The 143137-nt window shown below is 51.0% G+C and overlaps 2 long non-coding RNA genes across 4 annotated transcripts; both read left to right on the forward strand.

The window, feature by feature from the left end:
• Positions 1-16781: 16781 nt before the first annotated feature.
• On the forward strand, positions 16782-76990 carry LOC134759807 (uncharacterized). Its single transcript, XR_010136623.1, has 3 exons — positions 16782-16888; positions 37277-37353; positions 76647-76990. It is a non-coding gene; the product is annotated as an uncharacterized LOC134759807 (long non-coding RNA).
• On the forward strand, positions 19206-24636 carry LOC112134964 (uncharacterized). 3 transcript variants are annotated; one of them, XR_010136620.1, is made up of 6 exons: positions 19225-19471; positions 19872-19940; positions 20494-21428; positions 21983-22206; positions 22393-22546; positions 22670-24636. It is a non-coding gene; the product is annotated as an uncharacterized LOC112134964 (long non-coding RNA). The 3 variants fall into 3 exon arrangements; XR_010136622.1 differs by having other exon boundaries at positions 19206-19471; positions 20494-22206; XR_010136621.1 differs by having other exon boundaries at positions 19875-19940; positions 20494-22206.
• Positions 76991-143137: the final 66147 nt, after the last annotated feature.

Raw genomic sequence — 143137 nt, forward strand, 5'->3', positions numbered from 1 at the left:
CTGTGTCCTCCTAAGCATGGGTCCGTCTAAGCCTGGGATTCTCCTGAGCTTGGGTCCTCCTAAGCCTGGGGTCCTCCTGAGCCTGGGTCCTCCTGAGCCTGGGGCCCTCCTGAGTCAGGGTCCTCCTGAACCTGGGTCCTCCTGAGCCTGGGGTCCTCCTGAGCCTGGGGTCTTCCTGAGTCAGGGTCCTCCTGAGCCTGGGTCCTCCTGAGCCTTGGTCCTTCTGAGTCAGGTCCTCCTGAGCTGGGGTCCTCCTGAGCCTGGATCCTCCTGAGCCTGGGAACTCCTAAACCTGGGTTGTCCTGAGCCTGGTAACTCCTGAGCCTGGGGTCCTCCTGAGCCTGGGGCCCTCCTGAGTCAGGGTCCTCCTGAGCCTGGGGTCCTCCTGAGCCTGGGGCCCTCCTGAGTCAGGGTCCTCCTGAGCCTGGGGTCCTCCTGAGCCTGGGGCCCTCCTGAGTCAGGGTCCTCCTGAGCCTGGGGTCCTCCTGAGCCTGGGTCCTCCTGAGCCTGGGGCCCTCCTAAGTCAGGGTCCTCCTGAGCCTGTGTCCTCCTGAGTCTGTGGCCCTCCTGAACCTGGGTCCTACTGAGCCTGGGTCCTCCTGATCCTGGGGTCCTCCTGAGCTTGAGTCCTCTTGAGCCTGGGGTCCTCCTAAACCTGAGTCCTCCTGAGTCTGGGGTCCTCCTGAGCCTGGGTCCTCCTGAGCCTGAGTCCTCCTGAGTCTGGGGTCCTCCTGAGTCAGGGTCCTCCTGAGCCTGGGTCCTCCTGAGCCTGGGTCCTCCTGAGTCGGGGTCCTCCTGAGCCTGGGATCCTCCTCAGCCTGGGACCCTCCTGAGCCTGAATAGTCCTGAGCTTGGCTCTTTCTGAGCCTGGAATCCTCCTGAGCCTGGGGCCTTCCTGAGTTGGGGGTCCTTCTGAGCCTGGGTCCTCCTGAGCCTGGGTCTTCCTGAACCTGGATCCTTCTGAGTCATGGTCCTCCTGAGCTGGGGTCCTCCTGAGCCTCGGTCCTCCTAAGCTTGGATCCTCCCGAGTCAGGGTCCTCCTGAGCCTGGGGTCCTCCTGAGCCTGGGTCCTCCTAAGCTTGGGTCCTCCTAAGCTTGGGTCCTCCTGAGTCAGGGTCCTCCTGAGCCTGGGTCCTCCTGCAGCCCCAGAGGTCGGTCAGAGGCGGGAGGCTGGCTGGGGTGGAGACGCCTTCCTTGGAGGTGTTGCAGGCCTCGGGCTTGGAGGAGCCGTCTGAGTCACAGTGCCTGCCTTGGTGGGGCAGGGGTGGCCTGGCCCTGCCCCTTTGGAGCTACTCGCCCGGGGCAGGTCATTCTGCGCCTCTGGGAGACCCAGTTCCCCGCTGGCAATTTGGAGCCCTGGGGGCCCCGGCCCACCCCACTCCCAGGGCCCCTCCACTGTCAGTTTTTCCCAAGGAAAGCCTGGGTGGTCTGAGGCCTGGGCTTCCCGCTTTGAGGGTCCGAAGAGTACCTGATCATGGCCAGGGCTGGGCTCACTACAGATGCTACTTCCACGTTCCCTGAGTGCCTCCTGTGTATGCATGGCCCTGGGCTCCTGGCTCCTTCTCCCTTGGGCGTGGAGAAGGTGGCGGGTCCACCTTCTCCCAGGCGAGGCCCCAGTGTTGAGTCTCACACCCCGGGTCACAGCACGGTGGGACTCCAGCTTGGACTCTCGACTTCACCCCCATCTCCAGGGGGCTGGCGAGGGGATAAGTACACCCCTCCCCAGGCAGGAAGGACACGGAGCTAGGGCTCCAGCTTCCAACCAGAGGTTCAGAGGGGCCCTACGGAGGAAGCCAAGCCTGCCCCTCACAGCGCCACAGCCCCGGCCAAGGTGCACAGTGTCCCGTTTTCCGTGTCCCCTGGGAGGCCCGGTCCCCCTCCTGGAAGATGCCTGGCCCTAAGTTGCTGTCTTCTTATTCAAATGGACTTCTGTTGGCTCATACGGTCGCATCAGCTGCAGTGAATGTTTTGCATAATGATGATTTGGAACTCAACCTATTCTACTAGAATGTCCAATTTAATGCCAATTAAGTCTGGAATTGAATGATGTTCTCTGGGAATCTTGCACAGACGAGCCTCAGTGGCGCTGGCTGCAGAGACCGTGATCACTCACTTCGGCTTCTTGGGGCCACCCTAGCACAGGGCTGTGGGCTCTTTCACCTGGCCTGGCCCTTGGGCTACCCCTGCCACTGCCCTGACGGGAGAAGCCACTGGATGGGCAGCCTCACGTGTGCTGGAAGAAGTCCTGGCCTGGAGGTTCAGAGGCAAGGCAGGCTGGGAGGTGCTCTTGCTGATGTGGATGGTTCTGCCTCCCTTCCTTTCTCACTTCCACCTCCTCTTCCCAGCTCACAGGCTTGTCCCACACCTGCTCCAGGAAGCCTGCCTGGACTGCCCTCCATCCGGAGTCTCCGACGTCTCCATGCCTGTTCTGGTGAGGTCGTTGCATGCTGGAACCTCTCTGGCTTTTGGAGAGAAGCTCTGAGGTCCTCTGGCTGACTTGCGTTCATCCTGAAAACATTAGGCTCCGGGTGGCCCAGTCTGTGTGCCGGAGTGTGGTGTGGAGGCTGGAGGCTCGCCCTGCCGTCAGCTGACCTGGGCTGGCGCCTGGGGGGCCCCTGGAGCTGGTGACTTGGGGGGCTTGTAGGGGTGGCTATCTCCCCGCTTTGGGTTGATGTGAGTCACACACACGGTGCACGGGTGTGTGAGCCAGCTCCGGTCAACACAGCTGTTAGGACTTTTGTATTTATTTTGGACAATCACCAGGGGGGCCAGGGTGACTGCAGCAGAGTGGGCTGGGAGGGCAGAGAGCAGAAAGGGCCGGGTGAGGACTTGCCTCTTCCTGTAAGATAGTGTGTCCTGAGCGTGGCCACCAGGCCTCCCCCACTGTCCCTAGGGTGAAGTCCAGCTCCTCTGCTGACCCCTGTGGAGTCCCATGACTCCTCCAAAAGGCTCGATTCCCACAGCCTCCCCTGGCTGGAGCAGCCCAAACCGTGCAGGCTTGCGGATCCCACGGGATGTGGAGGCTCTGGGAGTTGCCCCGGAATCTTCCGAGAGCAGCCTCCTGAGTGCTGCATCGTGGTGGGCTTCCCCAGAGAGTGTCTTGCGTTTGGGGGCGAGGAGGGCACTTGCTGAATGAAGGCCAAAATGGGGCAGAAAAACGCCCGTGCTGTGCAGAGCTGGCATCTCAGGCCATGCTGGGCCATGAGCATCTTCCTGTGTCCTGACAGCGGAACCTGGAGGCAGAGGGCTTGTCTGCCACTCTGACTCTGAGACTCTTCAAGAATGAGCTTGGTGACCCTCCAGGCCCTGGCCCTGATGGAACCTCCCTGGAGGGGGCTGTTGGCTGATGTACTTGCCCCTCGCTGAGACCTGGGCCTGCTGAAGATAAGCCCCCAGCTCCAGGGAGAGGTGCACAGCTGGGGCTCAGTGTGTGTCTGCTGAGAGGATGGCATGCCCGCTCTCCCAGCAGCAGTCAGGTGTCCCCAAGGCGGAGCCGTGGAGCGTGTCTTGCCACCAACGGGAAAAGAGGAGGCCCCAAGCCAGCCCCTGCTCCATCCCTAGCCCCTGCCTCACTCCCTCCCACACCCCAGGAGCCCCTCTGTCCAGGTGCACCTGCCTGTGCCTCGTGGCACTTGGCTTTGCCCTTGCACCTGCCTCTGGCCGGCGCCTTCTCAGAGGGCTCTAGGGGACGGTGCCCACCCATGGCTCTACACCAATCTGGCTTCTGCTCGCTGCATCCTCCCTCCGGGTGCTGGGGGATGTCCCTTTGCAGAGACATTATGTATTTTGTTCTTAGCTGTTTCCCTGGGGCCTGGGCTCACTGAGCGGGTGGAGGAAGCTGACAAGGTGTGGGTTTGGCTGCCGCCAGAAAGCCTTGCCTGGGCCTCAGGGAGCTGGGTGGGTTCCTGCTGCCTGGAGAGGCCTGGTGGGCATCCCCTGACCCTGATCGGCACCTCAGGAACCCACTGCCCTGCTGTCTTGAGAGAACGAGGAGCAGATCCCCGGGGAATCAGGAGGGGCTCGGGGAAGGAGCAGATCCCCGGGGAAGGAGGAGGGACCCGGACGAGGAGGGGCGCTGCACTCCACGCGGGATGTCTCTCCACCCTGAGCCTGTGGGAGGCCGGTGGCATCTGCAAACTCTGCCACGTGGACAGACTGCACACTTCTTTCTCCAGGCGTGTTCAGGAAATGAACTTTTCCTCCTCCTTTTCTGGGCCGTGTCCCGGGAGGCGGGGCCCTAGGCTTTAGGAGGGAAGGCAGCTCTGGCCTGGCAGTTGCTCCTTAGTGAGCCCCCAGCCAGGGTGGGGTGGGGGCTGTGCTGGGGCCCTGGTGGGGTCCACCTCCTGCCGGCCTCTCTGCTTGGCTCCAACTTCAGCCTGTACAAGCCACTCCCCACTCTGCTCATCCCAAAGCCCAGAGCCTGTGTGGGTTTGCAGAGAGCCTGGGTTTGGAGCTGCAGCCAGGACAGCCACCATTCCAGCCCCGACACATTCCAAGAGGGTTCCCTGGAAATCCCTAGAGCCCCCAGAGCTTCTCTGGCACTGAGCATTGGTGCATTCTGCGCTCGGAGCTGGAGGCCCCGGACCTGCGACTGGCACCAGGGCTTGCTCATCACATCCTTACTCTAGGCCCCAGTTCCTCACTCTAGGCCCCAGTTCCTCACTCTAGTCCTCAGTTCCTCACTCTAGGCCCCAGTTCCTCACTCTAGGCCTCAGTTCCTCACTCTAGGCCCCAGTTCCTCACTCTAGTCCTCAGTTCCTCACTCTAGGCCTCAGTTCCTCACTCTAGGCCTCAGTTTGCCCACCTTCGTGAAGAGCAAGGTGGCCCCGACATGGGTATCCACAAGCTGTGTGGGTTAAGATACAGGCTTTAGTGTTGGACAGCTGAGGGTCTGGGTTCCAGTGTGGCCAAGTCGGCCTGAGCCTGCTTCCCTGCCTACCAATAGGTGGCTGAGAGGCCACACGGAGCCTGGGACCGCTGGGAAGGGCTGCTGCAGCCACTTCGCCCACCCAGAGCTCCCAAGTTGCCTTCTCTGGGGTGTTCTAGAGACTGCTGGCCAGGGGACTTCGTGGGGACTCCAGTGGCCTTGGCCCCTCCACTGGAGCCGGTGCCAGCATGAACCTCTGAGCTCCTGCTCTGTGGGCTAGAGCCCCGAGCCCCTGGGAGGAGGAGGGAAGGACAGGGATGTCTTCCAGCCACATCCCGCCGCCTCCATGCCCCAGCTTCTCGGGTGTCAACCCGGAGACAGCCTGTGCTCTCCAGCCCTGCCATCAGCAGTCTAGGTTGAGCCGTGGCTTGGATGCCAACATTCGACTCCCCCACCAACTGACTCAACTCGCAGGGAGCCTGGGAGTTCAGGAGGGTGGGGGAGGGCGGGGCTGAGCTAATTTCCCCAGTGCACATCTGGAAGGACCAACGTGCCCCACTCCTGATGGAGCCCTGGCTGGAGCCAGGAACCTGGGGCAGGCGAAGCTCGTGGACTGGGATTAGAGTCGCGGGCTGTTCCTGCCTCCCAGAATTCTCCATCTTCCTCCCTCCCTCTCCCCTCCACACCCTGGCACCGACCAACTCAGGCTGCCCTTATAAATGTGCCTGAGCACACTTTGGAGTGGGAAGATATTCTAGGTCTTTGTGAAGGTTTATTTAGGAAGTACAGAAGCCAGGCAGACAAAATTAGCTTTTAGGTTTTGCAATAGTTGCAGCATGTATGAAAAAATGCTTTCGGATGCAGTTTTTGATACTCCTTTCAAAGGAAATGGAAGTATGTATTTTTTGTGTGTGCTCAGTATTTGAGGAAAATTCAAGGCAGGTCCCAAGGATGTGGCTGTCAGGGAGCTTTTCTTTCTTACTAAAAGGAAGGAGCCATTTGAGGGGGTGAGATCAGCCTCCACAGGGACTCTGGGTGTGGAGGGGATGGGAGGGTCTTGCCCACTGTGGTCCAAGGCCTGCCTCAGTGAGGCTGCAGTGAGTGTGCTGTCCAGCTTCACCTACACCCACAAACTCAGCCAACCCACTTGGCACCCAGCTCGGGTGTGGGACCCCCTGTATGGCCCAAGGAGGGGGCCGAGGGTGGGTGCTGTCCACTGTGGAGGGGGCTGGGGGCCGGGCACCTGCAATTTGCTCGTGTCCTCTGGCCCTGCCCACATGGGATCTGAGAAGGCTTGCTGCCTCTTAGAAAGGCTGGGTGCCGGGCACGCCTGAGTCCGTGACGGGGAGGTCTGGGGTCCCATAACCTGGCCTGCAGTCTTTGCCAGGCTGCTTCCCCGGAGGACTGCACCCCTCCCCTGAAGAGGGCCCCGGGACCTTGGAGGAGGTCTCCTCACTGTGTCTCTCCCACTGTTCCTGTGTGTTTTCCTAGCCAGGGGACAAATTCTGCTTCTGGGCAAGTGCGCCAGGTGGAACTGGTCCCCGTCTGATTTGATGAGCCGGCCCCTTGCTCCAGCACCTGGGAGCCGAATCCCACGTGTCCCTGGCTGCTCCTGGTCTGTCTGCGACCTGGGTTCCCCACTGCTCTCAGGCGCAGTCACGTTTTCCCTGCTGAGGCTGTGTTGTGACTTAACCCTAGTTATAGGCGGGGACCGCGGGGCACATGTTCTTTGTCTGGGAGAAGCCTCTGCAGTGGGACTGGGGGCCCTGGTGGTCCGCCTCTTACAGCGACGGTCGGCCATGTCTACAGGCTCCATGGCCTCCCAGGGGACTGGGGAGCCAAGCTTTTCACACGTCTCCAGCCCGTGTGTGTCGCTCCAGGGTTTCCTGACCAGATGCGTCTTGTGGGATGATCGACTGTCTTTGACGTCCGGCTGCTCTGGCCACTGAGTCTTGGGCTTGGTCCTCCTAGATCCCCCAGCCCTGCAGGCTCCCTGGCACCCCTGCACCTGGGTCCTGCCTCCTGCTCCAGGCCCTTGGGGCTCTTGGCCCCCACACCTGGGTCCCTCCTCCTGCTCCAGGCCCATGGGCTCCTGGCGCCCACACCTGGGTCCTGCCTCCTGCTCCAGTCCCTTGGGCTCCTGGCCCTTCCTGCCACCCCCCACCCCCCACCCCGCCTCCTGCTCCAGGCCCTTGGGCTCCTGGCTTTCCTGTGGTGCATGGATGTGCTGCCCACTGGCCGCCTGCCCCCTTACCCACCCAGATTTGCCCTTGTCCCTCCCGGGGTACACGTTCCAGTTCTTCCCCAGCCAAAGCTGTCACGGCTGGACTCCCAGCGTCCGCGGGGGCTGTTTGTGCCCCACACCCCAGCAGCGATGGGGCTGTGAGTGGCTCCCAAAGGACCGGCGGACCTCCCGGGCCTCTTGGGCCCACCGTCTCAGGCCCCGAGCTCTGGAAGCAGATGCTGAGGTGAGCTCAGGAAGCTGCGTGTGTGTGAGGGATTATCATGTCCACACGGTGAAGGCGCTGGGGTCTGAATGTGTCCCCACCCAAATTCCTGTTGAAACCTCCCCCACATTGTGGTGGCCACACTCATGAACAATTTGGGCCTCACGAGAGGGCCGGAGGAAACTCGCCCCTGGGCCCCTCTTGGCCTCTGCCGGGTGGGGACGCAGTGCCACGGTGCCATCCCAGAGGCAGAGCGCAGTCCTCACCAGGCACCAAGGGTGTTCTAGAGGCTGCTGGCCAGGGGACTTCATGGCGCCTTGAGCTTGGCCCTCCCAGCCTCCAGATGGTGATAAACACATTTCTGTTCTTTATAAATTGCCCGGTCTGGGGGTAGTTTTCTTTTATCGTGGCTCAAATGGACTAAGACAGAAGGGAAGGAAGAAGCTGGATGGGGTGGAAAAGGCAGCTGCATACTGGTGCGGGCCTCATAAGGCCTAGTCCAGCTCTCCGGGGACCCCCAGAAAAGTGTCCTGTGCCTCACTGCGTCCCGCCTGTTGGTGTCCTGCGGCACACGGCCGTGGCTCACCCACAGAGCGTGGGAAGGGGCATGACCTAGGGTGCGGAGGAGCTGCCCGCTGGAGGCTGTGTGCTAAGCACTCCCCGGGGCCGGGCGGCGGGTCCCTCCTGAAGGGAAACCAGGGCAGTGGTCCCTGTGCCAACCACAGCAGGTCCTATGGAGAGGCCGGACCAATCACTCTTGGGAAGGCGGGCCCCACACTCCCATTTTATAGGTATTGAAACCGAGGTCAGAGGGTGTGTGAAAGGGGCTTTTCCAGGGACCAGCCAGCAGCCATGTGGTGGAAGGGGATGGAACTCAGTGGGGCTGGAGCGCTGTTTCTGGTCTGTCCTCCCGTGGGCAGCTGCTCCATGCAGCAGGTTGCGACGTTTATTTTGTTTGCCACCGTAGCCATGTCTGGGAATGGCTTAGCCGTTTCTATTTTGAGCACCAACTGTGTGCCAGGCTGATGATTTTCCTAGAGGGGGGCTGGATGCGTGCACAGCCTGGTTATTCTCACCAAGCTCCTGCCAGATCTGCCACCAAGGAAACACCTGGCACTTGCAGCCGGCACCTTCCGCAGGCTCCTGCGCCCACAGGAACTCCAGCTGGGATTCCCTAAGCCCCCCAGGGGCCAGGGCTTGCCAGATGAGCTGCTGAGGGGCAGATGGATGAGCAGAGCCGCCTCTCTGCGAGGTCCTGCTGTCCCTGGTGGGGTGAGGTGGGGTGGAAGGTCCTTCTTCGGGTGTGCCCATGTGCCGGGCTGCTTGGCATGCTGAGACCTGGAGGGAGCTGGGCACAGCTGACGAGACCTTGGATGCCCTTTCAGACGTGTGAAGGAAGGAAAAGCTTCTTGTTTTAGTTTGCTCATGGGTTGTCAGGAGTAGTGACCTTTTAGTCATTGTATAAAGCAGCAATAAAATGTGATTTCGGGAGGAACTACTGGGTGGGAGACACCCGCGCTGACCTGCACAGGGCTCCCATGGGGGTGATCTGTCTGCTGGGGTAGGTGGGCCTCCTCGCCAGGCTCTGACTCACCTTGGCGACGGCATGACCGAGCAGTGCAGTGGCTGGACTGAGAAGGACGAGCGGCCACGTGGTGTCTGGGCTGGAGGCACCGTCCTCACCCCATCTGTCCAATGAGGTCTGTCCTGGCTGAGTCTGGTGGCCTCTCTAGGACACGATGCTCACGTGGGCCATCCCTGGGGAGACCTGTCCTTCTTGCTTGGACCCAGTCACTCTGAACCTGTTTCCCAGTGGACTCGTTTGTTCTCAAATATCCATTGCTCTTGTGTGTATGCTCGTGTGTGATGGAAAACATTTTGGGCAGTGTTTTGGCCACTCTCTCTATAGTTGAGGGAAATAAGAGAAAGCCCAGGACCCATATGCTTGTCCGTGGCTGAGGGAGAGGCCTCTAACCTCCTCTGCAGATGGCCAGGGGGTCTGTTATGGGCTGAACTGTGTACTCCCCCTGCCTTCATATGTTGAAGTCCCAGCTCCTGGTGTCACTGTGCTTGGAGATGAGGGCTTTCTGGAGGTGATTAAAAGAGGGCATAAGGATGGGGCCCTGATCCCATAGGATCAGTGTCCTGATAGGAAGAGACGAGAGGACTCCCTCTTCTTTCTCTCTCTCCCCAGTATGTGTGGACATGAGGCAGGGAGACGAGAGGACTCCCTCTTCTTTCTCTCTCTCCCCACTATGTGTGGACATGAGGCAGGGAGAGGGCCCTCATCAGAAACCAATTGGCCAGCACCCTGATCTTGTACTTCCCAGGAATAGAAGTTGCTTAAGCCCTCCGGTCTGTGGTGGTTGTTATGGGCACCTGAGCAGAAGAAGACAGGTCCAAATGCCTTAATGCTTCTCGAACTAGGTCTCCACCAAATGGTTTCAGAGAGCCAGGAGCGATGCTAAAGCTTCCTGATTCATGACTCCAGCTAAGCAAATGTAACGGCCCCATTGACTCGTAGCCATTGGAGAGCTGAGCTTAAGAATCTTTTGGTGGTCTGGAAACTTGGAAAAAGAAAGGGGCAACATATCCCACTTGAGCCAAGGTAGGTTCCCAAATCACAAATGGCTCAGAAATCCGGGGGCCTGAGTGTGTTCTGGGGTTTGGGGCCCTCTCTCTTGCTAATGGGTCTTGGGAGCCATGGTGCTCTCCAATAGTTGAATAGTGTTTTCTACTTTACAGTGCAGTCCTTTAAATTGCAGAAATTATTTTATCTAAAATTCTTCAGTATATAAATCATCTCTCCACTATTGCTACCACACGTGTGGCTGCCCTGCAGTGGGTCTAGTACCTAGTGCTGCATGACTGTGGCCCAAACTGAGCAGCTGAGAGCAACACACAGTTATTACCCAACAGTTTCTGTGGGGCAGGAGCCTGGGCATTACCTGACTGGGCCCCCTGCAAGGCTGCAGCCAAGGTGTTGGCCAGAGCCGAGGTCTCATCTGGAGGCTCAGCTGGGGAAGAGTCTTCTTTCAAGCTCCCGTGGCTGTCAGGAGGTTTGAGGTCCTTGTGGGCTGTCACACCGAGGGCTCCAGTTTCTTGCTGGCTGGAGGCTGAAGGCTGCCCCTAGGCCTCTCTCAGCCATGTGGGCCTCCCCCTCATGGCACTGTCTTCATCACAGCCCACGAGGGAGAGTGTCTCCTAGCATGCCTTTAAGCTCCCTAGAGGTTCCCTGGTTCCGTTGAGAGCATCCATGAGGCCAGTCTTTATCTCCTTACAGGACTGTTTGTTTGTGTGACCTGGTACTTTTAGTGTCTGGTTTTTCTGAATTTTAGCAGAAGTTTCTGCAGTCACAATCTCAGCTTTTCCACCAGGCCATACTTTCCTGGCTGCTCAGAAGACATTTCTCTGTCTCCCCTGCTCTTCCCCATCTTGAATGTGGATGTCCTGGCTGGGAACCCAGCAGCCAACTCGTGAGTGTGGGTAACAAGCAGGGATAAAAGACCACCAGAGTCACAGAGATGCAGCTGCGGTGACACCGAGGTGAGAATCATCACCAGCAGCCACTTATCTCAGGACTGCTGGGTAAGAAAAATAAACTCCTAGTGATTGCGACCATGAGATTTCGTTTAGGTGTATATTGCTACCTGAAGCTGACAGTATTAGATACCATGAATTTGAAGGTCATCCCTTGGTCATTAACATGTAAGCAGAGAAAAAAGTGTGGCCCGGAACAGTCTGGGACGTGCCCATGAGAAAGCCGGAGAGGAGGAAGCCCAGGAAAGCGGAGGAGCCGCTGTGTGTGGCGGCAGAGCCAGGAGCACTGGCAGAAGGAGCCAGAAGCGCAGCAGACTCCCTGTGGCCCCACCTGTGCTTCTGCATTTCTTAATTTTAGCACCATTTACCATTGGGAGGGGCTGAGAATTTCCAAAATCATCAAGTCCTGGTTCTTTTTTTTTTTTTTTTTTAACAGTTCTGTCCTTGATATATCTCTTTCCTCTTGCTTTGTACTGTAAGCAGCAAAAAGAAACCAAACAGTACCTCCCAGACTTTTCAGGGAAGCCTCTTCAGCTGAGTAACCCAGCCCAGCCTCAATCCATCTTCCTTGCTGCATAGCTGCAGGTGACGATTTTGCTGAACTTGCTCTTACGACTTTGAAAGCATCTCCCTTCCTCCAGTTTTCAGTGACGTTGTCTTTGCTTCCTTCTGAGTCCTCTCTGGCAGTGATCTTTTTAAAAATTGTTATTATTATTATTTTTGAGATGAAGTCTCATTCTGTTGCTCTGGCTGGAGTGCAGTGGCGTGATCTCAGCTCACTGCAACCTCTGCCTCCCGGGTTCAAGTGATTCTCCTGCCTCAGCCTCCCCATTAGCTGGGATTACAGGTGTGCACCACCACGCCTGGCTAATTTTTGTATTTTTAGTAGGGGTTTCAACATGTTGGCCAGGCTAGTCTGGAACTCCCCACCTCAGGTGATTCGCCTGCCTCGGCCTCCCAAAATGCTGGGATTACAGCCGTGAGCCACTGCGCCCGGCCTCTGGCAGTCATCTGAAAGCTCAGATTTCCACCAACAGTTTGCTCGAGGCAAATTAGGCTTTCTCTACCACAATCTCCCAAATCACCCTCTGCCCCTGTCCAGTTCGAAAGCTGCCCCAACACTTCTAGGTATTCCTTATGGCAGCCCCCACTTCCAGGTACCAAGTTACCTGTTAGCTACTTAGTGCTGTATGACAACATTACTGCAAAGTGATTGGCTGAAAACAACACATGTTTATTATCTCAGTTTTCTGGGGCCAGGCACAGCTTAGCAGGGTCTTCATCTTCAGGGTCTCAGAGGCAGCCATCAGGGGTGTTGGCTGCATCTTCGGTCTCATCTGCAGACCTGTCTGGGAGAGATCCCTCCCCAGTGCTCATGGTCATTGGCAGAATCTGTTTCCTTGTGGTTGTGGGGCTGAGGGCCTCCATCTCTTGCAGGCTGTTGGCCGGAGGTCATCTCAGCTCCTAGCTGGGTATTAGCTGGAGGCTGTCCTCAGTCCAGTGCCGCGGGCCTCCCCAGCATGGCTGCGTGTGGCAGCACATCCAGCCAGGCAGTCTTCAGCAAGAGAGACATCACAATCTCATGGGTGGTCAGTGCCGGAGGGACGCCTTCCACCTTTACCACACTCTGTGGGTTAAAAACAACTCGTGGGTCTCACCCATATTCAAGGGGAGGGGATTGCCCAAGAGCCTGCGTTCTGGGGGGCAGGGTAACTGGGGCCATCTTAGGCGCTGTCTACCATGATGAGGCTGTCACCTTCTGAATTGCTTACTCTCCTTTTGGCCCCAGATCCATTTGGTTCTCTTCTCTTCTGCGTCCTGCTCTATGGCCTGGGAAGCTGATCTCCAAGGATCACATTCCTAGTGCTCTCTGGCCCACGGGCTTCCCGTTGGGTTTGCCCAATGGACAGCCACGGCAGAAGATCAAAGGGAAGATGGCAGGAAGCTGTCCCCTACTCCTTGCCTGGCCGAGTTCTGGCAACGGCTGCCATCCAGGGTCTTGAGTCCCACCGGGTATGGTCACCATGCTTGCACCGCTAGTACCTCCGGGGCTGTGATGGCAAAGGCGTCCACCTGGGGCAGCCCCGCCCTTGCACTCTGTTCATTTGACCCCTGGGATTTAGCTTTCTGTGTCCTGCTGGCCATGACTGGTCCACCTCCTTCCTGCGTTGGCCATTCTGGGAGGAAGTTTCCCTAAATGTCCTAAATGTCTCTTGTTTATTGCAGTTTTTACCCCTTGAAGTGACAAAGAACACGTCTACAACCCTCCCTCATTCCAGAGGCTGTGTTTTGGTCCTTTGGTTATGTAGATGGGGCTAAAGCAAGGTCACAACCTTGGAAAATGTCTTCTTAACGTCACACTGATCTCCTTAAGGCAACGAGCCCCACGTGCTCTCTGAGGCCTGTGCACGAGTTCCGAGGACCCAGTTATGCGCTGTGTGATTCCAGAGCTGAACAGACCCTCACAGATCACCTCTCCTCACCCTCTCATGAGAGGGAAACTGAGGCTCAGGGGGAGAATTGGCAAAGGTTACACTTGGTGGTGGGTTTGGAATCTGTCCTGTGGATGCCCGACTAACCATTTCTGCCGGATGCGCGGGAAGTAAAATGGGAAGAGGTGCTCCATAGGAGGAGGGGACGTGGGTACAGTCATATGGCCCCGTGAGCCGGTCACCCGCGAGGAAACAGGGCCTACAGGAAAGGTGCTCGCTGTCGGCTTCCGCAGGGAATTTCGTTATCTTTGTGAGGTAGGGTGGAACTTGCATCCTGAACATTAAAGTTTACATGCCAAGGAGGGCGGTGAAGTCCCTGGAACTTCCTGCCTCCCCCTGAGGCTGCCTCCCCATGTGATTGACCTGGCCCGGCTAGGCCTGATGCTGGGCTCAAAGAGAACGCAGGTCTCACCCTCCTACGTGGCATGTGGTGAAGACTAAGGAGGTCCCCAGGGCCCTGAGGGTTGCCCTTGGGTACACTGGAGTAGATACCAGGGAGGTCCACATCCTTTCTGAGCCAGGCCTTGCCGCTGAGGTACAGCCACAATGTCCCCCTTCCGGCTGCAGAGCTGCTGCTTCCATCTGTCAGGTGGGAACAACGACCCCCGCTCTGTGCACCTCACTGGCGGTAACGAGCATGAAGTGTGAGGGTGGACTCTGCAAGGTGGAAGCCATGTCCCTGCAGGTCGCGTCTGTGCTGCCTGCCCTGCTGAGGGACGGGAACAGCAGCATAGCCTTCAGTACCACGTACCTTGTTTGTCAAAACTGGACCTGCCATGGCACGGCGGCCTTTCTCCTGGGGAAACACACTATGCCCCAGGAGGTGTGTGGACAAACACCTTCACAGCACTGATGCTGAGACAGCCAGAGCCCAGAAACGCCCAGCCGCCCCCAGTAGGAAAATGAGTAAGTAAATTGGGGTAATTGGAGATTGTGATGTCTCTTTTGCTGAAGACCACCTGGCTGGATTTGCTGGGGTGGGACCCAGACTAGGACTTTTTCATACACACAAAATGGGCTGTGCCAGGTGGCCTTCTCCAGGGCACGGTGGGTGGGGGAGTCTCAGGCTGCCACGTGCCTGGCAGGCTTGGGACGAGGTGAAGGGAGGTACTTGCTGGCGAGTGTTCGTGGGGACGCTGGGACCCCATTCGGGCCAGGTCAATCACATGGGGAGATACAGTATCGACAGTAAAGGATCTTTAGATATGTAAACACACAGAAAAATGGCCAGTGTAATGTGCAGAAAATGCTAAACAACAGAATGCAATAATACAAAGTTCCAAAGCAGGCAACCCTAAACTCCATGTTCTTAGGGACGAACATAGAGGGGAGGAAGCTGGCTGGGCTCAGTGGCTCACACCTGTAATCCCAGCACTTTGGGAGGCCGAGGTGGGTGGATCACCTCAGGTCAGGAGTTCGAGACCTGCCTGGCCAACATGGTGAAACCCTGTCTCTACTAAAAATCCAAAAATTAGCCGGGCTTGGTGGTGCATGCCTATAATCCCAGCTATTCAGGAGGCCGAGGCAGGAGAATCACTTGAAACCAGGAGGTGGAGGTTGCAGCCAGGAGGTGGAAGTTGCAGTGAGCCAAGATCGTATTCCAGCTTGGGCAACAGAACGAGACTCTGTCTCAAAAAAAAAAAGAGGAGGAAGCTGTGAAGACAAGCAAGGGAGTTGTTAGCATGCAGCTAAGTGGGGTGCTCGCTCTGGGGAGAAGGTGCCACTGCCAGTCTGTGTCCTGACTACCATCATCCTTGCCCCTGGGGAGGATGTGGCTGGCTGCCCATTGGGTATTGCTGGGACCAGATGCTGGGTTAGTGCAGTGTTCCCCAACACCCCCTCTCACTGAGCAGAGCCAGGCAGCTCAGGTCAGGCAGATGGAGTGGGCAGAAGCACACGCGTCACTTTGCTCCCTGGCCCATAAAAGCTTCCTGTGCCACCCCCGTGCCCTCCGTCCTTCCTTCACTAACTGGATGTTGGGTGGACACTGATGCCCAGAGTGACTTTGGGAAACCCTGTGTGGCAGATGGCAGAGCATCTATCAGCTCAGGCCCCTGAACCTGGCCTAGAATCCCGTGCTACCTGCCCCTTGCCAATTGGACTTTAAGCAAGAAGCAAAATTTCCTTTTCTCTCTCTCTTTCTTTTCTTTCCTTCCTTTTCTTTCTTTCTTTTGTTTCCTTCTCTTCTTTCTTTCTCTCTCTTTTTCTTTCTTTCTTTCTTTTTTCTTTCTCTCTTTCTTTTCTTTCTTTTTTCCTTCCTTCTCTCTCTTTTCTCTTTTCTTCTCTTCTTTTCTATTCTTTCTTGAGACAGCGTCTGACTCTGTCACCCCGGCTTGATTGCAGTGGTGGGATCACAGCTCACTGCAGCTTTGACCTCCCCAAGCTCAGGTAATCCTCCTGCCTCAGTCTGCTGAGTAGTCAGGACTACAGGCATATGCCATCATGCCTGGCTAATGTTTCTGTTTTTTGTAGAGATGGGGTTTTGCCACGTTGCCCAGGCTGGTCTCGAACTCCTGGGATCAAATGATCCACCTGCCTCAGCCTCCCAAAGTGCTGGGATTATAGGCAGGAGGCACTGTGCCTGGCATTTATTTCCTTAAACCACTGAGATCTGGGGTCCCTATGTGACAGCAGGAGTCAGCAAACTGTGACCCAGGCCACATGTGGCCTGCTGCCTGCTTTGTACGGCCCTAAGGTCTTGCATCTTTCAAGGTGTACCTTTCCACTGGGCACCTACATGCCTGCATAATAGTTTCAATTTGCCCCGTGGCTCCTATGGCTTAAAACACTGACTACCTGGTACTTTAGGAGAAGGCTTTCTGTGTCTGGCATGGCTGCCTTAGGTCGGGGTCCCTTGGAAGCAGCCTCTGAGAGGATACCTGAGTGTGAGTAGTTTATTTGTGGGGGTGATCCCAAGAAGCTCTGATACGGAAGTGAGGTACGTGATCAAGCTGGCCACCACTGTGAGAAATTGGGGTGCAGTCCCCAGGGGACCTCTGGATGACAGTGGTGAACCCCCCTGAGTGTTCCGTCTGAGGGAGAGGAAGCTGGGGCATTTCTCCCCACTCCTGTCCCTCGCCACGGAGGGACACCAGAGAAACTCTACATTAGAGGCTGCAGGTCAGGGAGGGCTGGGGGACGGGCAGCGTCAGCCACAGCTGCCTTTGCTGAGAACTTTGCTGAAACCCCTTCACTGGACAGATGAGAAACCAAGGCTAACGGGGGTAAAGCATCATGCTCCAGGCTGTGAAGACAGGAAGAGGCAGAGCCAGCCTGTGTCTAGGCCCCGCCGCTCCTGGGCAGGGGTCCTCCTGCTCTCCTACCTCACTGGATTTCCCAAGCTCAGCCTGGTGGGGTCTGGCAGAGGCTGGCGGGGCCTGGCAGGGGTTATGAGGTATGTCCGAGTCTCCTGGCAACGGGGATCGCACCCAGGCTGGCCCAGCGCCTTTGCCCCGCAAGCCAGGGAGCGGTGCCATTGCTCCAGGAAGTCGCCTGGCCTGAGACTTTCCTAAATTCTATCCAGACTCAGTGCCCAGAGGCTGGTGAGTCCTAGGTGCCCGGGCCAGGCCTTCAGATGTGGATTTTCCATGGAAGGCAGAGCTGGGCTGGCACTGCGGGTGTGCGCCTCACGCCTACACAGCACTCGGTTCTGGAATTGGCTCCTCAGCCTGTGATGCTGTGGGCTAAAGAGTTTATCCAGGGATAATAACCATGGGCTCATGAAATCACAGGATTCCTGGGGCTGGGTGGGACCATGGAGAGGGCTCTGCGGCCTCTTCCTTGTTGGATGGAGGGGGAGAGTGGCCTAGGCAGGGAAGGGCATGTCCAAGCCTCGAAGCCACTCGTGGTGGGACCCAGGGACCCAGACCGGGACTTTTTCACACACACACAACGGGCAGTGCCAGATGGCCTTCTCCAGGAAACGGTGGGTGAGGGAGTCTCAGGCTGCCACGTGCCTGGCGGGCTTGGGACAAAGTGGAGGGAGGTGCTTGCCGGCGAGTGTTCATGGGAACGCTGGGAAGAACCGCATGGTGGCTCTGTCCTACCTCGCAGGGTGCCTCTTCCTGGCCAAGACCAGGCTCTGCCCAGTGTGGGGGCCTTTTTTCTCCTGGTGTCTATGCCACGCTGCCTCTGCCACCTTACAGGAGGTTCCTTCCATGATAACCTCTCTGCCAACTCATTACAAATAGTTTGTTTCTCTACAAAGAGCATCCGTGCTCATTGTGGACAATTCAAACAGTTGAGCCAGGTTCACTTGGGAGGGAAAATCTCCCCAGGTCCGATGATCAGAGACAGAGACAGAGCTCTGCTGAAATGCCCCAGCCTGGAAATCCACGGTGAATGAACTCTGCGTGGCCCACGCTCCTCGCCATCTGTGTGTTTGTCCATCAGCAGTTTCAATGGTCACTACTGTCATGAGGATGTTGTTGCTCTTCAGGTGGAGGGACCTCAGCACCCTCCCAGCTGGGTCACTCACCCTCCCCTGCTCCATGCAGGCAGAGCTGAGAGCTGAGCCCACATCCCCACGGGCCCAGCCTTCTTGCTCCCCTTCTCCCTGCCCTGTGCCCTAGAGCATGGTCATGCCTGAGTTTCTGTACCACCAGTTAGCTGGAGAGGGAGAACCTCCAGATCTGGGTTTGAGCCCAAATCATAGGCCCCAGTCGGCTCTGCTGGAGTTCCCATCAGGCGGCATGGAACCACAGCCCTGATGGGAAGAAGCTGGGCACACTGACCGTCGGGGGCTCATCTCTCCTGTGCGGACCCCTTCCTCGGTGAGGAGGGACGGTGGGCAGGGCTGAACTTGGCAGTCCCCCATGTTCTAGGGCACCATATGGGTGCCCCACGCCACGAGCACAGCAAACCCTCTTTCCTCCAGTCTGCTGGTGAGGGACTTTTAGGGGATGCCCACTGATTTGTTAATACAGACAATGCTCCCTGAACCTTCTGAACTTGGCTTGTTACTTCTGAGGCTGGCTTCGCAGGTCAGGACTACAGATTCTGAACGAATGCCTTTTCTTATATTTTGATGCCGACTGACAAATGACCTCTGCAAAAGCAACCCAGCTCCCACCTCTACCAAGAGTAGGCAGGGACGTTCATTCCCACGTGCCCTCTGCATGGGCGCCTGCTCATTTCCTTCCTTCCTTCCTTCCTTCCTTCCTTCCTTCCTTCCTTCTTTCCTTCCTTCCTTCCTTCCTTCCTTCCTTCCTTCCTTCCGTCCTTCCTCTCTCTTTCTCTCTCTTTCTTTCACGGAGTCTTGCTCTGTTGCCTAGACTGGAGTCCAGTGGTGCGATCTCGGCTCACGACAACCTCTGCTTCCCAGGTTCAAGCAATTCTCCTGCCTCAGCCTCCTGAGTAGCTGGGATTACAGTCACGCACCACCACACCTGGCTAATTTTTGTATTTTTAGTAAAGACAGGGCTTCACCATGTTGGCCAGGCTGGTCTCGAACTCCTGACCTCAAGTGATCCACCCACCTCGGCCTCCCAAAGTGCTGGAATTATAGGCATGAGCCTTATCTCCTCCAGGACAGAGGATGCCCCTTCATGCTGGATGCCTCATGCCTTTAGGTATGTGAATACGACTGCAGTGGGTGGCGGTCACCTGGCTGCCTGGCCTTGCACAGTGTGACGGTGGACACAGAGGATGCAGCCTCACTCACGCGGGGCCCAATGCAGCCGCCCCTGCTCAGGCAGTTCTCCTCTGAGCAGTTGCGTAAAAACCTGGCTTCCTTTGTCTGGTGGCTTCTCTGAGCCCTTTATAGAGAATGCATGGAGGCGCTGGTGTCTGCATGTACCCACACGGAAGTGCTTCTGTCACTTCTGAGCTTCCACTGCTGAGAACTGGTGCCTCGGTTCCGCCCAGTGACGAGGGTGCTGGGAAATGTCCCTGCGGGCAGCTGCTTCCCACAGTGACTGTGCTTCGGAGGGAGTCAGAGCCTGATGGGCAGGCGGCCACCTCTGCCGAGCTCTGTCCTTGGGATCCTGCCCTGTTGCCCTGCCTGGGGGGATTTTAACCGTCTGTGATCTCATCAGTGTTGTGCTGATTTCGTGGTCAAACGATCAGAGTTTGGGGACGTCTGCTGTCTGCCTGTGGAAGCTCCACGTTGCATTTTTCATTCCAGTGTAAGTTGAGGGGCAGAGGAAAACTGCCAGTGCCAAGCCGTGCTTTTCGTTAGCTCAGTGGGGGAGCAAGCTCCCTCGCTCCCCTACCAGCTGCCCCTCCTGCATTTCACCCAGTCCCCTGGGATCAGGGAAGCAGAAGGAGGGTGCTTGGACAGAGGCATCTTTCTGGTGGAAGCAGGAGGAAGTACCCTTGGAGGGGCTGATTCTGAGCATCCAGGTCACCCCCCTGCGCACCGCCTGTGCCGTGGCAGACGTTGCTAATTGGCCGCCAAGCCCAGAAGGAGTCTCAGACCCCTTCTTTACACAGTGCCCTTGGTGAAAATAAACGAAGACCACCCAAGCGAGAACAGGCAGAGGCTGACTGTAGCATGGGAGTCAGCCACTGTCACTTGTGTTTTAGCAGAGGCTCAAAGGCAGGCAGAGAAGTAGAAAAACCTGATACCACAGAGGACAAAAGGGAAGACTTCAGGTGAGCCCTGGTTGGAGGCTGTTGGTGTTGGGAAGCTGGAAGTGGTTGACTAGAAGCAGTGTCCTGTGCGATGGGCTAGGGATACGGATTTAGTTTTCTCTGGTTGGTCCTAAGTTGGAAGGAAGGAAAATGTTAGGAAACGTATCGGTTATTCATCAAGTCCAGGCTGCTTTGGGCAGATTGTTACAGGGGTTACTGTTTCGCTTCCTGGACTGTTTGCAAGAGATGGTGGTCTGACCTTCTCTGCAAGGCTGACTTATGGGTGGCAGGTGGCTTCCCGGGCTGATTGCAGTGGGTAATGCCTTGTATCCTGGGTGCGTTGTTGTAGATTGTGGGTCAGAGTCCTGTTTTTGTATGCGATCTGGCTGTTGCTGACTTGTATACACAACCTCTCAGCTGGCTGGGAGGGGCACTACCCCTGGGTTGCAGGGGGCTTCCGAGATGAAGCCTATTTACCATTCCTCCTAGAAGAAGCACATCTCCCTCAGTGCATGGCGCCACACTGGCTCCAGAATCATTCCAAGAGATGAAACCTGTTTTCCATTCCTCCTAGAAGGAGCACATCTCCCTCCTCGCATGGGGCCACACTCGCTCCGGGATGATTCCAGATCGTACTGGAACACCTGCTTCATTTCTCACCCTGAGGTGGATGCAGGAAGGAGAGAAAGACACCAGTACGGAGCCCTGCTTTGGATGAGCTGATCATGCAGGTGGAAAGAAAGGACCCAGCTCCTGCTGCAAGGAACCACCCTCCCCAGTGTGGCTGTCCCCAGAGGAAAGGGGCTGAGCGGGGAACATCCCCTGGGAGGGTCACAGGGCCTTGTGATGAGAAGAGCTCAGCCTCTGGAGCCACCAACTTGGGTTCAAATCCAAATTCCACTGCCCGGGCTCAGGTCCCCTCCAGGAGCCTGTGTCCTTGTGAGTCAGGGTGGTTGGGGTGATGTCACCATGTCACACAGTTTGGGAAGGTTGAAGAGGGTCAATGATGCAAAGCGCCAACATGTGGTAGATGCTGGAGTCAGCCCCTTACTACTGGTGGCCATTTCTTCTAGGGGCTTCAGTGCTTTGTCTGTGACAGGGAGGAGAGGTCTGCTGGTGCATATAGGGACGCCCAACACCCCCGGGAGGGAGGGGCTCCTTCCTTCCGGGTTCCAGGGGGACAATAGAAGTTGCAGATGGCTGAGCCTGCACCATAGCAGGTATACAATGAGGTGGACGCTCTGAAGTCAACTCTGACACGATTACATCCCATATTTAGAAGAGACAGGCAGTGGGACCTGAGCATCAACCTCCTGAGAATCAGCAGAGGATTCTGGGTTCCACTTGTGTGTGTGGAGGACGGGCCTCTGTTCCGGCACAGAGGCTTCCCTTCTGCATGAGTGTCTTGATAGACCTCAGCCTGTGTCCAAACCTTCACTGCTCTGCCTGGGACCCTGGGCAAGTTATTGGCACTTCAGAGCCTTCCATGTGCACAATCCCGGTGATCAGGTTGGTTCGTTGGGAGGAATCTGTGAGATACAGGGTGGAGAGCATTTAGCTGGGGATCTGGCCAGAGTAACTGCTCAATAAGGATACCCAAGAATAGGCCGGGTGCGGCGGCTCACACCTGTCATCTCAGCACTTTGGGAGGCCAAGGCAGGCAGATCACTTGAGGTCAGGAGTTCAAGACCAGCCTGGCCAGCGTGGTGAAACCCCGTTTCTACTAAAAATACAAAAATTAGCCGGGTGTGGTGGCAGGTGCCTGTAATCCCAGCTACTTGGGAGGCAGAGGCATGAGAATCACTTAAACCCAGGAGGTGGAGGTTACAGTGAGCCGAGATGGCACCACTGCACTCCAGCCTGGGCGACAGAGGGACTCTGTCTCTAAAAAAAAAAAAAAAAAAAGATACCCAAGAATAACAAAAAGAGAGAGGCGGGGATGGAGTATTCTGTTATTGTGTCTCTGTGTGTGCCACACCGTCCTGTCTTGTGCTGTGTGCCTCTGGGTGTTGGGGGCTCTGCCACTTCCTCTCACCTGAGAGCTCACTGGAGGAACCTTCCAGCAGAGCACGTGGGCCACGTCGCTTCCTCTTATCAGAGGAAACTGCAGAAACAGCAACAGCCTCTTTGCCCTGTTCCTGGGGCGTGACCTGCTCCGTGAATTTGGTGCCTGACTCTCCTGTCTTTCTTTTCTCGTCGGCGTGCTCGCAATCCTGGGTCTGGATTCTCTCTGTGGACGAAGAAGGGGCACCATCATAATCTGAGCTAGAAGCAGAATCCATCTGTGGTGAGAAATCGACTCCTGGGACAGCCGGGGGGAGTGGCCATCACCAGGGCTGTCTTTTATTGAGCTCAGAGCCTTTTGGATGGGGGCACATCACAAAGTCATTTCCGTGTATGAATGGCCTACTAGGTGCCGGGCGCAGCGCGTCTGCCAACTCTCTGAAAGGAGAGTTTGTTTTCTATTTTATAGATGAGGGGACTGCGGAGTCAGGGGTAAAATGATTTGCTGTGTTTTGAACCCACGTCTGACCCCAGGGCCACTGTAACTCCTCCAGTACCCCGACCACTTCTTCCTGCCTCCGCCTGCCTCTCAGGCCCTCTGGCCACCGTGCAGGAGGTGCTGGGTAAGTATTTGTCACCTGATTGTCAGAGGACAAGCCATTGCTAACTCGGATGAAATTCTGCCCAAGTCCTGACAGGAAAATGGGCTACGGGCTCGAGATGTCGGACTTGCATTTTCTTGGCAGCTGATGGAGGTGCCCCTCGCCTGGTCCTTGCCTGGGCTACCCCTGGAGGTCTTGACCCATGAGGTTGGGAGGTCAGAGGAGGAATGGACCCTACCCTAAGCACCAGGCCGGATCAGAGAAGAGGAGGCCTCCAGCTAAAGCCTGCGTGACCCGCAAGAAGAGGAGGCCTCCAGCTAAAGCCTGATCTGCCTCTGAAGAATTTTCAACATGAGCGTTAAGAAACAGTCCATATGGTTCAGAAAAGCCTGCTCACGCCCTTCCCAGCATCTGCTGCTGATTAAGGATCAGTGAGTTCACCCCGGTGCCCTGAGCACTGTTGGTTTGCGTGTTCTCTACATGGACAGCTGGGATTAAAGCAAGCTCCAGGGTTTTGTGCAATCCTTTAAGATAAGGAGTCCATTTGGGCTTTTGAGCAGATTGCTCCGTGCAGCTGAAGTACTCCCGAGAGTCCGGAGTCAGAGCGGAGCCCACACCTCCTGGGTGGGGAGCTTGCAGGGAACTCGGAGCCAGCGAGGACGGCATTCCATTCATTAGTCCATTCATTCCCTTAGCCAGGTTCTTGCTCTGGGCTGGGTGCCCTGCACAGTGCTGAGGATACAGCGGGGAAAAAACCAAAACAGAACAAATCCAACCCAACCTGCTCCGGCCCCAACAAGCTAACAATGTGGAGGTGTTAGCCAAGTGACCTGAGAACCAAGAGTGTAACGTGGGCGGTGCCGAGAGGACGGGCACTCAGTTCTGCGGGGGCCAGAGTTGCCTCGGAGGTCAGAGAGGACTTCCTGGAGGAAGCGGCATCTGAGTCAAGATTTTGAGGGATGAGTAAGAGTTAGTGAGGTGGAGAGCTGGGGCCGTAGCCTCCGAGACAGAGAAGACAGGCTGTGCTCTGTGGCTGGAGGGAGTGGGGCCAGCGCCTGGGTTCTGCATAGGCCAGGGAGTTGGTGACCCAGGACAGCGGGGAGGAGGTGGGGCTGGGGGCAGGGCCGCATGGTGGACGCACCAAGGGGATTTCGACAATGACCACCCCCCTCTGCCCTAGAAGGAGAGCTGTGAGCCAGGCTGCAGTAATGTCCCGGGGCCAGTTGTGGAGTTAACCCTTTAGTCCCTTTGAGACCCCGGCGTTTGGGGGATGGGGGTGGGGAAGTGACTGCGTACTGACCCTGACTTGTAACGCAGTATTTCAATATCTGAAACCCTGGCCCAGCGGTCCTGGCGACCCAGCTGCGTTGGAACCCTAGGGAGCAATGGCAGAATTCTAAGTGTGAGTGGAGAGTGTGGGGTGAGATGAGGGTGGGGCAGGGACGTCACCAGATGCCACTAGGTTAAGCTCTCCTGGCTGCAGGGTGAGGACAGAGCACACACCACCAGGTCAGAGGCTCCCGCCATCCTGTGGATGAGAGAAGGCGCTGGGTGCTGGGATCAGGGTGACAGGGGGAAGACGGACCCAGGGAGCGGCGTCCTGGCAGTGCCCCGGGAGGGGCTGCCCTTGCCTTTGCCTGGTGAAGTCCCCTTTGAAGCCTCTTTCCAGGCACCCCGTTTGTTGAGCCTTGCCCTGGATTTTCACTTCTTAACAAAGTCTAGTTAGCAGCTGCCTTCAGACAGGCTGGGTGGGGCTTGGCCGCTGCGCCTGCAGTGTCTGCCACGGTCGCATCTGTGGTTCATTCTGGAAAACCATCAGCCGGAGCCACCTGCACGTTCCTTCTGTTTTTCAGACGCGACTAACACTGCCCTTGTCAGGACCGCCCTTGTTGGGACAGCCTGCAGGGTCCTTAGTCTCAGGTGGCTTCCCTGCAAAGCAGACCCCGAGACAAGGGTCTGGGCACAAGTGGCTGTTCTGGAGGGGAGTCTAGGATTTGCTGTGAGGCACAGGGGGAAGCAAGATGGGAAGCAGAGGGCCCGCAAAGCAACTCAGCCTGCTGGAGACCCTCCGAGAACAGAGGCCCATGATGTGCCGAGTGGTCCTGCTAGGGTGGTGGTTGGTGCTGGGGTGGTGGATGGCACTGGGGTGGTGGATGGCGCTGGGGTGGTGGATGGCACTGGGGTGGTGGATGGCGCTGGGGTGGTGGATGGTGCTGGGGTGGTGGATGGCCCTGGGATGGTGGTTGGCACTGGGATGGTGGACGGCGCTGGGGTGGTGGATGGCGCTGGGGTGGTGGATGGCACTGGGGTGGTGGATGGCGCTGGGGTGGCGAATGGTGTGGGGGTGGTGGATGGTGCTGGGGTGGTGGTTGGCGCTAGGGTGGTGGATGGTGCTGGGATGGTGAATGGCACTGGGGTGGTGGATGGCACTGGGATGGTGGTTGGTGCTGGGGTGGTGGATGGCGCTGGGATGGTAAATGGTGCTGGAGTACTCAGCTACTGTTCCCATCCCCAACTGTTCTGGGGGTCCTTCAGGGGCTCTGGCACTCCAGCATTTCAGTCTCCCTCATTCACAGACTCAGCAGCCCCCTGTGGCCAGGGAAACCCTTCCAGGAAGGAAAAGGGAAGTGGGGATGCTCTCCGGGGAGTGCCTGCAAGTCATCTGGGGTGGATGGGGGGTGGGTGGGGGTTTGGGCCGGGCACTGATGCTGGCTGCTGGAGTCCACCCCTGCGTTTGTCCAGGTCCCCCGAAGCCCCTGCCAAGTCCATTCTGATTTGTCCTTGATTCTTCAGGGTGGTGGCTAATAGCATTCCTCCCCAAACTCTTAAATCAGGAGAGCTTGTGAGTCCCGCTGCAGCCCCTGTGGCCCTCAGGCCTTCCAGCGTCGCACCTGAGATCACCACCTCCCCCTCCATCCCGCGCCGGTGTCTCTTCCTGGACCGGCACTTCCGGCCCGAGGTTGTTGCCGTGGAGTGATGGAGGCCTCCCTCCTTGAGGGCTGGCTTTGCCCTGGCCAGGCCTGGCTGCCAGGCTTGTCCGTTACTGTTACCCTGCTGGCACCAAGTGGGGCCTGGAATCCAGGTCCCTGCTCCCTGACGTAGCAGTGACCACAGCTCCTCCTGGTAGGCAAGGGAGGGTTTGCTTTCTTCACTTCCTGTGTGACCAGCTAACAGTTGCAGCGTTAGGTCAGCGGGGTCCTCACTACTGTCCCTGAAGGAAGCGCCCCACACCGGGCACCAGGACCTCTCACCCTACAGAGAAGCATCCCTCCTGCCTCCACACTTTGGTTCCCGGCCCATGTCTGGTTACTGGGGACACAGCACTGTGTAATCCGTGGGTTCAAACATATATCATATCCCGAAGGGTGATGTTTCAAAATATATACATTGTACCTGTTGTCTTTTCTTATTTATTAATTTAATTTATTTGTTTAAGGGTGATGTTTCAAAATATATGCAATGTACCTTTTTTCTTTTCTTATTTATTTATTTTTGAGACAGAGTCTCGCTTTGTCGCCCAGGCTGGAGTGCAATGGCGTGATTTCAGCACACGGCAACCTCCGCCTCCTGGGTTCAAGTGATTCTCCTGCCTCAGCCTCCCTAGTAGCTGGGATTACAGCACTTGACATCACACCTGGCTAATTTTTGTGTTTTTTGTGGAGAAGGGGTTTCATGTTGACCAGGCTGGCCTCGAACTTCTGACCTCAAGTGATCTGCCCACCTTTGTCTCCCTAAGTGCTGGGATTATAGGTGTAAGCCACCGTGCCCGGCTCTATTTTATTTTTATTGAGGTGAAATACACATAACCTACAATCCCCCACTTTAAAATATGCAATCAGTATATTTACCAGGTACAGCCGCCACCTCTCTCTCATTTTAAAACTTTTTGCACTCCAAAGGAGCGTTCTTTACCCATTAAACAGTCCCTCCCCAGCCCCTGGCAACCACGAGTCTCCTTTCTGTCTGTATGATTTGCTTTTTCCTATTCTAGTTCATACAAATAGGATCGTACAGTATGAGTCTTTGGGATCTGACGTCTTCCCTGAGCCCATGTCTTTCGGGTCCCCGTTGCAGCATGCATCTGAGCTTCGCTCCTTCCTGTGGTCGAATCACACTCCACTGTGCAGATGGGCCGGTTTTGTTTCTCCATCACCATTGCTGGACCTTTGGGTGGCTCCCATCTTTGGGCCACAGCATTCTGTATCTCGGCGCAGAGGCCGCCCCCACCCGGAGCCTTTACTAAGGACTTTAAGGAGCCTTTCCTACTCTATCAGGCTGGCAGGTTCTGAGTGCCACGGTGCTCCTGGGTCACAATCCCTATGCCATCTCCCTCACAGTAGCTGGTCCCTCGTCAGAGGCAACCTCATGCAAGATGCCGTGTTGGCAAATGAGACGCTCTATGAGTCCTTGCAAGGTGCAAGTGGTGAGGCCACATGGAGAGGGCAGGTGAGCCGTGCGTGGGATGTGCGTCCACCCAGCGAGGAAGTGGCCTCCGGGGTGGCAGGGTCAGCTGGGTTCTGACATGTCACCGGTCATGAAGAGGTTGGTTGGTCTCCTTGAGAACTGAAGCCTTCCCTGGACAGCTCGAGTGGCTCTCTGCTCTGCTGGCACGCAGCATTGGCAGACGCGGGTGGCCTGGGCAAGAGGACCTCCCAGATGTGAGCCGTCCACGCTGCTGGGGCTGTGCGCTCGCTGTTACAGCTCTGGGTGGCAGGGAAGGCAGGCTGACTCACTGCTGACTCACGGGCCCAGCATCTGTCCTCCCAGCTACACTCATACCCATGAACCAGGAGGCCCCAGACAAACTTTCACATGCTTCCCAGTCCATCTGCATACCTCTTCCCCAGGACACCTTGTCTCCAACTTCCCAGTCTTGCCCTTCCGGGCCCCGACCATCCTTCCAGGCCACTGACCACTGCCCAGGACTCACAGCATATCCAAATCTCCATCCATGTTTCCCTCCATGCAACGTGGATGTCAGGCGTCCTGCTGGCAGTTCCGCCTTTCAGGGCCACTCCGAGAGGGTGGGGTTGACGTATGGTCGCTGCTATGGCCTGGGACATGCACGAAATCACTGGGCGGCTGGAGTGTGTGTGGGGCGGTGGAAATACCATGTTAAGAGAACATGAAATGTGTGTGGAAAATAAAGGCAGAGGGCCTGCCTGAGTGTGAGCGTACAATCGCCTGAACTACCGTGTGGTTTTGCCATTTATTGAATAGTGTAAACCCACAACTATTTTTTTACTGTTTGGTAATGCTTTTCAAATTTTGCAATAAACCCATTCAGCAGCAACAGGCAGAAAAAAAAAAAGTCATGCTTAATAACAACATTAAATTTTTATTTCTCTTTCCCGAGGAAGTTGATGATGAACTCATATATAAACTTAGTGTTGTCATTAACCATCCAATATGGGGGCTGCAGTGACACACGAGAACCGGAGGAGTGAGTCAGTCCTTCAAGCTGTCACTTTAAGAGGACTGGCTGAGGAAAAAGACGGCTGAGGAGCCCTAATACAGGACTCTGTGGAGTCTGCCGCTTTATTCAGATGAAATGTCTGCTCCTCTAAATGAATTTTGCTTGCTTTTTATTCACATTTTCTTGTGCATGGATTCTCAGAACTTTGCAAACCATTCATTGATGCCTGTTTAGCTTGGCTCATCAGATGTGTCAAGCAGGAAGTCAGTTAAATTAGGTCCAATAATGCTTTGATTTTTTTTTTTTTCCTATCCAGTTGCAGGAATCTAAGTGAAGCATCTGGAAGTTTGTTTTATCACATATGAAACATCTGACGCACAGTCAATACTGCTGCAAATTCAGCAAGAAAATGTCAACATTGGCATTTTATTTGTTTTGATGATGGTGACAGGGAGATGAATTTTAGAGGACCATGGCACCATAGTAAAGATACAGTGTTCTGACTCAATTAAGAAGCCCATTATTGGGAACTGGTTGTGGTGTACAAAACTCCTCATTGCATTTAAACAAGCTTGATATTCAACCAGTACAAACAGAGGGTGTAGCTGTCAAAGTGTGCACATATTTTTATATACACACAGAGTAGCTGAACTGTAGTTTGGTTTGTGTCAGAGTGATGCGTTCAGGAAAAACCTTTCCCCGTGGAAGCATGAACTTTCTTTTTGATTGAGCCATTGAAGAATTACCTTGTAATTCAACATGGCGGTATTGAACATTTTTGAAAATGAGTCTCCAGGCCAGGCGCAGTGGCTCACGACTATAATCCCAGCACTACGTGTGAGAGGCCAAGGTGGGCGGATTGCTTGAGGACAGGGGTTCCAGACCAGCCTGGCCAACATGGTGAAACCCCGTGTCTACTAAAAATACAAAAATTATCCGGGCGTGGTGGCTGAGTGATCTGAGATCACGCCACTGCACTCCAGCCTGGGTGACAGAGCGAGACTCTGTCTCAAAAGAAAAAAAAAAAAGAAAAGAAAAGAACATGAGTCTCTAAATTTGGTTGCATTTTATTTAAAACCATTTGGAGGTTTTAAGTCAAGCGATTTGACAGACAGTGTCAAAACACTTGAGCTTTTGCATCTTTTTCTGCAAAGGCGAGTACACTGAGGCTTATCCCTATGAAAGCAAGGAGGAAGCAGAACAAATTTAACTGCAGGCCCAGCGGGTGTGCAACGTTCAGTTTCAAAACTGAATAACTGTGCTCTGGAAAATCTTTACTTGTGGGAAGAATGGTTTGTTGGTGCTTTTATGTTAAGTGGATACATTTATATTCTGAACTAAGCAGAACAAAATTGAGAAGGTCATTCAAAAGAATCCTATATAGAGATGGCCTATTTGAATTTTGTTTCACAAATATATTTGTTGAAGAAGGGCACACTAAATACAACACCTGTGAGAATATTTGGCATGAAATATTTACACATTTAAGCAAAACAAAACCAAAACAAAAATGAAACAAACCAAAAGTCCCCAAACAGACCAACCTGGGGTTGTCAATATTCCGTACTCAGCAGAAATGGCTGGGTCCATCAGGTTTGAGCTCAGCATCTGGTGAGAATGTATTTTTCTCAAATAAAAATGCTATTTTATCTCCAGAGAACTGGCTCTGGGGGGGGGGGGCATCAAAAAATTCAAATTAATTAACATAAACTGAATGATTTGTCAGGAATTTCATGAAAAAAATATGCCATATTGAAAAAAACACCAGTGACAAGTATTGGAGACCAGTGGCTGAGATACTGATGGGAATGCATGGTTATGTACCAAAAATAATTTGTATAAAGATGTTATTTTATGTTGCATTAGTATACACAGATATATTTTCATATTTGTAGAAAGCATTATTTATTATGTATGTATGTATGTATGTATGTATGTATGTCTTTATTTATTTTTTTGGAGATGGAGTCTCGCTCTGTCACCCAGGCTGGAGTGCAGTGGTGCGATCTCAGCTCACTGCAAGCTTCGCCTTCCGGGTTCACGGCATTCTCCTGCTTAGCCTCTCGAGTAGCTGGGAATACAGGCACCCACCACCACGCCCGGCTAATTTTTTTGTATTTTTAGTAGAGACGGGTTTTCACCGTGTTAGCGAGGCTGGTCTTGATCTCCTGACCTCGTGATCTGCCTGTCTCGGCCTCCCAAAGTGCTGGGATTACAGGTGTGAGCCACCACGCCCAGCCGTATGTGTTTATTTTTGAGATGGAATTTCGCTCTTGTTTCCCAGGCTGGAGTGCAATGGCGCGATCTCGGCTCACTGCAAGCTCTGCTTCCCAGTTTCAAGTGATTCTCCTGCCTCAGCCTCCCGAGTAGCTGGGATTACAGGTGCCCGCCACCATGCCCGGGTAATTTTTGTATTTTTAGTAGAGATGGGGTTTCACATGTTGGCCAGGCTGGTCTCAGACTCCTGACCTCAGGTGATCCATCTGCCTCGGCCTCCCAAAGTGCTGGGATTACAGGTGTGAGTCACCGTGCCTGGCCGCATTGTATTTTTGAAAGTAGTTTAGAACTACAGTTGACCCTTGAACAACACGGGTTTGACCTGCATGGGTCCATTTACATGTGGATTTTCTTCCACCTCTGCCACTCCTGACTCAACAAGACCAACCCCCTTTCCTCCTTCTCCTCCTCCTCAACCCACTCAACATGAAGACGATGAGGATGAAAACCTTTATGAGGATCCACTTCCATTTAATGAATAGTAAATAAATTTTCTCTTCCTTATGATTTTCTTTTTTGTTATTTTTTATTTTTTTATTGAGACGGAGTTTCACTCTTGTCTCCCAGGCTGGACTGCAATGGTGTGAACTCAGCTCACCGCAACCTCCGCCTCCCGGGTTCAAGTGATTCTCCTGGCTCAGCCTCCCGAGTAGCTGGGATTACTGGCATGTCTACCACGCCCAGCTAATTTCTTGTATTTTTAGTAGAGACGGGGTTTCTCCGTGTTGGTCAGGCTGGTTTCGAACTCCCGACCTCAGGTGATCCGCCTGCCTCGGCCTCCCAAAGTGTTGGGATTACAGGCCTGAGCCACCGTCCCCAGCACGATTTTTGTAATCACATTCTTTTCTCTAGCTTACTTTATTGTAAGAATAAAGTATAGATACATATACAAAATATGTGTTAATTGACTGTTATCAGTAAGACTTGTCAACAGTAGGCTATTAGCAGTTAATGTTTTGGGAAACTCCGTCTCTACTAAAAATACAAAAATTACCTGGGCGTGGTGGTAGGCGTCCGTAATCCCAGCTACTCAGGAGGCTGAGGCAGGAGAATCGCTTGAACCCAGGAGGTGGAGGTTGCAGTGAGCTGATGATCGCATCACTGCACTCCAGCCTGGGTGACAGAGCGAGAATCCATCGGAAAAAAAAAAATAATAAAAAGCTTTCTATGGATTTTCAATTGTAAGAAGGGTGGGTGCCCCGACCCCCTCGTGGTTCAAGGGCAGAGTGTCTTTTATGGAGCCACCATTTTCGTACACCCAGCGAGTCACTAAAATATGCATTCCCAGCCTTTATAAATTTAATGATTGCTGGTGCCCTGCCAGGAGAAATCCTAAGTGTTCTGGTTTTAGGGATGAATCACGCGGTCACCCCAGCTGGGGGCGAGGAGAGGGACGGCGCCTCTTTCTGTCTTATTTGTCTTTGGGCCCTTGCCCCTCCACTTGACCCTTTGCTTCTCTCTCCTTGTGCCCATCCCTAGACTGTCAGCCCCACGGGAAGAGGCGTCGCAGCCAGGACCTGCCAGCCCAGAGCCCGCTCACCGTGAGCGGTTGAATAAATCAACGCGTGCAGGGACAAACCTGTGCGCGCGAATGCTCAGCCTCGGGAAACCTGTGCGCGCTAATGCTCAGCCTGGGAAAACCTGTGCGCGCGAATGCTCAGCCTCGGGAAACCTGTGCGCGCGAATGCTCAGCCTCGGAAAACCTGTGCGCGCGAATGCTCAGCCTCGGGAAACCTGTGCGCGCGAATGCTCAGCCTCGGAAAACCTGTGCGCGCGAATGCTCAGCTGCACTCTTGGCCTGGGACCTTCCTGCTCCCCTGGCGCCCCTGGTCTGCCCATCCTCCTCTGTCCTGATTCAGCTCAAACACGCCTTCTGGGGATCCCCCTGGCCCACCCAGGCCAGGCGGCCAGGCAGGGCATAGGCTCCAGAACTCAGCGTGGTTTTCAATCACAGTCGGGCTAAGTATATCAGGGCTGCGTGCAGGGCTCGGAGCGGGTGGGGTGTGTCCCTAGCGAAGGGCTCTTCTCCCACCCGCCCCCTCACCCCTGCTGAATCTCCCTCCCTACCCCTGTGGGGCAACTTGGGTGGGCCCGTGGGTCCTGGGGGCACTTCGGAGGTGTCAGGGCAGGCCTGTGGGGGTATCTAGGAGTCTAGTCCAATCTAAATCACAACTCCCCCTCTGCAGCTTCAGCCTTCAGCCCTCTTCTTCCTGCCAAGGCGAGGGGGCTGCTGGGAGGTTTTGGTCCTGCAGACTCCAGAGTCGCGGGAAGGAGGGGAGAGTATGTCTGCCCCAGGCCCCCCGCTCTGCTCCTGCACTGTGGCCTTCGGTTTCTCCGGGGGTAGGAGACGAGGTGAGAGGAAGGGCGGGGCTGGGGGCTGTCCATGCTTCTCTACTGCTGCTGGCAACCTCCTTAGGAGGACGGCTCTGTGCATGGGGTGGAGGTGGGGGTGTCTGTGACTTCTTCCCCAACCTGCCCGCAGGACTGCCCCTGCCCTCCACCCTCGAGCTGGGGGTCCCGATACTCCCGTCACATCCGTTCCTGTCACACCCTCTCTCTAGCTTCTCTTTGCAGGGCTGCCCTTGTGAGTGGGGTCCTTGAAGACCCTGGGGGTGGGGGGACAAGCCATGTGGCTGGGAACTGCCATGGGCCTCTGGGCACAGAGCTCCTCCCTGTACGTACAGCCGGCAGCCCCCCAACCCCAGCTTCTCCCTTTCTGCCTCCCCCTGCCTCCCCGCTGCCTCTCCACTGCCTCAACGGCGGCCCTGCACCCTCTTTCCTCCTGCAAGGAGCAGACTCCGGCCCTCTCTCTGCACCCAGATGCAGTGGGGCCGGTGGAGGGGTGAGCTTAGGTCGTGGGGGACAGGGGGCCTGGTGGCTCCAGCTGGCCATGTGGCCCACTCTGAGTCCTGTTCGCTCACTGGAGGATGGGGGTGACAGCCGGGCCCGGCCCCTGGTGGAGTCTGAGTGCCAGCTGCGGCCCACAGGGCTTGGTGAAGGGGCCTTGGGGTGAGAGATGGGTACAGCGAGAGGCCACCAGGCCGTGTCCTCGCCCTTCTGCCCTCTGCCTTCGTTCTCTGTCTCATGTGGGGGCGTCCATGGATGAGCCCCCTTCCAGAACGGGCCAGGAGGACCATGAGCAGCGAGGCCACATGTCTGGGGAGCAGGCTTGGTGCCTCTCTATCGCTCAGGCCAGGAGCTCTCCCTGGATGCTGCTGCTGCTGCTGCAGCTGGGCCTGAGCCAGGGAGGCCATCCTGGGGCCCAGGGGCAGGCTTGAGGTGGGGACGTGGCATCCGCAGCCCTGGCTGGCCTTGTCTGTGGGAGGCCTGGCCAGGGCTGACTCATCGGGAGCTGGGAGCCGAGCAGACCAGGCCCAGCTGTCTGGAGAGTCTGGGCTTATCCCTGTGGTGTGACGAAATCACGGTGCGGAAGCCTGGGAGGGGGCTGCATTCACAGCGGAAAAGCTGTTGTGGGCCGCAGGCTGGGCACCGAGGGGTGAGGCCCTGGCCGCCCCCATGTCCAACCCACGCTGCCTGTCTTAGGGTGGCCCACCACGCTCACTTGCCCGGGACTGAGGGGCTTCCCAGGACTCAAGCCTTTCAGCTCTAGGAGCGGTAGAGTTTTGGGCAAAACAAGATAGTTGTCACCCTAGTGGGGGCTGCATGGCTGGAGAACATTCGCTGGAGAACTCTTGATACAATGGCCTGGCGTGGGGAAATTGAGGCTCACAGAAATTAAGACACAGGCCCAGGGTCCTGAAGCTCCTGGGACCAGCGCCTGGAGTTTTTGGAGTGTGGCCTGGCGCTGTTCCTGCTGAGAGCCACAGTGGCCTGGGGTGGCAATGGTGGCACAAGGCAATGAGCTCCACCCTCTCCACAATTAGTGGTGCTCCTTCCTGCTCAGCTGGAGGCAGCTTCCGGAACGCTCTGCTCCAGCACCCAGCCTGCATTCCAGATTTGGTGGGTTCTGTGGCAACTGGGCCAGACCAGGGTGTTTAGAGCCCCTCATCCTTCAGGTCTACTGGCGCCCCATTCCTCTACACTGAGCAGCCAACGCCCAGCCTCACATCCTGGTCCTTTTCACACCCAGACACGTCTGTTGGCCCCTTTCCCCTATGCCTTCAGACAGGCGCTGATCCGACCTACCAGCTCATGCCAAGGAACCAGCTTCCTTCAACTGCCTTCCCTGCCTCGGTTTCCCATCACTGCAAGTGGGGAGAGGTACCTTTCACACTAGACTCTGTGAAGTTGCCATTCTCCAGACCCCACCAGCCAGTGCCCTGGGCTTCTCCTATGCCCGCCCACAATTGCCAGGAGCCTCAGCCCAGGCCTCACCCTGGCTGATCCGCTGTGCTAGGAAGGGCAGCCGGGCCCCCTGTCTGTATTCCCTGCCGAAACTTGGGCTGGGTCTCTCCTGCTCCTCCTATTGGGGGCAGAGGTTAATGAGCACAGACTCTAGAGACAGATAGTCTCGGGTTCAAATCCTGCCTCTGCTGTCCCCACATCAGTACAGCAGGAATACCACTGACTCCCTGCTGGGAAAATCCAGCAGCATCGGCCACTCACTGGCTGCCAGCGCCAGAGTACCCGTGGTGCATCAGGCATGGCTGGTTCCTCACTCACACGGCCTCCAGATAGCTGCAGGGAGACGGGGTCATTATATTCTCCATTTACACATGAGGAAACTGAGGACCAGGGAAGGGAGGTGAAGGCCAAGTTCCCCCAACCGGTGAGAAGGACCTTGTCTCCAGGTCTGTGAAAGGGGAAAGTTGTAACTGCCACTCAGGACTGGAGAAATGATGCTGCCTTCCCTCCAGGCATACCTCCCACCCCTCCCAGGAAGCAATCCTATCTGCCCTTCCCTGCAGAGATCGCCACTGATTGGTTTTTTGTGATGACTGTATATATTTTTTTTTTTTTGGAGACACTGTCCTCACTCTGTCGACCAGGCTGGAGTGCAGTGGCACAATCTCGGCTCACTGCAACCTCTGCCTCCTCAGTTCAAGCGATTCTCCTGCCTCAGCCTTTCAAGTAGCTGGGATTACAGGCACCCACCACCACGCCCGGCTAATTTTTGAATTTTTAGTGGAGATGGGTTTCACCATGTTGGCCAGGCTGGTCTTGAACTCTTGACCTCAGGTGATCTGCCTACCTTGGCCTCCCAAAGTGTTGGGATGACAGGCGTGAGCCACCACACCCAGCCAGTTTTGTTTTTTGTTGTGGTCTTCATTCCTAAATTATTTCATCTTTTCCAATTTGTGATGCACATAAATGCAGTCATGCATTTTAAAAAATTCTGTCCTGGGTCACAGTCCTTGTGCCACCTCTCTCACTGTAGCTTGTCCCTCGGCCAGAGGCAACCTCATTCAAGATGTTATGTTGGCAAATGAGATGCTCAGAGGGCATAGGTGGCCAGGCTGTGTGGATAGGGTGGGTGCGGGTCCCCTGTGTGGCCGGGCTGTGTGGATAGGGTGGGTGAGGATCCCCTGTGTGGCCGGGCTGTGTGGATAGGGAGGGTGCGGGTCCCCTGTGTGGCCGGGCCGTGTGGATAGGGAGGGTGCGGGTCCCCTGTGTGGCCGGGCCGTGTGGGTAGGGAGGGTGCGGGTCCCCTGTGTGGCCGGGCCGTGTGGGTAGGGAGGGTGAGGGTCCCCTGTGTGGCCGGGCCGTGTGGATAGGGAGGGTGAGGGTCCCCTGTGTGGCCGGGCCGTGTGGATAGGGAGGGTGCGGGTCCCCTGTGTGGCCGGGCCGTGTGGGTAGGGAGGGTGCGGGTCCCCTGTGTGGCCGGGCCGTGTGGGTAGGGAGGGTGCGGGTCCCCTGTGTGGCCGGGCCGTGTGGATAGGGAGGGTGCGGGTCCCCTGTGTGGCCGGGCCGTGTGGATAGGGAGGGTGCGGGTCCCCTGTGTGGCCGGGCCGTGTGGATAGGGAGGGTGCCGGTCCCCTGTGTGGCCGGGCCGTGTGGATAGGGAGGGTGCGGGTCCCCTGTGTGGCCGGGCCGTGTGGATAGGGTGGGTGAGGGTCCCCTGTGTGGCCGGGCCGTGTGGATAGGGTGGGTGCCGGTCCCCTGTGTGGCCGGGCTGTGTGGATAGGGAGGGTGCGGGTCCCCTGTGTGGCCGGGCTGTGTGGATAGGGTGGGTGAGGGTCCCCTGTGTGGCCGGGCTGTGTGGATAGGGTGGGTGCCGGTCCCCTGTGTGGCCGGGCTGTGTGGATAGGGTGGGTGAGGGTCCCCTGTGTGGCCGGGCTGTGTGGATAGGGTGGGTGCCGGTCCCCTGTGTGGCCGGGCTGTGTGGATAGGGAGGGTGCGGGTCCCCTGTGTGGCCGGGCTGTGTGGATAGGGAGGGTGCGGGTCCCCTGTGTGGCCGGGCTGTGTGGATAGGGTGGGTGAGGGTCCCCTGTGTGGCCGGGCTGTGTGGATAGGGTGGGTGCCGGTCCCCTGTGTGGCCGGGCTGTGTGGATAGGGTGGGTGAGGGTCCCCTGTGTGGCCGGGCTGTGTGGATAGGGTGGGTGCCGGTCCCCTGTGTGGCCGGGCTGTGTGGATAGGGAGGGTGCGGGTCCCCTGTGTGGCCGGGCTGTGTGGATAGGGTGGGTGCGGGTCCCCTGTGTGGCCGGGCTGTGTGGATGGGGTGGGTGTGGGTCCCCTGTGTGGCCGGGCCATGTGGATAGGGTTGGTGAGGGTCCCCTGTGTGGCCGGGCTGTGTGGATGGGGTGGGTGCGGGTCCCCTGTGTGGCCGGGCTGTGTGGATAGGGTGGGTGTGGGTCCCCTGTGCGGCCGGGCCGTGTGGATAGGGTGGGTGAGGGTCCCCTGTGTGGCTGGGCTGTGTGGATGGGTGGGTGCGGGTCCCCTGTGTGGCTGGGCTGTGTGGATGGGTGGGTGCGGGTCCCCTGTGTGGCCGGGCTGTGTTGATGGGGTAGGTGCGGGTCCCCTGTGTGGCTGGACTGTGTGGATAGTGTGGGTGCGGGTCCCCTGTGTTGTTGCAGGGACCGTCATTTGTTCTTGTGTGTTGTCATGTAATGTTTCATTCTCTGACTATTCCACAATTCACCTGCATTGCTTCCATTCAGGGATCCTGTGAATAAAATGGTGCAGATGTGCTTGCGCGGATTTCCTGCTGAGAGTCCATGAGCATCTCAAGGATTTGGTGAGTTGTAAGATTTCCACACATTCAAAGGTGGGAGGCAATTCCAAATTGCTTTCCAGAGTGGGTTTTTACAAATGGACAAGCTAATGAGCGTTCCCATTGCTCTGAAACCTCACCAACAATTGGTATCTCCATTTTTTGACAATCTGGTGGGTAATCAATAGTATATTGTGGTTAACTTAAATTTTCTCCATATTGATGTCCTAGAGTTCCTTGGCATATGTTTACTGGCTACTGCAGGTTCATTATCTGAAAGTCAATTTTTTTGGCCTGTTTCTGTATTGCAATGTTTGCCTTTTAAAAATACTGATTTATAGGAGTTCTTTATATATCCTGGATTTGCACCCTTGACTTAGTTCTGGGTTTCCAACTTTTTCCCACACCCTGGCTTGTCTTTTCTCTTTCTTTAGCATGTCTTTTGCTGAACAGTGACATTTATCTCTTCTTTTTGTTTATGGTTAGTGACCTTGGTCCCTCGTTTGGGAAATCGTTCTGTGCTCTGAGGAATCGTTTCCCAAGTCAGTTTCTTAAAGCTGTAGAACTGCGTTTGCCACGTTTAAGTCTTTGTTTCACTGGAATTGGTTTTTGTGTGCAATGTAAGGTCAAGTATCAACTTCACTTCCCCCCCATGTGGGTGGGTATTCAGTTGTTCCCAAATTGTTTATTGAATTAATTTATCTCTTCCCCACTGATCTCAAATGGCGTCTCTGTGAAACACACTTTTTTTTTTTATACTTTAAGTTCTAGGGTACATGTGCACAACGTGCAGGTTTGTTACATATACATACATGTGTCATGTTGGTGTGCTGCACCCATTAACTCGTCATTTACATGAGGTATTTATCCCAGTGCTATCCCTCCCCCTGCCTCCCCCCACCCCACGACAGGCCCCGGTATGTGATGTTCCCCACCCTGTGTCCAAGTGTTCTCATTGTTGAATTCCCACCTATGAGTGAGAACGTGCGGTGTTTGGTTTTCAGTCCTTGCGATAGTTTGCTCAGAATGATGGTTTCCAGCTTCATCCATGTCCCTACAAAGGACATGAACTCATCCTTTTGTATGGCTGCGTAGTATTCCATGGTGTATATGTGCCACATTTTCTTAATCCAGTCTATCATTGATGGACATTTGGGTTGGTTCCAAGTCTTTGCTATTGTGAATAGTGCTGCAATAAACATACGTGTGCATGTGTCTTTATAGCAGCATGATTTATAATCCTTTGGGTATATACCCAGTAATGGGATCGCTGGGTCAAATGGTATTTACAGTTCTAGATCCTTGAGGAATTGCCACACTGTCTTCCACAATGGTTGAACTAGTTTACACTCCCACCAACAGTGTAAACATGTTCCTATTTCTCCACATCCTCTCCAGCACCTGTTGTTTCCTGACTTTTTAAAGATCACCATTCTAACTGGTGTGAGATGGCATCTCATTGTGGTTTTGATTTGCACTTCTCTGATGCCAGTGATGGTGAGCATTTTTTCATGTGTCTGTTGGCTGCATAAATGTCTTCTTTTGAGAAGTGTCTGTTCATATCCTTCACCTACTTTTTGATGGGGTTGTTTGATTTTTTCTTGTAAATTTAAGTTCTTTGTAGATTCTGGATATTAGCCCTTTGTCAGATGGGTAGATTGCAAAAATTTCCTCCCATTCTGTAGGTTGCCTGTTCACTCTGATGGTAGTTTCTTTTGTTGTGCAGAAGCTCTTTAGTTTAATTAGATCCCATTTGTCTATTTTGGTTTTTGTTGCCATTGCTTTTGGTGTTCTAGTCATGAAGTCTTTGCCCATGCCTGTGTCCTGAATGGTATTGCCTAGGTTTTCTTCTAGGGTTTTTATGATTTTAGGTCTAACATTTAAGTCTTTAATCCATCTTGAATTAATTTTTGTATAAGAGGTAAGGAAGGGATCCAGTTTCAGCTTTCTACATATGGCTAGCCAGTTCTCCCAGCACCGTTTATTAAATAGGGAATCCTTTCCCCATTTCTTGTTTTCGTCAGGTTTGTCAAAGATCAGATGGTTGTAGATGTGTGGTGTTATTTCTGAGGTCTGTGTTCTGTTCCATGGGTCTATATCTGTGTTTTGGTACCAGTACCATGCTGTGTTACTGTAGCCTTGTAGTATAGTTTGAAGTCAGCTAGGGTGATGCCTCCAGCTTTGTTCTTTTTGCTTAGGATTGTCTTGGCAATGTGGGCTCTTTTTTGGTTCCGTATGAACTTTAAAGTAGTTTTTTCCAATTCTGTGAAGAAATCATTGGTAGCTTGATGGGGATGGCATTGAATCTATAAATTACCTTGGTCAGTACGGCCATTTTCATGATATTGATTCTTCCTATCCATGAGCATGGAATGTTCTTCCATTTGTTTGTGTCCTCTTTTTGAGGAGTGGTTTGCAGTTCTCCTTGGAGAGGTCCTTCACATTCCTTGTAAGTTGGATTCCTAGGTATTTTATTCTCTTTGAAGCAGTTGTGAATGGGAGTTCACTCATGATTTGGCTCTCTGTTTGTCTGTTATTGGTGTATAGGAATGCTTGTGATTTTTGCACATTGATTTTGTATCCTGGGACTTTGCTGAAGTTGCTTATCAGCTTAAGGAGATTTTGGGCTGAGACAATGGGGTTTTCTAAATATACAATCATGTCATCTGCAAAGAGGGACAATTTGACTTCCTCTTTTCCTAATTGAATACTCTTTATTTCTTTCTCCTGCCTGATTACCCTGGCCAGAACTTCCAACACTCTGTTGAATAGGAGTGGTGAGAGAGGGCATCCCTGTCTTGTGCCAGTTTTCAAAGGGAATGCTTCCAGTTTTTGCCCATTCAGTATGACATTGGCTGTGGGTTTGTCATAAATAGCTCTTATTATTTTGAGATACGTCCCATCAATCCCTAGTTTATTGACAGTTTTTAGCATGAAGGGCTGTTGAATTTTGTCGAAGGCCTTTTCTGCATCTATTGAGATGCAGAGATCATGTGGTTTTTGTCTTTGGTTCTGTTTATGTGATGGATTATTTTATTGATTTCTGTATGTTGAACCAGGCTTGCATCCCAGGGATGAAGCCAACTTGATTGTGATGGATAAGCTTTTTGATGTGCTGCTGGATTTGGTTTGCCAGTATTTTATTGAGGATTTTCGCATCGATGTTCATCAGGGATATTGGTCTAAAATTCTCTTTTTTTGTTGTGTCTCTGACAGCCTTTGGTATCAGGATGATGCTGGCCTCATAAAATGAGTTAGGGAGGATTCCCTCTTTTTCTATTGATTGGAACAGTTTCAGAAGGAATGGTACCAGCTCCTCTTTGTACCTCTGGCAGAATACAGCTGTGAATCCATCTAAGTGTCTGTGTGTCTGGGTGTCTTTCTGAGCTTTTGATTTTGTTTTCCTGGAGATTTATCTGCTCTTGTTCCAATTCCACACTGTCATGATCATTACAGCTTGATTAGAAATCCTGACAATAAGAAGGGACAGTTCTTTTACCTTGCTTTCCTTCAAGAATGTCTTGGCTATAACTGGCCCTTTGCAATTAAACATGAACTTTAAAATCACTTTGCTAGTTCCACAGATGACAATTCTCTTGGGATTCTGAGTCCAATGAATTTGAGTCTATAGCCCACTTTGGGGACAGTTGACTTATTTACAATACTGAGTCTTCCAATCTATTAACGTCTTAAATCATTTATTTATATATTCTGTAATATGGCTCAAAGTCTCATCATATTCTCCAAATATACATCATTTTCTTCATAAATGTCTTTCAGTAGAAATATTCGTAGGAACTTCACATTTTTTATATTATGAGTGGTATCTTCATTTATAAATATTTTTTGCTATCATGTAGAAATTTAACTCTAATTTGTGCATGAATTTTTGTATTTGGCAACTTTGCCAAACTTCCTGTCTGTTGGCTTATCTCCACATTCATATGGCTTTTCTATGTACATAATCATATCATCAACAAATGGTAACTGTTTGGTTTTTCCTTTTCAATGCTGGTAGCTTTTATCCCCTTGTCTTCCTGTCCTGGCTAGGACTTCTAGTACAATATGGAATAGAGGTGGTGAGACCGGACATATTGTCTTATGCCCTGTTTCAAAGGATAGCTTTAAAGTTTCACTACTAAATATGATTTTATAGTAGGTGTTTTGCACAAACTCTTTATCAGGTTAAAGAATTGTCTTTTATTTCTATTTCCCTGTTTTGTACATACTATTTATTTATCAGGTTAAAGAAGTTTCCTTCTATTTCCTTCACTGAAAAACAGTTTTAAATCCTGAATGTATCCTGAATTCAAATATCTTCCTCCGTCTTCACTGAGATGAGCCTATGACTTTTAAATCCTTAATCTGTTAATGTAGTATGTTGTATTAATTTTTCTGAATGTTCAATCATTTAACCTTGCATTCCTTAGATAAATTCAACTTGTCCATGGTGTGTGATTCTGCATATGCAGTTGGGTTTAGTTTGCTAAGATTGTGTTTGCATTTATGTTCATGAGTGAGGCTGGCCCATGATGGTCATTTCCTATGCTGTCCTTGTCAGGCTTGGGGGTTGAATTCCTTCTTTTCTATTATCTGTGAGTGATGAGAATTTTTTTTTTTTTTTTTTTGAAACAGAGTCTCACTCCGTTGCCCAGGCTGGAGTGCTGTGGTGCAGTCTCTGCTCACTGCAACCTTTGCCTCCCGCGTTCAAGCGATTCTCCTTCCTCTGCCTCCTGAGTACCTGGGATTACAGGCATGCGCCACCACGTCTGGCTAATTTTTTGTATTTTTAGTAGAGATGAGGTTTCACCATGTTGAACAGGCTGATCTCAAACTCCTGACCTCGTGATTTGCCTGCCTCGGCTTCCCAAAGTGCTAGGATTGCAGGCATGAGCCACCACGCCCAGCAGAGTGATGAGAATTTACTGATGAATTTTTCTTGGCTTGAGGTTTTATTTGTGGAAAGATTTTGAACTAGTGATTCAGTTTCTTGAGTGGTGATAGGACCACGTAGGGGTTCTATTCTTGAGTTTGTGATATTTTTCTAGGGACATGTTCATTGTGTCAAATTCTAATATTAGTGAAAGTTTCATAATATCCTCTTATTATAATATTGCCATATCATAATATGTGTAGTGATTTTCTTTTTCATTCTCAATATTAGTAGTTTGACTTTTCTAATTTTTTCTTTTGATTAGTCTTGCCAAAATTAGTAAATTTTATTATTTATTATCTTTAAGAAACTGACTCTGATTTTTTATTCTATTTTATAGTTTTCTATTTCATTAAGTTCTTTTTATTTAATTAACTTACTTATTCATTATTTTATTTTTTCTTCTACTTTCTCGGAATTATTTTTCTGTGTTTTCTTCTTGAGATCTGGATTTAGCTGAGTAATTGTCAACTTTTCTTTTTCTCTAGTCTAATCACTTATGACTATAAATGTCTTTAATGTATTGCTTTATACGGCATTTTGTATTCATAACATTCATGAATTTTTAGTATTCAATAAAAGCATTTTCTAATTTTTGTTAAATTTTGCTTTGAAAATAGGTTATTTAGAAGTGTTCAGGCCGGGTACAGTGGCTCATGCCTGTAATCCCAGCACTTTGGGAGGCTGAGGCGGGTGGATCACAAGGTCAGGAGATCGAGACCATCCTGGCTAACACGGTGAAACCCCGTCTCTACTAAAAATACAAAAAAAATTAGCTGGGCGTGGTGGCGGACGCCTGTAGTCCCAGCTACTCGGGAGGCTGAGGCAGGAGAATGACGTGATCCGGGGAGGCAGAGCTAGCAGTGAGCTGAGATCACGCCACTGCGCTCCAGCCTGGGCGACAGAGCAAGACTCCATCTCAAAAAAAAAAAAAAAAAAAAAAAAAGTGTTCATTAGTTTTTAAACATATGAGGATTGTCTAATTATCTTGCACTGTGGTAAGAAAATATTCACTGGCTATTTTAATTCTTTGAGGTTGTTTGAGGGCCATGTAGGCCTCAGGATATAGTCACCTTTCCTCAGGTGAGGAAATGTCTGCTTCAGAAGGATTTGTGAGTGCAGTTCCACGCGAATGGAACCGAGTTGCTAATTGCTTTGCTCACCTCTTCTCTGCCTATCCGACTCCTCTCAAAGTCTCCCACTGGGACTGTGGGTTTGCCGGTTTCTTCTTGGAGGCTTTTGATTTTTACCTTTAATTTTCAGGCTGTGTTTTAAGTCTATGCAGACTGCTTTTGTTTTCTTTTCCCGGTGAATTGAACTCTTCATTATAGCAAGGCAACAATTCCTAGTGATGCATTTTGTCTGCAGATACACTGTCTGGCTTCCTCTGGTTTGCCGTTGCATCTTCTTTGTCTGTTTACTTCCAACCTCTGCAGATCTTTATGTTTTGAGCATTTTCTGTAAACACCATGAGGTTTGATTTCTCCGCCTAGTCTGTCAGCCTTTGTCTTTCTACTGCAGCGTTTAGTCTATTTAAATTTAATATGATTGCTTTATATTTAGGTTCAAATAGATTACTTTTTTTTTATTTTTAGCTGTTGCATATTTTTCTCTTCTATATTGTCTTCTTTTGGCTTTAAGTCTTTTTTTATTTCTATTTTCTATTCTATTAGTTTAGGAGGTCTGTACGATTGCTGGTCTTTTTGTGGTTTATCTAGTAGTTGCAATATACATCTTTAGCTTCTATGAGTTTTCGAGGGCTGCTATAATAAATCAACTAACTGTGGCATCTAACATAGAGAAAGTTTATTCTGTCCCAGTTCTGGAGGCCGGAACTCTAAAACCAAGGTGTTAGCAGGGCTGCACTCCCTCTGGAGGGTCTAGGGAAGCCTCCTCCAGCTTCTAGTGGCTTCCAGCATTCCCTGGCTTGTGGTTGCATCACTCCAACCTCTGCTTCCATCTTCATGTGGCCTCTTTTCTGTGTCTCTCTGTGTCCTCTTCTCTTCCTGTAAAGTCTCAAGTCATTGGATTTAGGTCCTACACTAACTCAGTATGATCTTACCTTGATCCTTAACCATGTGCATCTGCAAAGACCCAATTTCTAATTTAGGTCTTATTCTGAGGTTCTGGGTGGACATGAACTTTGGGGGACCCTTGCACTGCATTATACTTACCAAGACACAGAGTTAATCAATACCCCGACAGCACAGGAATCCCACGTGGAACCCTGAGGCTCCACATTTATTCCTTGCTGATTTCTAGGTATTTCTATTCTGTCTTGACCTGTTGTAATCCACAGACTTTATTCGTTTTTGCAGCCAGAACTCCTTTCAACTGACCCACTTCTGCCGGGATCCATGCCCCCCTTATCCCCCTCCACTCAGTTCTTCCACCTAGAATCATGTTTCTTGGGCCCGGAATTTACCCTTCAGGCTTTTTGTTAGAGACGCTCTGTTGTTGAACTCTCTCGGGTTTTGGTTTTCTGAAAATGTCTTTATTCTGCCCTCTTTCTTGGCATTTCAGTGGGGTTTTCTTACAGCTCATCGAAGACGCCATGTCATGGGCTTCTGGTTTTCATTCCTGTGTTTGACAAGTCAGATGTCAGCCTGCCTCTCTGGCAGGTAATTGTCTATGTCTCTGGCTGCTTTGAAGATGTTTCTCTTTGTTTCTGCAGTTTCACTAAGATGAGTCCAGGTGTGGATGGCTTTTTATTCATCCCACCTGGGGTCCACTGGGCTTATTTTTTTTTTTTTTTGAGATGGAGTCTTGCTCTGTCACTCAGGCTGGAGTGCAGTGGCATGATCTTGGCTCACTGCAAGCTCTGCCTCCCACGTTCACACCAATCTCCTGCCTCAGCCTCCCAAGCAGCTGGGACTACAGGCGCCTGCCACCACGCCCGGCTAATTTTTTTGTATTTTTAGTAGAGACGAGGTTTCACCGTTTTAGCCAGGATGGTCTCAATCTCCTGATCTCGTGATCCGCCCGCCTCAGCCACTTTTTTACATCTGCAGCTGTGTCCCATCAGTTCTGTGAAATCCCCAGGCATTATCTCTTAAAATAGCATGCTGCTCCCATCGCCTCTTCTTACCTTCTGCAACCTGATGAGATGACATGAGACCTTCTGGCTTTCTTCTTCATGTCTCCAAACTTCTCAGATTCCCCATCCTCTTGCCTCACTGTGCAGCATTCTCTAGAATTTCTTCTAACCTAACCTGTCTTTATTTATTTTTTATTTTTATTTTTTTGAGACAGAGCTTCGCTCTTGTCGCCCAGGCTGGAGTGCAGTGGTGCGATCTTGGCTCACTGCAACCTCTGCCCTCTGGGTTCAAGCGATTCTCCTGTGTCAGCCTCCTGAGTAGCTGGGACTACAGGTGCACGCCACCACACTGGGCTAATTTTTGTATTTTTAGTAGAGACGGGGTTTCATCATGTTGGCCAGGGTGGTCTCAAACTCCTGACCTGAGATGATCCACCCGCCTTGGCCTCCTAAAGTGCTGGGATTACAGGTGTGAGCCACTGCACCCAGCCCTAACCTATCTTTAGTTTATCAATTCTTCAGTTGAATTGAACATACTATAAGAATAAAAATTAAAGCCATAATCTTAATTATATTTTTACCTTAGCTTTCTACTCCTTTTTCACCAAGTCAATGCCTGTTTCTAGCTTCCTGCTTACTATTTTCAGTCTGGCTTTTCTTTAAGCTCAATAAAAGCATAGTTGTTTTACGATACATGCCTGATTTCTTTAGTATTTGAAGTCTGCATGTCTGTTTCTGCTCTCTGTTTTCTCTCTTGTCTCTTACTCATTGGATTTTGTTCCCTTTGTCCTTGTACTGAGACCTGCCTGTGTTCTTTAGTATGTAATATGTGGAGGTTCTTTGAGGCCTAGGATGAAGGTGAATTTTTCTGGAAGGGATTTGTGTTTGGTTCTTCTGGGCCACCGCAGATCCAGGGTTACCTTGCTCCAAACTCATTGATGGAGCATCTTTAATTCACTGGGAGATGGGGGCTTGTGCCGCAAGGCTGGCTTGTGGTTGCCATTTTCAGTGACGTGCCCACCCCAGCCCCACCCTGAGCTCAGCACCAGGGCAGCGTTTCTGCTGGTCTCCTGAGGTGGGGCGTGGGTGGGTTTGTTTCTGTGTAACCTGCATCTGAGGGTTGTGCAACTCATGCCCCAGCTCTGTGAGCAAGGCCTCCCACTGGCCTCCTCCTTGAGTGGGCCCTGGGCTTGGCTCTGTGCCTTGCATAAGGGCCTGCCATTTTGTTCTGCCATAGGCTCACGACAAAGGGCGCTGCTGGGCCCTGCTCACCTCTTCGTGGCCCCACCTCCGTTTAGATGGCATCTGCTGATTCCTTACTATCTGGTCACCTCCTTGCTTTTAAAAATATTGTTTTCAGCAGTTTTGTTCCTCGGCGAGTGATTGCAGTGATTAACCTAACCCGGTGCTTTACCAGAAATGTAAGTTAAGGGAAGGACTTGGTTCCTTCTGTGCATGCTTTGCACATCCCCATCATCAGCAAGTCAGCCGAGCTCTGGGGTAAGGGTCCTCCCTGTCCCATTGCCCTCACTATCTGTCCTACCCCATGGCCACTCGCCGTCCTACCCCAGTCTCAAAAGCAGCCTCCTCATTGCTCTCTGGGGCCACCCTTGCTCCCCAACAGTCAGAGACTTTGAAAACACAAATTGGAGCCCCTCCCTTTCCTGTGGAAAGCCCTCCCGTGTCTCCGTTACAGTCAGGATGAAACTGAATTCCCTCGCCACGGCTGAGTCTCATGTGATTTGGCCTCTGTCCAGCCCTCCGGCCCCATCTCCCCACTGCTCACTCACCAGCTGCCTTAGCCTTCGTGCCATTGCTCACCCATGCCAAGCTCTTTCCCATCTTCGTCCTTTCCCCATAGTCTGGAAGGTTCTTCCCCCAGCACTTTGCAAGACTGGGTCTGTCTCATCCTTCAGGCCCTTCCCAATCTCGTCTCGTAGAGAGGCCCTCCCAGAACCCTCTCAGCTCTCGTGCCCTACCCGTCAGCTCCTTTCTGGCCTCCACGTTCTCCTCCTTTCTTTAGTGCTATGGCTCACCATGGGAAACTAGCACCTCTTCCCTGATGAACCTGCTTGTCCAGCTTCCTGTACAGTGGAGGCTCACAGGCATCTTGGCACCCACACCGTGCCTGCACCCAGTAGCTGCTCAGGACGTGCTTGCTGGATAAATGAGGGCACTAAGTCTCTTTGCATGCTGCTCATGGGAGGCAGGGATGGGGCTTAGCAGCCTCCAGTTTCCATACAGACTTTTGGTAGAAGGTAGCTGAAGGCAGCGGATGGGATGTGTTTCCAGATCTGACTTGGTTTACTCTCTCCCCTGTTAAGAAAAATCATCTAGCCGGGCGCAGTGGCTCATACCTGTAATCCCAGCACTTTGGGAGGCTGAGGCGGGTGGGTCACTTGAGATCAGGAGTTTGAGACCAGCCTGGCCAACATGGTGATACCCTGCCTCTACCAAAAATATTTTAAAAAGCCAGGTGTTTTGGCATGCACCTGTAATCCCAGCCACTCGGGGGGGCTGAGGCAGGAGAATTGCTTGAACCTGGGAGGCAGAGTTTGCGGCGAGCTGACGTTGTGCCACTGTACTCCAGCCTGGGCGACAGAGCGAGACTCCATCTCAAAAAAAAAAAAAAAAGAAAAATCATCCTTTTCAAGTTTCTTTTCCAAGTCATCCTGGGGCATTGTATGACAGGCCCTCACAAGGAGAATTTACTTATGTAGAGAAATGTACTGTGCCTGTGTTCGACTTTGCTGTTTCCTATTAATTAAGGATTCAGACTCTGTAAAGTTACATTAACTGGTAGATTTGTATCTGGTAGAAAAGAAAAGGGTTACGGCCATTGCCTTGTAGCACATTAACCAGTTTTACTTCTGACTCAGCGAAGGCGTTGCAGAATGCCCTTCCAAGTCCTCAAATGGCTCCAGGAATGGCCTTTCCCACTTACGAGTTTCTCTGTTAATGAGCTAATAAATTTTTGATATGTATTTATTTTATATTTGTACAAGATCCCTGCTCTTTCTGGAAATTATACTCTGACAGCCTCCAAGAACGGTGACAGAACCTGTGGCTATTTACTGTCCAGTGGGTCCTTGCCTGGTTTGTCTGGTGACAGGCCTCAGGCCTCCGGTGGCTGTCTGTCAGCTGTGGGTCCTTGGACAGGTTGCCTAACCCCTGCCCTAGCTGAGGTCCTCTGTGCTCCAGCTCCCTCATTTATAAATGAGACGATTACATCATCAGTCTAAGGCTCTTAAAGGGGTAAATGAGACCCAAGTCAAGTGCTTGGTCCTCCACTTTAGGCATAAGAAGTACAGTAACTATAAGAATGATGGTGATAATAGCAAAGCTGTTGGTCTCTGTACGTCTCCACTAGCAGCAGGGAAGGCCCGATTTAAAGGCAGACAGGGGTCATACAGACACCCTTGGCCTCCACCAGGCGGTCTTAATGCACTTTACAAATAAGGGGGTCCTCGGAGCAGAGCCCCTCAGGTACCTCTGCCCCAGTCCTTGGGCCTTCTCTACACGACAGTGAGGTGACTGTTTTTTTTTTTTTTATGGCTTTATTGAGATGTAATTGACACTATACAATTCACCCATTTAAAGTGTACAATTCAGTGGCCTTGAGAATATTCACAGCTGGGCAACCATCTCCACCATCAATTTCAGATGCTTCTGTTACCTGAGAAGCACCCCGTATACCTCAGCCACCTGCCTCCCCTCCCGCCTCTTCTTCCTCTCCTTGGCCCCAGCAGCCATCAGTCTATTTTCTGTATCAGTGGATTCTCCTACTCCAGACGCTTTGTATAAGTGGAGTCATGCAGCACCTGGCTGCTTTCACTCAGCACAATGCGTTTGAGGCTTACCCGTGTGGGGCCAGCTCACTCTTGGCTGACAGGTGGCCCCTTTGGCAAGGTGGGACTCCTTGGGGCCCTAGCCCAGCCTGGCTACCCCTAAAGCCGGCAGCCCCGTTTGGGCTCTGCTTTTCTGTCTTGGCTGGTGCCAACCCTGGCCTGAGGGGTGTCCTGTACCCTGAGGACACCCCCACCTGGCAGCTGCTCCCCCCGCCAACTGGTCCTGCTGTGCCTTCACCCAGCTCAGGTCCCGCCCCACGTGGACAGGGGGAGCATGGAGGTCAGGGAGGCGGATGGAGCCTCAAGACCTCACGCGGGTAGATTTCTTGTCCCTTGTCTCATCAGCTGCTGGTGGCTTGTCTCATTCTCATCCAGCAGGCAAGAGGCAGTGGTTCATGTTTGGGGATGGTAGGGACTTCAGAGAGCCTGGAAAGGCAGGAAGCACCACCTAAAGGCTCTGGGGGAGGGGGAGCAGAGTCCCACCAAGTCCCCGGGGACAGTGGGGCGGCCTTTCATTTGGTATTTCCCCAGCACCAAGTACGTACAGGCGCCACGCTGGGGGCTGGAAATGACACGAGCAAGGCGGGCACCGTGCCTACCCTCATGGGGCCGAGCCAGTGGGCGAGGCAAAGCAGACGGCGGCTGTGGCTCGGTTGGGTGGGACTGTGATGGGGCAGCTGTCCTGACACCTCTGTCCCCTTGGGCCCACCCAGTGGTGGGCTGCTCGCGGGGTGCCTCCTGAGGCGCTCCTGGACTGGGAAGGAGGCCGCCGTCTGTTTCCACTTAGCAGCGTCCCAGGCCAAGATGATGTCATTGCAGCTCGGCCTGGTGGGCGCTGGTGCCGGGCCACCAGTGACAGCTCAGCTGGGAGCCCCAGGCTAATGAGAAGGGGGTCGTGGCTGCTGCAGCCACGGTGGGGCTGCTGCCTCTCATCCCAGAACCACGGCCTCATCCACAGAATCCCGGCCTGACCCCAACAGGCAGAGTAGGGGGCGGCCAGGCTGCAGGAATGTGGGGTGGGATGGTTCACTAAGGAACTGCACCTGGTGGGGGCGGGCGCAGCTGGGGCCAGGGCCTCTGGCTGTGGTCCTTCTCCTGTTCTAGGAGGGTGCTTCGCCAAGGAGCTCTGGGCCTGGCCTGTGGGCGGCTGTGCTGCTGAGCTGTTGCTCACTGCAGAGTCCATGAAATTGGCAGGCCCGGGCACCGTCCGCTGAGGCCAGGCCCCCAGGCCTGGACAGGGAAGCCGTTTCTCCTCAGCCACCGGTGCTCACCTCTCCCAGGGCTCAGCTTTCCCTGCGTGATATGGTCTGGCTCTGTGTCCCTACCCGAATCTCATCTGGAACTGTAATCCCCATGCGTCTAGGGAGGGAAGTGATTGGATGCTGGGGCCACTTCCCCCACGCTGTTCTCATGATACTGAATGAATTCTCACGAGATCTGATGGTTTTATAAATGGTAGTTTCTCTCTCTCTCCTGCCGCCACGTAAGACTGGCTGCTTCTCTTCTGCCATGACTGTAAGTTCCCTGAGGCCTCCCCAGACATGCAGGACTGTGAGTCAGTTAAACCTCTTTTCTTTATAAATTACCCAGTCTTGGGCAGCTCTTTATAGCAGGGTGAGAATGGACTAATACACTGCTGCCCACCTGTAGCTGTGGACAAGGCTGAGGACCAGGGCCTTGTCTGGCTCCGAGTGTCCACACAGCTAAAGGCTGCAGGTGGGGTTGGGCTGTGTCTTCCACAGAGGCCTGAGGCCCACAAAGGAACCATCACAGCCCTTGGTGAGGAAACTGAGGCATAGGGAAGGAGAGCGTTTGTACCAAGCAGGATGACATTGCCGGGCTCTGGCTGTGGCTGCCCTGGCACCAGTGTATACAGTCAGGCTATGAGCTGACACAGTAATCCCATAGCGAGCCCACGAAGGCAGATCAGTGCATTTAATCCTCCCAGTGACCCTATGAGATAAGATGTGGAGACTCAGAAACATCACGGAGGGGAGACTTGAACTCAAGTCTGGCTGACCCAAAACCATGCTCTCAGCCTTTGCCTGCTTGCTCTTCCTGGCTGGTCAAGGGGTCCTAGGCCCTTGCACCGCCATACTGTGTAGCTTTGGGCATAAATGGTTCCTGAGCCACCGTGTCCTCTCCTTACAAAGAGACATCAGGAGGATGAGGTGACAGATCTGCCTGGGGTACCACACTTGAGGAATTGGGAGAGGACAGGGAGGGAGCCTGAGGTTGCACGGTGCACACTGTCCCCAAGTGAGTATCAGGACTAGGGAGCGCTGCCACAGTCAGGGCCCAGCCTGGGGGTGTGGAGCTGGGCAGCAGGGCCCGGTGGGCTGGCTGAGGGCCTTCCCTGGACAGTGACGCGTCCCTCCCCCTCCCAAGCATTGCATTCCTGTTCTCTGGTTGGCAACAAACACACACGTGGCCTCTCCCTGTGCCCACGTTAAACATCTGCAGGGCTTTCTGGGAGAATGAACACACATGCGGCCTCTCCCTGTGCCCACATTAAATGTCTGCAGGGCTTTCTGGGAGAAGGGCTGCATGCAGGCATGCTGTGAATGGCCGGCGGCTCTGGCAGGGTGCTGGGCCCTGGACCAGTGTCTTGGACTGACTCTCACACCTCACCTGTCAGGTTGGAAGCAACACAGTGGCCAAGCTCTGTGTCCCTGTCACCCTTCCACACCCACCTGGCTGCTCCGTGTGCTTTTTTACGTATGTGTATTTTTATCCCTAAAATAACTGCCATGTGCATTTGTTCTGCCCCCTTCCAGGTGTTTTTCCCTGCATATGTCACACTGTGGTGGTCATGGTGACTACACCATCTGTCTGCTATCCTGGTCTTTAGTTGACATGATTCTATTGGCCAGCCCCTTGGGGAGTTGGGTGGTTTTCCTATACATGACAGCAGACACAGTCTGTCATGATATATTAAATATCTGTGGGCTACGGTGTTGGGCAGACGTTTCAGACTGACTATTCCCTACTGCTGAACATTTAGGAATTTTGATTTTTTCCTGTCCTAATTAATACTGCAAATAACATCTTTGTACATAGAGCTTTCCCACCCACTAAAAATACTTACTATTTTTTTCCTTAGGATAGGTTGAGCCTTTATTGGCCTGTTAAGGTGTCTTCCTAGACATCAGGGGTGTCACTGAATTGGATCCATTATAACCCTCCGTTCATCTGCTTGGCTCTGGACAGACTCACAAATGTGCTCAGAGGCCGAGTCACCCTGCGTGCTGCCAGCCTGGGTGAGTGCGCCTCTGCCCTCCCACTGGCCTGGCTTTGTTGAAAGTGTCTTTTTCACGTTTTAACTATTAATAGAGAAGGAGATATGCCTTCTTTGCTCCAGAAAGAGTAAAATGTCCTCCTTATGTTTCTTTCCTTCTTGATTTAGATGAGGTCTGTCTTAGTCTGTGGTCAGCTTTGCTGATTTGTCATTAAAGAAAGCCATGCTACCCGCATGGTACCCCTTTCCCTGCGAGGAGCTGTGTGCTGGACACCACATCGTCCACTGTCTGTCATTTATAGGAAACCCTCCTTTCTCGGGACACAGACCCTGGAGATGGAAAGGTGCTTGGGTGCCATCAGATACTTTTATTTATGAAGATAAAATTTGGGAGAAGTCCAAAGTTGACACTAATCGTAGAAAATTCTCATAATACTAAAAGGTAGAGCTAAAAACACGAAAATCCTCTCACATCCAAATATGCTATGGCAACTGCTCTCTACCTTTTGGTGAACATCCTTGAAGAACTTTCTCCATACAGATGCACAAATCTCCTTGAGAGATCTGGGCAAGTTCGACAGGCAGGGCAGACATAACAAATGGTCATCCATCTCCTTTGCAGGGCATGTGTGTTCATGTCATGTCATGATCTGTTCAGAGTACTGTCATCAGCAACAAAGCACGGCTCAGCATGCAGGCAAAACTGCACCAACCACCATGCATGGACACAGCACCCATCTAGCCCTGACCTGGTAGTTTGTTTGCGTCCCCTTGCTCTGCCCCACCCAAGGAGGATGGGGGGTTCAGTGTGTAAAAAAATAAAGTCTGGGCTCATAGATAATATTATTATACTGTGGAGACAGGTCCTTTTTTTAAAAAAAAAAAAACAAAAAACAACAAAAAAAAAACAGCCATTTTAAATATGGGAGAACCAGGCCTGGAGAGGTGAGCTAACCTGCCCAGTCCCACAGTGGGGGTAGGACAGGCTGGGGGCTGGACCCTAGCCACTGTGTCCCAGGCCCAGGCTCTCTGCTCCTTTTGGCTGGAAACCTCTAGCTCTGAGGGCTAGTGGGGGTTCCTCAGGGCTGGGCTCTTAGCTTCTGGGGGCCAGGGGAGTTGGGGCAGTGCCAGGAGTCCAGGGATGGTAGCATTTGGTTTTTCCAGCCAATGCAGAAACAGCACCTGCTATAACACCAGAGGCCAGAGGACTTCCAAGAATGTACTGCTCAGAGTGGGGGCCTCTGCTGGAGGGGTGGGGCCAGAGACGGCAACCCCCAGGTTTGCTTTATCAGAGTAGAGGATGGGCTGGCCCCTGAAACCAGAGCCCGTGAGGTGCGGGAGCTTCCCTGCGCTGAGGATGGCTCACCAAGTGCCTCTGCATGGACACTTGTTCCCCCGAATTTCCTACAAGAGACATGAGGCAGAGCTGCCATTTGTCCTTGTTAGAAAGGAGGCTCTCCACAGGTGGGGGTGCCCTGGCTTCTCTCTGGTTCATCCCTGGGCCCCTTCCCTCTTTCTGCTCCCACTTCCCCAGGCTCGGGGGCTGTGTCCCCTCAATACGCCGATGAGGGCACGACATCTTGGTTGCTGAGCAACCAAGACACGAACCAGAGCCCCAGGGCCTCCTGCAGGGGCTGACGTGGCTGGGGCTCATTAGAGTGACCAGGTCTCCACCTCTGTCTGGGCCCTGGTTTTTCTTGTCCTTGTGTTTCTGTGACGGCCACAGGGCTGGTGCCTCCGACCTGCTGGGAACTGAGCCTGAGTGGGTCTGTGCTCAGCGTCTGCTGAGTCTCTGGGCCTGGCAGAGGCCGCTTAGGAGGCCAAGCATGGAGCACCCCTGACGCCCATGGGATCCCAGTGAGACAGTGCTGAACTGTGAAATACACTCCAGCTTGTCCAAGACAGCTTGGTTTTGTCCCCGTTTTTTCCCCAGAAGCCCCTTTTATTCATATTTTACCTATTTTTGGGTGCTCTAGACACATGCCGGCTCTGCTCCCTGGAGGAGCCAGCCCTTGGCCTGCCTGCAAAGGTCCCAGGCTCCTGGGAGGCCCCGTGTGGGGGTACACAGTGCTCCCAGAGCTGGAAGCCTGCGCCGTCCTCCCTAGGGGAGTGGCTGTCTCTCTGTCACTGCCTGGGGGCCGCTGCTCCAGAAGCTCTTTTTGGGGTCTGCTTTTACCTCTTTTCTTTCTGGGCTGTTTCCTCACCCCTTCCTCATTTTTTATTTTAATGAGAAAAGATCTTGCCCTGACATCCAGGCTGGAGTGCAGTGGTGCAATCACAGCTCACTCCAGCCTCCACTGCCTGGGGTCAAACGATCCTTCCTTCTCAGCCTCCTGAAAAGCTGGGATTACAGATGCATGCCACCATGCCTGGCCCCATTTTTTTTTTTTATTATGAAAATTTTCAAACATTCAACATTTCAAGCAAAGATTGAAAAAATAGAACCATGATTAGCCATACGGCCACCACCTGGATTCAACAATGCACTCATCCCGGCTCCCTCTCTGCAGCGTGGCCAGGGATGGGCACTTCAGCTGGAGGCCGCAGCTCCTCTCAAAGGACTCTGCCTAGAACTGCCCTCTCAGAGCCCAGAATCTTCCCCGTTCCTTCTTCAGACCAGTGGGTGGGAGTAATGGCTCCCTCTGTCGCTAGCACTGCTGGCATACTATTTGTCTCGGGGTCCCTAACCCCGTCCAGACAGTGTGTTAATTGTCCTTCCACTTCACATCCCCAGCCACCCAGTCGGACTGGCCTTCTGACCGCTGTCTCTGTGTCCTCCTTCCTCCTCTTCCTCCCTCCTCCTTTCTTTTCCTCTTTTTGTGTCCTCCTCCTTCGGCCTCCTTTCTGGTCTAATAACCACTTGGAAGAAAGCTGTAGGCGTCCTGAAACTTGACCTCCAAACAGGTGGACATCCCTCTCCCGGGAATAAGGACAGTTTCCTTCAGAACCACAGCATCGGCACCCGAGACACCTGACCATCCCCTCCCATCCCCCCCATCCCCTCCCATCCCCTCCCATCCCCTCCCATCCCCTCCCATCCCCTCCCATCCCCTCCCATCCCCTGGGATCCGGTCCGAATGTGAATTTCCTAATTGTTCACCTGACCATCCCCTCCCATCCCCTGGGATCCGGTCCACATGCGAATTTCCTAATTGTTCAAAAATGTCCCTTATGCTTATTTTTGAGGCAGTGCATGATTGTGCCTGGTGTGTCTGATTCAGCTTTGGAATCTGTTTTATGCCAGGACATGCCCATCTTCTGTTTCCCTATGACGCTGACTTTTGGAGGCCGGAGCCAGTGCCTGGCAGCCTGTCCTGTTGCGGGGTCCCTCTTCCCCCGTGTGGCACCCCCAAAGGCTGGCTCAGGGTTGGTCAACCTTTCAGAGAAGAGCGCTCCCCGCATAGTCCTGCTGCTGAGGCCACGTCACCTCCGGCGAGGGGTGTTGCTAAGGCCGATGGGTTCCTTCAGCAAACCCAGCCTGGCTCCTGCTGCCTCAGGACCAGTTACACAGGCCCAGCCCTGCCCACAGCGCCCCCCTTGAGGCCACGAATACGGCTCAGGAGGCCCAAGTGTGCACGGTGAGCTCACACCCACTTCCAGCCAACAACCCTCTTGCCTGGTGAAACTTCCCTGGGCTGCCGGACCTGCGAAATCCCCAAATGCCAAACATTCCCGCCTCACATGATCCCAGAGAGAGGCGACCCAATGTTCCCAGGTCGCAGCTGAGGAGCCCGAGGTTGCCATCAGATCAGAGCCCCAGCTGCCTGGTCTGCCACAGCTCCGCTAGACGCGATGGGGTCAACAGGTCCCAACGCCCTTGTGCAGCCCGGCCCCGCCCCGCCCCATGCTGGGGGTTCACACGGTGACCTCTTTCCCTTCCTTGACAGAGGCTCTTCGCTGGACAGTAGACAGGAAATGCCCAGGGTCTTCTGGCCTACGTGGCCTCCCAGCCTGGAGATGCTGCGCCTGGTTGGAGGCCTGGTCTGGTGGAGGGCAGTGGCCTGGGGTTTTCTCTCGGCCATGTACTCCCCCAGGCCTGATGGAGCCCAGCCTCCCAGGCACTGACAAGCAGGTCACGGTTAAAAGAGAGCACCAATGGGCGGCAGGGTGCAGTGCCTCTTCGCCACCAAGCCTTTACCTGTTCACTGACCTCCTCTTCCTCCTGTTCCTGGGAGCCACCAAGAGTCTAAGCACTGCCGGATGGTGCAGAGAACAGCAGCCCAAGTCTAGCGTGTTGACCGGCGGCAGCCTGCGCTGCGGCTGAGGATGAAATCACCGTGTTCGAATCCCAGCCCTGAGAGCCAGCCGGAGTGGCCCAGATGTTTCCACTCAGGGTTTGGCAAAGGCACCACCAGGAGGAGGACAAGAGCGGAGAAAGGCGACTGCCTGGGCGCGGCGGGAAGATGGGAGCCGCTGCCCTTCAGACAGCTGCCGTTGGAGCTCCCCGAGGGTTCCTTTGGATCAGCCCTGGCCCAAGACCTTTCCAGGGAGGCAGGCTCCTAGTGGCTCTTCTGAGCACCCATCGTTTGTAACCACAGAACCAGGGCACAGAGCCCAGGGGACAGAGTTGTGTGCTGCCCGAGGAAAAGAGGATCTGTAGGCTGAAGCAGCTCTCGGGCATGCCGCCGCCACAGAGAGTCCCCGGAGAGCAGGAGCATCCAGGGTTTGGTGGTGTCTGGAAGGAGTTCCTAGGTGACCAGAATTCAGAAAGACAGTACGAGGGGTCGAGACTGCCCCAGGAACCCTCAACCCACCCTGTATCACTGTGAATTTACAGGAGTGCCACAGGGTTGAAGGAGCCCAACTTTAATGCTTTAAACTCAGTGATTCATTGGTGGAAATCTTGTCTCACTCCATGAGGATTTGAGGTGGTTCTTGGGAAACTGTACAGTGAAGAATTAAAGTGAGAAGACGCTAGGAAAACCCTGAGCCAGATGCTTGGGAACTGGAGCATGGAGATGGTTACACAACCTTGGGAATCTACTAAATGCCCCGGAACTGCACAGAGCAAAGTGGTTAAAATGGTACATTTTATGTTACGTGTATTCTCCTGCAATAATAATAAAAAAACCAAAAAAAAAAAAAAACCAAAACAAAAACAAAACAAGAAAACAACTCTGGGCTGGGGAAAATTCCAACTAGAGCGGGGAGAAGGAGAAGAGAGAGCCGGGCCCAAGTCCTCCCAGCTGGTGGGGTGGAGCTGTGGCTCGCGGCCCCCTCTTCTGCCTGCAGCCAAAGGGAAAAGAAAACTGTCCATTTGCCATCATTCTGAAAAGATAAATTGACCTGCTACGTGCCAGGCCCTGTGCTGGAGACACAACACCGATGATGAAACCAAAACAGTCCCACCCTCAGGGAGCTCCTGCTGTGGGGAGCCCCCATACACTTGTCCCTCTTCATGGGGACAGCAATGTGAGTTCCTCCAGGTGGAAGTCCGTTTTCAGGCAGTGAGTCTCCAAGAGATTTCACACAACCTCGTGGGGAACGGGGCTGTGGGACCACGCATGGCCCAGACGGGGCCCCAGGAACAAGCTAAGAAGAGAGACCTGGTGGTCTGGCGGTGGAACTGGGACAATGGAGTGGAACGTCCAACCATGCCAGGAGGGGAGTCACTGAGTGAAAGGGTGGAAGGCCCAGGGCGATGGAGAGGGGACATCAGATGGCAGCAGCAGAGGTTCCCGAAGCTTTCTGGAGCCAGGGAAGGTCTGTGTGTGCAGGAAGGGTGATGAGGGCTGGAGGCTGCAGGACTCTCTGGGAGGGAGGGGCTGAGCTGCTCAGGGGAAGAACATCCGGGAAGCCCAGCTTGAGAATCGGAGCTGCCTGTAATCCCAGCACTTTGGGAGGCCGAGGCGGGTGGATCACGAGGTCAGGAGATCGAGACCATCCTGGCTAACATGGTGAAACCCCGTCTGTACTAAACATACAAAAAATTAGCCGGGCGTGGTGGCGGGTGCCTGTAGTCGCAGCTACTCAGGAAGCTGAGGCGGGAGAATAGCGTGAACCCGGGAGGCGGAGCTTGCAGTGAGCTGAGATTGCGCCACTGCACTCCAGCTTGGCCGACAGTGTGAGACTCCGTCTCAAAAAAAAAAAAAAAAAAAAAAAAAAAAAGAATCGGAGCCTCTCCCATGGGCAGGTCCCGTGGGGAAAGGGCCACGTGCAGAGATGCATTGCAGAAGGTCTCAGAAGACCAAGGCTTGTTGGGAGCAGGGTTTGGGGACTTCCCTTGGGGATAGGGGGAACCACCAGCAAGTGCAGGAGGCTTCATGTAGGCATGCAGCTTGTGAGGAAGGAGCAACTGATGAGCGGATACATGTGCCTCCTCAGTTGGCATCATGTTTTCCATGTCATTCTTATTGAAGCATGAATTGGAGCTCCATTCCTCTTCATGGCTGAGTAATACTCCATCAAATGGGTGGAATACATTTTATTTATCCATTCATCAATCATCTTAGGAGGAAGCATCCCCATTCTGTGCATAAGGAAGAGATTGAATCACTGATGGCTTCACACTGCTGTGTGGTGGAGCTGGGATTTGAGCCCTCCTCTGTCCATGTCAAAGCCTTTGTCCTGTGATGAGGCTCTAGTGGAAATCACCCAAACACCTAGAAGATCTGGACAAATTGCAACAAACATCCCCTCAAAGGCATAAATGATTGCAGGAGAAAATCAGCTTTATGAGAGGGAGGGTGAGGAAGCAGGCATTGAAAACCAAGCAGAGTGTGACCCATGAGCCCTTGGGACTCCTTGGGATCTTTGCCGAAACCAGCTCCTGGAATTAGAGATTGGGGCAAGGCCTGGGGCCAGTAGTGCGTGGAGAGTCAGGTCTCCAATGAAAGAGGAGGTTGGATCTCCGGAAGGGTGACACCCCTGGGGAAAGAGTGGCCTGTTTTCTGGGACAGTTTTGTTGAGATACAATTCACATCCCAGGCAATCCACCCACTTAAGGTGTCTCCAGTCTGTGATTTTTAGCATATTCACAAGGTTGTACAACCAGCACCTCAATGTAATCTTAGAACATCTTCATCCCTTCGAAAGGAAACCCCATTCACATTCTCCTGACTCCTTCCCTCAGCAGTCACGAATCTACTTTTGGTCTCCATGGATTTGCCAATTCTGAGCATTTCATATAATGGGAATCAGGCAGTATGTGGTCTTTTGTGTCTGTCTGCTTTCACTCAGTGTCATGCTCTCAAGGTTCACTCTTGCTATAGCATGAATCAGTACTCTGGGCCTTTTGATGGCTAATACTCCATTGTATGGGTGTAATACATTTTATTTATCCATTCATCAATTGGTGAACATGGGGGTTATTTTCACTTTTTGGCAGCTACAAATAATGCTTCCATGAATAACCATGTGCAAATTTTTGTGTGAATGGACGTTTTCATTTCAGAAGTTGAATTTCTTGATTATGTGTTAACTCTATGTTTAATTCTATGAGGAACTGCCAGACTGTTCTCTCACAGTGGCTGCATTATTTTACATTCCCTCCAGAAGTCTATACAAGTTCTGACTGCGTTACCCGCTCACCAACACTGGTTATCATCTGTCTTTTCCATAACAGCCATCCCAGTGGGTGTGAAGAGGTATCTCGTTGTTTTGATTTGCATTTCCCTGACAGTGAATGATGTTGAGCATCTTTTCATGTGCTTACTGGCCATTTGCAAATCTCCTTTGGAGAAACGTCTATTCAGACCCTTTTCTCTTTTAAAAATTACATTATTTGTCTTTTTATTATTGTGGTTGAAGAGTTCTTTATATATTTTGAATATACAAGTCCCTAATCAGGAATGTCATTTGCAATGATTTTCTCCTATTTTGCGGGTTATCTTTTCATTTTCTTGACATTATTATTTACAGCACGGAGTTTTAAATTTTGATGTAGTCCAGTTTATGTCTCTCTAGTTTTTGTCATCATGCTGATCTACTTTATTTTTGGGACAGGGTCTTATTGTATTGCCCAGGCTGGTCTGAAATTCCTGGGCTCAAGTGACCCTCCCACCTTAGCCACCCAATAGGCTAGGATTACAGGAATGGGCTGCAGAACCTGGCTGTGACTTCCTTTTATTATTTTTTTAACTTTTTTGCTCTGTCTCTGAGAATTCATACCCATACATCTATCATATGAATTCAGTGTTCAAATTTGTACCAACTATATAGTTTATGAAACTCTTAACTTGGGGATGAAGTTAAAAATGTTTAAGATGATTGCAGATGCATACAAGTGCAGTTGCACACTATACAGTTCCCTCTGTTTTCCCCAAGATTAATACCAGCCAAAAATTAACTCACAATCCAAAATTAGAGACCATGGATGGAGGCAAACCACCTCAGGCACAAGTCAGCAGAGAAAACAACAGCAGTGCTCCAGCCTTATGGATTTCAGATATTGATAGTATCAGATATAAAACACACTGATAAGTGTGTTTAAAGAAATAAAGAATTAAATCAAACATGAGAAAATATCAACAGTCATGAGTAATTTTTTCAAAAATAATCCAAATAGGCCTTTAGAAATTGAAAATAGAAGCATTCAATTGAAAACTTATTGGATGGGCTTAAAAGAAGATTAGATACCACTGAGGGGGAATTAGTGAACTAGAAGATATAGCCAAAAATTATTCAGAAAATAGTGGAGAGAGACAGCACAGAAAGTATAGAAGAGGGATTGAGAGACATTTCAGAAGATGTCTTAGTTATTTATTGCTGCATAACAAATTACCTCCAAAATTAAGGTTCAAAACAACATCAATCACTTCTCATTTCTCACTGTTTCTGTGCATAAGGAACTGAGAATCTTGGTTGGGCTGTGCTTGGGGTCTCATAAGGTTGAAGGTAGTTGATGGCTGGGGCTGCCATTATCCAAAAGCTCAACTGGGGCTGAGGATCCACTCACATGGCAGGAAAATTGGTGTAGGTTGCTTGCCAGGGCTTTTAATTCCTTTCCACCTGGGCCTCTCCATGGGCTGCTTGGGTGTCCTCAGAGTGGCAGGGAGGCATGGTGCCCAGCTTCCTTAAAGTGAGAGATTCAAGTGGGTGTGTTTGTGTGTGGGGGAAGCTGCAAGGGTTTTTCAGATCCAGTCTTGGATGTCACACACTGTTACTCCTGCCACACTGTGTTGGTCATGCAGGTCAGCTCTGATTCTGGTGTGAGGGGCCCCCCATCGTGGAGGCCAGCTACCACAGAAAGAGAGAAGGGAGAAGATGGATACAGCAGTAATTAGAGCAATGGTAGCTGAGAGTTTTCTGTAACTGTTGAAAGACATGCATCCTCAGATTCAAAAAGCCCCATCAAGGTAAGCTGGGTATTTACTATGTGACATTTAGACATATAGTAAATATGTGCTAAAAGCAAAGAGAAGATTCTGTAAGCAACCATACAAAAGACAGATTCCCTATCAGAGAGCATCTAGGCTGCCAGCCAATTTCCAACAACAACAACAAAAAAAGCCCCAAACAAAAACAAAGCCCCAAACAATTAGAAAACATCTTCAAAGTGCTCCAAAAGAACTGTTAACTTCAATTCTGTACTAGATAAGTGTCATTGAAATCATGGTGGATAAGGAAAATTTCAGACAAACTAAAGCTGAGCTAGATCTTCCTCACAGACCCACTCTAAAACAACTTGTAAATAATATAAATCAAGAGGAAAGAAAATGATTCCAGAAGGGAGAATGAGATGCCAGAAGGAGTGACAGGCAAAGGAATCATTTAGATTTACTCACACATTCATCCAAGGCCGACTGAGTAAGTACTCTTGGGAAGTCAGCAGGGGAGCGGGGAGTAGAACAGAAAGGGAGGTGGCCAAGGGGGAGGCTCTTAGCAAAGCCTGAAGAGTGAAGAGCAGGGCTTTGGCCTGGCTGTTACCCCACTCTGGGGAGGGGCTGGGTCTTTATGCTTTCCACCCTCAGGCCTGGTCAAGAGTTGGTGGAGGGCAGCCACCGTTCCCTCTGATTCTTCCAGCCTATGGGAAAAAATGGGCTGCAATATCCCAAGGGCAAAAAATAAAAACATAAATAAATAAAAAGACCTAGAATTGCTGCTGTTGGAAGCAAAAGTCCACTGACGCCAGAGGGTGCTCAAGAAATGGTATAAAGCGGAGGCCTGGCGACACATCAGCCTTGTCTACTTTGACTGCATTAGATAATATCCAGTTTGAAAGATTAAAAAAAAAAGAACTAAAATATCAGCTGCAGCTAACAGGAGGCAAGAGGATTTGGTGGCAGTTAAAGTGTCTTGGGTTCCTTTTACTGTTTAAGAGAAAGGTAGAGAAATCAATTTCAGGCTTAGGTATACATATCAAAATGACGAGGACGACGGCTAAACATAAACCGAAATAGAATGGTTTACTGCCAAACAGCAGAGGGGAAAAACAGAATGAAATTGACAGGCTGGAAAAACACATGAAACCCAGGTATGTGCTGTTTTTGGAAGAAGTTTCTCATAAGGAAAGAGAATCAAGGCAGGACCCAGGTCTGTTAGGGGGAGCCTTGGGTCACCCTGCCAGCCGAGGGCATGGCAGAGGACAAGAGGAACGCAGAACCTGTGTTGGGAGAAAGGAGCTAGGAGTGCTGACTTGGGTGCGAGGCCAACTCCAGAAGCAGGTTGTTGGCAGCTCTGCTCCTGTCATTTCCTTCCCGCCTCTGCTCTTTCCACTCTGCTTATGCAAAGAGCCTTGGTGGTAGCTGATCTGTCACATCTCATGAGGAGCCATGTCCCGACACCACCCATGATGACATGGTAGCACGTGGAGGACAGCAAGTTTTCAGCCAGATGAAGGACAGAAATACATGGATGTTGAGGGGCAAAAGGGGTGGAATGTATTGGGTGTGTTTTTTTTTCTTTTTTTAAAATGGCTTTATTGAGATTTATTTTATATACCAAACAACTCACCCATATAAAGTGTACGATTCAATGTTTTTTGGTCTGTTATTATTTTTAAAAATTGTGGTAAAATATATAAAACATACAATTTGTGGCTGGGGCCATGGTTTACACCTGTTATCCCAATTCTTTTGGAGGCAAAAGCGGGAAGATCGCTTAAGCATTCCAGGAGTTTGAGACCAGCCTGGGCAACATAGTGAGACCCTGTCTCTACAAAAAAATAAAAAAAAATTAGCTGGGTGTGGTGGCACAGGCCTGTAGTCCCAGCTACTAGGGAGGCTGAGGCGGGAGGATCACTGGAGCCCAGGACATTGAAGCTGCAGTGAGCTGCGATTGCACCACTGTATCCAGCCTGGGTGGCGGAGTGAGACCCTTCCTCAAACAACAACAAGAACAACAACAAAAACCCAAAATAACGTTTGCCATTTCAACCATCTTAAGTATATAATTCAGTGGCATTAATTACATTGGCAATATGTAACCACCACTATCTGTTTTCCAAATGTCATGAACCCAAAGAGAAACTGCACCCACTAAGCAGTTAACTCCCCATTCTTCCCTCTTCCAACCCTGGTAACCTCTAATCTACTTTCTGTCTCTGTGAATTTGCCTATTTTAGATATCCCATAGAAATAGAATTATAGGCTGGATGCAGTGGCTCCCACTGGTAAGCCCAGCACTTTGGGAGGCTGAGGCAGGCGGATCATTTGAGGTCAGGAGTTTGAGACCAGCCTGGCCAACATGGTGAAACCCCATCTCTACTAAAAAATATAAAACTTAGTCGGGCATGGTGGTGTGTGCCTGTAATCTCTGCTACTTGGGAGGCTGAGGCATGAGAATCACTGAATCCAGGAGGCGGAGGTTGCCTTGAGCAGAAATTGTACCACTGCACTCCAGCCTGGGTGACAGAGTGAGACTTCATCCCTGCTCCAACCTCTGCAATAAAAGAAATAGAATTACACAGTGTGTGGTGTGGTGTTTTTCATCGGCTTATTCATGTTGAAGCAGGAATCAGAACCCCATTCCTTTTTATGACCACATAGTATTCCACTGTATGGAACCCCATTCCTTTTTATGACCACATAATATTCCATTGTATGGAAAGACCACAGTTTGTTTATCCATTCACCTGTCTGATGGCCACGTGGGTGGTTGGTGCATTTGGGGGACTGGAAATAGGGCTGCCAGGAGCCTGTGTGTGTGGATTCATTTGAGCCCCTGTTTCCAATTCCATCGGGACTATGTCTGGGGTATCATTGCTGGGTTACCTGGTAATTCTATGTTTAGCTCTTTGAGGAGCCACTGCAGTGTTTCCAACGGAACATGTTGCATTTGCCGGTGGGTCTGTTTGGCCCCTCCATACCCACCCTCCACCTTTCTCGGCTCTGCTCTGTAACTGGACGTGGTCCTGGGTAGACAGTGCCAAACGCCCCCTTCCCTTCCGATTCCAGGTTGGGCTCAGCCGGCAGGCAGGGTGACAGGAGGGAAGGCAGGGTGGGCGTTCCCAGGGCCCTCTGTGTGAGGCTGTCTCAGGGTGGCTGTGCAGCTGCATGGAGGTGGCAGCTCTCCCAAGGTGTGTCTCCATGGGGATCGGAAGTGCTGCCTCCCTCCTCCCCGGTCCTGCGGTGAGAGCCCCGTGACCGCACTCTCCTGGGGCTCCCTTCACCCACACTATTGCAAACATTCCCTTTGTAAATCAGCAGTCTCTGAATCATCTGGGCTGGAGTGAGTCCCCCATTTCCTGTTGAAATCAGCCCCCAGCCCCCGTGTGCTCTGGACTGGATGTGCCTTCGAGGCCGGAGGGGCAGGAGCTCCCCTCCTCATATTCCCCAAGCCGAATGCCCAGCAGGACACAGAGGTCAGTAGGGATATTTTGGACACATGAAAGAATGGCCTTACTGTTTCAATAGTTGCTCACATATTCTAAGCACGTCGGAAACGTGGAGCTCCTGGCCTCGGGCCTGAGTGGAGAAAAGACTGGCTTCCCCGAGGGCTCTCTCGTCTATAAAAGGGAATCAAACTGACAGCTAGGTGCTGGGGACAGCCCCATGAAGAGGAGGAAGCTCACTCGGCAGAGGAGCATTGAAGGCTCTGCAGTCTGGGAAGAACGAGGTCGTGGCTCAGCCCCACCTCGGGCTTACCTGGGCAGGTGACTTCGGCTGCCTGCCTGTGAATGGAATATTCTTAGCTTCATGTGATGATCGTGTAAATAGGGTGCTTGTGGGGATGGAAGAGCTTCCTGCTCATGTAGGGCCAGGTAAGGGGACTTGAGGGACCTGCGAAGAGCTTGATGGTGCCCCGGGCGTGTGGGTGGCGGATCCCAGCTGCGTGGAGCCCCGGCTTGCACTCAGCATAGAGCACAGATGCACAAGAACTATTTGCTGAATAAACAAATAACAGAACATGGTAGTCCAGAGAAACCCTTGTTTATATAACAGGAAGACACAAGAGAATGTTTGTAAGAATACGGCTTATAAAGCCAAGAAAACGGACACAGCTCAGAGGCTCATCAACAGGTGGCTGGACAAAAGAATGGGGCTGTATCCACGTGGTAGAATATTACACGGCAGTTAGATGCACGGATAATGGCTCCGTGTGCCCCCAGGCGCACCTTGCCATGGATGAATATCAAATATGATTGAGGGAGAAAAGTCAGGGAAAGAAATATATGTATGTTCAATTTCATACATTTCACAAATGCCATACCTACTGCTGCTGTAACAAATCGCCGTAAATTTAAAACGTGTAGTTTAAGACAACACATATTGATTATCTTATGGCTCTGGAAGTCGGAAGTCCAGCATTGGTCTCACTGGTGTAGAATCCAGGTGTGGGCAGGGCTCTGGAGAGCAGTCCCCCTCCAGCACCTACGGGCCACCTGTGGTCCTCAGCTCTTGGCCCCACCCTTCGTCGTCAAGGCCAGCAGCATCTTCTGTCCCCGACCTTGGTCTCCATCCTCACGTCTTCTCTCTCTCACTCTGATCCCCCTGCCTCCCAGTTGTAAGGACCCGATTAATTACACTGGACTCACTGCTCCACTACATCTGCAAAATCAGGTGACATATTCCCAGCTCCAGGAACTGGGACACCTTTGGAGGCCACCATCCTGTCTACCGCACAGATGAATGACAAACATGCACCCAGGAGAATGGGGGTCTCTGGGGAGGGCAGATGGGATAGGGGAGGCATACAGAGGCATGTCTTCGGGGCTGGACAGCTTTATTATCACTGTTGCATTAAGACACAGGGGTAGCAGTTTCTGCACCCATCCCCGTCAGGACCCCCTCCAACAGCCCGGCCCCCGGTGGCTGCATCTCTGTGTCCCTGGCACACCTCGCCATCATGATAGGGCTGGAGGTGGACATTGGTGAATACATACCCCAACTCCCTACCCCTGAGAGGGAGGGGAATTCTGGGCCCTTTTCCAGAGCATCACCGTAGGGTTCCCCATCACCCTCCCTGGGAACTGGCTTCATGTAATGTAAAGATAACCATTTTAAAGTAAGCAGTTCAATGGCATTTAGTACATTCATGATGTGAGGCAGCCACCACCTCTGTCCAGTTCCAAAACATTTGCATCACTCCAAAGAGAACCTTGTACCATGTCCCATCATCCTCCCTCCAGCCCCCAGCCCCTGACGACTGTGGATCTGCTATCACCCCTGCTATCCCCCTCCAGCCCCCAGCCCCTAGTGACTACGGGTCTGCTATCAGCTCTGCTATCCACCTCCAGCCCCCTGCCCCTGGTGACTGCAGGTCTGCTATCACCCCTGTTATTCCCCCTCCAGCCCCCAGCCCCCAGCCCCTGGTGACTGTGGGTCTGCTATCACCCCTGTTATTTTCCCTCCAGCCCCCAGCCCCTGCTGACTGTGGGTCTGCCATCGTCCCTGTTATTCTCCCTCCAGCCCCCAGCCCCTGGTGACCACAGGTCTGCCATCACCCCTGTTATTCCCCCTCTAGCCCCAGCCCCTGGTGACTGTGAGTCTGCTATCACCCCTGTTATTCTCCCTCCAGCCCTCAGCCCCTGGTGACTACAGGTCTGCCATCATCCCCGTTATTCCCCCTCTAGCCCCCAGCCCCTGGTGACTGCGGGTCTGCCATTACCCCCGTTATTCCCCCTCCAGCCCCCAGCCCTTGGTGACCGTGGGTCTGCTATCACCCCCATTATTCCCCCTCCAGCCCCCAGCCCCTGGTGACCGTGGGTCTGCCATCACCCCTGTTATTCCCCCTCCAGCCACCAGCCCCTGGTGACCGTGGGTCTGCTACCACCCCTGTCATTCCCCCTCCAGCGCCCAGCCTCTGGTGACCGCAGATCTGCCTTCTGTTTTGGAGGATTTGCCCGTTCTGGACATTTCATGGAGATGAATCACACAACATGTGGGCTCGGGTCTGGCCTTGGGTCTGGCTTCTTTTCTGAGGCTCTGCTGTGTGGTCGTCTGTGTGAGAGCTCTGCTCCCTTGCATGGCTGAGGAACATCCCGTTGTCTGGATAGACCAACGCATGTGGACCCTCTGCTGAGGGGCATCTGGGCCGCTTCCACCTTTGGCTTCTGTGAATTTTGCTCTAGGAACCTCAGTGAACACACACTTGTTGGAGTCCCTGTCTTCAGTTCTTCCAGGCACACACCTGGCTGTGGAGCTGCACGTGCTTTCTCAATGGCTACCCCCCTCCCTGGTGGCCCCCCTCCCCCCAGCATTCTCTCCATCCTCGAGTCCTTGTGTCAGGGGCTGCTTCTGGGGAAACAGAAATGTCACAGAAACTTAACAAATGTGAGATCTGTTCATTCTGAGTCACCTTCTCTAAACCCGTGCTGTGCAATGTGGAAGCCACGGTCCACACTTTGCTGTTTAAATGGAGGTGAATTAAAATAAGATTGACTTTAAATGCAGGTCCAGAGGCACAATGGCCCCATTTCAAGTGGCCAGTGGCTACCGAATTGGACAGGGCCGATACAGGACATGCCCATCATCGGGAAAGTTCCACTGGACAGTGCTGCTGCTCTATATTTTTGGGAAATATTTTGTACTTAAAAAAATGCCCCAAAGAACCCCTAAGTGAACAATGAAAACAAGACATTTTGGAGCATGAGAGTGGCACAGGTGCAGCAGGGGCAGAATCAGTGGGGCCAGGATCAGCGGGGGCAGGATCCGCAGGGGGTGCTAGTGGTGCTGGCGTGAATGAGCTGACTCCGAGCCCTTGAAGCTAGGGCTCAGCCTCTCAGTCTGGAATGTGGCCCCTACAGAGCTGGGTGGGTCTGGGGACATGGACGAGGCTGTCCTGGGTGGGGCAGGTCAAGGCACTGCTTACAGCAGGGTTCAAAGCTGGGGTGTGCAGACCCAGGAGGCCGTAGGATCTGTAAAGCACCCAGAGGCTGGTACAGCTCCAAGCACCAGGGTGCCCGGGGAGGGCAGGCAGGGCCAGGGAGGAGCGGACCCTGAGTGGGGGCTCTGTGCCCCCTCCCATCTTCCAGGAGCAGAGCACGTGCTGGAGCAGGGGTAGTGGGGTCCATCCTGTCCATAGAGCAGGTCTCAGGCCGACCAGCTGGGCAACTGGACAGGCCCAAAACACCTCTGGGTCTCGGTTTCCTCCTGTCTGAAATAAGCGGGGGCTCTGGTCTCCTACAGGGCCAGGACGCTCTCCTCCTCCTGGCTGAGCCTCTGGTGCATTTGCTGAATTTTGCCAGCACCTCGGAAGGACTTACCACGTGCCATGACCCTTTCTGAACACTACAGAGTTTAGCTCATTGAATCGGTATGGCAACCCCATAGGGGGAGTGGTCTTGTGAATTTCACTTTACGGATGAGGAACCCGAGGCAGGGAGGATAGGCGACCTCATCAAGGTCACACGGTCAGTTGGGGTCTGGCTGGGAGTCTGTGCACCTTACCACCAGGCCCTATGATCTGTCGATCTGTCCAGAGAGACTCAGGTCCCTAGGCTACTAGCTAGGGGCCACCTGCACTTTGGCTGGAGGCAACATCTTAAAGTAAAGGAAGAGCTTGGAGCCCTCAACCTCTGTCGCCTTGCCCGGCCGGCTGGCCCCACAGCCTGACGCCCGCCGAGATGCAGCAGCCTCTGCACTCTGCTTGTGTGGGACTGCACTAGGCAGCTCTCTTTGTGTCCAGGATCCCAGCAGCCCAGGCCGCATGACCTCATCCCCGTCCACACCCCAGGCCTCACACTAAAAATGACCCTGCTAGCCTATTGTTTATTGGAGGTTTTGTGGAAACCTGAAGAAAATAAAAAAACTACGAACTTTTGGAATTGGGCAGAGTCTGTCTCCCTCCGAACACAGCATTGTTGCTGCATGTTTGAAGATTCCTCCTCCCTGTGCCACGTGGACTGCAGCGACCTTCTCCCTGGGATGGACGTTCAGAGGAGGGAAGTGATGTCCAGCCCTTGGAGGGGCCTGGCTGTCCTTTGTGGGGTTCTGAGTTCTTCCCCCTTTGTGATACTTGGAGCTGCTCTAAGCTGGGTTCTCACTCCAAGAAAGCAATCGGGGTTTTTCCATCGGTTTGCTCCTGTCCCCTTGGGTGCCAGAATTGTAGGCTGGAGATGATTAAACAGAAAGTGTGGGAATCCATAAAAACAAGGGTGCCAGGTACTGCAGAGGACCCACTCTGCACTCAGCCTTCCTTCCCCAGGTCTCCCAAGGCTGACCATGTGGAAATTAAAACATCATCTTCCAGGAAATTAATGAAAACCGGATTTATGAGGCAGCTGTTCTCGGGTGTGAACTTTCTTAAAGGACCAGTGGGCCCAGGGGTGAGGTGCGGAGCAGCCCCCTCCCCGACCCTATTGCTGCCATCAACCCGCCTCTCAGCAGAGCCTTCTATTTGGAAATGAATCCGCAAAAGGCTTCTGGGTACCAGGGCCCTGAGCATGCGCCACGCTGGGGTGGACAGAGAGGCCGTCACTCGGTCCCTAGATTCATTCTCCTAGGACAGGGACATCCACAGGGGCTGGTCTTTCCATGCATGTGGGGCACGCGGTGCTGATGCAGTGTTGGGGTGGCTGTGATGTGCCAGGGCCCCTCCCGGGCCCCACAGCCATTGCTTCATTTGTAATCCAAGTCGCTAAATGCAAATCAGCCAGCACGGTTTTGGCACCACTTGCCCGTCAGTGAGCTGAAGCGGGGTGGACTACATTTCTAAGATTCCATATTTATAGTGGCTACTATTGTAACAGCCTTAGCAGTGGGCTAAGCATTTCATAAGCACTATTTTATTCTGTCCTTGCAAGAATCTGTGGAATGGGCTCTGTTGCATTCACCTCCAGTTTACGGAACGAAAAAGAGGATCAGAGAGGGGAGGTGACTTTCCCAAAGCAGCCCAGCCACCTTGTCCAGACTCCTGTCCACTGTGCTCCACTTGGTTCAGGAGTTTCAGAGGTGCATGCCAACACTGGGCAGACAGGACTAGAATAAAAACTCACGTGTGGATGCTGCTTCCCTGCCCAAATGATGGCATCTCACAAGCCCAAAAGTAGGCCCTGGAGGGCAGGAGTGGGGAAGTGCATTCCCTGGGCTTATCATGATCCAGATGAAGGCGGGATGTTTTGCCATAAGCGTGCCCTCTGGCCGCACAGAGAACTCATCTTGACTCCTGGGCTGAACTGAGGAGCAAAAGGTATTTTCTGTATTGTGTTAAAGTCATCTGTATGGGAGGCGTGCAGATGGAAATAAAATATTTACCATTTGGAACAAAATTTCAACTGGAGCAAAAAGCACTCTAAGCAAAGGATGTGGGGGGGAGAGGGGACGGTTTCAGACACAAACAGCTGCTGCCCAGCTGTGGCTGAGGGAGAAGGGTGGGAACTGTTGTTGGGGACTTGGTCCTGAGGCTGGGGCCGGGGGTGTGCTGTCCTCCTCCGGGAGTGCTGGGCTTCTTCTGGGACCTCTCCTGGGGGTGCCTCAGCTTGGGGGGTGCTGCCTGGGCGCCCTACCCTGCTCTTTGCTCAGCACTGTGTACCAGGCCACGGGAGGCCCCGACCTCGGACGCTTTCCCAGCCCTTTCATGGATGTCCCCCTCTTCCACCTCCCTACCCAGCCCATTTGCTCGCGTGTCCTACCTCCTCCCTGTCCCACAGGGTACTTCACTGTCGCCTCGTGGTCCTGCTGTGGCCAGCTGTCCTCTGACCACCTTACGTGGACACCCCACGGAGATGCCCCAAGAGACCTGAGGGATCCCAGAAGGTACAGCTGGAAGGAACTATGAGACCTGGTCGGTTGGGGAAACTGAGGACTGGGTGGGAAGGGAGCTTTCTAAGGTGACTTGGGGAGTGAATGGCTGAGTGCAGGCGTCCCCTGAAAGGCTGACACGCTCCTACCCCACCATCTCTCACCGACCTCGAGGTTGTGTTTCTAGAGGGGGGTCAATGTCGATGCACAAGATGGTCTTGGCTGCTCTGGGAATAACTACAGACAATTATTTCCTTATCAAGGGAGCGGCCTTCCCACCCCCACCCCCATGCCGCAAACACACACTTGCTGGCTCCCTGGAGTTGGCTGTGGGTCTCTCCCGAGAGGAGAGTCCCACCTGGCAGCGGGTGCTCCCCTACCAGCAGGAAGGGTGAAGCAGTTGTCAGGAGATGGAGCCCCAGGGCCCTGAGGCTTTGGGCCTTGACACTTCTACGGAGGCCTCCAGAGTGGCCCCTGGAGACACCCCCTTCCCATGCACTTGAGGGCCCTGTGGATGGTCCAAGGCTGGCACCAGAGAAGCAACCTGGAACTTCCTGGGTGAGAAAACCCAAAACCATGGATATGTGAGGCATCTGCTCCTGCCTTCTTTGTAGCTGCTGGGGGCTGAGGCCATGACCTCCCCAGGCCCTGACCTCCAGAGTGACCTCCACGCTGCCTGGGGAGGCACCAGAGTCATCGTTTCAGCCACCCCGGGACCTACCTTCTCATCTGTGGGACAATCCCCCTATTGATTCTCTGGTTCAACGAGAGGGAAAAATCCTCCTGAACCTCCGCCAAGGGTGTGGGGAGCTGGTCTGGACCAGTTCCAGAGCCGGAACCCAGAGGAGGGGGAACACTCCCAACTTTTACGGCTGGCTTCAAACCACTTCCTGGAAATGGCCAAGTGCAGTCTGTAGCCCCCGTGGCCTCGTTGGAGAGCAATGTTCCGTGCAGGGGAGGAGGGTCACGCTTGTCACAGGCCGCCTGGCCAGTGCGGCCTTAGGCTCAACGGTCCAGAGGGTCTGCGGCTTTGCAGGGGAGGAAAAGGCCCCTGGTCCGGAATCCACGGAGCCCCTGGGCAATCGTGTATTAATGGTCCTTTTCGGGATGCTGGGATCTGCCTGCGGCATCCTCCTGGGACAGCGATGGTCTCAGGACACAGCAGAGTCATCAGATCCGCCTGATGGTTACAGCACTGCAATCCCACGTCGGGTCCACCCTACAATTTGCTGTTAGAGTGCTTAGCGAAGCAGGATCAACCTCAAACTTTTTGGGAGGGAGATCTAAGTCCTTTCAAGAAATGAACCACTACCCAGAGCACCCCGTGCCCACCATGATGACAGTAGCACTAGGCAGGGATTGGACACCCACTGCACACTGGGCTCTGTACCACAAAGCTCACACTCCTCCTTCACTGTGCCCCGCCACGACTGGCGAGAAGGCGGGACTGCTGTGTGACCTTGGGCAGTTATCGAACCTCTCTGTGCCCCTGTTTCCTCGTCTGTGTCATGAGGATGAGGAGGGTACCTACTTCACAGGTGGCTGTGAGGACAAGTTAATGCTCCCAGAGGACCTGGAGCATTGCTTACTGTTTGAGCCCTAAGTGTCTGAGCAACATCGCATGTTTTAAGCGATGGGGTGGTGACCATTCTCCTGGGTACATCTTGGCTGACTCTGTAAAAAGATGAAATAAAGATGAAATCCACTGCAGTAGAGATTCTCATGCTGAGGGTGCAGGGTATGCGCAGTTTAGATACCAATCTATGGCCACACTGGCCTGGCAGCGAGTGCCCCCATGACATCACACCAGAGCACGAGGGTCACCTCTTCTCCTGTACACCAATGCCAGGTATTGAAAACTTCTTAACTGTTGCCAGGAGAATGGGTCAAAAATAATTTGAGTTGGTGTATGAGTGTGTTCTCACACTGCTAATAAAGACATGCCCGAGACTGGGTAATTTATTCAGGAAAGAGGTTTAATGGACTCACAGTTCCACATGGCTGGGGAGGCCTCACAGTCATGGCAGAAGGCAAAGGAGGAGCAAAGTCATGTCTTACATGGCAGCAGGCAAGAGAGAGAGCCTGTGCAGGGGAATTCCCAGTTATAAAACAATCAGATCTTGTGAGATTTATTCACTACTACAAGAACAGTATGGGGGAAACTGCCTCTGTGATTCATTATCTTTACCTTCACACATGGGGATATCGAGGTGAGATTTGGGTGGGGACACAGCCAAGCCATATCAATTGGGTTTGCGTCTCTCAATACACATAGCCTAGTTGTTTTCCCTTCCTTTGAATTGTCTGCTTCCTGTCCACTGTCTGTTCTTCCTATTGATTTGTACAAGCTCTTGTATGTTATGGAATTGAAGCCTTGGTCTATCCTGCAGCAATTTTTCTTTTTGGCCAGGTTGTCATTGTATTTGAGTAATATGTGAAATACTTACATATATGTGTGTATGTATACACACATTCACACATGCATACATGTAGCATACATGTGTTATACAGATGTGTATACACATATGTGTGTGTGTGTGCTATACAGAACCTTCACGTTTCATGTACTCCAATCAATAGACATTTTGACATCACCTTTTTGGTACCACCTAGAATCGTTGTTCATGCTCCAGGATTGCATTTTAAATCCACACGTGGCCTTTTCCTACTTTTTTATGTGTCATTTTTCATGTTTTAAACTCTCTCCTTCTGGAATTTGTTTTGGGGTAAGGAGGGAGGTAAGAATTCAATTCTTCCTTCAGGTTTGTTTCTCCAAATGACGAGGCATTTGCCTCCCCATGCTTTATGGGACAGTCTGTCTTCTATCTTCAGTTTATCAGAATCTAAGATTCCACATGTCTCTCTGGACTAATTTCTGGACTCTGCTCCGTCCCATCGATGGCTCTGGTGCCAAGGTGGCCTCGATACCACAAACGGCTGCTTAGGCAACTTCATTACAGGAGCGGAAATTTCTGGTCTGTCCTTGTGAATCAATTATTTTATTTGAAATAAAAATCATCTGTTAAGTGCCCCCCTCCAGCACTGCAAAGAATACTGCTAGAGGTATTTTAATTAGTAGGATTGAATTGAACTTGCAGATAATTTTAGGAGAAAAATGGCAGTTTTATCTTTTTTTTTTTTTTTTTTTTGAGATAGAGTCTTGCTCTTTCGCCCAGGCTGGAATGCAGTGGCACAACCTCGGCTCACTGCAACCTCCACCTCCTGGGTTCAAGAGATTCTTCCTGCCTCAGCCTCCCGAGTAGCTGGGACTACAGGTGTGCACCACCATGCCCGGCTAATATTTGTATTTTTAGTAGAGAAGGGGTTTCTCCATATTGGCCAGGCTGGTTTCGAACTCCTGACCTCAAGTGATTTGCCCGCCTCGGCCTCCCAAAGTGCTGGGATTACAGGCGTGACCACTGTGCCTGGCCCCAGTTTTACCTTTAATGAGTCTCGTATGCACCAGGAATTTCCTCTTTTTTCCATTTTTGTCTTAGGTTCCTTAATAGAGTTTGTAACATTTCTTCACGTAGGCCTGTGCATTTCTTGTTAAACATCCGTAGTTATTTTGAACGTCTTGGCGTTTTACAGCTGATCTCTCTTCTTCCTTTGCACGTGCTCCAGGCTTTTGTTTCTTGGTGGGAAAGCAGCTGATTATCGTGGAAGGATTTTGAGCCTATAGCCTCTGTGGGTCGGGCGTGGCCGCTCCTCCTCGCTAAGCCTGTGTGGCCTCTTCATGCGTCACATGCGGATTCTCTTCCCTCTCCATGCAGGACTTGGCAGGGGACACGATGTCGTAGGGGTGTTCGAAGTGCCGGGAGGGGGTGTCGTGTTTCCTGTTCGTTTTTTTTTTTTTTTTTTTTTAATTATACTTTAGGTATATCTCCCAATGCTATCCCTCCCCCCTCCCCCCACCCCACAACAGTCCCCAGAGTGTGATGTTCCCCTTCCTGTGTCCATGTGTTCTCATTGTTCAATTCCCACCTATGAGTGAGAACATGCGGTGTTTGGTTTTTTGTTCTTGTGATAGTTTACTGAGAATGATGATTTCCAATTTCATCCATGTCCCTACAAAGGACATGAACTCATCATTTTTTATGGCTGCATAGTATTCCATGGTATATATGTGCCACATTTTCTTAATCCAGTCTATCATTGTTGGACATTTGGGTTGGTTCCAAGTCTTTGCTATCATGAATAATGCCGCAATAAACATATGTGTGCATGTGTCTTTATAGCAGCATGATTTACAGTCCTTTGGGTATATACCCAGTAATGGGTATTTGTTTTCTTTTTTGAGACAGGGTCTCCCTTTGTCACCCACGCTGGAGTGCAATGGTGCGATCTTGGCTCACTGCAACCTCCACCTCCTGGGTTCAAGCAATTCTCCTGCCTTGGCCTCCCAAGCATCTGGGATTACAGGCATGTGCCACTACGCCTGGCTAATTTTTGTATTTTTAGTAGAGACAGGGGTCTCACCATATTGGCCAGGCTGGTTTCAAACTCCTGACCTCAGGCGATCCGCCCACCTTGGCCTCCTAAAGTGCTGGGATCACAGGCGTGCGGCACCGTGCCCAGCCCATGTTTTCAATCCTAGACTAGCTTTCGTCCTTTCATCCTCATAGTATTAAAAGAAAAGTAAAATCCGGAGAAGTGCAAGGGGCAGGGCTGCGCTATCCTGCGGTGCCCGCTTTCACCAGCTGCAGGGAGCCGCTGGCTTGCAGTGAGAGCAGCCTTTCGTAACTAAGCTTCCTTCCTTCGGCTCACTGGAATCAGCCAGAAAATACCAGCGGCATGAGTCACACATGGGTGCCATTCATCGTCCATGGGGCAGCAAATGAGGCCATTGTCCCACCCCAGAGTGGGCTGCCCTGGAGGTGGGGTCGTCCCGTCCCAGAGGCTCCCGGCCCTGCAGCTTTCTCCAGGGTTCGGCTCCTTGGAGGCATCTGACTTGGTGGAGATGAGTGGCCGGTCTGGCCAAGCCCCTGAGATGGTGTTGGTCCTGCCTGTCGCCCTGTTCCGCCTCTTGTCTGACCTAATCCCTGATTCCCCTCCCGTGACAGACACCTATCTACCCTGCTTCCCACGGTCCCCCGCATGGCACAGCCCCAAGCTCTCCTAGCAGATGTTCTCAGCTGGACAAGCAGGATTGTTGCCTTCAAACAACAATAGGCTAATTTTCTTTTCTCCTTTTAAAAAGCATCCATGTGCTTATAAGCAATGGGAGTGAATGAAGAGCCAGGCCCAGCAACAGAGGGGAGCTTGTCCACATGGAGCAAAAGGAGCCGGACACCAGATTCACCCATGGCACGAACCCGGTGACGGAGGCAGTGTGAGCAGGCAGGCGGCGGCCACTCTGGGGAAGGGAGAAGGAATGAGGGTGGGAGGGGCACAGAGGGCCTCCAGGGAGACGGTCCTATTGTGCCTCTTCACCTGGGTGTCTGTCACCTGGATGCAAACTTTGTGATCATTCACTGAGTCAGGTTTTGTTACATGTCTCCTTAAAAACAGTTCTTAAAAGCTCCAATGTGTATTTCACTAAGATTCACTTTCCTGAGTTGTGAAGTCTGACCTGGGGAACATCTGGATTTCCAGGCCTCAGGACATCACAGACCACATTTCACATTTCAACAGCACGACGCAGCATCGGTCAGGGTGGAAACTGAGAATGAAAACCTTTCCCAAAGGCCGGCCCAGAAGCAGGCCATCGCTTTTCTTTGAAAAGTCCCCAAAGACTAGTTTTAGCATCTGAAACTCATCTTTCCCCTCCTACATCTGAACTTTGTGTTGCAAGGAAACCTCACGTTGCAAGCGTGTGTGTGCCTTCCCCCGAGACCCAGAGCTCAGTCTGTGTCACACAGGGAGCCTTGTGGCTGGGTGAGGCTGTGCCCTCGCCGGTGAGAGGCAGCAATCCCTCCACCATCCATCCTGGGCTGAGATTTCATTCTGCAGGGTGAGTGGAGCGCCGAGGCGCCGTGCCCTGGTTACAGGTTCCAAACTCACAGCTGCCTTGTCAAATGTCCCTGTCTCAGGCAGGAAGACCCTATGGTTTGATCTCTGGGACCCTTGTCTGTCTAGGACCCTGCTGGGGCCACCTGTGCCTTCTCCAGGCACCGGAAGGGCAGGAGAGCCCCGCCCTCCTATTTCCCAACCCCTGGGAAGAGGTTTGGTTGACGGGGAAAACTGCAGCGTGTGCTCCTTCTGGTGAGTTCTGCATTCTTTCCTAGTGAAGTATTGTGCATGGAAAACCAGAATATATGGTCAGCATTCTTCCTATAAACGGGCGATTGTACGCTGTACAAGAATGACTGAGCAATGCCTAGGGGGTGGCCACGGTGTCCCCTCCCCATCCATGTGGTGCCCAGCATGGAACTGGGTGGTTCGGTACCCGACGGACACGTGGCTGCAGACGCGCCGTCTCGCTTCCCTATTTCCAATGGGGACCTTGCCGAAGCGTGGCTGTCGTTTATGTGACCATCCTGTGCCTTGGTGTTTCCTTAGCCACAGGGCCCCTTTGTCACATTAATCACATGGGGGAAGTCCTGCATGTGAAGGGGACTGAGATGGGGATGCTGGAAGCAGGGGTGCTGGGGTCGCTGCCCAGGGAAGCCTGCCCACTGCCCTGCTTCCCACCTGGGCTGCTCCCTGTCCCAGAGCAGCCTCTGAGCCTCCTCGCTGGGCTCCCGGGGGGCTGCAGAAAGCTCAGGAAGGGTGGGTTTCTCACTCCTGCTGAGCCGCCTTTGAGCAGATCCGTCTCCAACCCGTCTGTATCCAGGCAGGCCCGAGTCCACATGTGAGAGCCGTTTCAGACTGAGGCTTGCGGAGAATGTGTGCATGGGATTACTTTCTCGCTGGCTTTCAGCAGACTCTCAGATGTTTTCCGAGAGAAAGAAAAGTCTGGCTCTGAACCATATTGAAAATCCCAGTCAAGAATTCCACATACACGCGGAGAAGCAGTTCAGCCTTTTTCCGCAGCTGGTTGACGTGCAGTTAATTCTTCCAACAGCCCCTGAAAGGGAGTCGATGAACACTCAATCCCCATGGTTTTTGGACAACTGATTACAATCACACTCGCCATAGGTTAGAATGTGCCACGCAGACATGGCCTCCTGTCGCTGGGAATGGCCTGAGGCTGTGAAAACTCACAGCCCTGCCCTGAGGGACGATGCTCTGGGGTCACCTGCCCCCATCTGCTGAGATGGGCAGCAACGGGTGACTCCTCCAATGCCCCAGGGTGGTAAGTGGGACCTGGCAAAGCACCTGGCAGCCACCACCCTCTTCTTCCAGTTATGACAGACAGAGCCGAGGCCTCCACCATGGGCTTCTCTCCCATTATACCTGGCTAGGGGCACCATTCATGTTGGTTTGGGGTCTTGCAACCAAAGTGTCTTAAGACGGGCTCTCTGGAGTCCTTGGAAATAGAGAATTATGTGTGGGTGGTTTCGGGGAAACGCTTTTGGGACCAACACCTAAAAGGGAGTGAGGGGTGCAGCACAGGGCGGAGGCAGGAGTTGAGTGGTGACGCGGTCGTGAACTCGGTCGTCAACCCATCCTGTGGGCGGCTCTGGAGCTGGGATTCCCTTTGGAGTTGTTTTGCTTTGAGGTAAGCGGGCTGAACCTCCGGACCGACCCCCATGTGGTTGGTCCTGAGATGTGGCTGGGCCTGGGAGCGGGCGTGACCTCACACAGTGCAGCTCCCTGGGGTGCAGGGCAGTTGGCAGAGACTCTGCTGTGATCCGGCGGCAGCTCCAAGCCCACGTGGAGTGGCAGCGTTGGTCTTGAGGGTGGCATCTTGGGCACACGAGAGCATCTGCTGCAGCCTCCTCACTTCCTCGAACACTCAGTTACTCTGTGAGAACTTCGGCTGATCTGTTTTTCTGGGGAAAGGTAACAGAAGAGGTTATGGGATAAACCACGGCACCCTCCACCCTCGCCCGGTCGCAGCCAGCCTGGTCATTTCTCCCCTCGGCCACCCATTCTCAATTCCCTTCACCCCGGCCTGTTGCCTCTACTGGTCTAGCCTTAAGCTGGGCGACCCCCCTCCCCTTGCCCCTCAGGTCAGTGCCCCGGTCACCAGGCCCTTCTCCAACCAGCCGTTGCATCTGTCCTCTCACCCTCACTCATGCTTAGGGGTGTACGCAGAGTTGAAACTGTGTTCTTCCCTCCCCCTGTTGCATGGCAGCAGCACCCCACCTCCGCCACGAGGAGCAGGCCCAGTGACTCCCGCTAAGAGGCCAGTTTCCCGCTTCAATGACCGCCTCCTTCTTACCCTGCTGGTCTGTTGGCGTGAGGAGCCCACAGGGAGCAGGAGGCAGTCACGGGCAAGTAGAGGGGACTCTTCCTGTGTCTCTGAGGACAGCAATGCCTTAGGAGAAACTGGACTCCTGGGCTCACTGGGCCCGACGTTATGAGGACAGGAAGATGAGCTCCCCCACCCAATCACGGGGGTGTGGTGAGTGGGACCTCCCCTCTCCCTTGCCTTGGCTCTTAGACTGGTGTATTCTACTCCTGGGTACACAAGGCCATTAGACGGTCAGGGACTGGGGTCTGCCGTTCTGGAGAGGGGCCCCATCCTCGCTGGCAGTCTATGTCTGCTACTGCAACAAAACGTCTCAGGCTGGGTCATCTGGGGGCAGCAGACATTATTGCTGACAGTACTAGAGGCTGGGAAGTTCAAGATTCAAGATCAAGGAGGCAAAGGAAGGTTCGGTGTCTGGGGAGGGCCTGGTCTCTCACTCCAAGACAGTGCCTTGAATGCTGCATCCTCTGGAGGGGACACGTACTGTGTCCTCACATGGTGGAAGGCAGGAAGACAAAAAGGGGTCTAGCTAGGTCCCTTGAGCCCTTTTATAAGGACACTGATCCCATTCATGGGGCTGCAGCCCTTATAACTCAATCACCCCTGAAGGGCCCCACCCTTTAATACTATCACATTGGGTCTTAGGTTCCAACATACAAATGCTGGGAGGACGCACACGTTCAAACCATAGCACTCACCCTCCAGTGGCCTGTCTCCAAGCCGGAGTCTTGGCAGCCTGGTCAAGAAGGCCCCTCTGCCACCCGTCAGGCCAGCAGCTTCTGGGTGGAGCAGCCCGTGATGGGACCAGTGCAGCCGGTGGCGTGCGGGTAACTCACCTCCTCCCAGCCCAGCTCAGGGATATCGAGAGCAGAGCCAGGGTTTGGAGTATCTGCCCCAGGGAAGTCGACTCGGTGCATGCTACAAAGTGGGTCTGTTTTCTAGCGCTTTGTTTACCCCAGAGAGCTAAGATTGTTAAACATGTACTAGCCCAGCACTGAGTATATCTTTCTTTCTGTGCCAAGCAGTGTGTGCATGCTTGCATGTGTGTATATGCATGTGTGTGATTAATCACGTGTGTTACTGCGTTTCACCCTCACTGCAACCCCCTCTCATAGGTGTCATCTCCACTGATGAGGCTCAGGTGAGGTAGGTTAGGCCCCTCCCCAAGGCCACGCACTTAAGATGTGGCAGAGCCACCGTTTGAGCCCAGGTATGTCCAACTCAGGAATCCTCCTTCTTAACCACACTGACTACTGTATGTGGCCAGTTATGTTTCCCTTCTAACTTCAGTGCCTTCTGTTGCTGGCACCCAGACCATCTCTGACTCCAGCTATCCATAGAATCCATGCTTCCATAAATCCCTTCTCTCTGGGCCCCTCAGGAAGCGGGAGATCCAGGAGAACCAGGATGCCAGAACACCTTCTCGGGCTCTCACCGACTTTCTCAGGCAGCCGGAATTCCAGGAACCCTCAGGTGGGCACAGGGCCAGGCTGCCCCTAACATTGTGAGCATCCGTCTGGGAGTCTGCCCAGCCGTGATTGTCCCTCTGTGCCAGCCTGAGGCTGGGGGTGGGGACGTTGTGGAGGGAGCAGGGCACGGGTCACTGGAGGAGCTGAGGGTGCCTCATACCATTTCTTCTGGGGACAGTTTGCCTTCAGAGTCCTGGCAGGGGGTTTGTGGGAGAAGGCAGGGCCCCGTCACCCCACATCAGCTGAAATAAAGGGAAACATGCAGCGCACACAGTCAGTAAGACAGAGCCACCGAGGCAGCCATCTGAGGGAAAGTGACATTTTCACTGGGCTCTCTCACCCTTGCTGAAGGGCACAACCTGTTTTGTTTTCAGCTGCAGGCTGGGTGGAGAAGGCTGGGTGGTGGAGGCTGGGTGGTGGAAGCTGAGTGGTGGAGGCTAGAGGCCTGTCTCTGAAGGTCTTCCCTGGCAGTGGTGGCTGTGCCTGGGACCCTCTTGCTTTCCCTGGGGACCTCCTGGAGGAACAGCTCTATGGTGTTTCTGGCCAATCCCCTTCCTTTGGGTCTTGCTGGTTATTACATGGGAATATTCATTTCAAGTGCCTGAACCAATGCATATTCTTTTCCCACCATCATAAAAGACTTGCTTTCTAATGACAATAACCTTCATTGCAGGCCATTGCTTCTCATCTCTGTTTGTTTTTCCACTCCACCTTCTCAGCTCCTGTGCCATCTCCCACCCCACGTCTTGTTGACTTCATGTTTATCCTTCACTCACTCAACAAGCACATGTGTCCTTAGTGATGCCCCTACAGCCCCCATCCCATCTGGCACTGTGTCATTCAGGTGTCCCCGCCTCCCCGGACGTTGCCTTCGGCCCCCTCTCCTGGGTGTTCTGGACAACTGCGGCCACATGTCTGCTTTGCTCCAACTCTGAGTGGTCTCAGGCAGGTCCTTGCCCCTCTGAGTTTCAGTTTTATTTATAATGTAGAGAAACGGAGAATTTGTTTCATAAACAATCTCCACCAATTCCATGTGGTGGCCCAGAGGGCTGTGTTGAGAAGGACTCCAAGGAACAGCCCAAAATTGACAGGAGGGAGGGCTGACCAGCAACGTGTGTTGTGAGAACAGGAGCGAAGGGGGCCAGGTGGACACTGGCTGTTTGCTGTCCTTGGACTGGATGGTGCTTCAGCACCTACATCTCTCAGCCTCTTTACACCTGGCCCACTTTACATCCTCCGTGAGGGAGACATCACACCCACCTTCAGTTTAGAGCTGGGGCAGCTCTGTTCCCCAGGGCCTCAGCTGCAGGGCAGAGCTGGTTGTCAACCGGGTGTGAGGGTGGAATCGAAGGGGTCCTCTGTGCAGCGGCTCCCCCTGTTCTGGAGAAGCAAAAGGCTGAGTCGCTGAGTTTTTGGGTCTTGGCTCCCTGCCCATGGCCCTTTTCCCAAGTGGAGACCCCAGTGGTCCTGGGAGCTGCCCTGCAGAAGCCCTGCCATGACCTGGCGTCCTCCACAGGTGAGGGAGCCGGCCTTCCACCTGGAGGGGGCAGAGGGCGAAGGCTGCAGAGCCTCCGCTGCGTCAGCCGCTGGTTGAACGGTCCAGGCGTGCGCGCATCCCTCGCAGCCTTCAACACACAAACAGGCTGGTCTGACGGGACCGCTCTCCACTGAGTTCCTGCTCAGCAGGCTCAGATGAGACCCACGGACCATTATTTGTCTACATCTGGAACTTTCTTTTTCCTGCATATGGCCCCTTCCTGCACAAAATGTTGGTCTTCATCTCCCAAAATCCACACGGCTTGGCACAGGATAGGGACACAGACAATGATTCTGTGATTGATTTATTTTCCCTTGTAACTAAATGCTGAAGTGACAGTAATATAAGCCAGCCGTAGGAGATCTAATTCAGTGTCCTGATTGATAGGACAGCAAACTTGGTCTTGCTCTTCATCTCAGGGAGCCCAGACTCCTTGTGGACAAGGGGCTGAGAGGTTTGTGCAGCCTTCTCTGCCTTGTTTCACGCCGGCCAGTGGCTGGTCTAGGAGGGATCCCTCCCCCACCCCCCACCCCAAGTCTATTTCAGACCCACCTCCTGCTGACTCTGCTCCATAGAGAAGAGCTATAAATCAGCCTTCCTTCTGGGGTGATTATAAAAATCACTCTATTAGCAGTTGACTCACAGTCTAAAAATGTGCTCATGGCATAGTTGTGGCCACTGAGCCTGGTTCGGTGGGACAGGCCCCAAGCCCCAGCCCGCGCCTTTCTGCAGGAGGACTTCCCTTTCCAAGCACGCGCGCTGCCGCCAGAGCCTTCCGGCCGACCCGCCGCAGTGCCCTTCCTAGCGACGGCCTGTGATGTTCCTTAGCCACGGGGCTTGGCCCAGACCCGCTAGAGGGGGACCGAGGGAGGAAGCCATCTGGGGAGGAATCAGAGTTCAGATGAGAAAGGAAATTGCCCTGAGATGATTGAAATGGCAAGGAGCAGGGAGAACCTGGCCAGTCCAGCTGAACAAGAGGACATGGGGGCGGGGGTGGCCTGGGGTCCCTGCCCTGGCTTTGGGTCTCCCTTGTACCCATGTAGTACTAGTACTACTGTTACTCAGTGGCCAGCTCTGCTGACACTGGGGTCCGGCGGAGTCTGAGGGACCGGAGGGAGGCTGCCTTGTCTTCTTCCACCTCCCTGGGTGCCAGCTGGGTGGGGCAGGCATGGAAAGCCCTCTGCAGATGTGCAGGTCCCCCAGGAACAGAATGGGGGTTCTAGGTGGGTGTGACCGGGGGCTTCCATGTAACCCCACTACAGTGACCTGAAAGCGGGACTAGTAACCCCAGATCAACCACCAGCCACACCCTGGGCACCATCTCCCCTGGAAGTCCTTTGGGGCCCCAGTGCCAGCACCTGCTAAGGTGAGGATCGGGACCTCCTATGCCCATGTCCCTCAGCCATGCTTGCCCTGGCTTGTAGCTCCCCAGGACAGGGCTGGGCCTTTGCCTCGGGCAGGGTCCCTGCAGCTGGCTCCCTGTTGCTGGCCACACTTCAGGACTTGGTGAGCCTTTGAACACTAAGTTCTGAGCTCAGGGGGCTCAGCATTTTAGGCTCTGGTTTTGCTGACGCTCCTGACCAAGTGCACTTTTCCCTCTGTGGAGCCAGACTGTGGCTTTTCCCTTTTGGGCAGTGGAAGGGGCGGGCCAGAGGCTGGGTCAGAGTAGTGGAGAGAAGAGCCCCAACCAGCTGTGGCCTATGATGCAGTGCCTGGGGCTGACCCGGGGCTCCAGCTCAGCCTGGGCCTCAGCCGCGTCAGATCCCCAGCAGGCCTCCTCCTGGGTCCCAAGGGGCTTCCCTGCTGTCGGCAGCACCAGCAGCTGCCGTTTGATTTGGGGCAGAAGTCACAGTGGGCTGTGTCCAGAGAGCCACCCTGAGCGGCCTGTAGGCACAGCGTTGCTCGGAGATGGCGCTCACCCCACCTTCATGCAGCAGGCACTTCTTGAGTGCCCAGCATGTGCCAGGTCTGGTGTGGCCCGGATGGCCCAGTGCGAGTGTGGACCAGACCTCCTTGTTGGGACAGGCAGGTTGGGGAGAGGAGAGCAGGGGCCCGAGGTCGGCATTCTGCACTTTCCATCCCCTCCTCCTGGGCTCCCTGCTTCCTGGGTGGTCCGGGCAGGAAGCCGGGCAGAGCCCACCCCTGTGCTCTCAGACTTTTGGCAAGTGCCCCTTCAGTGCCAGGCTCTGACGGTGAAGACGCCACTCCCAGCAAAGTCAGAGTGATCTTCTTCCTGCCTCCCCAGGTTCTCCAGCCCCTCAGTGCTCCCTGGGGAATAGCAGCTCGTCAGGGGTGCTGTCCGATCCCCGATGGGGTTTCCTGTGGGGCTCTGGAGGGCTCTGGTTCCCTCAGTCTCCACAGAGAAACACGTGAGGACAGTGATGGTTTTGCAGTTTCTGGCGCCGCCCCCAACACAGCTCCAGGTTAATAAGAAGAGAAAGCCTCTCCTTTCACGTTCTTGCTGAATGCTTTTCTGGGCAGAGAAGGGGAAGAAGAGGAGCGCTGGGGAGGGGGAATTCATTTCCCAGCAGGGGATGGGGGCTGTCAGCCCGTGGGGGCCTGGGTGGGTCTCGGGGAGACACAGAGCCTGGGAGTCCTGCAGGCCTGGCGGAGTGAGCGGTGGGGGGGCTGGGAAGGTGGGGAGACAGGAAGGCGCTTCAGGGAGCCCCTGTGGGCCGATGCCCTGTGGATGGCGGGCACTCCGGAGACCCAGCAAACAGAAAGCCAGAGATGGACAATGCTGGGAGGCAGCCGTCTAGGGTGCCAGGATGTCTAGGCTGCCAGGACGCAGAGGAGGTGTGAGAGGCACAGCCCGCTGGGGTTGGTGGGAGGTGGCTCCGCAGGGGCCCATCGCTTGGGCTTGAGAGAGATTTGGGTTCCAGGTTGCCTTGACTGTGACATTGCCCTGGGGGTCAGTGCCTCATCTGACAGACGGGCTGACTCCCCCTGCTCTGCGCTTGTCACCTGCTGGGAGGCTCAGGTGAGATGGTTTGGGCGATAGCAGCTCGGGTGCTGAGGTGTCTAGTTCTGCAGGACTGAGGAAGTGCCGCCGGTATGGACGCCGTGCCTGCCTTGGGCACTGTCTGTGTGGAGCGCTGCCCAGGCAGAGCCCTGGACTGACAGGGCCCCCCTTGCTCCTCTACCCATCTAGACCAGCAAACAAGCCCTAAGGTGGACAAGTGCCACAGCGACTCAAGGGCACCTCCATCGTGGTCCACACAGAGAGCCTTGCTCCGATCTATGCCATGGCAGGCATCACCAGCCCCTCCCTGCACTCACAGCCTTGGCCTCCTCCCTGCTCGGCTCTGCAGCCACCCATGGAGGCCCCACCCCCAGGCTTGCAAGGCGACCTCCGCTGGCTGTCCTGGCTGGGCCCTCCATGATCTGGGCTCCTCAGGCCAAGCACGAGCTGACCGCTGTCTCCTGAGGACAAGCGTGCTGGCTGGGGATCAGAGGAAGATCGCCTGAGAAGGCAGAGGAGGTCTCGCTGGGGCATCTGGGGACCAGACGCGGGAGGCTGAGCTCATCCACATGCTGGGCCAGCTGCTCTCCCCAAGGCCCTGGAGATAGCCTGGGCCCAGCCGGGGTGGGGCTAGAATCATCCAGATAAGCCCAAAGGCTCAGTGGTCCGCAGATGATGGGTCCAGCTGTGCAGAGTGGGGCTGTGCCAGGTCCTGGGTTCGTGGATGCTCTCTGGGCACAGGAAGCCTGGGAGATCTCAGGGAGGCCCCTGAGGATAGCGAGGTGGGTGGAGGGTGTCACAGCATCCCAGCACCCATCCTACGCTGTGTGACCTTGGGCAGCTCACTTGCCCTCTCTGGGCGGCTGTTTCCCCTTTTCTGAGTCTATCGTGTTCCTCAGTGGTCACTGTCTCAGTGGATGCTGCCTTCTAGGCCAGCAGTTGTTAAAACCGCACAGCTGCAGGGACGGCTGAGGGAACAGGACCCAGTGATATGGAAACAGACCCAGTGATATGGAAACAGACCCGGTGATATGGAAACATGTGGGAAGGTATTGCAGGAAGTCATGGAAAGAGCACAGGAATTTTCTCTGAGCCACACAGCTGGGCAGAGGGCAGGGCATTTTGAGAGCCTTTGATAAATTACTTACCATGTTCTGGAAGCAAGGCTCTTAGAGCCAGCTGGGGCTGCAGACGAAAGGTGACCCTTGTGTTTCCAGATGGGAACGGAAGACCCACAGGAGGGTAGGGACTTGTCGAGGGTCCCAGGATGTTGGCTCCGATTGGGAGGCTCTAATTCCAAAGAGTAAAGGGCAGGATTCTCTCCGAACCCGCCTGCCGCCTGCAGGACTGTCTCTGGGACACGCTTCTCCCTGAAAGGAGTCTGGACTCACGGGGAAAGGTCAGAAGTTGGCCATCGGACTGTGGCTGATTGGGAGCTTCCTGGAGCACCCACTGCATGCCAGCCCCGTGTCGGGGTGAGGGGACTCAGGAGCAAGCCCAGCAGTGTCTGAGCTCTATGGGGGTCCTGCCCACCCATCTGAAATGGTAGGTGACCTCATCCTGTCAGGTACCTGGTGCAGGGCCTGGGGTGGAGGCTCTAGCATGTCTCGGGGACCAGAGGCAGGGACCCACAGAACTGCCCTGCTGCAGGCATCGTCTACTGAGCTCTCACCTCTCACTGCCTCTCTGAGTCCCTTCAACAGATCAGGCACGGCAGGGCACGGTGGCTCACACCTGTAATCCCAGCACTTTGGGAGGTCGAGGCGGGCAGCTCACCTGAGGTCAGGATTTCGAGACCGCCCTGGCCAACGTGGTGAAACCCCGTCTCTACTAAAAATATAAAAATCAGCCGGGTGTGGTGGTGGGCGCCTATAATCCCAGTTACTCAGGAGGCTGACAAAGGAGAATCGTTTGAACCTGGGAGGCGAAGGTTGCAGTACATGGAGATCGCACCACTCCAGCCTGAGTGACAGAGCAAGACTCTGTCTCAAACCAACAACCCCTGAAAAAACCAAATCAGGTAGCTTTTATTGCTGCTTCTCCTAGATGAGCAGATGGAGACCCACAGGGGCAGCTTCCACCTCTCCAGGTTCCACGGCGAGTGAGGGGCACAGCAGATTCAAAGCCAGGGCTGCCCGAGCCCACAGCCCCTTCTCCCTACCGGTGGGCTCTGTGCCTCACTCCTGCCAAACCCTCAGGGGTGCCTTGGGCTGGACTTGGGCAGGGACCTCTTGTCAGGGACCTCTCGTCAGCAGTGGCTGGGAGATGTAAGGGAAAGCCTTCCAGCTCAGCTGGGTGTGGAGTCAACAGTGTGTCCAGCACTGCAACATCAGCCCTGTGCCTGCGGATTGCAGCCCAGATGGCCTGGCTCTTTCTATACATTCTGTGTCTGCCTGAGATATGCGCTCTGCAAGGAAACAGATTTGCTCAAGAATGCTCAGGGCCCTGGAATCCCCAGGGGGGAGATGTTCTAATGCAGCAGGAAGCAAGCAGGCTGGGCCGTGGCTGCACGCACCATGATGAAGAGGCCCGGGCCCTGGCAGCTGGTTTTGTGGGATAGACACTGGCTTGCAGATGTGCGCTGGAGACAGCAGGGGCCTCGGTGTGGGAACAGTAGGTGTGTCAGTGGGTGGACGCCTCCTCCTTTTCTCATCCCAAAGCCAGGTTGCTTCTGGGCTGTCACACTGGGAGTGCTCAGCCGCCATATGCAGTCGGATCCCTGGCATGTTTTTTGTCTTTCCTGTGTTCATTTCTTCCTGGGAACAGGTTGCTGCGTTGTGGGGTGAGGGTGATGGTTGAAGAATCCTCTGTGGGATTTGCAAGAGCACGTAGGGGAGGTGAAAGCTGCTTTGCATGGTCCCCGGGGTGTGACTCTTCTGCCCCAGTAAGCATAGCAGATGCACTCACCTAAGCAACTTTGGGAAATGGAATTTTGATGAGAATCTGTAAGACTACAGGAAAAGGGAACCATGCTTCAACACTGCACTTGGCGCAGTTAGTTCTCACGGGAGTGCGGGTTACCGATCCTGAAGCTGCCGTGTGTGTGTGCAGGGATGAAACGGTAGCTGGGCTCCTCATTCTTGGTGAGGGAGGTTTTGAATGAGCAAGGTTGCAAGGCTGGAATCAACCACAGGCACTGGGGACGTCACTGTGAACACCCGTCAGCGTCCTGTAGCTAGAGGTGGGCGGGTATAGAAAGAGATCTAGCTATGCATGGATACATGGGCTGTACACAAACTTCCTAACCCCGTCTGCTGAGCGAGACTGAAGCAAGGGAGCCTCCGCGGCAAATACTGCAGAGCCCAGATCTCGGGTTCTGACTCCATCCTCCAATCAAAGGGACGAGAGCTCCTTGGGGAGGGAGTGGACACACGAGATGGGAGCACCGTGTAGTGCCAGAAAGTAAAGATGGGCTCAAGGCTAGGCATGGTGGCTCATGCCTGTAATCCCAGCACTTTGGGAGGCGGAGGCGGGCAGATCTCTTGAGGTCAGGAGTTCGAGACTAGCCTGGCCGACGTGGCGAAAATTTTGTACTAAAAATACAAAAATTAGCCAGACGTGGTGGCGCGTGCCTGTAATCTCGGCTACTTGGGAGACTGAGGTTGAGAATCACTTGAACCCAGGAGGTGGAGTTTGCAGTGAGCTGAGATCACGCCACTGCACTCCAGCTTGGATGACAGAGTGAGATTCTGTCAAAAAAACCCAAACTGCCCCCCACCAAAAATAAGTAAATAAATAAATGCAAACTCAAAAAAACTCAAAAGGATGGGGCATGTCACAGGGCCAACCTGAAGGAGCTCCCAGTGGCAAGGCTGGAACAATTTGAGCAAGATATGAATAATGAGGTATTGGGGTAGAACCCAAATTATTATAAAATAAACACCCATGACTCCACAGTGACGTAATAAATGATTCAGTAAGTCAGTGAATGGGGAGGAGAAGCACGCCCCCCGCACAGAAGGGCTCTGCTTTACGTAGTTAAGCCTCCTGACCCACCCAGCCTGGAGTGTGGGCTGTACTTTGTGACTCCTTTCCGGAGAGGACAGAATGGAAAGGAGAAGGAAAGAACTCGGCGGTGGAGAAACTGGCACGTGCTGACCCTGCCAGGTGATCAAGGTCAACTCCGTGGTGATAAGTGATGTTGACACGATGGGACTGCAATGGTGCTTCCCTTCCGTGGTCTTGCTCCCCAACACTCATAGCCCCGGTGTAATCAAGAGAGAGACACCAGACACATCTCAGCCAGGAGACACTCCACAACAGACTTGACTGAAACACCTTCAAACTGCCAAGTTCATCAAAAAGAAGGAAATTCCGAGACGCTGCTGCAGCTCAGGGGAAGCTAAGGAGACATGGTGACTGAAGGTGACACGGTGTCCTGGAGGCTCTCTGGGGACAGTAAAGGACATTGCGGAAAACTGGCGGGCTCAGAATAAAGCGTGAAGTGAATAGCACCAAGGCCGGTTCAGTTAATAACATCCCATTGTTGGTCTCTCAGCTGTAACAAACACACCATCGGAAAGTAAGATGTTAAAAATGGGGAAAACAGCGCAGGGTCCACTGGCACTCTCCCTACTGTCTGCAATTTTTCTGCAAATTGAAGCCCATTTTAAATTTTTCAATGCATTTTTTTTTTAAGTAGTCCGGTGTATTTGTGTGGCTTGACTTCTGGGCTTCCTCCTGTTTCATTGATCTGTGGGTATCGTTTCACCATCATGTGGTCTGTGGCTTTCTAGTGTCTTGCAGTTGGGCAGCAGGAGTCCTCCTGGGTCTGGGGAGGTTGGAGCTGTTTCTGGGTGCCCTGAGCATGTGGTGCATGGAGAGGCACAGCACGGAGCTTCTGTGTGCAGGCTCTGGGGCCAGAATGCCCCAAACACACCTTCACCTCCACCGTCTGCTAGCTGTGTGATCTTGGCTAATTTTCGTAACATTTCTGTGCCTTGGTGGTTTGGCTGTCAAATGGGAAAACTGCTGTAACCTCGAAGTGTGTGTAAGGGTTAAATGAGCTCACATGGGCCAGGTGCGGTGGCTCACGCCTGTAATCCCAGCACTTTGGGAGGCCAAAGTGGGCGGATCACCTGGGGTCAGGAATTCAAGACCAGCCTGGCTAACATGGAGAAACCCCATGTCTACTAAAAATACAAAAATTAGCCGAGCGTATTGGTGGAAGCCTGTAATCCCAGATACTTGGGAGGCTAAGGCAGGAAAATTGCTTGAAGCCAGGAGGCGGAAGTTGCAGTGAGCCGAGATCGCGCCATTGCACTACAGCCTGGGGCACAAGAGTGAGACTTTGTCTCAAAAAAAAAAAAAAAAAAAAAAATGAGCTCATGTGTATGGAAATGCTGAAGATAGTACCTGCGCCTAGCAGAGCTCCATCCTCTCAGCCATGATCGGTTCCTGCGGGCAGTTGAAGGCTTGGACAATGAATGGCAGCCTCCAGCCCTGCTTCATCCAAGCCACTTATCAAAGGACCTGGCCACTGAGTGGAGAATTCACAAGAGAGGCACTTGCCTACCAGGTATACGTGGAGGGCAGCTTCGTCCCTGCCCACGTTTGTGTGTGGTCTGGCATCAGTCGTCCTGGTTGGCTCCTGAAATTATTGAAGGTGGAGGCAGAGAAGAAACCATGGGCCATGAGGTCAGATGTGCCCAGGGCTGGACTCGAAGCTGTCCGAGCTCTGCAACTGCACTCTGAGATGAGGGAGAGGATTGTTCCGTGTCGTGTGTGTGACTCATGCCCTTGGAGGCTGGCTTGGGGATGCTGCAGGACATAAAAATCACATGGAGACATCATGAGGTGCCCACCCCATGGATAAAAATTAAAGTATTTATCTATAGCAGGTGTTGGCAAGAAGACAAAGCCATGGGAAAACATATCCTTACTGGGAGGAGTGGACATGCAGAAGGGTCTGGTCTGATCTGGGAAAGCCAAGGCCGTGGCTGCCCACAAGGCAGGGCCTCCACTCCAGGAACGCCCCCTCCTGTGGAAACCCGAGCTCAGATGCACCTGGAGGTAGGGATGGAGGCTCATAGGAGCTTTGCCAGAGCCCAAATGCCCATCCAGAGAAACAGGGTTGAAGCGTGGTAGATTCATGCAATGAAACACTGTGCAACAAAAAAACCCGAAACCCACAAAATCCCCCAAGCACACACATACACCAATAAACCGAACCCAGGGAACAACAGGGATCAACCTAGAAACATAATATTGAGGGAGAAAAAAGGCCAGACATGAAAGAATTCTTACTGTATGTTTCCATTTATATAACGTTCAAACACAGACGAAACTACATTGTTAGGGCAGCATAATTAGATAGTAAAACTCAGAAGAAAAAGCAGGAAGTGCTTACCATAAGAGTCAAGGTGGTGGTTATCTCCGGAAGGGGAGGAGGCCTGGCTCAGGCAGCCGGGAGCTCAGGACGTCCGAGACGGGGGCGTCTGGGTGTGGGCCGTTGCCTATTTCTTGACCTGAGTGGTAGATACATGGATGCTTCCTTTATAACAATGTACATACTCTTTTGTATGTTATATTTCACAATTAAAACAATTTTTAGGTCAGGTGTGATGGCTCACGTCTATAATTCCAACACTTTGGGAGGCTGAGGTGAGCGGATCACCTGAGGTCAGGAGTTCGAGACCAGCCTGGCTAATATGGTGAAACTCCGTCTCTACTAAAAATACAAAAATTAGCCGGGCATGGTGGCGTGTGCCTGTAATCCCAGCTACCTGGGAGGCTGAGGCAGAAGAATCGCTGGAACCAAGAGACGGAGGCTGCAGTGAGCTGAGATTGTGCCACTGCACTCCAGCCTGGGTGACAAAGACTCCGTCTCAAAAAAAAAAAGTTGTTTTTTTTTTTTAATTAAGATATATGGGAGAGCTGAGGCAAGTTTAGCGCCCTTGAAAAAATATCCTAGAAAATAATAAAAGGAGGTCCCTAGTGTGGCAGAAAGGGCACCCTCTTTGGAACAAGAAAGAAGTGGGTTTGATCCCTGGCGCCGCTTCTTACTATAATGCATATAATGCCTTAGGCAAGACATGAAACCTTTCAAAATCTTATTAACCAACCCATAAAATAAGAAAAATAGAAAAGGAACCCAGAAGGGCAGCTGAAAAGATTGTCTCTTGCCCAGAGCCTGGCACGGATTAAACCTTAACAAGTGGCATCTGTGATTGTTGGTGTTGACATTATGGCCAATGTCTCGGGCCGCTAGATCCAAAGACGGCACCATCAGTTCACTCCCCCCTGCGCATTGATGCCACCTCCCTACTGAGAGGTAGATTTTATTGCTCCTCCCCTTGAATGTGAGTGCACTGACCAATAAAATGCAGCAGAAGCAAGGTCTAAGAACTTCTGAGGTCTTGCTGAAGATCAGACTGGAGGGCTTCCTGGGACATCAGCCACCCAGACTTGGTCCCTGGCTCCACAGCCAGATTACAGAGGAGACATGGTTCCCTGGCTCACAGGGTGCTGGAGGCTCACAGTCAGGTGCCTTCGGAAGGTTGGAGAAGGTGCATTGAGAAACAAACCAGGGTGTGTCTTGCTAATAGGAGTAGGAAAGTCTCTGCCGAATGTGAATCCTTCAGCTGGACATGTTATTAACCCAATTAGTTTAACAAGTATTTACTGGGCACAAGCTCCGGGCAAGGGTCAACCCCTGTCCCTTGCAGAATTTCCACCCTATGGAAGAATGCAGGTAAGCTCCAGAGTCATAAGTTAAGGTTGGCTCTTACTCCAGGTCTATGAGGAAAGTGGGAGGAGGAGTTGCATTTCCCAGCACTGTCCTTAGAACCCCATCCATGAGAGGGGCAGAGGGACCAGGGCAGGGCGGTCTTGCTGCTTTTAAGTCACAGCAGGATACCTTGACATTTGTCAGCCTGCGAAGGAGTCAGGATGAACCCCATCCCACCAGCCTGAGCCCACCACTCACACATGAAGTCTGATTCCTTGCCATGTAAATTGGAATACTCTTTCCAGAAGGAAATTTGGCACACATTCCTAAACTTAGAGTGCTCACACCATATCCAGCAGCCCCACTGGTAGGGATTCACCCTGCTGACATCCTCCAACTCACATTCCAAACGCCTGCGTGGCCACGTTCACTGCAGCATTGTTTATAACAGAAAATCCCGCACTCTCTCTGAATACTCGGTCAGTCAGGACCTGCTTAAGTCATGTTTGGTTCCTCTCCAGAATGAATTCCTAAGCAGCTGGAAAGAAAAAAATGAGCTAATACTCTCAGCTCATGGGTAGAAACACTCCATTTTCTAAAGATGTCATCTGTCCTCACTTAATCTATTCATCCAATACAATTCCAATACAATCTCAAATACATTTGTGTTTGCTTTTAGTGACACTTGATCGGCCGACTCTACAAGGTGTATTATTGAGCAAGGAGAGGGCTGGAACATTAGCAAGGCAATTTTGAAGGGCAAGGTATGGTCACTTGTACCTTAAACTATCAAGTCTTTAAAAGCTAGATCAAAAAAATGTAGATTGGTGCAGAAGGATCAGATGCACAGAAGCCCAGGAGACCCAGTTGTACAGGGAGACTGGTGTGGCAGAGGACTGGGCTGTGGCAGGAAAGCACAAATGAAGAAATGGGGCCAAGCTAATGGGTTATCAGTACAGAAAAGAAGTTACACTGGGTTTCTTTTTTTTTCTTTTTTTGAGATGGAGTCTCGCTCTGTCACCCAGTCTGGAGTGCAGTGGCACGATCTCCACTCACTGCAAGCTCCGCCTCCCAGGTTCATGCCATTCTCCTGCCTCAGCCTCCCGAGTAGCTGGGAATACAGGCACCCGCCACCACGCCCAGCTAATTTTTTTGTATTTTTAGTAGAGATGGAGTTTCACAGTGTTCGCCAGGATGGTCTCGATCTCTTGACCTCATGATCCGCCCGCCTCGGCCTCCCAAAGTGCTGGAATTACAGGCATGAGCCACCACGCCTGGCTGCACTGGGTTTCTACACCACATTGCTCACAAAAGGTATATGCCAGGTGGATGAAAGGCCTAGGTGAGATAAGCACAATTTTAACACTTCTAGAAGAGAAGGAAGGTGTGGTGATTAATTCGAATGTGTCAACTTGACTGGGCCACAGGGTGCCTAGATGTTTGACTAAACATTGATTCTGGGTGTGTCTGTGAGGGTGTTTCTGGAAGACACTGACTTTCGAATCAGTGGACTGAGCAAAGTTCACACTCCCCATTATGGGTGGGCACCATCCAATCCATTGAGGACTTCAGTAGAACGACGAGGCCAAGGAAGAAGTAGTTACTTTCTCTGCCAGCCTGGGACATTGGTCTTCTCCAGCCCTTGGACTAGGGCTGATACCATTGGTATTCCTGATTATCAGGACTTTGCACTCCGACCAGAATGACACCACCAGCTTTCTGGGGTCTCCAGCTTGCAGATGGTGGGACTTCTCCACCTCCATAATTGTGTGAGTCAATTTCTTATAATCTCTCTCTGTGTGTCCATATATAGATATGGGTATTGATATAAATATGGAATATAGATAGGTATATTTCCTATGGGTTCTGTTTCTCTGGAGAACCCCAACTAATACAGAAGGAGATGACCTTTATGATTCCAGTGTAGGGAAAGATTTCTTAACAAGACACAAAGAGGATGTACAGACAATGAAAAGTTTCATAAAGTCCTTTCTATTGAAATTTAAAACATGTGATTGTCAAGAAATACCATACACAAAAAGAAAAGGCAAGCCACAGAGCAGTAGAAGGTATTTTCAACATGTGTGCAATAATGGATTAATATCCAAAATGCATAAATGATTTTAATAAATCAACAAGAAAAAGATCTCACCCTCTTAAAAAAGCAGAAGAATGGGCAAAAGATAGGAACAGAAAATTCACAGTGGAAGACATCAAAATGGGCAAAACAGAGAGAAATCCCATGGAAAGGAGCTTGATCTTACTATGAGGTTGAACCTTATGAAATTATCACTTTCAGCCACTCAACACAGTTTAATGCTGGTGCTTTCATACAGTTCCATCCTAGAGCTCAGGGAAGTCTGAGCTAGAACACAGTGAGCCACGATCTCATACCCGTCCGAATGTCCTCATACCCATCCTAGTGTCCTCATACCTGTCCGAGTGTCCTCATACCCATCCGAGTGTCCTCATACCTGTCCAAGTGTCCTTATACCCATCCAAGTGTCCTCATACCTGCCCGAGTGTCCTCACACCCATCTGAGTGTCCTCATACCCATCTGAGTGTCCTCACACCCATCCAAGTGTCCTCACACTCATCCGAGTGTCCTCATACTCATCCCAGTGTCCTCATACCCATCCAAGTGTCCTCATACCCATCTGCGTTTACTCATACCCATCCGAGTGTCCTCATACCCATCTGAGTGTCAAAGGTTTAAGCCTGACAATACCATTTGCTGGTGAAGAGTGGCACAGCAGGGATCCTGTTATAGATCCTGACAGAGGGACCGATGGATGACAATGACTCACCAACTTGGTGAACAGTTTGGTGGCATCTTGTCAAGTTACAGAAGCACATATCCAACTCTTACACATTGCTGGAGAATGCAAAATAATGCAGCTGCTGTGGGAAGCAGGGGTTCCAACGATGCAACATAAAGTTAGCGATTCCACTCCTGCAATGAAAACTTACATTCACTCGGTAGGGTGTGGTGACTCACGCACATTGGGAGGCCGAGGCGGGTGGATCATGAGGTCAGGAGATCAAGACCATCCTGGCCAACATGGTGAAACTCCGTCTCTACTAAAAATACAAAAATTAGCCGGGTATGGTAGTCCCAGCTACTCAGGAGGCTGAGGCAGGAGAATCGCTTGAACCTGGGAGGTGGAGGTTGCAGTGAGCCGAGATCGCACCACTGCACTCCAGCCTGGGAGATGGAGTGAGACTCCATCTCAAAAAAAAAAAAAAAAAAAAAAAGGAAACTTACATTCACTCAAAAACCTGTACACAAATGTCTGCAGCAACCTTATTTGTAATAGCCAGAAAGTGGAAACAACCCAAGTCTTCATGAATGGATGAATGAATACATAAACTGTGCTACACCCACACAATGGAATAATATTTGTAAAAAGGAATGAAGTACCGATTCACGCCGCAACACGGATATAACTTGAAAAGGTGCCAAGCAAAAGAAGCCAGTCACAGAAGACCACACAGCCCATGATCCCATTTATCCCTTATTCACGACAGGGATCTGCAGAGACAGAGCTGTGGTCTCTCAGGAACGAGGGGCTGGGGGGTAGCAGGTGATGGCTAAAGGGCATAGAGTTTCCTTCCGAGATCACCAAAATGCTATAAAATTGACTGGTGATGGTTGCACGTATCTGAAAACGTCACAAACCATTGAACTGTACTTTTTTTTTTTTTTTTTTTTGAGATGGATTCTCGCCCTGTCACCTAGGCTGGAGTGCAGTGGCACCATCTTGGCTCACTGCAAGCTCCACCTCCCGGGTTCACATCATTCTCCTGCCTGAGCCTCCCGAGTAGCTGGAACTACAGGCGCCCAGCAACACACCCAGCTAATTTTTTGTATTTTTAGTAGAGACGGGGTTTCACACCGTGTTAGCCAGGATGGTCTCGATCTCCTGACCTCGTGATCCGCCTGTCTTGGCCTCCCAAAGTTCTGAGCCTCCCAAAGTGCTGAGCCACCGCGCCCGGTCGGATAGTACATTTTAAATAGGTGATTTGCATGGCCTATAAATTATATCTCAAGAAAGCCGTTAAAAAAAAAAAACAAAAAACTGAACAACGGCAACCAAAAGAAGTTCAGCTTCCTCCTATTCCATGACTGACCATGGGCACTGAGCCACTGCCGTGTGCCCACCAGGAGCCAATCCTCGGAAGGCAGCTGCAACAGAGTCTGACCATGGAAATCCAGAAACGACCCACGGCCAGGAATGCGAATGAAGAAATGAACATGGCATCTCCCGTGGAATACTGTTAAGCAGCGAAATGCAAAGAGCTGGCACCGCACAGACCCGCATGTATACTCTTAGCACAGAGCTCGAGAAGTTTTAGATCACCCCATAGGTTTGCACAGAGTTTAAGAACTATGGATAACTGCTGACAGATCCTGGCTTGGGGGGTCCCTCTTCCCCTTCCTAGGGTCCTCCTGACCTTCATGCCAGGCCTCTGGGCCCCTTGGCCACCTTGGGGCCAGCTCTGGCTTCTCCATAACCTCTTAACGTCAGGCTTTGCCCAACCGGCGTGTGTATGTCTGGCAATTTCCCGCTCAGAAGCCATGTGGAATTAAGGAGTCTGATTGGAGTTGGGGAAGTCTGAGAGCTGCCTGCCAGCTCTGAGAAGGGGAACAAATGTATGTGCTTTGCAGTGATGGCCACTTTTCCAATAAGAAAATCACAGCATTTCAGGTTTTTTAAATCCGAGGGACTTTAAAAAGAGGCTAGAGAAAGAAAGATGCTAAGCCGTATGTGTCCCAGTAGTGATTGCTGTGTGTGCAAATCAACCCGGTTGTGTGCTCATGATCCTGCCAGGCAGGAAGCTAGACAGGGTGTGCTGGGCATGCCTGTTTCTGATTCACCATCTCTGGGCCTTCTTTCTGGAAAGATTCAACAGCTGGGGGCTGGAACCACTTGAAGGCGCCTTTGCTCTCTGTGTGGTGGTTGATACCAGCAGACGCCAAGGAGCTCAGCTGGGACTGTTGACCACAGCTCCTGCACACGGCCTCTCCATGCAGCTTGGGCTTCCTCACAGCATGGCCGCCTCAGAGGAGCCAGACTTCTTATCTGGTGGTTCCAGGCTCCAAAAGCGAGTGGACCAGTAGACCCAGCAGAAACCGCATGGCCCTGTGACCCAGTGACCAGATGCCACATGCATCACTCTTCCCAGATGCTATTGGCCCAAACAGTCACAAGTCCACCCGGATTCAGAGGGAAAGGATGTAGACCCCACCTCTTGATGGAAGGGTGGTAAGGTCACACTGTAGACGGAGTGTGTGGGAGGGAAGATAGTGTCACATTCATCTGTGGAAAATATAATCTTCCACGTCATGTTAACGCACACAGCCTCTTGGGTATTGAGCAATGAAATAAGAAATCGATTGATTGCCCTATCTATCTCTTTATCGGTCAATCCGTCATCTATCTATTATCTATCATATATATCTCTATCCATCAATCACCTATCTGTAGCTATCTGTAGCTATCTATAGCTATCTGTCATCTATCTATCCATTCATCATCTATCTGTCATCTATGTGTCTATCATCCCTCTTTCTACCATCATCTTTTATTTATCTCTCGGGGTGATTTGACACTTTTAATCTCACCCCTCTCCCCATTCCTTCTATCAAATGCTTTTAAAGGAGTAAGTTTCATGAACCTATTGTTAGATTTTACTAAAATCTTTACTAAAGGTTTACTAAACCTTCCAAGGAAACATTAGCATGACTTTTAAAATAAAGGATTTTGTGGTAGTTTCTGATTGAGTGAGGCTGCCAGTAATATTGATTACAATTGTCTGAACAATGGTATTTTCCTGAGTTCCCATTCTGCAGCAGGATTCTGGACTCACCTGGGTTAGGATCCCCAGATGGGTTCAGGTGCCCCTCACACCTGCCCTTCTCTTTTCATCACCAAGTTTTGCACTGACATTTCCTTCCTCTATACCCTCCTTCCTCACCTCCAAAATGGCCCTGTGGAAGTTGTATTAGCTCCTGGAATGTGGTTAAGAAACTATTCCCGGCTACTGTCCACCACCCTTCCTGGCAGGGCAGCTCTGAGCAGCCTTCACCCCAGTTGGGTCAGACCCAGACCAGATTGCACTGTGGCCCACATGCCCTCAGCAGACCCTAGAGTCAAATGCCTTACAGTGCAGAGGGAAAATCTCTGGGCTGGGAGCCCCAGCCCTGTGTCATAGCCTGGGCTCTGCTGGGCCTCAGTGCCCTTCCATGTTCACTGAAGGGTCTGGCCAGAGGATCACAGGGTCAGTCCCTTACTGTCCCATGACCATGGTGCCTGGACTGTCTTCCCTGGAACCCCAGATACCCTTCTCCTCTGTCCACCCCCAGATTTTGGAGGGGGGATTGGGTTGCAGGACCCTTGCTCTTGGACTGAGTGTGGGGTGAGCACCAGCCTGCCTCACTTTTCATCAAGGAAGGAGCAAAGATGGAACAAGTACCAGTCTGTTTCCAAAATGAGGCATTTTCTTATATTTTGTGAGGCTGTTAAGGCCTTAGAGCCCCTCTGACCCCAAGGAGGTTCCCCTAGACAGCCCAAAGACTATGGAGTGGGGTTAGCCCGTTTGAATGAAATTTAAATCAATAAATGTAAAAACACACACTGCAAAATTCTTGTTTATGATTTTTAATCCCAAATATTTGATCTTTTGCTATTTTTCTTTTATGGCACCTGAAATCAAGATCACATTTAGGAACCAAAGCTCACTCTATTCAGCTAAGCTTGATATTTGAATCATTTACTATAAAGTAGTGTGTGTGTGTGTGTGTGTGTGTGTGTGTAAAACAGTGACAAGACTGGAATTAGGCAAATGTTCATGTGTTGAAATGTGGGTGTAGTGGTGTTTTGTGCATGGAATTTGAGTTCTGTTCTTAGAACTCTGGCATCAAATGTTTATAACGATCACCAGACTAAGTTTACTTTAATGCAAATGTTGAATTTCTGCCTGATTCTTACATATATACAGATGCCATAGACTATTTGAAGGCCTAACTAAAGACTGTGTGCTTAACAGAGAAAGAAAAAAAATTATGTTTGAAACATTAATATGTAACATTCGTAAAGTATTTTGGCAAAAAAGCAAAACAAAAAAAACCAATCTGAAGCACATTTTTAATCCAGAGAAAATACACAAAGGGCAAAGATGATAGAGGAACAAAGGCATCACTTAGATAAATGTCACAGAGGAAGCACAAATTAAAAGTGACTGAGACATGAACATTTCTAGATTAAAAGGTGACTGGCAGCAGGGAGCCATGCCTACTGAAAGCGACATAGGAGAGTTCATCTTCTCTGTAATAAAGACCTCGTCGAAAGTGGCAAGTTGCATTTTCTGAAAGAGAAAACTACAGAACAGAAGTAGACTAGTAATAAAAGAAGGAATGCAAATGAATGCCCTAAAGCCTTCTAACCTCTTGAAGCCAAGGTGACCTACACTCAAAATGATGGTCAGTGTGGTCACGGTTTTTCACTCTACCCAGGTATCCACACATTTTTGTATTCATGCAACAAATTGTCATTAGCGGAAATGAGGCTCTCAAAATTATAGAATGCCACATTTAGCCCTCAAAAGTTTATGTGAGTCACGGTGACAGACGAGGAGACGTGGTCAGTGAAACTGGCCTCAACATGGATTTCCTACAACTCATAAAGGGTCAGAAGCTGGACAGGCCCTAGAGCCACCCAGCCCTGTGTGTCCCAAATGATGCCAGTGTGGGTCTCATTTCCACAGGACCCAGGCAAAATAAACCAAACAAGGATAACACACAAAGGTTTTCGTGAAACTCCATTTATCCTGCCCTTTATTCTGAGATCACATTCTTCCTATTGGCAGGAGACAGAGGGGTTATTAAATGGTTTTCAAACATTGGCAACTCCTAGGTTGCCTTTCCGTTTTTGAGGGTTAGGGGAGAATTTTACTGATAGACAAAAGTCCCAAACCTGGAAGCCTATGAGCTAATTCACCCTCCTCCCTGGTGCAGAGGCGAGCCGCACCAGGCCAGGAGAGGGCCAGGAACTCGGCCAAGACCCAGGTAGACACCAAGGGCAGAGTTAGGGTGGCAAGTGCCCTCAGCATGCTCCTAGTTTCTCCTGCCTCCTCACTGCCTCCTTGGCGGGGAGGTCTCTGGCACTCCTGTGAAGCGGCTGCTTTCGGATGGTTGTGCCTTGTTCCTCTGGGGCAATCAACAGAGTTGGCAGATGTAGGCTGCCCTGTGAAGCACCTGGGCAACGCCTCAGCGGAGCATCTGTGGCTCTCCTTAGGGACCTGGGTTTCCTGTTGGCTGCACTGCACTCAGTGCTGTGAGCAAACACTGCGGCCTCTGTGGGTAGATGGTGGCCAGCACAAAGAGGGGCTGGCAGGAGATGGGTCAGGGTGGATGGAGGTGCTATCACTTACTTGAATTAGTTAGGAGAGTGGCCAGAGTGGATTTTGAAGAAGTCTGAATTGAGTTGAGGTTGTACGTGCAGCTGTGCGCCTTGGTGCGTGTGTTGATCGCTTGGAAATGGTGTGTGAAGGTCACTGGAAGTTGTCTTCTTGAGATCCTTAAAGGAGCAGGTAAACTGAATAGCTGGATTTGGATTTGTTTTTTCCTTCTGGGTAAACAGTCAGGAGAGGTTTCTGAGAGTGTGTCAAACATTTTCTCAGGATTTTCCAAAGCTTGCTTGGCAGTGGTGCTGGTGACATGAATTTGTGGTGCCCACGAGGAAATGTTTCCTTAAGAAAAGGCTCCATGTTTGCAAAATCGGAATTAGTGTCCAAATTAGTGAGAGTCTGTGGTTTTGGGGCCCCCAGGGGTTAGAAGTGCAGTAAAGTATCAGGGCTGAAAGCAAAGGCTTTAGGATCAGAAATGCATCCCGACCTTGGCAGGGAGGTCTCAGCAAAGCACTCCAAATCTGTGTCCTCATCTGGGAAGTGAGTGTTAGACCCGTGGATGAGGTCGCTGTGAACCTCTGTGCTTAGCAGGCGCTGGTGCAGAATTGAACCCATGCCTGGCACCCGGCCCACAGCGGCTGCCAGTACCGCGCTTGTTGCTGGGATTATCCTGCTTTACATGTTTCCAGCTTCACTGAGCAGGTGGGGACTCATTAGCTGCTGAGGAACCCTCCGTTCATTCATGTCCCACATCTTCTGATGAGGATTTCAGGTCTCAGGTGGAATTGTTTAGGACATCGTGTTATTGGGATCGTAGTCAAAACTTTTTGGCCGGGCTGGGTGCTCTCATTTTGTGGCACAGCCCAGGGAATGAGTGGAGACCCTCCCTCCGCATCCAGACATCCTGGGCCTCTGCAGCCAAATCCACACTCTCTCCTAGGCATCTCTCCCCAGCCCACGGCAAGGCAGCCCTTCCTGTCCCTGCCAGCTCTGCCCTCATACGGGTGTCCTGCTGCCACAGTGACAAATGACCCCCTGTGTCATGGCTCAAAACAATACAGTTTATTTTCTCACGGATCTGGGGGCTGGAAGTCCACAGTCAGTCTCATGGAGGCGAAGTCAAAAGCGTCAGCTGGCAGGGCTGGCTCCTCCCAGAGGCTCTGAGGGAGAATCCACAACCCTGCCTTTTCCAGCTTCTAGCAGCCTCCTGCCTTCCTTGGCTTGTGGCCCCTTCCTCTGTCCTCAAAGTGCACCCTCCAGCCTCCACTTCTGTGGCCCATCACCTCCTAATTCAGACTCCTCCAGTCCTCCTGTCTCTCTCCTATGGGGAACACTGTGACTGCCCCGGGCCCACCTAGATGAACCAGTTTAATCTCCCATCTCAAAATCCTTCATCACAGCTGCGAGGTCCCCTCTGTCCTATAAGGTCACATCCTCAGTTTCAGAGATTAGGTCATGGGCATATCCAACTGACCACACCCACCCATGGTTGCCCCTTCCTCCAGGAAGTTCCCAGGATAGATGGTGTGGGATGATGGAATCACCATCCCTCCCACATCCCTGCACCTGCCGCGGGGGGAAGGCCTGGCCCTGAGCAGGCGGCCCCTTGGGAAACCCAGCCCCTCTTCCCAGGGCGCTGGTTCATCTCCTGGGAAACACTCTCCGCTCAGGCTGGGGTGGGCTGTCGGGATGCCCTGAGGCTGGCTGCGTGTCCCTTCTCCCCGTTTCAGCAGCACCCCTCTCCATACTACCCACCCCTACCCTGCCGCAGCACCAGTGTATCAGGTATGACTGCCTGGACAAACACCCGGCTCCACTAGACTTGTGCCCTGCAAGTGTGGATGGGGCTTGACTTCTGGTTGGATAGGTGCTGGATAGAGAGGTGTTGAGCTACCGGAAGTCGATGGGGTTCTCTGAGCCCTCCCTGTGACAGTGTGCCTGGGGCTTAGGGTGCCTGTGGTCAGGCAGCTGCTGGAAATTGAAGTTGCCCTATAGCAAGCCTCCTTGGGACCCCCCACTCTACTAGGTCATGGGACCAGGGAAGATGGGGGGCGAGCCATCTTCTCCCAGGCTGTGGAGAACTCAGGGGCGGATGGGGCCCAGGTGACCCGACAGTCCCACCGCCAGCCCTGTGGCTGATGATGGGGTGCAACAGAGCTGGGGTCCCACCCACCTGCTGCTCAGTGGGGGCCAGGACACTTCCTCCGTCTCCTGTACCAAGGGCCTTCCCCAGTGATGCTTTCTGTTCATTCAATGGGGTGTGTTGAGCACCTACTGCATGCAGTTCCTGGGCTAGGAGTCAGAGGGTCACCTGTGAGTACCTACTGTGTGTGAGTCCTTACCTGAGTGTCAGGAGGGTCACCTGTGAGCACCTACTGTGTGTGAGTCCTTGTCTGGGTGTCAGAGGGGCTCCTGTGAGCACCTACTATGTGCAGATCCTAGGTCAAGTGTCAGAGGGGCACCTGTGAGCACCTACTGTGTGTCAGTCCTTGCCTGGGTGTCAGAGGGGCACCTGTGAGCACCTACTGTGTGTCAGTCCTTGCCTGGGTGTCAGAGGGGCGCCTGTGAGCACCTACTGTGTGTCAGTCCTTGCCTGGGTGTCAGAGGGGCGCCTGTGAGCACCTACTGTGTGTCAGTCCTTGCCTGGGTGTCAGAGGGGCGCCTGTGAGCACCTACTGTGTGTCAGTCCTTGCCTGGGTGTCAGAGGGACGCCTGTGAGCACCTACTGTGTGTCAGTCCTTGCCTGGGTGTCAGAGGGGCGCCTGTGAGCACCTACTGCGTGTGAGTCCTTGCCTGGGTGTCAGAAGGGGCGCTGCGAGTACCTACTATGTGAAGATCCCAGGCCAAGTGTCAAAGGGGCACCTGTGAGCATCTACTGTGTGTGAGGGGCACCTGTGAACTCCTACTGTGTGTGAGTCCTTGCCTGGGTGTCAGAGGGGCACCTGTGAGCACCTACTGTGTGTGAGTCCTGTGCTGGATGCTTGAGGGCACTGTTGAGTGACAAGGCACATGGGCAGAGAGACAGCCACCCACCTCCAGCACCATGTAGAAAACCCCAAGTGGGGCGCTCCCAGGGGCCCACGGGAACATGGAACAGGGAGAAGGTTCAGCTCAGAAAGGTGGTTGGCCAAGGAAACCATGGAGGTGCCGGAGGAAAAGGCCCAGGTACTTTGGGCAGATCCAGCTCTTCTCTCTCATCACAGACTCTCCCGTGTGCCCTTCTATTGGGGCTGGAGTCACTAGGCTTGAGGTCTGTGGCAAGCCCCAGGCTTCTCTGGGCCTCAGTTTCCTCCTTGATCAATAGGCACAGTGCACCTGCCCGCTTTTTCAGATGAGACGATGGTGGTGCTGGGGCCTTGTGTACTTGGCACTCTCTGGTTTCAGAGGAGCATTTTGAGTTTTCTCCACCCCTGGGCACCTACCTGGCCCTCTCTGTCTCCCACCGGTTGTGTGGTGGTTCCCTGTGCGGCAGGCCTTCCTTGGTATCTAACCCACTAAAGGCAGGACGTGTGAGGGCGTGGGTGCCCCGATGGCTCCCACTTGGGCTGGGGTTGCCCTCGACCTCTACTCGTCAGCCATCAGAATCCCTTCTGCTGTTTGCCTTGGCCTGGGTGCCTCCCTGCAGCCTCAGTGCCCCAGCAGTCAGTGTAAACCTGCCCTGCCTCAGGAATTCCAGACACAGCCTGCCCCGAGGGGCCCCAAGGGGAAGGGAGGGATGGCTGCATTCTTGGAAATGCCAAGGAACTAGGAACCAGATATTCCCCCCCTAGCATCCCACAGCCCTGGATTCAGATCCTCTGGAAGCACCCAGTGGGGTGCCCAGCATGTGGCCCATGGTAGACCCTGTTCACAAATGTAACCCAGCTGATCAGAGCCTGTCTGGGTGCTGGGAGATGGAGGGAATGAGGCCGGCATAGGTCTTGGTCTCTTGGGGGAATCCAGTTCAGGAAGACAGATTCAGAAACAAGGATTAAGTCACGTGACAGCTGCGGGTGAGGAAATTGGGGCTCTGTGGCAGGTCTGGATCTGGAGAGATAAGAGGGGGTGCAGGGCGGCCGCAGTTGGGGGAGGCCCAGGCAGGAAGGGGGCTGGGCCATCCAAGGAAGGCTGAGACGTGGGCTGATGACAGTGTGAGAGTTGCTGGAGAAGACAGGAGGAAGAGCTCTTAGTTCCCATCTCCAAGACCCTCCTGTGGCCACCACCTCGCACACTGCACTCCACCCTGCATCCACGGTGAATTCCAGCGCTCTCTGGCCTGAACCGGCATCTCTCAAGAACATGACTGCCTGCTTCTATCTTGGCCACCAGAAGGTGAATCCGTGGATTCCTAGTTTCTCTAGTGGCTGTGTTTTGCAGAGAAGAGCACTGCTCTGGATTTAGAGCCAAGTTTGTATCGTACAGAAAGGTACATGCAATTTGAGGAGGACCCCGAGCCTCTTTTCCTCTCACCTGCCGTAGTAGCAGAAGTCTCACCTTTAGTGCTACCCGCTTTGTCTCTGGCTCCCGTGAGGTCATGACCTTGATGCTCCTGAAGAGGAAGGATTCTGAAAAGCCCTTGCAACCCTGCCTGGCCCCATCCCTGGCAGGTGCCTGATGTCTGCTTCATCCCTGAGGAACAGGATTGCAGTTCCTGGGATGGACAAGTGTTCCTGTGCCTTCTGGGCTTATGTCTCGAACATCATTCTCTTCCAGACTCAGGATTTCCCTGCATTTTGAGGAACCCATACCTTTGCCACCAATGCCTCCACTGTTCTCAGGGTGAGCCCAGCCTCAGTATTTCATAGGCCCCATTGAAATTATCACTCCCTGATGGATGATGGGCTCCCTGAGAGCAGAGATCATGTCCTTCTCATGTTTGTCCTACTTGGCCCCAGCCTTGCTGGGTGCAGAGCCGGAGCTAACCATATGTGTGTTATATGAGGAGATGATGAGGTCATGGACACTCTGAAGGGTTCTAGCTTACAGACTGGCTTTGCTCCTGGAGGCTTAGAGACTGGCACTGTTGATCCAAAGATGTGACTCTTGGCTTCTGCCCCTAGAAGCTGGTAGAATCCCTTCCCACAGACGTATCACCAAAAACAGACTCTTCCATTGGATACACACAACATTGTCATCAGATATGGGATTTTAAAAAACTATGATATATATATAAGAAATTAAAATTTAAGATTGATAATTTTAGTGAAAATTCCAGAAACTATTTAAAAAATAGAAAATTTTGAAATGAAAAAATAGGACTACACCTTTATGGATGCATTTAGCAGTAGACAGCAGACTGGAGAATTAATTAATTGGAAGATAGGTCTAAAAAATATTCAGCTTCCATGGATAGGCAAAAGGATAGAAAATGTAGAAAAGAACATAAGAGTTTTATAGGCTATGGTGATATAGATTAATACATGAAATTGGAGTCCCAGAATATGAGAAGACACAGAATAAGGCAGAAGCAGTATTTGAAGAGAAATTTCCAAAATTGAAGAAAGACAAGAAGCCACAGATCCAAGAAGTGATATATCCCAAAGTAGAATAAATCCAAAGGAAACTACATGTTTTTAAAATTGTAGTAAGTATACTGAAAACCAAAGACAAAATTTATTATCAACCAAAGAAAAAGACATATTTTTTTTTAAAAAAATGTTAACATTAGATGGATTGCTAATTTTCTCCACAGAAATGATGGAAGCCAGACACAATGGAATAATAACTTCAAAGGACTGAAAGAAAAAGCAGCCTGTCTAGAATTCTATATTCAGTGAAAATATCCTTTAATAATTAAGAGGAAACAGGGACCTTTTCAGACCATCAAAACCTGATAGAACCAGCTCATTGGCAAAAAAAGAAATACTAAAGAGAGCTCTTCAGACAGAAGGGAAATTAATCCAGATGGCAGAACAGAAATGCAAGAAGGAATGAAGAGCAATGAAAAAGGTGAATATGTGGTTAGAACTCAATGGTTAAAACAATACTAATATTTTGTGATACTTAAAATGTGTAGAGAATAAACTATATCCATGAAAGCACGTAAGTTGAGAGGAAATGGTAAACGAAGTCTTGTAAGGTCCTTTCTTTGTCCAAAAAGTGGTAAAAGTGCTAATATAGACCAGACTTTAAAATGTCAAGAATGCATGCTACCATCTCTAGGGTAACCACTAAAAGAGTAGAAAATAATGTCTAATTAATTTGATTAGATAGAGCAAAAATGAAACAATAAAAAACAAAGAGAAGTCAAGAAAGAAAAAAAGAAAAACAGGGCAGATGAAGCATACGGAAAGAATAATATGGTTGATTTAAAGCTCTCTATATAATAATTACAGAGGCCGGGCGTGGTGGCTCACACCTGTAATCCCAGCACTTTGGGAGGCCGAGGAGGGCAAATCACAAGGTCAGGAATTCCAGACTAGCCTGCCCAACATGGTGAAACCCCGTCTCTACTAAAAATACAAAAAATTAGCCAGGCATAGTGGCAGGTGCCTGTAATCCCAGCTACTTGGGAAGCTGAGGCAGGAGAATCGCTTGAACCCGGGAGGTGGAGGTTGCAGTGAGCTGAGATCGCACCGTTGCACTCCAGCCTGGACGACAAGAGTAAAATTCCATCTCAATCATAATAATAATAACAGAATATTAGCTGAGGTCTGGTCAGGGAAACAGAACCCACAAGAGTTATTTCAAACAAAGGGAATTCATTAGACGGAATCGATCACACAGTTGTTGAAGAACAAAAAAGAAGCAATGAGATAACACAAAGATGGTAACTGCAGGAAGATTTTACTGTTCCTAGGTCTGGAGGAACCAAAGGGAGGAGATGGGAAGGGTGCTGCAGCCTGGCTACTGCTGATATTTCCAAGGGCATAGGATAGTGGTGCAAGAAGATGTCCACAGCAAGAACCAACTGTTGCTGCCACAGGAGCAACGCTGAAAGGGACAGGAAAAATCAGAAAGTCACCTCACCCCAAGTCCTGTGTCTCGCTCTAAGCCATTCTATCAATGAATCCCAACAAAAGACCAGCTAGCAAGGAAGAATGAGAACCATAATTTGCAGAGTCCCAGTCTTAGCATCACTGAAAAAAGTGTAAAATAATGGATTAGAATCAGAAAGAATGGATGAATATTAGCTATGTACAATAAATGTATATGGAAAAATGCTCCAAATATAAGCCAAAATTTCCCTCACTGGATAAATAATCCATTCTATATTACTACAAATATTTATATGTAAATATAAGGATTTAGAAAGGTTGAAAGCAAAGGCATGGCAAACATACCCCAGACAAATAGTAACTATAAGAAAGCTACTATAGTTGTGGTGATATCAAAGTAAAGAGGCATTGCTAGCCGGGCATAGTGGCTCACATCTATAATCCCAGCACTTTGGGAGGCTGAGGCAGAAGGAGGATTGCTTGAGGCTAGGAGTTCAAGACCAGCCTGGGCAACATAGTGAGACCTTGTCTCTACAAAAAACATAAAAAGTTAGCCAGCTGTGGTGGTGTGTGACTCTAGTTCCAGTTACTAAGGAGGCTGAGTGGGGAGGATGTCTTGAACCCATGAGCTATGATCATGCCACTGCCCTCTAACCTAGGTGACAGAGAAAAACCCTATCAGAAGAAGAAGAAGAAGAAGAGAAGAAGGAGGAGGGAGGAGGAGGAAGAAGAAGAAGGAAGAAAAAGAAGAAGAAGAAGGAGGAGGAGAAGGAGGAGGAGGGGAAAGGAGAAGAGGAGGAGGAGGGGGAGAAGGAGGGGGAGGGGAAGGGGGAAGAGAAGGAGGAAAGAAGGAAGAAGGAGGGAGAAGAAGGAGGATGAGGAAGATTGCCAGAGATTAAGAGGGATTGTAATGATAAAAGGATCAAGTTCTGCTAGGAAGATATAATTCTAAACTTGCATGTACCTATTATTGAGAGATTTGAATACACCCCATCAGTAATTGGATTGTTCTAATCAAACAAAAAATCAGTAAGAAAATAAACGCTTTGAAAAATGCTGTTAATAAATATGACTTTCTTGACATATAGAGAACTACATCCAACAACTGAAAAATACACATCCTTTTTCAGGTGTACTAAATCACTTTCCAAAATTGATACTAAGCCAGTCCATAAGTCATCTTTCAACAGAGTTCTGATAGCTGAAGTAATACAGAATATCTTCCCTTAACCGCAGTGGAATTAAGCCAGAAATCAATAATAAAAATATAACTAAAGAATCTCTAAGTATTTGGAAATTCACCAAAATGCTTTCAAAAGTCGATAAAGGAAGAAATAGAAATGGAGATTTAAAAATATTTTGAATTGAAAACAAATGGTAGTATGACATATTGGACACAGCTGAAGCCATACCTAGAGGAAAGTTTATAGTCAAACAAACATACATTTTGGAAAAGAAGAAAACTTGAAAATAATGATTTAAGTATCTATCCCAAGAATCTAGAACAGTATCTTCAATCAAATCCCAAAAATGAAGGAAGAAAAAAAAAAAAAAGACAATAGCAGAAATCAATGAAGTAAAAAAAAAATATATTATAGCATGGATCAACAAAGTTAAATGTTGATTCTTTGAAAAGACTATTAAAATTGATAAACCTCCAATGAGAGAGAGAAGCATAAATTCCCAATATCAGGAAGAAAAAAATGGGACATCACTACAGATCCTACAGATATTAAAAGCTAATAAAGGAATATTTTGAACAATTTTATGCCAATACATTTAAAAATTTAGATGAATGGAAAAATTCTTAAAAACAATTCAACCTACCAAAAGAGATATAAGAAATGAAGTAAAATTTAATTTAACTAGTAAAGAAATTGAATCCTTAATTTAAAATGTTCCTACAAAAGATCTTCAGGCCTGATGGCTTCACTAGTCAATCCTTCCAAATATTAATGGAAGATTACTGCTTGTCTTTCACGCATTCTTTCAGACAATAGGAAAAGATGGAATGTTCTCAACTCCATTTGTGGAGACAACATATCCTTGACATCAAATCTGATAAGGATGTTACACAAAAGAAAAAGTATAAACCAATCTCTCTCGTGAACATAAATGTGAAAATTCTAATCAAATATTAACAAATTTAATCTGGTGAAATAATAAAAGGCTAATACATCATAACCAAGAAAAGTATTGCACAAGGGTATTTTAGCATTCAATAAATCAAGCAATGAAATTCACTACAGTAACAGTATAAAGGAGAAAAAACAAGTTATTATCTATGGGTAATCCAGAAATACAGGAAACTTCCTTAACCTGAAGAGAATTTTCAAATTAACCAACCAACGAAATGAAAAATATCTGTAGCAAATATTTTACTCAATAGTGAAATATTGAAATTTTCCTCTGAGATTGGGACTGGAACCAAGCTGTCTGCTACCACCATACCTTTCCAAACTGTACTGGAGATTTCAGAGGAAATCAAATGAAAGGTGTGAAGATGAGGAAGGAAGGAATAAAAGTATTATTCACAAATGGTATGATTATTTGCATAGAAAATCCAAAAGAATATATAAACTATTGGAATTAATAAGTACATTCAGCAAAGTCACTGAATATAATGTCAAGACAAAAAAATTGTGTTTCTCTATATCCTTAACTGACATTTAATAAATTTTAAAGATGTCATTTATAATGGTATTAAAATACATAAAGTTTTCCAAAAACAAAGGCATTAAAAGGTATGGAAGACACCTTCATAGTAAACTACAAAACCTTGTTTGGAAAAATGGAAGAAGACCCAAACAAATGGAAAGATGTTTCATATTCATGAATGGAAGACTCACTTATGTAAAGATGCTCATTCATCACCAAGTGTATCTACTTTCAATGGAATTGAAATCAAAACTCAGCATACATTTTGTGGAAATTTCTATGCTGATTCTAAAATTTATATGGAAATGTGAAAGGCCAAGAGTAGTAGCCTAGACAATCTCAAAGAAGAAACAAAATATTAAGAGTTACTTTACTACATACTAAAATGTGTTATAGAATTACAGTAAGATAGTGTGATATTTCCTCAAGAATAGACACATGGACTAATGGAACAGAGTTAAAAACAGAAACAGACCTGTCTCTATGATCCCTTGATTTATGATCAGCTGGTTCTGAAGAGCAATGGAAAAAAGATTTTTTTAAAAAATATGGTGTTCAATCATTTGGGTTATATGGGAAGAAAAAGATAAAAAGAAAAGAAACTTACTGTCCTAGGTGGTTTGTAGAGCTGAGTGTGAAACATAAAGCAATATACTTTCTAGAAGATAACATATCCACTTTCATGACTATAGGGATAGGTTAAGTGTTCTTTTTTTTTAAAATAAATATATAACTATATTTATTTTGAATATTAAATAGCTTTTAAATTACAAGCAATTTATTGAATCACACTATGCATCAATACGCAGTAAAAATCTTACAATTTAAAAGTGTACACAATTTAAACTGAAAGTTCATTGACTGTTACATTGCCGTGAACCTCTTTTGCCTGTGTTAAAGGACAGCAGGGAGGCCTGGTGGGTGGGACGGCCCCCTACATCCTCCTCTGCAAACAGAATCTGACGGTGGATCCATACACCAGTCCCATGATCAAGATCCCACTCGGCCCACGTAGGCCTGAGCTCTTAACCAGCACCCGTCCATGCCGGTCAAACTGATCTTCACAGGCTGTTGGTAATTCAATACTGTCAACACATCTTTAAGAATTTCTTGGCCGGTTGCGGTGGCTCATGCCTCTAATCCCAACACTTTGGAAGGCCGAGGCGGGCATTTCACGAGGTCAGGAGATCGAGACCATCCTGGCTAACATGGTGAAACCCTGTCTCTACTAAAAATACAGAAGGATTAGCTGGGCGTGGTGGCGGGCGCCTATAGTCCCAGCTGCTCGGGAGGCTGAGGCAGGAGAATGGCGTGAACCCGGGATGGGGAGCTTGCAGTGAGCCGAGATTGCGCCACTGCATGCCAGCCTGGATGACAGAGCGAGACTCTGTCTCAACGACAACAACAAAAAAGAATTTCTTTATAGATGAAAGAGAATGTTCTTTGTTAATAAAGACTTGAGCCAACCCCATTGCTACTTAGGAATATTGTTTTGGAGATTTCCATCAGAAGTCACTGCGTACACCCATTCTTTTTTTAAGCTACTTCTCATAATGCTCATGTTTTGAAACCCCTGTTAACAGAAGCCCAACCTTTGGTGTCTAACCCTTGGTTCACTTCTGAATTTTCAGATGACGGGCTGAGTCGAGGAAGAGCAGGCGCTGCCTTCCTTCCACCGGGTCCTGGGGACAGACATACAGTAGGTCCTTAGCTGTGTGAACACCCTATGGGGAACAGGAATAAAAGGAGGGGTTCAGAAAGGTTACAGCAGCAAGACATACCAAGACTTTTCTTAGATAAACCCATTTCTATAGAAACGATTGGACCTGTACATTTAAAAATAGAATGAACGCTGTTTGCAATTAAGCTTGGTCAAGCTTTCTGCACCCTTACGATGAATGGCTTCTCATCCAGACACACGGGCCAAGTCTCAGAAGGATTTGGGGAGCACTTTTTCTGTGTTGCCCTTTCTGGCTTATTGACAGGGTCATTTGAAAAGACAAATTCACATCTAGCTAGGAAGGAAATGAAAACTAGATTATTTTTGTTATAGGATTTAAAATGTACAAACTCCACCAAAATAGGACTAATTCAGATTGATTCTGGGTTGCCACTCATAGGAGGCCAGAAAATATTTTAACCTTCCCCCACATTATCTAGAGAATGCCACTGATTTATTTCATTGTACAACTTATTAGAACAAGTACATTTTGAAAACCCACCACTGATAACCAACTTATTAGTTAAAAAATAACAAAACGAACAACAAAAACCTCAGCTGAACACAGCACATGCTGACATTTCAAAAATGGGCTGCAATTTTTATTCTACTTAAATTTCCTGTATATTGCTTGGATTTCAAAAAAACGTGTTAACCTACATGTTGATTATAAATATAAAATCTCCCCGCTCCATGGAACACCACACTAAGACCCACTACCCCCCACCCCAACTCAATGTATAAAATGCTTTTTTGGCAACTAATTATCAGTGACTCAAAATAAATTAAACATGGGAATTATGTTGTTAAAGTCATCTTCTTTTTTTTTTTGAGACAGGGTCTGGCTCTGTTACCCAGGCTAGAGTACAGTGGCATGGTCTTGGCTCACTGCAACATCCATCTTCTGGGCTCAAGCCATCCTCCCATCTCAGCCTCTCAAGTAGCTGGGACTACAGGTGCACACCACTATGTGCCCAGCTAGTTTTTGTTTGTTTGTTTGTTTTGTTTTTTTGTGGTTTTTTTTGTTGTTTGTATTTTTAGTAGAGACGGGGTATCTCCATATTGCCCAGGTTGGTCTTGAACTCCTGGGCTCAAAGTGAACCACCCACCTTGGTCTCCCAATGTGCTGGGATTGCAGGCATGAGCCACAGCGCCCGGCCAAAATCTCAATCCTAGTGGAAAATGGACAGCCCCAAAAGGTCAATAAATGTGCTCGAGGATGACAATGTGTAAGAAGATGACAGATTCCATGATCTGTGTGACTTTGGTCATTACATCTGAACTCTTTAAACCTACAATTGAAAAAAGTAGTATAATCACGTCTCATTTCTCCTCAGCCAAGACTAATCTTAGATGTAAAAGCTGAGAAAACTCAGGAAGTCCCCACAGCAAGAATTCAGAGTCATGACAATTTTGGCAAAATCACCTTCTAATGCCCTGTTAATTTTTTTTAAATCCATGCATCCCAAGAGCTGGTGCTCCCCACACAGCCCAGGTGGGCACTGCGTCCGCCCCATGACTAGACAGGAGGGGACTCTCTCCATCCTGAACTTCTTGCTTTGGAAAGTTATTGCTTAGTATAATAAATGAGTGGAGCGGAGCAGAACTGGCAGCGAGGGTTGTCATTTGCTGTGCACACTCTGGCAACCCCCACCTGCATTTTGCACTACGACTCAACTTCCTTCTGTGTACCCAGGCGGTGAGGCAGCTTCTGACTTGGGCCAGAGCTCAGATGTGGGTGGCATCATCTCATCTCACCTGGTAACACAGAAATGACTTCCGAGGGGCCGTGGCCCTGCTTCCTGTGTGGGTGGTCCTGGGATACGGGAGCCCCTCGAGGAAGTGGGGGTGGGAGTTGGGATGCTGGCAGACACTGACACCGCCTTAGGAAGGCCTCCCTGGTGACTGGAAGCTGGCTGCATGCCAGGAGAAGCACGTGGGATCTCGGAGGGCAGGGCTGGGCTTCAGAGGGTCTGTGAGACACGGGGAGCCCATGGGACATGCTGGGCATGTGTGCACTTGTGTACTTGGCGTTTTTCTGGGGAAAGGGTCCAAAGCCTCCATCGTTAGGTCCAGGGCTCAGTTGTAGCACACTCTCCACTTTACAGCTGAGCTGAGATGCAGGTTCTCCCAGCCAAGCCAGTGCAAGCAGGGAAGGAGTCCCTGCAGGCAGGGTGGGAGATGGGGTTGACAAGGGCTGGGTCAAGGCTTCAGAACTTTTCTCCTGGTTTCCAGCAACTCCTGTTGGAATACAGTCATCTGTTCAAAGAGGTCGTCTCCAGCAAAAGTCTCATAGCAGCTCCCGGTTTCCTGGACGGACTCGCAATATGGGAAGTCTGTTGTTTCTCATTTTCTAGTATTACCTCAAGGACGTTTCTAAAACCCGTGTCGCAGGCACAGCAGGGTGAGGCTCAAAGCCCCGACCCTTGACGAGGAGGTCCAAATGGCCTCACGGGCACTGGCCGGCCGGGAGACAAGGCAAGGAATTACTCCGCTGGTCTCTCTTTGAGCTGGGTCTGGTTCAGGAGTATGAATTTATAGCTGGCTGCCTGGTCTTAAGTGCAATTTCTGAAAACAGGCAGAGTGACCAAGCCTCTTCCGGCCGGTGTTGGCCCAAGGTCAAGTCATCAGCACGTGGGGTCTGCTCCCAGACTTCCATCCATTTCCAGGCTGAGTTGGATTGTGCCGGTCAAACGTGCGGCGAGGCAGCTGGGCCATCTGCTTTCCTGGCCTCTGCCACCAGCCCTGCTAACAAGGGGACCAGCATCTGCTCCACCAAGAAACCATCCTGAGCTCAGTGGCTGCAAACACGAGCAGTTCTTTAAGCCAGGCCTCTGCTGGGCTGGGGAAGGGGAAGGATGTGGCTGGCTCCTTGGTGTATCTAGTCCACCGTGGGCCCCTCCTAGGCAGCTGGGACATGGATTTTGGCGGGGAGGCCCAGCAGTGAGTCTGCAGGCTGCTGCTGCGTGCCCGAGGCCCCAGGCTGGAGGGTGTGTGCCTCACCAGCTTGCGAGCCCTGTGGCTGGCGGCTCCCATGTGCCAGCAGAGGGATCTCGTCCTCTCGGGCCTGCTCCTAGTGGGGATAAAGCCAGGCCAGCCGACCACACCTACCCCATCAGGGCACTTGGGTTGTGTGGCCCGGAGGATGAGGGTGTGTGGCAAAAACTCTGCCTCTCACTCATCTGGCTAATTCTTCCCAAAATAGGACTTTGGATTATTCCAGTCCCTGCTCAGTGCCTCCCAGGGCTTCCCAGGGTCTGTGGGATTGGGGGGTCTGAGCCCCCCAGGCTGTGCCCTGCATTGCTCTTTCTGCCTGCCCCTCAGCTGTGTACTCCTGGGGGTCCAGGGTGGGGGCTGCTGCTATACTCAAAGCCCACCTCCTGCTGTCTCCTCAGCCTGCACGGCCCATCCTGCCCACCTCTTCTTGGTGACAGCCTCCTCCCTCCCAAGGAGGCTTCTTAGGCTCCCTGCTCCTAGCACATGGGGATGCTCCTGTGGTGACCTTCTCGTCTTTCTCCTCCTGGGGGCAGGGGCACCAGCCAGGGCCACTTTGCATATCTGGGAAGGGTGAAATGGTTGAGTGAGAAGGCATCACCGTTGGAGGGCGGTTTGAGTAACTAGGACGACTCCAGCGAGCTTCAAGGGCCTGGACAGCTTAGTCGGCCAGGCAGGAGCATTGGGGCTGGGGGATGGGGGATCAGAAGGAAAGGCCCGAGCAAAGCCCCGGAGACGAGCTAGCGTAGAATGAGTGCCAGGAGCCAAGGATCGTTCTCGATTTTTCTTTCTTTCTGAGATGGGGTCTTACTATGTTGCCCAGGCTGGACTCAAACTTCTAGGCTCAAACAATCCTCCCACCTCAGCCTCCAGAGCAGCTGGGACTCTAGGCATGCGCCATGGTGCCCGGCCAAGGGTGGTTCTGCTGGGCTGGGGAAGGGGAAGGCCGGCTGGGAGGCAGGTCAGCCAGGCAAGCACAGCCAGGCACATGGATCCTGAGGGCGATCGAAAGCCCTCAAGTGTTCTTGCAGGCCTGGGACTGGGCCTTCGGCTTCAGAAGGTAAAGAGGCACTCATTGACTCTATGGTTGTGCGAATGCCTGAGTTTTTGGCAGGGACTCCAGAAAAATTGCTCTGGTGCTGGTGGAGAAGGAGCCAAGCCTGGAGCTGGGGAGACAGGCAGTTTCGGAAGCCACTGCTAGGATCTGGGGGCAAAGACTAATGTGGATGCAAGAAGGGGACGGGGGTCATCCATGGGTTTGGGGTGGTGTGGACAAGAGGTGGTGGAGGTGAGAAAGACCCTGGGCTCTGGCTTGGGCATGGTGAGAACAGAGGGTCCACCCACAGAGAGAGGCCCTGGGAGGATCCACACACAGATATGGTGCGCAGGAGAGGGGGTGAGATGGAGGCAGGGACAAAACCCTAGGCCTGTGCATGTCACCCAGATACCACTCAGGGCATGTCCGTGATAGGAGAGGACCACCGCAGACCAGGCCCTGAGGAGAGGCAGTGACAAACCATCCAGAGAAGAAGGATTTGCAGGAAAACTAGGACTCCACGGAGAGGGAAGGGGCTCTCTGAGATGGGGGTGGCAGTTCCCAGGATCAGGGAGTGGCCGCCTGCTCCCCAGGGCACCAGAAACGTGGGGCCGGCAAGTGCCTATCTGCCTGTGTTAATCGCATTTCTTATCTTCTGTATTTTGTGATGCTTTGACATCCTGGGACCTTGCTAATCCTGGAGAGACTGCTCCTCCCATGGCTGGCTAATTCCTAGAGCCAGCAAGCAACGTGACTACCAACACGCCTTTCATGCACATTCCAACCACTCCAGAGCCTGTGTCCCCAACCGCCTCCTTCATTTGTCTCTCACACCCCAAACCAATATTTTCACTGCCCTAAATCACTAGGGCCAGGTGCCAGGCAACTAGAGACCATCCCTGTAGACCAGACCCTGCCGAAATTATTCAAACTGCCCAGTCCTACACTCACGGTGACTTGTCTGCACTCTGGGGCACACTCTCCACTCACTCCTGCTGCCTCCTGACCGACCCTGGTGCCTCCCCAGGTGGCCCTGCATGGCGTGGTGTGCCCCTTTTTTCTTGGGAGCTGTAATAAACTCTTCTTTCAATGACATTGGCCTCTCTGTATCATCACCTGGTTACCTCCATAAATTAAACCCCAGGTACCAACATGAAATAGTGCCCACCGCACTCCCTCCTGGGGATTTAAGCATCTGCCTCTTCCTAACGTGGTTCTCATGGAAGCACAGCCCAGAACGCTCCAGCCGGGCAAGCACTTTAACAAACACAACCACACAGATGACATCCCCCAGAGAACACGCTGCTGGCCCCAGCCTCCCCTGTGCCTGTCCTCCCACACCCTCCTGGGGACCTGCTGGGAGCCCAGACACTTACTGACTCTTTCCTGTTTTTTTTTTCCTTAGTCTTTTGGCCCCAGGATAATGAAGAAATCTATTTACAGTAGCAATATTCAGTCTGGTGCGTTCTGGAACAAATTAGCCGCAGGAGAATATCTGAGTGGTTTTTTCTGTTTGGAAAACAGCACCGCCGATGTGGGAGCGAGTCCTTGGAGGGGCATTTCTGACGTTCGGGGCCCCGGATCCACCACACGAGGCCCTCCTTAGCAGATCCCACTCCCTGCACCCAGAGGCGGTGTCAGCCTTGGCTTAACAAGCCCTGTGCTGTAGTTGGCCACAGAGCCGGTGGTGACCCTGAGGTCGCGGGTGCCCAGCCTGAGAGAGCCGGCTTTCGGGTCCCTTTAATTGTGTCCCTTCGAACACTCCAGTTCTGAAAGCAAGTTATTTATATCTGCTCCTCAAGGCGGGCCTAGCAAGAGGCTGAGCTGGCAGCCAGCCTCGGCCTCTCTCTGTGGCTGGCGGTTCGAGCAGAGTTGGGTTCTGAGAACAAAACAAAAGTTTCTTCATTTCAGATGTTCACTAATTCGAACTGGCCCTGGGCCCATGGGCAGTGCATTTCTGAGGACTTTGTCTGCGGCTCGGCTCCCTGCCCCCTCCCAGGGCCTCCCCTTTCATGGGTTGTGGGGTTTGGGGAGCAGCGGCCTTCTCCTGCCTCCGTGGACAAGCGTGTAATGACAGAGCCACATCTGTGCTGACTCACTGTGCAAACATCTTCCATTGGCCTCACTGCCCCTCCCGGCCCGGCCTCCAGGCACTCCTGGGGTTCCTAGACTCAGGCCGTGCTTGTGCATCACTAGGCCCGGGACTCAGGGTTCTTAGACGGGGGTCCCAGGGCGCCCCACGTAGACAGCGCCGTGGCCAGCGAACAGGGCAGGTGCTGAGCCAGCTGGCTGCATGGCTCCGGAAGCCTCCCAGATGATCTAAAGTCCACCCCGGGCCGGCCCTGCAGCCTGCTGGAGCCGGGGTTCTCCTGAAAGCAAAGGGTCACCTTGTGTCTGTGCTCAGACCTGGGAGAGGCTGGGCTGGGTGGACGCCACGTTCAAGTGAAGTCACACCCCATCCTTCTCCTCTGTTGTTCTCCCGGATGCCCCTGGAACTTTGGACCACCCAGAGGGAGGAACAGTGACCACCGTGAGAAAGCGCTGAAGGACAAGGTGGGCGGGCGGGGGACTCAGCACTGGGAGGGCAGGTGCTGCACGGGACTGGGGTCCCACTGCTCTCATTCCTACAGCCCCATGGACCCCCCATCCATCACCTCTTCTCCGCCCCATGGATCTCCCTGGTCAGGAGGCCCCACCCCTACCCTCTCATTCCATTCTTTACCCCGAAGCCAGCAGAGATTACAAGGCTGGGCTATACCTGGACCCACCTTTGACCCCCACTGGCCACGCTGACCCCCACACCCCTACCCTAGCCATACTGATCTCCTCATGGGCTCTCCCTCCACCTGGAGAACCTCTCCTGACAGCCCCCCACCCCCATCTAGGCTGCTCTGCCCTTCCCAGCTGAACTGAACTCGGCTGGGTTCTGCCAGCTCAGCCCTTGGGGCCTCATGTCACAGCTCACCCCTCCCTGCGTCACCTGGCCACCCCTTCTTGCCATGCACCGCCCTTTGGGGACCTCGTCATATACTCCCTGCAAGCCCGTGTTTCCCGTGCTGACCTGGGGACCCGTTGTCCTCGCTCGATGCCTGCGGTCCCTGCTGAGCTGAGGCTCCACCCTCCACCTGCGCCTGGAGCACCTGGGCGCAGCCAGGCCGGGTGACAGCACGGCCAGATGTCATTACAATCACCTGCCCTCCTATCTCTCTTCCCAGCCCTTCTTCCTTCTCTTCTCTTTTTCTTTGTCTCTTTCTTTCTCTTTTTTGGCTGGTTTCCCTAATGTTTAGCACGGAATATAACATAAAATGTGCTCCATTCATATTTGTTGAGTGACCGAATCAATACGGGGGCCTCGAGCACCTTTGAGGACTCAGCCTTGCATGCAGGAAGCATCTCCGAAGCGCCAGGTGCACACTATGCCCTGGGCCATGCCCGCTCTGCCTCTCTAAGGTCTCCCGAGGTAGCCCCGGCTCTGTGTGGGAAGCGCTGGCCTGGGCAGGGTCTGCTCTGCATCTTGCCTTCTGAGGTCACCCCAAGGCCAAATGCTGGCTTTAGGGTGATGTCCTGTGGGGTGCTGGGGTTAGGTATTAGTCAAGAACTTTCTCTCTGTCTTTCGGGGCTGGTGGCTGACTTGATGTCCCCTGCCGCACCTCCGTCGGGGCTGCCAGGCAGTGAGGCTGTGTTCCCCAGGCAGCCCAGTGCAGGGCTGGCGGCCACTACTTCGTCTTCCACAGGGACCGAGAAAGGCCTTGCCTGTCCTGGTAAGTGGTGGCTGCAGGACCTCATCTGCTGGACCTTCGAGGGTCCCATGAGGGGATGGGAAGAAGGCCTGGGCTTGGAAGAAGCCAGAGAAGTGCCTTCCCTGGTCTGAATCCTCTAACAGCCCGGAGACTCTGCCCCAGGGAGTCCCAAGGAGCACTTCTCAGGGAGGAGCAGGCTGGCCCGGCTCAGGGGTGCTCCTTGCAGGAGTCCAGGGCCCCACTCTGCCCCCCAGCAGCACCTGCCCCAGGATGGCAGTCCCAGTGGAGCAGTCCTCAGGGGCCTGCTCCTCTCCACCCAACACTGTGCAGGCAGAGTGGTGCAGTCTGAACCTCTTACCAGCTGGCCCTCTGTGGCCTCCTGTCCTGCCCTCTTCCAGCCACTTCACCCTCTGGGGGCTGCATGCTGGGTCCTGGAACCCTCCAGGTGCCCTGCCAATGGCCCGGCCTGCACTGCTCCCCTCCCAAGCACCAGCCCCCACGCACCTCCCACTCACCCGAGGTCCCACTCTACTCAGCCCGTGGACTGAGCGTCCCTCCCCATGCCGAAACCTCATCCCCTGTGTGATGGTGTTTGGAGGAGAGGCCTCAGGGAAATGACTAGGGCAGATGAGGACACGAGGGTGGGGTGCTTGCACCAGGAACGGTGCCCTGGGAAGAAGACACCAGGGTGTCTTCTCCTCCCTCTGGCCCGGAGAGGACACAGCGGCAGTGAGATCCTGCCAATGGGAAGCGGCCTCACGGGAGCTGGGTCGGCCAACCCCCAAGCTGCTAGCGCCTGAGCTCCCAGAACAGTGAGAAATCCACATCTGTAGCTTGGGCCACCCACTCTGTGGAAATTGGCTATGGCAGCCTGTGCCAACTGGGCTCTCATCACCCTGAGCCTGGCTGAAATGCCCTCTGCCTGAAGCCTCCCCTTGCCCCAGCTGTTGGGGCCCCTTGTCCTGCACCTGAGGTCACCACCTGCCTGGGAATGGATGACTTGTCTCGAGTCCACCTGGTGCCCTGGCGTGGAGGCCCCCAGGAGAGGTGGGGTCTGTTCTACCCACTGCTGCACCACGTCCTCAGTGTGGGGTTCTGGCTGCTGCTGGTCTCCTGGGGGGCAGACCATGTGGGGACTTCTGGGGGTGGACTTCAGTGAGAGCACCTGAGAGTTGCCCCTTGGCACCAAGGACAAGATCAAGCCAAGGCACTGCCCACCTGGGGCAGACCTGAGTTCACATCCCAGCATGGCTGGTCACCAGCCACGTTGTTTATCCTCTCTGGGGCTCTGTTCCGTCATCCATAAACCACAGGTCACACCAGGACCTACCTGACCAGGGGCTTGCTCCTGGAGCTAGGGCTTCCATCTTCTCCTGGCTTTCACCTTGGTGCTCCTGGTTCTCCAGCCTTCAGGCTTGGGCTGAATTAAACACCAGGGGCTCTCCTGGTTCTGCAGCTTGTAGACCGCAGACTGTGAGACTTCTTGGTCTCCATCATAAATCTCCTCATATGTATGTCTATGTATGTACATATACACACATATACTCATATATACACACATATATACTCATATACACACACATATATGCTCATATATACATGCATATTATACTCAGACACATGTATATACTCATATACACACATATTATACTCATATACACACATATGTACTCATATATGCACACATTACTTATATATACACACATCTATGTACTCGTATACACACATATATACTCATTTATACTTGCACATGTATATACTCATATACACATGCACATGTATATATACTCATATATACAAGCACACACATATACTCACAATACACACATATATACTCATATATACATGCACATATATACTTACATATACATGCACACATATATACTCATATATGCACACACATTTATATACTCACATATGCACACATATATACTCATATATACACGCGTATATATACTCATATATATACACGCGTATATATACTCATATATATACACGCGTATATATACTCTACACGTGTATATATACTCACATATATGCACACCCATATACACTCATATACACATACACATACATATATATTCATATATACACATCCACACATATACACTTATATATACACATGCACATATATACTCACATATACATGTGCACATACATACACCACATACATGCACACATATATACTCATATATACACATTTATACTCATATACACACAAATATATACTCATATACATATATACTCATGTATACACACATATATATACACACACATATATACTCATATATACACATGTACATATACTCATATACACATCCACATGTATATATACTTATATACACACACACATACTTACATACACATACACTCATAGATACACACATATATACCCATATATACACACTCATACATACACACACATATATACACATGCACATATACTCATATATACATGGACATATATATACTCATATACATGTACACATATATACTCATATATACATGCACACACATATGCTGATATATTCATGTACACATACTCATATATACACACACACTTATACATGCACACATATATACTGATATATACATGCACACACATACTCATATATACATGCACACATATATATTCATTCATACACACACATTATACTCATATATACACACACATATACTGATATATACATGCACACATATATATACTCATATATACATGCACACACATATACTGGTATATACACACACTATATATACACACGTACTCATATATACATGCACATATATGTATACTCATATCTAGACACATGTATGTTTATTCATATACACACATCATACTCATATACACACATATATACTCATATACACACACATACTAATATATGTAAACACATGTACTCATATATATACACACATACACACATATATATATATACACTCATATACATATATATGAGAAGAACCTACTGGAGATACGTATACACACCTAACATACCTGCAATTCCGTAAGCTAATTCCTTGTGAATTCTTTATATCTGCCACTGGTGGTTTCTCTGTTGAATCTTGACCCATACAGGGCTTCATGAGGAGATGGGATGAATCACCAAGCTCACACTCCATCCAGCAAGTGCTACTGAGTCAGCCCCTGTACTCGTCACATGTGGCAGGTGGCACGAGGCTCCAGGTGGCCCCGCTGAGTGACATCAGGTGTGCACAGTCACCACTTACCTGCTGCGTGCCTATGAAGCACTGTGCGGTTTTAGCACCCCAGTCCCAGCTCTCAGCAGACACAGGCCAGGGGCCCAGGGCCCAGTGTGCCTGGTGTTTGAGTGTTTTCACTGTGGACTCGCTTCAGAGCCTCGGTTTTGTCCACCTGTAAACTGAGGACAGCAAGGTCTACCTGATGGGCCAGCAGAGAGGGTAAAATCAGTTTCTGAACCTAGGAGGCACCAGACACACCGTGGGTGGGCAAGTGTCTTCTTTCTCCAGGGCTCCGGGTTCTACACCTGGGCTGCAGTGTCTGTCTTCACCGGTTTAGGTTTCTAACGCTTCACCTGTATGTTAATGGAGGCCCTGCAAGCAGGGTAAAACCCCCAAATGCAGGGCCACAAAATGACCAGGGTATATTAGACTCAGGGTCGCTGTGGACGGCTGTGCAGGTTGCGTACTGCACAACTCTAGGGATCTGTCCACACCGTGTGACTTATGTCCTCTAGAGTTATGCAGTGAGTCTGCTCCTCTTAAGCGGTGCTCTGCTGAGCCTTCTACCCTGTCCATCCAGGAGCACGGGGGAGCCAAGGATGGACCCCCCACTGCGCTTCCCACTCAAGGACGCGTTGTCTCAGCCTCAGTAGCTGCAAGAGAGCTGCACTCTTATTCCACAGCCCTTTGTCATCTCCCTAGTCAGCTTTCTCCCCAGATGGCCAAGATTTAAAGAGAAAAATTCTAGACTAAGAATCAGGAAACTGGATAAAACCAGAGCCTTGTGGAAGTCATTCCTTGTGTGTGCCTCAGTTTCCCCATCTGTAAAATAAGGGGCAGACTGGACTCTCATCTGTGGTCTCTCCTGCTAAAGCTCCATGTTCTGTGATCTTCGGGGTCTCCAGGGTGTGCCATCCCCCCTCTTTCAGGCAGGTCCTGGCCCCTCAGCCACCCACATGCTTGGTCTCTCTCTGGGAGCAGATCCTGCATGTGGCTCTGCCTGCCTTTGGATAAGGGAGGCTTGGCCCTTTTCTCTGTTCCTCACCGTGCAGGGGAGGAGAACCTGCAACTTATGAATTTGTGCTTTCCTGTAAAAGCTGGACTGCTTTTCCCTCTTTTTCCTTCCATCATCAAACTTTACTGCCTTGAAAATCTGTTCAGTAAAACTGAGAGCAAGAGGCACGTCTGTTTCTCTAGTCTCTAATCTCCTTGGTTCCAGCCTGCTCCACGCCCGCCCCTGGGACCCGCGCACATCCCTAGGCCTCCAGTCCGCGTCTCGCTCTGACAAATGGCTGGTCAGGAAAAGCCGCGTTCAGCGATGGAAGCTGTCACCAGGCCCTGGCTCGGCCCTAAGCTACAGAGGGACACACATATTTTTTGTGTATCTGGTACCAAAGATGGTTCCCACGGAACAGGAAGGCCTTGTGCTGTGGGATCCAGGGCAGGGACCCTCGGTTGGTCACAGCCTATGCGGGGAGCCAGCGACCCACCGCATGTGCCCACTGGGCAGGCACTTGAGGCCAGTGCAGAAAACATGAGGCCCTGGAAGGGAAAGCTGAGGCTGCTTCATCTGCCGGCACCCCAGCTGTTCCAGCAGGCCTGGGATTGTCATCAGCCCACTGGGCTCCACTGACTCCGCCAGCTTGTTTACCGGCCTCCTGGACAGGGAGAGACCTTGGCGGCCTCTGTGAGGCTCATTTTCCATGAGCAGGGAAGTCTCTGGACTCCAAGGGACTTAGAGCTCTGAGGGGCACCCAGCGTGCGGTCCCAGGGGTCTGAGGAATCTATTCCAGGGTCGGGGTGAGCCCGGGGTGTCGTTTGCTCTACCCTGTCCCCATGAGAGGGAGGGCATCCTTCTTTCCTAAAACACCAAAAACATGTGGGTTGTTCAGGCATCACACACGCAGCTGCTGGGCTCCAAGCAACATTATGTGGTGTTGTCTGGACAGGAAGACGGAGGGAGAGAGAGAGAAGAGAGACACATAGAGACACACATGGAGACAGAGAGAAGAAAGAGGCACAGAGAGAGACACATAGAGACAGAGACACAGAGACACAGAAAGACACAGAGACAGACACACAGAGACACAGAAAAGAGAGACACAGAGACAGAGAGATACAGAGATACATAGAGACAGAGAGAAGAGAGAGACACACAGAGAGACACAGAGACAGAGACACACAGAGAGACAAAGACATACACACAGGGACAGAGAGAAGAGAGAGACACATAGAGACAAACAGAGACAGAGAGAAGAAAGAGACACAGAGAGAGACACACACAGAGATAGACACAGAGACACACAGAGAGACAGAGGCAGAGAGATAGAGACATATAGAGACAGAAAAGAAAGACACACAGAGAGACACAGAGATGGAGAGACAGAGACACACAGAGACAGAGAGAAGAGACACAGAGACAGAGAGACACAGAGACAGAGAGGAGAGAGACATACAGAGAGACATAGAGACAGAAACACAGAGAGACACAGAGACAGAGAAAAGAGAGAGACACACGGAAAGAGAGACAGAGACACACACAGAGAGAGAAGAGAGAGACAGAGAGAGGCACACAGAGACAGAGACACACAGGGACAGAGAGAAGAGAGAGACACATAGAGACACACACAGAGACAGAGAGAAGAGAGAGACACACAGAGAGATGCACACAGAGACAGACATACAGAAAAAGAGAGACACACAGAGACAGAGAAAAGAGAGACACACAGAGAGACACACAGAGACAGAGAGACACACAGAGACAGAGAGGAGAGAGAGACACCCACACAGACAGAAAGACATATAGAGACAGAGAGAAGATAGAGAAACAGACAGACACAGAGACAGACATACAGAGACAGATACAGAGAGAGACACAGACAGACAGACACACACAGACTGAAGAGACACACAGAGAGAGGAGAGAGAGGAGACAGAGACACAGAGGGAGAGACAGAGAGAAAAGAGAAGGAGGAGAGAAACGGAATGAGAGAAGAGAGACAGGGTGAAAGAGGGTGAGGCAGGATGGAAGAGAGAGGGAGAGAGAGAAAGAGAAGAGGAGAGGGAAGAAGAGAGAATATAAAGATAAAATCCCAGCTGCCCTGGATGGGGTGGGCTGGGGATTCCACGCCCCATTCCATGGGGCTTTGCACTTGAAACCAGACTCTCCTACCTGAGTTCTGTTACATCTGGAGCTTCAGATAAAACAAGATCACTTCTTAAGGATCACAAGGACCTGGGGATTTAGAAAATTGGATGATCCCACTTTTGCCAGGTTGCAACATTCTTCCTTTTCAAAGGAGTGTCCATGAGTGATCTCCAAACAGAGTAAGGTCCCCAACCTACATCAAGTGAAGGGAAATGAGAAGAAAAAATTCACACGGGCCGGGTGTGGTGGTGCCTGTCTGCGGTCCCAGCTGCTGGGGAGGCCAAGGAGGATCACTTGAGCCCAGGAGTTCAAGACCAGCCTGGACAACAGAGCGAGACCCAGTCTATAAAAAACGAAAAAAAAAAAAAAAAAGAAAAAAAGAAACCCACACAGGCAATGGAGAAGTAAACAGAATCACGGTCCCTGTTCTGCTGGCCAGGCCAGGCCAGGCCATATTCTCAGCTGTCCCTCCCTGAAGTTCCTCCTTTGGGTACACACACTGCCCCCCGAGCCACCTTCAGGAAGCATCACTTCCTACTCTACCTGGTGGCCTGGAGCAGAAAGAGCCCCATCACCCGCCCTCTGGCTTTTCCAGCTTCCCGTAGTTAACTGTCAGCAACCATGGAACGCCCAGGGCAGAGTCCCCAGGCCCTGCATTTGCTGCTGTTTGCCTACACCGGGGTGTGCTGCTGGCTGTGGGGTCAGGGTCTCCTTGCCCCCCATGTGGACCCTGGGAGGGAACGAGCTGTCATTCCTACTTCTCACCAGTGCCCAGCTCCCTCAGCTTCTGGGCAGGGGGGGCAGCACCTCCTCCCCCCTTGAAGTGGAGCGTGGTCATTTGACTTGCTCCTGCAAATGAAGCTACCATTTTACTTCTGAGCAGAGGCACTGAGAGAAGGAGCATTTGTTTCCTCTGTTCCCATGGCCATGGACGATATTCCCAGGGAGTGGAGGCTCCAGCAGCCAGGACCACAGAGTGAAGGTGTCCAGAGGTACAGGACAGCCCCCTGACCCTCAAGGTACAAGGAGCAAGAAATACTCCCTTGTTGTTTTAAACCATGTAGATGCTAGGGGGGATGCTTGTTTCCCAGCATAACCATGCCTGAGCTAGCAGATACAGGAAGGAAGTATTATCCCCCTAAAGAAATGAGTGAAGTGACAACTGAAGGCCACAAACCCACTTTGTGACAGGACAAAGTTGGAGTCCAGGTTTTCAGGCCCAGGCAGGACCCTGGATCCTATGGAGAAACTTGGTTGAGCTGCACTCATTTCTTATGGGAAACACGAAAACCTCATTCTTAGGGTTCATGTCCTCCTGAGAGGGAGAGAAAGTTCATTTACAAAGGAGCAGAATCAGCTTGGTCCCAAGATCTCTCTGCAGCGTGAAATGAAATGCCACTGGAGCAACACTCCAGCAAACACTGCAGGATAGAGACCGAGACTCTAAATTCCATGCCCAGCGAGCTGCCTGTAGTGCGTGATGGCCGCAGAAGGGTGTGCCCTTAGCGGCAGCACACCCTTCTGGAAAAATATCCCTGAGGGGTGCAGTCCAGCTGTGCCAGAGAGCAAGATGTGAAGACTTGCAAAAGGAGGCCGTGGGGTGAGAGGTGGCGGTGATGAATGACTTCCATGTGAAGTCTTGCAAATTTGCTTATAAAATGGAAAAACGCATATATGTCCTCAGCAGGTCACGGGGGAGGAGAGCCTAATGGTGGAAATTTCTAGAGTAGGTGCAGGTCCTGTGGTTTATGCTGTTTAAGGCTCTGGGACCTGGGGTGGAGGGGGGACTCCTTTGCTCTGTTGGGCCTCAATTTCTTTGTTTATAAAAAAAAATGGCCTTTGGTCTCTCGAAGTTCTCTGTCGCCGGATGACTGGGGGGTCCTTCCACTATTTGGTAAGACCCCCACCAACTCCCTGCTTCTGGTGTCTCACCAACATTCTGGATGTTTGGGGTGATGGTAAAAGGGTTTGTGTGCCTGCTGAGGAACAGTTTTATTCTGGGGACTTGGGGACACTCGTAGAAATTGTTTGAGGCCCCTTAGAGAATTGTGGAACCAGGAGGCAGAGGCTGTGTTTGTGGTTTGAGCTGGTCAACTGGAGGAATCCAGGTTTCTGGGAACGTTGACCAGTGACTAAGTCCCATCCTTAGCTTGATGGCCCCCACCCCCACCCTGTCCCCAGATAGTGCCTATGGGGAAGCCTCGGGAAGGAACACTGCCCTTCCCCCTGCCCCAACGCCACATCTGGGATGAGCCCCAAACCTCAGTTGGCTTTGATGCTGCAACTTTTTCCAAACCCTGAGCATGATTCACAGCCCAGACCGGCAGTGGAATTTCTGCAAACAGAGCCGGGGGCTCCGTCTGCGCTCTTGAGAGGTCCGCAGCTCCCACCTTTGGAATGGCCCGAGAAAGAGACTGGGAACGCGCAAGCCACATTCTTCCTGGATGAAACACTGGCCTTATCAGGAGGAAGTAATGACAAATGGCCTGAGCAGCTCCCAGCCAGGGGGCTGGCTCTTCTTAAATTTGCTTAGATGGATTTTCTTTGATGAGCCCAGCAATTATGGGAACCCGCAGGCCTGCGCAAGGCCCGCACCGTTGCCATTTCCTGACAGAGACTGGATCATCCGTCCTTCCCATCACCCACCGCCCCTTTCTTCTTGGAGGAAAAGCCTGCTGGTGTGGTGCGAGGATGGCGGGTGTTCCACCCTGCCCTGGGCCACCAACACCACAGCCAGGGCGGCCCCCTGCAAGCGCCGAGGGGGTCAGCTCCATGTTCTGGCAGAGCCAGGAGAGAAACTGGGAACTCTTGTCTGGTTAATTGCTGTGTGTATATATGACGATAAAGGCATGTCGGCCGGGCGCGGTGGCTCATGCCTGTGATTCCAGCACTTCGGGAGGCCGAGGCAGGCGGATCACAAGGTCAGAGATGGAGGCCATCCTGGCCAACATGGTGAAACCCCGTCTCTACTAAAAAAAATACAAAAAATTAGCCAGGCGTGGCGGGCACCTGTAGTCCCAGCTACTAGGGAGGCTGAGGCAGGAGAATGGCGTGAACCCAGGAGGTGGAGCTTGCAGTGAGCCGAGACCACGCCACTGCACTCCAGCCTGGGCGACAGACTGAGACTCTGTTTCAAAAAAAAAAAAGACATGTCGTGTTATCTGGTGCCTTTTACCTGGCAGGCAGGACGTCGTGGGCGAGCGCAAGGGCACCACGCTCCGGCCCAGAGCACAGCGATGACAGACAAAGACCACAGAGAAGCAGTGGCCTCCTGGGGCCAACAGCTCCCAGGGAACAACAAGGCCACCATTGTCAAGGGCACAGAGGGTCAACTTTCCAAGTCTAAGCACAGAAGGCCACAGGGAGAGAGACCCAGAAGGGATGAGATGGGGGGAATGTCCTCGTGGGAATGTGAGTGTGGCTGGGATTCTGCTGAGCGCGCAAAGGCAGACACAACTCAGTGGACGTGAACGGGCATCCCCCAGTGATAAAAGCCGTTGTCCCCCAAGTGGTGTTCCTTGAGGTTAGACTGAGCCAGCTTCATGTTATAGGCCTGATATAGACCTGGGGCACAGTGGACACTGGATGGGTGTTTGCATGAAGAAGTAAAAAGAAGAAAAGAGGAAAGAGAGAGAAAAAAAGAAAGAATGAAAGAATGAAAAGAAGGAAGGAAGGAGAGAGGAAGAAAGGAAGGAAGAAAGGAAAGAAAGAAAAAAGAAAGAGAAAGAAAGAAAGAGAGAGAGAAAGAAAGGTAGGGAGGGAGGGGAAAAAAGGGAAAAGGGAGGGAAAAATAAGACGGGAAAGGGAGGGGAAGAAAAGAAGGTGAGGGAGAATTTTCACTGGCAATGTGGTTCCCTCTCTCTCCTTCTCCATAGCTCCCTCCCCTCATGGCCTTCTTGATTTTCCCAAGCTCCCACTCTGGGTCCCGGAGCCTTAGAAAGTTTGTGTTATGCTGATACCAATTCTGGATAGACACTGAGTGGAAGTGATTCTCACTGGAAATTAGGAGGAACAATTGCCCAGCACATCACAGCTTGCAGAGCCTCTTCGATTATCAGCATTTTGTTAGGGCGCCCCTCAAACAGCCCTCTGAGGGAGGCTTTTCCCTACCTTCATTCCACCAAAGACTCCACATTGTAGAAACAGGTTAGATGAACTGTGCAGGGCTAAGCTATCTCTAGGAGCGAGAATTTAGATTGGGTTTGTCTTGGAATTCAAATTCCATTCATGCACACTCAATTTCAACTCCATTCTCAAATCCAATCTCTCTCTCTCTCACACACACACAAACTACATCGGAATCCTCTGTGTGTGGCCGTGGTGTGATCATAGCGAATGCTGCTCCAGTGTGCCAGTCACTGCGAATCGACAATCAGCTGCCGTTAGGAACTTGCTTTGTCACTTCACGTTACATTGTGAACATTTTCCCTGCAGCTAAACAGCCCTCAAAGCCTGTTTATTTTTTTTCCTTTATTAGATCAGATGTGAGTGAGACCGAAGGTACGATTCATCTTGAGGCAAATTTCTCTCCAGCTGTGAGCCTGTGAAATCAAGCACGTTATGCTTCCAAAATTCAACGGTGGGACAAGCGTAGGACAGACACTCCCATTCCAAAAGAGACAACCTGCGAAGAAGACAGGAGTAACAGGCCCCAAGCACGCCCAAAACCCAGTGAGGCAGACCAGTCTTAGACTCAAGAATAATCTTCCAGGCCGGGCACGGTGGTTCACGCCTGTAATCCCAGCACTTTGGGAGGCCGAGGCAGGCTGATCACAAGGTCAGGAGATTGAGACCATCCTGGCCAACACAGTGAAACCTCATCTCTACTAAAAATACAAAAATTAGCTGGGTGTAGTGGTGGGCGCCTGTGGTCCCAGCTACTCGGGAGGCTGAGGCAGGAGAACGGCGTGAACCTGGGAAGTGGAGCTTGCAGTGAGCCGAGATCACACCACTGCACTCTAGCCCGGGAGACAGAGCGAGACTCCGTCTCAAAAATAATAATAATAATAATCGTTCCACCTTCCGCACACACTGGGGCAGTGACTGGGCTGCAAGGCTCCTCCGGCACTGCCCCTGAGACATTGCTGGGCGGCGTCTGTAACTCTCCTGGACTGAAATCACAAGCCCGTGGCTCTACTGGGCTGGAATGGAGAGGGAGTCCTGGCCCCATGGCTCTGGCAGGCATTACCGCTATGGGCCTCTCTGTGGGGCCCAGCCCCTGAAGTCATGCCCTGTCTATGTTGTGGGTCGTGAACCTGTGTCTCCAGCTGGCTCCATCTTTAGAAATCTAGGTGGAGGCAGCCACAGCTCCATAGCTCATGCACTGTGCAAACTGGCAAAGATAGCACCATGCAGACACAGCAAAGGTTCACCCCTAGATCCCCCGAGGGCGGGGCCGGTGTGACCTGTGCCAGATCTGGGCCCACTGGATTCTAAGCTAGAGTGGCCCCTTTTGAATCATCTTGTCCTCCAGGCCCTGGTATTCTGGGCCTGTGATGGGAGGGGCAGCTCCAGAACCTCTGAAAGTCTTCAGTCCGCTCTTGCATTGTCTTAGACAACAGCTCCGGGCTTCGGTGTAGATGGAACTATCTCCTTCTCAGATGGGAATGCAGCCATGCCTTGAGTGTTTTCTCCTGAATACACTTTCTCATTCTTTTCAATGAGGATAGGCTAAGAATTTTCCAAAGTTAAAGTTTTGCTTCCTTTTTGATTGCAAATTCCACCTTTAAAGTAGTCCTGTCTAAAGTATTCCTCTCTTCTGGCATTTTACTCCAAGCACTGAGAGAAGCCAGGCTTCACTCTCAACACTGCTTAGCAATTTCTTCTGCCAAATATCCTGTTTCATTGCATACAAGTTCCACCTTCCAGAGAACACCCAGATGTGACACAATTCAGCCAAGTTCTTTGCCACTCGGTAACAAGGATGGCCTTTCCTCCAGTTTCCAATAAGTGCTCCTCATTTCCATCTGAGACCTTACAATCATAGCCTCTCCCGTCTGCATCCCTACCAACCTTCTATTCACAGCCACTTCGGTCGTCTCCAAGAAGACTGAGGCTTTCTCTCCTGCTCTCCTTCCAAGCCCTCACCAGAATCATTCCCGACAGTCAGTTCACAGTGATGTGGGCTTTTGCTAGCACACACCTCAAAACTCTTCCAGCCTCTACCCGTTATCCAGTTCTGAAGCTGCATCCACATGTCCAGGGGCTTGTTATACCAACAGCCCGCTTCTCAGCACCAATTTTCCGTCGTAGTCTGCTGGGTCTACTATAACAAAATACCCTAAGTCAGGTCACTTAAAAAAAAAACAGGGGCTGGGCACAGTGGCTCATGCCTGTAATCCCAGTACTTTGGGAGGCCCAGGCAGGTGGATCACTTGAGGTCAGGAGTTTGAGACCAGCCTGGCCAACATGGTGAGACCCCATCTCTACTAAAAGCACAAAAATTAGCCAGGTATTGTGGCACGCACCTATAATCCCAGCTACTTGGGAGGCTGAGGCAGGAGAATCACTTGAACCTGGAAGGCAGAGGTTGCAGTGAGCTGAGATCACACCACTGCACTCCAGCCTGGGTGACAGAGCGAGACTCCATCTCAAAAAAAAAAAAACCAAACCAAAACAAAGCAAAAAACAGGAATTCATTTCTCACAGTTCTGGAGGCAACAGATTTGGTGTTGGGTGAGGACCTGTCTCCTGGTTTATAGAAGGTGCTGATGCAAGGCAGGTGAGCCCCAAATTGGGGCTTAACCCACAAGGGTTCTTGACTTTGCCCAGGAAAGAATTCAAGGGTGAGCAGATAGTGTTGAACAGCAACTTGTATTGAAGCAGCCATGCACAGCAGCAGCCGAGGTCCTGCGCCTTGCAGAGCAGGGCTACCCCATACACAGTGAACCCAGAGTAGCAGCTCAGAGGCAGGGTTGCAGGCATATTTATACCCATTTTAATTATATGCAAATCAAGGAGCCGATTATGCAGAAATTTCTAGGAAAAGAGTGGTAACTTTCAAGTGGTCAGATTGTTGCCATGGCAATGGTAAGCTGACAATGGCGCATTGGTGGGTGTGTCTTATGGAAAGCTCCCTCCTTTCCATTCCTATTTTATTTAGCTTGTCCTCAATTTCCTCTGGTGTCTGAGCCCCACCTCCTGAATCAAGCCCCGCTTCCTGAATCAAGCCCCACCTCCTGAATCGAACCCCACCTCCTGAATCAAGCTCCGCCTCCTGTCTCAGCACCTTCCTGCTGAATCCTCACATTGTGAAAAAGGACACAGCAGCAGCCGGGTGCGGTGGCTCACGCCTGTAATTCCAGCACTTTGGGAGGCCGAGACAGGCGGATCACGAGGTCAGGAGATCGAGACCGTCCTGGCTAACACGATGAAACCCCATCTCTACTAAAAATACAAAAAATTAGCCAGGTGTGGTGGTGGGCACCTATAATCCCAGCTACTTGGGAGGCTGAGGCAGGAGAGTGGCGTGAACCCGGGAGGCGGAGCTTATGGTGAGCTGAGATCACGCCACTGCACTGCAGTTCTGCAGGCCTGTTTTGCACCAATTTTGTTCGTGAGGAGACACAAACATTCAGAACATCGCCTTTATTTTATTTTGTTTTAAATTAATACTCTAAGAGTAGTTTTAGGTTCACAGCAAAATTCAGAGGAAAGGACAGAGATTTCCCTTGGCACCCTGCCCTCACACACACACAGACTCCCCAGCAAAGCGATACCTTTGCTGCAGTTGAGGGCCCTCCCTTGACATGTCATCATCTCCCAGAGTCCAGAGTTTACATTAGGGCTCACTTTTGGTGTTTGCATTCTGTGGGTTTTGACAAATGTCTAATGACCTGGATTCATCAGTGCCACATCATGCAGAATAGTTTCACGGCCCTAAAAATCCTCTGGGTTCCACTTATTCATCTCCCCTCCTCTACCCCTTTCCTTGTAACCACTGAGCCTTTTACTGTCTCCATTATTTTGTCTTTCCTGAATGTCATAGAGTTGGAACCACACAGCATGTAGTCTTTTCAAGTTGGCTTCTTTCTCTAGTAATATGCACTTAACATTCCTCCACGTCTTTTCATGGCTTGATAGCTCATTTCTTTTTAGCTCTGAGTAATATTTCGTTATTTGGATGTACCACTGTTTATGTATCCATTTACCTCCTGAAGGACATCGTGGTTGCTTTCAAATTTTGACAATTTTGAACAAAGCTTCTATAAACATTCGTATGCATATTTTTTGTGGACGTAAGTTTTCAGTTCCTTTGAATAACTACCAACAAATATGATTGCTCCATTGTATGGTGGGAGTATGTTTAGTTTTATAAGAAACTGCCAAACTGTCTTCCAAACAGCCATAGGGAATGTTGTTTGCATTCCCGCCAGCAACAAATGAGGGTTCTCACCAGCAGCTGGTGTTGTCAATGTTGTGGATTTTGGCGGTTTTAGGTGTGCAGTGGTGCCTGCTTGTTGTTTTAGTTTGCAATTCCCTAATGACATGTGATGTTGAACATCTGTACATCTTTTCTTTTCTTTTTTTTTTTTTTTTTGAGATGGAGTCTCGCTCTTGTTGCCCAGGCTGAAGTGCAGTGACACAATCTCGGCTCACTGCAACCCCCACCTTCAAGGTTTAAGCAATTCTCCTGCCTCAGCCTCCTGAGTAGCTGGGATTACAGGTGTGCACCACTACACCTGGCTAATTTTTGTATTCTTAGTAGAGGTGAGATTTCACCATGTTGGCTAGGCTGGTTTCGAACTCCTGACCTCTGGTTATCTGCCCACCTTGGCCTCTCAAACTGCTGGGATTATAGGCATGAGCCACTGCGCCCATCCTGCACATCTTTTTTGATGAGGTGCTTGTTTGGGTCTTCTGCCTATTTAAAAATTGGATTGTTAGTTTTCTTATCGTTAAGTTTTAGGAGTTCTTTGTATATTTTGGATAGCAATTCTTTATCAGATGTCTATTTTGCAAGTATTTCCTCATAATCTGTGGCTTGTCTTCTCATTCTCCTGACATTGTCTTTTGCAAAGTGTTGCATTGCCTTGAGCAAGAGTTTTCCATTTGAAATGACCTCCAGCTTATCAGTTATTTCTTTCAGAGATCGTGCCTTTGATTTTCTATCTAAAGAGTCACTGCTATACCCAAGGGCATCTAGGTTTTCTCTTATGTTATCTTCTAGGAGTTGTATAGTTTTGTATTTGGTCAGCTCAGGTGGAACCTTTGTAAACCACCTTAAATAACTTAGCCGATCCTCAAAGCCCTCAAAGCCACTTTACCAGGTAGATTTCATTATTAACCCTTTTAAATTTAGGTCTGTGATCCTTTTTTTGTTTTTTTGAGACAGAGTCTCACTCTGTCACCCAGACTGGAGTGCAATGGCGCAATCTCAGCTCACTGCAACCTCCACCTCCCAGGTTCAAGCAATTCTCCTGCCTCAGCCTCTCCCAGGTATGCACCACCACACCAGGCTAATTTTTGTATTTTTTTTAGTAGAGATGGGGTTTCACCATGTTGGCCAGGCTGGTCTCAAACTCCTGACCTCAGATGATCTACCCACTTTGGCTTCCCAAAGTGCTGGGATTACAGGCATGAGCCGCTGCACCTGGCCCTAAGATCCATTTTGAGTTAATTTTTGTGAAGAGTGTGAGGTCTGTGTCTAGATTCAGTTTTTTACATAGGATGTGTGGTTTTTTCAGCACCATTTGTCTTCTTGCCTATCTTTGCCTCATGGTATTGCTTCTGCTCCTTTGTCCAAAGCCTGATTTTTTAAAATCTTTGTTTCATCATGTGTGAATTCTTTGGATTTACCTTACTGTATTTAGTCAGTTTTTATTATTAGATATTGATTTTGTGGTTGTTACTGTTTTGCTAATAACAGTCATATGTATCTGGATCTCATTTATCCTCAGAAAACAATTATACAAGGGGAATTGCTAGATCAAAGTGTTGGAATAGTTTTATAGCTCTTGATACAGAATGCCAAATTTTCCTCCAGAAATTACAATTTAAATTACCATCAGGAGAGGAAACATCCATTTACCCAGACCTTACTAACAGAGTGTTATCATTGAAAAAGATTTGGTGAGCCTGGAAGCTATATTTCTTCCAATGAACATTTCTTTGATTACTAGTGAACATGAGAATTTTTGGTATAGTTTTCTTTTTATACCACATTCTAGCCTTCACTTTATTAAGCTGTAATATTTCCTTAAAGGCAAACAATATAAATCTTGGTCTTTGCCATGACTCCCATCTACTTCTGTAATTGGCCTTTGCCCATTAGTTTCAGTCACTACAGTCTCTCATGAACAGAACTTTAAATATTTTAAATTTTATTTTATATTTTCTTCCTTTGCTTTTTATGCTTCCAAATGACTTTTCCACCTGGAGATTGCTTGAATATTATTTTTCTCTGAATATCCTTTTATGTTTTCACTTTTTACTGTTGACTGTTTAATCCATCTGCACTCTATTTTGATGGACAAGAAACCCTAACTGAACATTTTTCTAAATGGCTAACAGTTACCAACCATTGGTTATTTGTTGACAAACTGTATCTTCATTGATTTAAAATGCTACTTATAACAGGATCAATTTCTAGACATTTTATTTTTGCTGATCTCTAGTTGTGACATGAGCTAGCGCCGTACATGTAAAATTATTAGGACTTTCTATCGTGCTTTAAGATAGGATGGTATGTTATGACTCACTATTTTTTCCCCAGATGCCTTGGCTGCTATTCTCACCTGTTTATTCTTTGAGGTTCATTTCAAAACTGCTTTGTCAAAGCACCCTCCTGGCAAGAAAGCAAGGATTCTCTGAGGCAAAATACCCCAAGTATCAGAACAGGTCTTTGCCATGACAACCTTAGGTGAATGTCAGCTTCTGTGTTTGTGGCTTTCCAGGGTGCAGGGATCAACAAAAGGCCAGCATTTGCCCAATGAGGGGACTCTAACAGGAGTCTGCCGTGGTTTGGATGTTTGCCTCCTCCAAACTCATGTTGAAATCCAGTCCTCCCAAGGTGGCAGTGTTAAGAGGTGAGCCCTTTAATAAGTGAGTGCTTCACAAGGGCTCTGCCCTCATGACTAGATTAATTCACTGTGGATTACTGGATTAGTGGGTGATCATGGGAGTGGAAATGGTAGCTTCAGAAGAGGAAGAGAGACTTGAGCTAGCATGCTTAGCCCCCTTGCCACGTGATGCCCGGCTCTACCTTGGGACACTACAGATGGCCTCCCATTAGTAAGAAGTTCTTCACCAGGTGTGGCCCCTTAATCTTGGACTTCTCCAACTCCATAACTGTATGAAATAAATTCATTTTCCTTATAAATTACTCAGTTTCTAATATTGTCCTGTAAGCAACAGAAAATGGACTAAGATAGACCCATTGCTGCAATGCCAAAGGATTCATATCAGTGTAAGGGTGAATTAAACATACCTCCAATATGCCCTGGGGCAGTCAAGAAAACCAGCTATAAACAACTTGGCACTGAATAGAGCAAAAAGTTCTCCCTGAAATTTGCAGCCTCAATCCAGCCCTTACATGGTTTGCAGTGTGAGTTCACACTACCTAGGTGGTCCAAAGAGCCTCAACTTGAAAATGCAGTTTACAGTAGCCAGGGTCTGCAGCACCTTGAGGTACTTAAAAGAAGTAAGGATACATCCTTCTGGGAGAAACTCCCCTTCAAATCTGGCCTCAAAGTATTTCCCAAAATAAGCTCATTTCAAGTGGCTTGAGTTTCCTGTCACATTACACACAAGAAAACAGAGACCCATGAAGAAGACACAAATGAAACCCAAAACACAAAATGGAACAACTGGAAGAACAGGAAGCAAAAGACTTCACCTACTGGAATTATTAGACAGGAATATAAGTATCCTTAATATGGTTAAAAGAATAAAAGAAGACATTGAAAATATGAGTAGGAGTAAGAAAGTATAAGAACCAAACAGATTTGAAAAACAGCAAAATATAATCGCTGAAAAGGAAAACATTTTAACTGAATTTAAAAACTCAATAGATGGATTTAACCACACATTAGATGCAACTAAAGAGAGAATCAATGAACTGAGAGACAGAGCTGTAGAAATTATTCTAAATGCAGCACAGAAACAAATGATATAAAAGATCATTTTTATATCAGCAAACAACAAATTTTGTTATATATAACAAAATGATGTAAAAGCACAGATGATATGAAAGAGAGATAAATAATCATAGAAACAGAGAGAAAAGCTTTCACTTACATCTAGTTGAGGAAGAAGCAATATTTCGTGAAGTAATGGTGAACAATTCTGATGAGAAATGATAAAAAAAACCCCTGATTTTCGTATTCATCAAGCCCATCAAATCCAAATTAGGATGAATAAAAGTCACATAATATCTAGAGACAAGAGTGAAAATGCAGAACACCCCCACAAAGAATAAGAGAATATCTTTAAAGTACCAGAGAGAAAAGACAAATTTCCCACAAAGAAATGAAAATGAGACTGACATCTGACTTCTCAATATTAACAATGGAAGCCAGAAGACAGTGAAATCATGTTTATATTTTCTTGGCAAAAAAAAAAAAAAAAAAATTCTACTTTGAATGTGCCTACCCAAAGTAAATATCTTTCAAGAATAAAGGCAAAATACAAGTATTTTTGGATAAACAAAACTGTCTCTACCTACATATCTTCCCTAAAGGAAATTCTGGAAGATGTATGTCAGGCAGAGTGAAAGTAATCTTTGGTGGGAGGTGAGATGCAAGAAAAAATGATAACCTGGCAGATGCCTGTAATCCCAGCTACTCAAGAGGCTGAGGCAGGAGAATCACTTGGACCAGGGAGGCAGAGGTTGCAGTGAGCCAAGATCACGCCTTTGCACTCCAGCCTGGGCAACAAGAGTGAAACTCCACGTCAAAAAAAAAAAAAAAAAAAAAAAAAAAAGGAAGAAGAAGAAGAAATGATTACCCAAGAAAGTGTTACTACATATGTAGGCCAATGTGATTAGTAATTGACAATGTAAAACAATGAAAATGACTTAGGGAGTTTTACAAATTACTATAAAACAAAAGTCAGGAGGGAATGGTTTGAGTTGAAGTGCTTTATACCTTTGTGGTTTTGGAGCAGGGTAAATCTGTTGATCGACTATGAAGTTTCATAAGTTCAATGTACATATTAAAATATTAATGTTTAAGGTAGCCAATAAAATAGTGAAAATAGTGTGTATAACTATAAGGGGAAAAACTGGAATAAAGATATTAAGTCAATCCAAAGGAAGTAGAAAATAGAAGAAAAAGAAAGAAAAGAGAAAAGATAAATAAAAAGTTCAAAATAGTAGAAATAAATCCACATATTAGTGACTAAAATGAATGTAAATAAACCAAAAATTCTGTTAAAAGATAAAAATTGCCAAATCACGTTTAAAAAATTCAATTATAAGCTGTTTTAAAAAGATCTATCTAAAACATCAGGATATCTAGAAGTTGAAAGTAAAGGATGAAAGTTAATAGACCAAGTACATATTAACAACAACAAAAAGACATAGCTAGATTAATACCAACAAATAGACTTTAAGAAAAAAATCCTTACTAGAGTAATTCCCCCCAAAATGCAAGAACTTTATATTAGTTTTACTCCATTCACACACACCCCATGCCCTTTGTGCTATGTTCGTATATTTTGTTGATTCCTGCATATAATAAACACCAAAAAGATGTTGTTGTTGATATTGCCTTACATAATAACAATTCATTGATATTTACCCACATGTTTACCTTCTGGGTCCTTTTCATTTATTTGTACGGTCCTATGATTCTATTTGGTGTTATTTTTCTTCAGCTTAAAGAACTCCCTTCAGTACTTCTTGTACTACAAGTATGGTGGCAGCATATTCTTTAAGCTTTGTTTTTACTGCATGAAAATTATTTATTTCATCTAAATTTGTGAAAGGCGTTTTCACTGGCTATAGAATTCTGTGTTGACACCTTTCTTTAAGCACCCTAAAGACATTGTTCCATTGTTCTTTGGTTTCCATCGTTTCGCTGAAAAGTCAGCCATCGAGTTTACCCTTGTTCTTTTGAAGACAATATGTCCCCCACCCTCAGGCTGTTTTTAAGGTTTTATTTATGATTTTTAGCATTTTGAGTGATATGCCTAAAAGACTGTCATAAATCAAGAATACACATTGTAATGTATATGGTATCCATTTAACTAAAAAGTTGACACAGAAGAAAAATAAATCAACAAAATAATTTTTTATAGAAATTTATAAATTGAGTCTAAAATGTATATGAAAATGCAAAGAACCTAGAGTAAATGGGCAAAATAAATTTGGAGAAGGAAAGAATGTTGGAGAATTTACACTACCCAATTCCACAGCTTCTTATAAAGGTACACTCCTTAGGTCAGCATGACTTTGGTGTGACAACAGACATACAGATCAACAAGACAAAACAGACAGTCTAGAAATAGGCTCATACAAAGGCATTGATTGTATTTAGTGGAGAAGATGAAAGTCTTTTCAATAAATGGTGTTGAAGAAGCTGGATATGATACAGGAAAAAACAATACAGAAACTTGATCCTCTACTTCACCACATGAACAAAAATTACTGTGGATTATAAGCCTGATCGTGGGAAGCTAAAACTATATCTTCTCTAAAAGGTAATATCAGGGAATATCTTCATGGCCTTGAGCTAGGCAAAGATTGATTAAACAAGACACCAAATGCACTAATTGATATATTGAATTTAATAAACATTTAAAGTGTCTGCTATTCAATAAAATACTAAGAAAATGAAAGATAGTTGATAGATTAGGAGAAAAATAAAATATCTGCAATATACACACCAGAAAAGAATTCGACCAGAATATATTTAAAAATGCCTACAACTAATTAATCAAAAGGTAAAAAGCTTAAGTTTTAAAATGAAAAAAACTAATAAAATTTTGTTATAGAGATAAAGAATAGCCAATAAGCACATGAAAAGATGCTCAACATCATTAGTCATCAGGAAAAGGCAAGTGTAAACCATAAAGAGATGTAAATACACACCCATCAGAATGGCTAAAACCTGAAAAAACCCAGCAGTAATTCCGGATAACTGTCCAAGAAAAGTGAAAATATAAAGAGATACACACACACACACACACACACACAATGTACAAAAATATTTGTAGAAACTTGATTGATAAGAAGTCCAAACTAAAAACAACCCAACTGATCACCAAGTGAGGAGGGCTCAGCAAATTGTAATAGATTTATACATGGAATGCTTTCCAGCAGTAAAGAAAGAACAATCTGCTGATGTTCACAGCAACAGGCATGGATCTCAAATCACTATCCTGAGCAAAAGAGGTCAGACACAGAGGCCCACATGCTATTTGCTTTCATTTATTTGAAATTCAAGAATAAGCAAGACAGATGTGCAGGAATCTATGGATGGCAGTGGTGACCTCTAAGGTGGGTTTCCACTGGACAGGGCAGGACAGAGCCTTCTGGGGTGATGGAAGTGTTACATATTTGATCTGGGAGGTGAACCTCAGCATGGAACTTAATGTTTTTGTGCCTCAGTTTCTCTTATGTAAACTGGATAACAATTATATCCCCATCATTGAACAAATAAAATGCTTCAGTGTTTTTGTTTGTTTGTTTGTTTTGGTTTTTTTTGAGATGGAATCTCGCTCTGTTGCCCAGGCTGGAGAGCAGTGGCGTGATTTTGGCTCACTGCAACCTCCCCTCCCGGTTCAAGCAATTCTCCTGCCTCAGCCTCCCAAGTAGCTGGGACTAAAGGCACACACTACCACACCTGGCTAGTTTTTGTATCTTCAGTAGAGACGGGGTTTCACCACATTGGCCAGGCTGGTCTTAAACTCCTAACCTCAAATGATCCACCTGTGTCAGCCTCCTAATGTGCTGGGATTACAGGTGTGAGCCACTGCACCTGGCCTCAAA

This window comes from Pongo abelii, chromosome 13 (assembly GCF_028885655.2).
Source record: "Pongo abelii isolate AG06213 chromosome 13, NHGRI_mPonAbe1-v2.0_pri, whole genome shotgun sequence".
Taxonomy (NCBI): Eukaryota; Metazoa; Chordata; class Mammalia; order Primates; family Hominidae; genus Pongo; species Pongo abelii.